We start from the raw sequence: 121,896 nt of genomic DNA, 5'->3' as shown, positions 1-121,896 counted from the left end.
CATCGTGTTGATTATTTCTTTCACACCAACATCACCAATCTGAGGCCAATGGATGTGTAATTTCCCCCAATTCGATTTGGTCAAACGTCAGTTTGTGTAATGTAGTAGGCCTAATACTGTCCATATCATGGAAAAGCTCCCCATAGTGACTGTGCAACAGCCCATTCCATCGACTTCCCTACTATATTCGTTTTTGTATTTGTACAGATTCCCAAATGAATGTAACAACTCATTTTACTATTGGGGTACATTTACACTCTTTTTCAACTAATCATCTTTTCATGATGAACGGGTCCTCACATTTGGACGAGCTCCCTCTGCGGTTGATGTGTCTACGAGGGTGCGCGTGCCGCTTTGGGAATCGTATTTGCTTTGTTTTCAAAGATGTGTCACTCCAGTCAGCCTACACACACTGAACAGATGGCGACCACGAGGTTAGAAGAGATTATCGAAGAGGAGGATATTTTCCTGAACAACAAAAGCCACATTTGTCTTTTATATAGGCCTGCATAGAGTTTTGTGGGAAAGGCGTCCGGGAAAGTACGGAAGGGAGCTGTCAAAATGACAACAACGGACAACCAGCTGGACGAGTTCATGCACCTCGCGCTAAGAAAACAGCTATCCTACAGGTAAATGGATATCTATAATAACAATTTAAATAGCCTACTAACGTTACCCGTGTCTTTCAGTCAACTTTGGATGAGAGTGCTGTCCCAGGCTATTGCTTTTCCTCGGAGTCAGACTGCCGTAATCATGAATTCAAGTCTGAATGAATTACCATACAGTGGGAAATACTGTATTTAGGAATGTGAATGTTATATCCGTTCTAACTCTTAAATACGTTTTGAATGAGATTATAGACTGGTTTAATAGACTAGTTTTAGGCTAGGCTACAATATAACAGTGCTTGTTGATAATTCCATGAACCATGCTTGTCAATAATGCCTGCTCCTTTGTCCAACCAACATGACCCATAAACAGAAGTAGCCCAACTTGGGTATCTAGTAGACCAGTTGATTATAACAGAATGAAATAGTTTTTTTTTTCTTCCATCTATGTCAAATACATTTTTTTGAGGACAAAGCATGAAAGAGTCATGGTCCTTCACTCTTTCCAATTCACTTCCTGAAGAGGAGGGGTTATGCATATTTTCAGTTTCTATTCATTTTTCTCAACAGCTGGATTTTGCACTGACTAAGGCTAAATGTAATTAGAGAGAGAGAGAGAGAGAGTTCTGGTATCATCATCACTTTGATCATCCATAAACAGGCACAAAGCGACCCGTATCATCTCCCCAGTGATATCCTGTTCTTGTTCACACATTAACCCAATTAGGAGGCATCTGTCTGTTTTTTTTCTTCAAAGCTGTCATCTGAGATACAAGCCTATATCCATCATATCCCACTTAGACAACCATACCCTTTGAAAGACCTACACAGGGCTCATTAAAAGATCCTAATGATATTAAAGCCACAATGCCCCTTTTAATAGGACTGTGACTCATCTACTTGTTTGTTTTTTTGTGTTTCCAACAGTGTCTTGTGTCTTTTGAAAAAGAGGGACTCCATTTTCAGTGCTGCTGTGTCTTCTTAAATCTGATTATCAGACCTTAAAAGATGTGTGTGTGTGTGTGTGTGTGTGTGTGTGTGTGTGTGTGTGTGTGTCTCATTTCATGTGCTCCACACTGCATTCATGATGCCATCTGTGTACAACTTCCTATGTTGGCAGGCCTGTGTGTTTGTGGAAGCAGGATGTCTGGCATACATGGTTCCGATCACACCTAAGCCCTATACTATGAATCAGGTTTGAGGTAACTTTGGTTATCCCGAGTTCAACTCGAGATAACCGGTACCACGAAAGTGGCTTACCTTTTGACCAGGTACATTTCTATGGCAACGAATCCGTTAGAAATAACCTGCTCCGGGGCAGGCTAACTTAGGGCTAACTCCATTTATTTTGAATGAAGTGTCTGAGCCGCGAGTTGAGGACAAATGAAATCAGAGTCTCTCCGTCTCGCAAAGATTGCGTCATCATCCCCTTCATTTGAGTAAGACGACTGATAAACATTTGATTTAATCAAATGTTGTTTTTGTGTGTCAAATTTTTTTGTAATGTTATAATACCTACCACATTGAACATTTAGATATGACAGAATGTATTTGAAACTTCACTCACAGTAAAACTTTTTTATGACAATACAATTATTTTAGTGATACTATTTCACACCATAGCCTACTGAATTTGCAAGAATCCTTTTCTTTCAATTTGATTTTGGCACAAATGAAAATGTGTCACTGACTCGCCCATTGATGGCTGTTTCAGCATTGTCTCGATGTAGAGTTCGAACTAGCCACGTGCATCATGCACGAGCAGTTACACGCCTGCTAGAGTTAGCGGCAGGCTGACAAGCAATATCCACCGTTGTAATATGGATAAAGCCTGAGCTAGCTAGCTTTAGAAAACCCTGAGCAGATCTAGCTTGCTTCGTAGTATACCACTCTGGTGCCAACTATACATTATGATACTACATGGGTTGAATGGTCTGTGGTCACGCATTTAAAAAAAAAAAGTAAATTATAGATAGACTAACTGGCCAGAAACAGGTTTCCATTTTACATGACCACTGAAATGCAGCTCAAAAGAGATGTTTATGAAGGACATGAACCTGCATGTTGAGAAGTGTATGGGGAGTCTCAGGTTGTCATGCCAGATCTCCGAGAGGCTCTCTCACTCTCACTCTGTGTGAGTGTGCGAACAGTGACCAGGAGACAACCGGGTTCACAGATATATGTCTCCTGAGGACCCCTCACATGTAATCTTGTTTTCTGATAATCTAACTGAGTGTCAGGGTTATTTCACTGGTAAGAAACCTGATGTCAACGTGATGTTTGCCCCGAGAAGCACCTGATGAACCATAACAAACAATGAAACTTTGTTTTGCTCTTGTGCCTTCAAGGCCTTTGAAATGACACAGAATTAATTTGAGAGTCATTTCAGGTCGTTTGGATAAAAGGTGGAATTATGTTGATCTACATGTATATCCCATGAATTGTAACGTAACTAGTACACTGTGAGTCAGAAGAGACTTTCTGTAGACGCACACTAACCATATTAGTTATTCACTGTTCTTCTATGGAGGCCTATCCCATATAGCTATTCAAAACTCAAAAGACAGACACACTGAGTACAGTTACATGCACACAATAATACGATTATTTTGAATAGTCAGATTAAGATAATAGTTAGATTTCAAAGTTTGCATGCTTTGTAGGAAGAACGATTTCCCTAATAATCTTGTTTACATGGACACATCTGAAATCAGGCTACCTGATGGGGCAGAAAATCACTCATCAAAATTCAAGTTCTACCACAGCGAGCGACCATTATATTATTGGGAAGTTCAGACATATAAAGTTTGTATGTGAAAACTATTTCACTTCACTCCCGCAAAAGAAGGAAGCTTGTGCTGCTCCTGCTAGCAAATACACAGCTGTGACTCTGATTTAAGGGGTTTACATGTCCTAATGATTCGAAAAGACTTTGCAGAAAACCAGTAGTGGTGAGTGGGTAAAGTCACTGGTTAAGCCAAGCCATAAAAAAAAGCCATATTGCAACTTATGTGTTGTGATAATTGCTTTGTTTGCTCTATAACCTGTTAGTTCATATGCCATGTGACTGTGATATGTTTTTTAATTAACCTTTATTTAACTAGGCAAGAATATATTCAACCGCACCTTTGTTTCATCACAAAACTGGAGAGCAACCTCTTTATGGTGAAGTCCACAAAGCATATTGCATGTAACGAACAGTTACATGACCTACAGCATTTTTCGGACTACCAAACAGCTATTGATTTAGAACTACAGAGAGTTACTGCAAGTCTCAAAGAAAACAGGAGCTGCCTCCACTATTCCAGCACCATTTCAACTTCAACATTTCAAGTCATCAAATCACCAATGCTTAGTCTAATACAGTGACAACTAAAAGATACCAAAAACAATTTAGTCCAATCAACGTAAGCTAAATGTGATGGGGCTGTCCATGGTTCTGATTTGTGTGTGTTTGCGCAAGTAGAAAAACATGTTGTCTCACCCTACTTGTAGAGAAACGCCAATGCCATTCTGACTCTGTCATACAGTGATTCTTCATACAGTACACTCTTTTATTTTTTTGTTGTACTAGGCTACCTGGCTAAAATGCTTGCCTGCTAGCCTAACTTCCTTTCATGGGCAACGTTAGCTAATTAACATTAGCCTTCTACATCTAGCTACATATTGAACTTCTTCCTCTCAGACCAGGGGCACAATGTATTTTATGGTTGAATCAGAATTGCCATTATAATCATTGGCCAGTACGGAGAATTAAGTCAAATCCCTATCTCCATCCATGGCTAATTTAAGAAAGTGACAATTTTTGTCTATCTAGCTAGCTAGCCACTGGAGGACAACAACAAAACGAGATGCAACAATTCAAGTTGTTTCTATCGATTTAAGTATTTCTCTGTGATAGGAGTGAAGCCAAATCCAAACTGGCTTCCGTTAACAACTCTTTTGTTGTTGGGTGTGTTGGGACCATTCACAGTTGAGCTCACTCAGTTTAGCTCAACGCTGATTGGCTATTCTTTTATACTTTTTTATCAAGGGAGGCCAAATGCTCGCTGGCTTCCCTTGCATTCAATGCAACGGACGGCAACAATGTCATACTCTTTATGACAAGACCGCATCAGATAGATGGCCTGCATATACAGAGACAGAGGGGAGCTGATTCGCCTGCTCAGAGGCTACATTCAGCCTCTTACGACCTGAAGGAAAATTACGAAAACACAGAGAGACAAAAGATACATAATTGTATGTTTTGTTTCTTATTTTCTTGGTAAAAAAATTGGGGGAAGCCTGGCTTCTCTTGGCATCCAAGAATACACGCCACTGCTGAAAACCAGGTGTGGTAATGGTGTGGGTCCTTTGTAGCTCAGTTGGTAGAGCATGGCGCTTGTAACACTAAGGTAGTGGGTTTGATTCCTGGGACCACCAATTTGTAAAATGTATGCGCGCATGACTAAGTCGCTTTGGATCAAAGCGTCTGCTAAATGGCATATATTTGTAAACTCAGCAAAAAAAGAAACGTCCCTTTTTCAGGACCCTGTCTTTCAAAGATCATTCGTAAAAATCCAAATAACTTTACAGATCTTCATTGTAAAGGGTTTAAACACTGTTTCCCATGCTTGTTCAATGAACCATAAACAATTAATGAACATGCACCAGTGGAGCGGTCTTTAAGACACTAACAGCTTACAGACGGTAGGCAATTAAGATCACAGTTATGAAAACTTAAGACACTAAAGAGGCCTTTCTACTGACTCTGAAAAACACAAAAAGAAAGATGCCCAGGGTGCCTGCTCATCTGCGTGAACGTGCCTTGGGCATGCTGCAAGGTAGCATGAGGACTGCAGATGTGGCCAGGACAATAAATTGCAATGTCCGTACTGTGAGACGCCTAAGACAGCGCTACAGGGAGACAGGGCGGACAGCTGAACGTCCTCGCAGTGGCAGATCATGTGTAACAACACCTGCACAGGATTGGTACATCCAAACATCACGCCTGTGGGACAGGTACAGGATGGCAACAACAACTGCCGGAGTTACACCAGGAATGCACAATCCCTCCATCAGTGCTCAGACTGTCCGCAATAGGCTGAGAGAGGCTGGACTGAGTAGGCCTGTAGGCCTGTTGTAAGGCAGGTGCTCACCAGACATCACCGGCAACAACGTTGCTTATGGGCACAAACCCACCATCGCTGGACCAGACAGGACTGGCAAAAAGTGCTCTTCACTGACGAGTCGCGGTTTTGTCTCACCAGGGGTGATGGTCAGATTCACATTTATACCGTACTTAATACAGCTGGTGGCCACACCAGATGCTGACTGTTACTTTTGATTTTGACCCCCCCCTTTGTTCAGGGACACATTATTCCATTTCTGTTAGTCAAATGTCTGTGGAACTTGTTCAGTTTGTCTCAGATGTTGAATCTTGTTATTTTCATATAAATATTTACACATGTTAAGTTTGCTGAAAATAAACGCAGTTGACAGTGAGAGGACGTTTCTTTTTTTGCTGAGTTTATATACAGTACCAGTCAAAAGTTTGGACGCACCTACTCATTCCAGGGGTTTTCTTTATTTTTACTATTTTCAACATTGTAGAATAATAGGGAAGATATCAACACTATGAAATAACACATACGGAATCATGTGGTAACCAAAAAAGTGTTAAACAAATCAAAATATATTTTATATTTGAGATTCTTCAGTTGCCACCCTTTGCCTTGATGACAGCTTTGCACACTCTTAGCATTCTCTCAACCAGCTTCATGAGATAGTAACCTGGAATGCCTTTCAATTAATAGGTGTGCCTTGTTACTTTAAATATTAATTTGTGGAATTGCTTTCCTTCTTAATGCGTTTGAGCCAATCAATTGTGTGACAAGGTAGGGGTGGTGTACAGAAGATAAACGTATTTCGTAAAAGACCAAGTCCATATTATGATTAGAACAGCTCATATAAGCAAAGAGAAACGACCGCCCATCATTACTTGAAGACATGAAGGTCAGTCAATCCGGAAAATGTCAAGAACTTTGAAAGTTTCTTCAAGTGCAGTCGCAATAACCATCAAGCGCTCTGATGAAACTGGAGGAGGTGTGATGGTGTGGGGGTGCTTTGCTGATGACACTGTCTGTGATTTATTTAGAATTCAAGGCACACAGCGTTCTGCAGTGATACACCATCCCATCTGGTTTGCGCTTAGTGGGACTATCATTTGATTTTCAACAGGACAATGACCCAAAACAGACCTCCAGGCTTTGTAAGGGCTATTTGACCAAGGAGAGTGATGGAGGGCTACATCAGATGACCTGGCCTCCACAATCAACCGACCTCAATCTAATTGAGATGGTTTGGGATGAGTTGGACTGCAGCGTGAAGGAAATGCGGCCAACTAGTGCTCAGCATATGTGGGAACTCCTTCAAGACTGTTGGAAAAGCATTCCTCATAAAGCTGGTTGAGAAAATTTCAAGAGTGTTCAAAGCTGTCATCAAGGCAAAGGGTGGCTACTTTGAAGAATATAAAATACATGTAGATTTGTTTAACACTTTTTTGGTTACTACATGATTCCATAACATATTTCAGAGTTTTGATGTCTTCACTATTATTCTACATTGTTGAAAATCGTCAAAATAAAGAAAAATCCTTGAATGAGTAGGTGTGTCCAAACTTTGACTGGTACTGTATTTTAGGGCTTGGTGGTATACCATATTTTACTATATACTGGTATTGATGCTTTGACCGGTTTGGGTTTTTACTTTACATTTGATAACAGTTTTTAAATGTCTGGTTTGTTAAATGTGATATGCAGTGTGTGACGTCCATTTTTATAGTAAACACCGCTACTTGAGTCATCCCTCTCCGCTCTCTCTCTCTCTCTCTCTCCATGCCACATTCCACACAGACCTAGCCCTGTCCCCTGTCACTAAACAAGCGCTTTTGTTGTTGCTTGACCCCGAGAGACTTGCGTTCAGTCTGTATGGTCAATGCAGCACATGCAATAATGTTGATGACAACAATGTTGTTTCCACTTCTTAATATAAATCCACAAGCGTTCTATAATTACACAATTAGTTTGTGTTTCTTACACCTGTAAACAGCTAGTTTGTCTTTTCTTTGCAAGTTAAACTAAATCGTGTTACCTGGCTGGCTAGGTAGCTAGCTAATAAATGTACTGAGTCAGATCAAAAATAGCTAGCTAATACAGCCTGATACCAGTTCTGGTGTAGGACTAAATCAGCATGTTGTTTGTGCAACAGTATTTTCTAAATCAAAGAGGAATAGGCGAAGCATGAATATGTTGGCTATATGAAGAAACATTTAATGTAATAAAGATGATACGGTTCCCTAGGAAAACACTGAAGATCATCCTAGCCTGTTACAATAACTCCTCCCTGTTTCTTTTCCATTTGTTCATGTCAAACAACACTGTATTCAAAGTGCCCACTATTATATTATAACTATAGAATTAGAATAAACATTATATTTCCATGATTCCAACAGTTCACCCAAGTGTTTTAATCTAAATTGCAAGTCAAATCGCAATTTCAAAATTTGGTTAAAAATAAGGCAATTGTCTACATGGCAGTGTGGATTGATCTCAAATGAGTGCAGAAAATGCAGAAATTGATGGAAATGCAGGAAATTATTTTAGGTTGAAGTTGAATTGAACAGTATTAAACAATCAGAATGGAGAAAGACCCATTGAAATCACTTAGAATGGATGTGTTACCACTGTATGGTCACGCACTACTCATAAAGCAAATTTAGAATTTGTATTATTCAAATACATAAAATACCATCGTACCATCAAACATTTGAAAATTAGCTTGATAAGATATTTTGGCCATGTCGCTCAGGACTAATATATACAGTTTATATATATTACAGTTGGCGTATGCTTACTTCGATTATGACCGTAGGCCAATTTAAGATAAGCAGAGTAAGGTGTTTACATGACTAATGTCATACTCAACTTACTTCCATGATCAGTTTAATATATAATTATTAATGTGCATGTAAACATACTCTCACTGACTGACAGAATGGAGAACATCAGTACAGTGGTTGCTTGACTGAACCTTGAACACCAAGCCCCAAAAGTAATTCCTACTGCAGGCAGCTAGCTGAGTAACATCTTATCTGCCTCCCAAATAGCACCCTATTCCCTATTGAGTGCCCTACTTTGACCAGGGGCATCTTAATTGAATCAGGCAGCCCTGTTGCACGTCACCTGAGCAGTTGTTCGAGTGAATCAGTCAGAGGTGGTGTGTTCGTTTGTGGAGAGAGGGTGGGCACTGGGCAGGACACCTGGGCTGGCACATCAAACCATTGCCTTTAAATTACTTTAATTCATCAGAGGGACAGACAGAGAGTAGCCCGGTGTCCAGCAGAGATAATCCTCAAAGGGGAGGGGGGGGGTTCTGATTCAGACATTAAAGGGAATGATGCATAAAAGGAAATGAGCTCATCCATGATGCTCCCTGGGTGGCAGATGCCATGCCGAGTTGTTGCATTCAAGTATCACATTTTGATTACTTACTTACCGTAACCTGATAAATAACATGGTCATTACAATGACATATTGGCTGTTTATGATTTTACCTGATGGTTGCATTGAGTTTAGATGAGCCTATATCATATTCTGGTAGATACTAGCTTTGTCACTAAAATACCTGCGTTCCAATACATGCATATTTGAATTTTAAATACTTATTTTCTGTGTATATGAGTTTTCAAATATTGTGGCAGAATCAACTTCTTCTATATGTACCTGAAATTATTTTCTAATAATTTCTATAAATATTTAAAACGACTTGTTTCCAAATACCCCTAGAATAGTGATGGGAAGTTCGGCTCTTTTTACTGACTCAGATCTTTTTAACTCGTTCAGTCAAAATAACAAATCCTTCGTCATTTCGTTCATTTGATTCAGTAGGCTAATCCTGCGAGTACGGAGGACCCCCTACCGGCGAACGAGGAACAAAAAAATCGGAAGAATTATGATTCTACGAGCCTCGTTCACCATAGGGGCCTTATTGCAGCTGTTTTGTGATTGAGACTTTTAAACGTGTGCTTCAGATAATTGCTAGGCATACAACTACGATTATTTCTTGATACTGCCTTTTGAAATTAGGTTTAGTTGCTGCCGCAACTGGACTAGATTGTGTACGACTCAATTGCATGCGTTGACTGCCGCGAAGGAGATAAGCACAATATCGTTCATGAACTGCAACAGCCCCCCAAACGATTCGTTCTCGAGTTCGAGCTTGTTGAAGCAGGCTGTATGTTTTGGTAGTCAATAACATTCAATAGTCAATTAATTGCACCATGCGATCAATTAACAGTTTAAAACATGTATATATATTTTTTTCGATACTTTCTGCAGCACGATCTATTTTCCTGCGGAAGAGTGCTTATTAATCCTGTTTTATTAATTGCAGGCGAAATGAATGACTAAAATGAACGAGTCACTCTGAAAAATGAATCATGACTCTCGAGTCAGTAAAAATAGTAATTAAAAAAAGAACGAGTCGTTCGCTAACTGCACATCACTACCCTAGAACCAAACAGACCTGGGATCGGTTTCCCAAAATCATCTTAAAACGAAGTGCATCGTTATAACCTTCGTGGTTGCATCGTTAAATCTCCAAACTGTTTCTCAAAACCATCGTTATTAACGTTCCACTTGAAAACGCTCGTAATCTAACGCCTGCCTCAGCTGTGGTGTGCTTCGTTAGATGCCTTTTGCCCTCCCGCATCACTTTATACACAGAAGATCTCCACTAACCATAGAGGCACAATATATTGAGAATGTGCTTATCCTCCCGCGAACTTTAGACGATGCATATGCACATTTTCTAGTGGTTGAAGTATTGCATTGCAAAAAGGCAAAAGTTGCTTCGTAGCCTTGTGCAAATGGGGACTATACTGTATGATGATTTATTCAGAACAAAAAAGCAGGTAGCTAAATATAATGACAAGATGCAATCATTTGCTGGTAGTAAGAAGAAAATCTATTTATTTGTATCTTTGCATTCTAAAATAATTAGAAATGTATTTCATTTCCATGACCATTGCAGAATAAATTCCTCAACTTTTCTGACTGTGACGGTTTCATTCTCGCGAAATAGCACATAGGCCTACAACAAGTTAGGATAGGCTACCATTTGCCCCATCTCTCATTTAATTGGACCCTCTTCGCGGTAGTAAACAAATAAGCTGCTGGTATTTAAAGTATTTTTCCCTATGCCGAGTTCTGTTTTCTATATATATTTTTTCTTCCTGGTTTTGGATTTCTTTCAGTGTTTTAACTCTCAATATTACAATTATTCTTAGAGAAACAACAAAAATGGATGTTCTGTGTCCATGTCTATGCTTAAATACTAACAAATGTAATTGCGCATCTAGCAAGAGAGTAATGTGTCAGTCTGGCGATGTTTCTGTTAAGTCTACTGCTGCACCACATGTCATGGCAGAGTTTGTAAAACAAGGGCCACCGAATTGATACAAATACTCATGATATAGTTATTTCAGGTAAGCCTACTTTGCAGTTAACATTTAATTGAGAAGGTTTTTAGGGAAAGTCTTTGTTTACCCACACGACTGTTTTCATTAGCATCGCTAACTGGCTACATACGGCGTGATAAACAAACGCGCGCACCAAACAGACAGACGGGGGCAATATTCATGGTATTTAATTGGCAGATATTGTGTTGCGTTTGGCTTTTTAAGCCAATAGTGGCTAACCAGGGGTGGGATAATGTCAATGTGGCTTTGATTGAATAGTAGCCAGGAGCTTTTTGTTTGTGACAGTTTGCTTTGGAACAAATGAGAAAATGTACTTTCAGAATTGCTTAGCGAGCTAATCGTAGGTGGGTAGCTCGCAATCTACCTGTTGGAGACCCCTACTCTATGTGATCCGATTCGAAGCGCATCTTAATGGTAGAATAGATGGTTCACCATTTTCATTGACGTCTGTAGGCTACATCTAAATACTGCAATGTCAAATTTCTCGAGCAGCATAGACAATATTTAATTTATAAGCACAATACATACCATAACCATTGCACCTTTCTGGCCATGATGAGTTCATATTCCCGAAGTAGCAATACAACAAAATACCATGGACATCTCATTTAGTTGGGCCTATTAGATAGATAGGCTATTGTAATTTCAAGTTTTTGCTCTATGCATCTGAAAGGGAGCTCTGTTTTATAACATACAGTAGAATTTAACAGGTGAACAGACAGTTGATCTTTTACATTGAAGTGTGTCGCTAACACTGTAAATTGTCCTGCTGGCCTGCTGCACTGCCTTTACGGGCAGTGCAGCATATTTAGGTTTGGGAGAAAGTAAATGAAAAACATTATTGAATTCAAATAATCTGTTTACAGGTCCACAACAATTTGCAATTGTCTTTGTGTTTCAGAAACGGTCAGATACAGCAAATGTCACTGCAAAAAAAAAGCATTCTGCTAACGCATCCAAAGACATTTGATCAAGTTCGCCGTTGATATGTCCTTTAGATATACAATGTTGGCCTAATTCTAATACTTCCAAAGTATACAGCAAATAAGGGTGTTATTGTCACCAGAAAAGGCTAATTATGGGTGTTAATCAAGCAGAGTTGTAAAGCTTGTTCGCTCGCACACAGTTTTATGACAGGTAAGATTAATAACGGGAAACATAGTAAGTATGGCGTGCGCCAAGTTTATAAATCTCTATTTTTGTGTGTGCACTATCTTTTCATAAATTGGGCACTCAGATATTTAGTGTTAAATTTATCCAACGGTTATAAATGAGGCTCCCGGTCTTGCAGTTACACTAGTTAACTAACTGTTACTCAAAAAATATGGACAAAGTCTTTCAGTTACACTAGCTGACTAGCTGTGTCTAAAGTTTTGGACAAAGTCTTTAATTTTTAACTGTCCTGAACTTGACTCTAGAACTTGACATTCCTTGCTGGTCCCGCAGGAGTCCTGTTCCCGTGTCAACTTCTAATGCACACTGCCTGCATGCTACAACCCACACACACACCAGTTGGTGGACACCGCTGTACCGCAGAATGTTCCATCTGCCCGTTCCTGTTTGGTACAGTGCTGAGTGAGGGAAGAGGAGGGCCTTTTTCTCTACTTCATTTGGGATAGCTGATGAAGTGTGCATATATGGAGTGATGGTTCTGCTTGCTTATGTGTGTGTGTGTGTGTGTGTGTGTGTGTGTGTGTGTGTGTGTGTGTGTGTGTGTGTGTGTGTGTGTGTGTGTGTGTGTGTGTTCAGCTGTGTTAGTGTGTGTTTTATGAAAATCTGGTTCGAATTGAAAATGATGTGCTTGGTGTCTTTTGTATATTCATCATGCCTGCACTGGAAACACATGACACTTCACAACACACCAAGCCATAGACTAGTGTAGCTTCTCTAGTTTGCCAGAATATGTCCAATTCTAATTTTGCAATTTAACGTGTTCACAGTGTACTTCCCCTTGTAGTTTGATTGTAACTGAATACACCAGTTGCAATAGAACAGCATCGTTAACAGCATTCAGATGTGAACAGCATCTGACCAACATTGTATAATACTGCTCCTTGTCAATTCCATGCAGTGTTGAGATGGTGTCCTACTCGTAATATCCGATTCTGTCTGTGTGTTTTGTTGTGTGATAACTAACTCTGCTCGGCCCCATGAGCTGACCTCTGTCAGTGATGTGTCATGACAGTCAGCCAGGCAGAGGAGGTTTGCTGGTAGGGTTCAAATTGATAAGTGACCTTAAATGTCAAACCATAAAAACAATCCCCATCCCGCCCACGCACAGAACGGGGGAAACCGCAACCCTTTTGGGTAAGACCTGTTTTTCTTTCGACTCCCTCATCATCAAACGAAACCGTCATCAATGTGAGAACACACATCTATCCGCTGCCATGCAATACTGTGGTGTTCTCGATTGTGGGAGCCACGAGTCTCTCTCTATCTCTATAGCCCCGGGGCTGGAGCTGGTAGGACTGAAATAGTGCTGCTGTTCTTGTGAAAATAGCAGACTGACTGCACAGGCTGGCAAAATGACCTGTCAGGCAACCACAGCAGCACATACAGTACATGCCCATGTGATTGCTTGTTATGAACCCATGCCTGCATGGCTAATGAGGGCCTGCTGTAACATGGCATATTCATTAATCGCAGGTCCCTTGTAAAAAGTGCACCCCATGACCAAAGCGAATATAGCTATTAACCCAGTCACACATATACTATATATAGAAAACCACTGAGACTATACTATAGTATAAATTGTCATTTTTCTCTGCTTACTATATGATGTGGTTTGACCATGTGATGTGAAATAAAGAGGCCTTTGGTCACGGTCACTAAACATCAATCCTTTCTCTCACTTTTTGAAGATGTTTCCTGTTTAGTGATTGCAGTTAGTGGCACTGCAATCACTTACACAAGACGTGACCTATTTTGTAATGACTTAGTACTGGTTTCCAGTTTCTTAACAAGAAGAAGATGATTAGTAATATTGTCCGTAACAATGGGGAAGTTGAATCAGGATACGGAGAACAATAAAAAGGCTTTAAGGGGGGCTCGCTCCTGGTGACTTTGTAGTCTCTTGTAACAGACTGTGGACTCTGAGTTTAGGTTTTTGTGGTCTGCGTCGAGAGATACGGGACTGACAGATTATAAACACAAATGAAGAAACATCAGTGCAGAAGGATCTTGCCTTGTCACAGGTAATGTGGGAGGCACCAACCTACCCTGATTAATTGCACAATTTATTTTACTAAACACACCAAAGTAAAATTGTACCCTTTGAAAAATGTAGTTCTGTGCTGTATCCTATCGTTAGAATATTGGCTGCTGCCTTGTTGTTTTCTGTTGGCGCTGGTGCAGCAGAGAAAGCATATGTCCTCTGTCTGCGTGGGCTCATGTGTGGGTGTTGGTGGAAAAAAAAAAAAAAGCAGATGATATGGATTTTTGTTGCCGGGAAAGTAAATCACTTCTCTACTGTATGGTTGCTCACTTATGGCCTTTGTTTTCCTGTATTGCAAATGTATGTGTTTGTATCACGTCCTATGCTAGACATTAATCCTCTGAACATTTAATTTCTATCTCTGACTGGCTTTATCGCTTTTAGCTGTGTTGACATGTCAATTCAGTCCTTAGTCTGCTTTCAAGTTTAAATATTGAGGCATGATGCGTGAGTAATTGTCATCGCACACTCAGCATCTTCCTCAAGGATTGAATTACACTGTATCTTCACTAGATGGAGCCCAAACCACTCCAAAATGGTTTGCCCCAAATATCTGCTATCATCACCCACTTGTACATTTTTTGGCCTCTGCATCCCTCTGAAAGTATGTTGTAACATGCATACAACCTCTTTACACATACCTCTGCATTACTTTTCACCTTGTGAAATACAGTAAGTTTAAACAGATTTTTTTTTTCTATCATCTATTGATTAGGCTTGATATGAACTATAACCTGGGTCATGTTTATTAAGGCATTAAACGGAAGAAAACGGACTGAAACCACCCAACGGTTTCCATGAAATACGCTTTAGTTTTATTTTCCTGTTGCAAAATGTTTTTAAACATTTTGTTACGGTGTGCCCTAATGAAAACCACCATGGCCTAAAAACTGACTATACTGTACACCCATGCAAAGTGTTCTTCGTTTCCCCATGGCTTATGTTTGGGTGTTTCACTTATCCAAATGAGCAGGGATGAGGGGATTACTGATTTTGGGAAATGTGTCCTTCTAAATGTAGATTTAATGATTTGTCCATGGGGGTGCTCATTTGTATAGACTGAATTTTGTACTGTAGGGGATGTAGCTATTCCCAAAACTGGTGGCTGTTCCATTGTGATTTTCAACAGAAAATGCCATAGGCATGTTTGACTGCTGTTACTTAGTAGTAGGCCTATTTGTTATTGTTTCGTTGAGGTTTTGATATTTGACTTCTGGATAATAGGAACTTCGATAACACATCAAAGAGTATCAAATCAGAATCATCTACCATGTTCTCTGCATTCTGAAAACACAATACACAGAATGCGTAGATGATTTTGATTTGATACTCTGTGATGTGTTATCTAAGGTTACAGGTCACTGAGAGAAGACTGGCATCAATGCTCTTGTATTTTCATAGAGCTTTAATATCTAGGAGAAGGACTGAGTCCCTCCATAACCTGAGCAGTGCAATCACCGCAATGTGTTATCTAACAGTCCCACTACTGTGGCGTGGTGTGCGGGGTGTGCTCATGTAACATACATTTTAGTGAGCAGTGAGGTATAATTAGCAATTAAACCGAGATACAGTATACACACAATTAACTTTGTTTGGATTAATTTTGACCTTTCCCGAAGTCATTGATAAAGGTATCTGCCTCGGTTACTTCAGGTAAAACCCAGGTGTGCCCGAAATGGCACCCTATTCCCTACATAAGGCTCTGGTCAAAGTAGTCCATTATGTAGGGAATCAGGTGCCATTTCAGACCCACAGTGTCGTTTTTTCTCTCTCCTTTTTCCCCTCTACTGTGTTCTCCTGTGCCCCCGGAGCTCTGCAACTCTTATCTCCATTTGAAAACATCCGCGTGGGGCATCCCTCCAGTCTGGGCCTGTGTAACTGTCATGGCACAACCTGTAATCCTTGATACGCAACACAAACTGAAACTGGGGCACCAAATCACCATCATTCCTGGAGGTATCATCATAACCCAATTCTGTTACGCAATCATGACCCGAGTTGTAAATTTTGTGGAGTGAGATGGTCGACCCATCCTGGAAACAGCCTCGGATTATTACAGCATCGCGCTGATCCGCCAGACGCCCACTGCACCTCTTTTTTTAATTGGCTGTCAAAAAATAACTTTGGCTATCCTTCAGAGCGGTGCACCGAGCTGAACTCCAGCTCATAACGGCAGCCCAGGGGAGGTGGCAGCCACGCGCATGTGGTGAAGATCTCTGCGTGGGACTCACTGCTGCGGCCGTGTGAACTCTCAGCTTCTGCTGCGGCACTCTCTATCGCTAAAAGTGGGGTGGTGTGTGTGAAAAAAAAAGCGCTGGATAGATGGATGGATGGCGTGGGCATTTTTTTCACCCATCTTTATGTAAAGCGTATGTGGGAGGGAAGCCGGAGCGGTGTACATTGCAAAGAGAGAGTGGGGAACTGGAAATGTGATCGAAGTGAGAGGCAGGACTTTGGTCAGGCGGTTATACATACCGCCTGGTTTTAAATAGAGGGATGGATTGATGTGTTCAAATAAAAAATGAGGTGCTTTTGTTTAATTTCATGCCCTTGTATAGTGAAGCAATGGGACCCGCAACTTCCTTATTATCATAATAAGCAGACGTGTGGTTCTGTGGTTAAACAGGATGTGTTATAAATTAGGTTGAGCTCTTGTATGCTGTCAGCTTTCGACATGCTTTAGGCTATATTTGGATATTTGGACACATTTAGCTCATTTTCGTTCCCTTCCACACACTCAATTTAGGCATTTTTCATTAACGACCAATAGGTGGCAACGCACTCACATAATACTCTCGGCCAATGGGAGAGAAAGTAAGAGGGAGGGGAGGGACAGAGAGAGAAAGCAAGGGAGAGCTACAGAGATGAGTGGAAGATAAAAGTATGTGCACGAGAGTGAAAGGAAGGGAGATGACATTGAAGCAAGAAAGGAAACATATGCGAACAAGAAGCCACAGGTAGGCCTTGCTCTTGCTTGTTGCTTCATCTGGGTATGACACTTCCTGGATTGTTTGAAATAGTCCCATAGAAGGTGAGCCAGCCAGTGTGTGTTGTGTGGTGGTGAGAGTAGTAGTAGTGCCAGGAGAGAGAGAGCGCAGCCTGACCAGGAAACACAAACAGCAGAGCGGGGAGAGAGGCTTCCTCTGACGGTGGCATTGGAGGAAGAGAGTGAGGAAGCCAGTTGGGAGAGAACACCAGACCAGCCTGTGGAGGAACTGGAGAGACATTTCAGTTCGAATGATACTGCTGCCTGCAGCTCAACAGAGCTGTGTGTGGTGAGCAACTACCACACGAGGAGTGCACACACCAAGTTTGTCTCTGTAGAGTTTCCCTCCTCTGCGCTCTTGTGTCAAACTTGACATGTGAGAAAGGAAACAGGGATACAGAAGACTAATTGTCGATTTCCTGTTTAGTTTTTTCTCTAATTTCCTCCCCTTTCTTTGAATGGGGGAAGGAACGGCCTGAGTGTAGTTGCTGCTTATTGCTGCTGGGGACTTTTTTGTTGTTCTTATGGCCTCTTGCTGCCTGGCCTGGGGCTGTTTGGACTCTGTGACTCCTCTGAAAGGAGAGGAGAAGCTCTGTGTGTGAGAGAGAACTGAGAAACAACCGTTTAAGAACATCGGCCATGGAGCAACCCGAAGAGGAGCAGGAAGGAGCGGGGGCTTCCCCCGACCCTGACGAGACTCTGCAGGATGGAGACGAACCCTACACCTCTGCCTCGCCGGCCTCTTCGTCCTCCTCCTCTTCCTCCAGCCCAGTCCTGCCCTCCGCCGCCGCCGCCATCCGCTGCCCCCACACCACCAAGAACTTCACACTGCGCATGTTTGGCAGGAAGTGAGTATGCATACTGTAGCCACTGGCATACCACACACCCCCGCAGCCCCCACAAGTTGGGGGATGGCCCGCGGGCTCTAGGGCCTCCCCCCAAAATACAAAAATAAATGTGTAGAATAGCAGGAACTTTGCTTTAAAAATTTAAAAATTCTCTCAACCTCATTGCAAAATGTGTAGAATAGCACAAGATTAGCAAAAAAACCTGCAACATTTTCTCTCTGCCCCATGGAAATATGTGTAGAATAGCATGAGATTAGCTATAAAACGCTACGCTAGCTGCAGCAGAGTGGTTGTGGAAATGTTGAAGGAGTGTTCCCACAACCACTTAGCGGAGACAGATGAGTGAAAACATAACGTTGCCAAACTGTGGCAGATGGAGACGTTATGGAAATATTGCAAAAACGTTCTGCGCTGAAAGGCTACAGTCAGTGGCTTACCCCCCCCCCCCCCCCCCCCCCCATCCAGGGGGCCCCAGAGCCCATGGGCCACCCTGCCTTGCGTGGGCTGTGGGGATGTGTGGTACGCCAGTGTGCCTTTATTTATTCTCAGGCATATGACACAATGACAGCCTGGTCCCAGATCTGTTTGTGCTGTCTTTTCAACTCCTATGGCCATTTCCAAGACTCCACAAACAGATCTAGGAGCAGGCTAACACAACGATGCTACGGTATTGGTGTGACTGAGAGTTGAACCACAGAATGAGAATCATGATGGAAATTTGGGAGCTACGGTTCTCTCTGAACTTGATCAGCGCCGCCGAAGCGCATCACTGGGCCAGATAATCACTGAGAGGGTCTTCAGTTGAACAAAAACAAACAGTTTTAGCATCAGACGATCAGTGCTGTTCTGCAGTCACAGGTTCTTTCAGTTTACTGTCTTGGAGAGCTTTCTGTTTTTGTTTTACTGGTGACTGTTTCATCCCCTTGAACTATCCAGTCAGGTGCGTCACTAGAGTCTAAACAGGTGCAACGTCGTGTTTTATAACACTCGGCCTCCCGAGTGGTGCGGCGGTCTAAGGCATTGTATTGCAGTGCTAGAGGCGTCACTACAGACCCTGGTTCGTTCCCAGGCTGTGTCACAACCGGCCGTGATCGGAAGTCCCGTATGGCAGCGCACAATTGGCCCAGAGTCGTCCGGGTTAGCGGAGGATTTGGCCGGGGGGTAGGCCGTCAATGTAAATAAGAATTTGTTCTTAACTGATTTGCCTAGTTAAATTAAAAAAATATTGGCATTATAGTACTGTTTCGACGTAGGCTACTTCAACTGCAGCGGTGTATTTGATCTGTGCATGTGCCAGCACCAGCAGTGCAAACCTCCCAACTGAGTGTGGAAAAACTGAAAGTATGCATTTTAGAAATAGTTTCACGTACAAACTTTATATGCCCGAATCAACGTTGTCTTGGCATTATAGTACCATTTTGTGAGTTCTGTCTATCATTGGTCATTAATTGTATGCGACGAAACCATCTCATGAGCCTTGCTGTAGTCGGGGCAAATTGTCTAAAGTTAAGTATATTAATGGTCAAAATCAAGTTAACAAGAGGTATTCTTTGTCTTTATTGTTAACAAGAGGGATACCAAGAGGGATACCACACTTGTGGTTTAGTGTTCAGTACAACAGTTAATTTTCCTCTGTCGTGGGAAAGGCTAGTGACCCTGAGTGCCATCTGCTTGGTTCAACAACTATTAATGTATTTCCTCCTCATGATACATGCAGCAGTAATTGCAACATGACTTGACCTTGTGTACATTAAGCATTCATTATGCTTTCAACGACAGATCCGAGATATGTTTAAGCTGTCGTGAATTAAAAGGTAACAAGTGCACTTTCAAATTTAATCACGCCGTTACATTAATCTCACGGCGCGATCTCCCATGGTCCTCTAAATATAGCGGGTTTTAATGGATTGGCAGAGCAATTAATGAAAAACTGTAATTTTTAGGCCCTGCTGGGAGCCTCATCGCTACCAAGGGGAACTAAAGCCCCGAACAGACTGTAGGATTTTTGCCGTCTTATACCCTGATTTTGCTGGCCCAGACAAAATGTCCACATCGTGGGCAAATTCTTAGGTCATAAACGATTGTCGGACGTCTTGGCTTGTTCAGTGTGACAGGGTCTAGGTCTACCGATTTAAGTACCACTGCGTGCGGTCGTAGGCTCCGACAAAGTTCTGTCAATGTCAGACATTTTTTGCTGTTCCTGGTGACTGACAAATAGAAACACGGCCTGAACTGATATAATATTATAGTTTTATTTCAATATGTACATGCTTTGCAAGAAGAATGCTTTCCCTAATAATCTTGTTTACATGACACATCTGAAATCAGGCTACCTGATGGGTTTTTGATAAATGCACAAAATCGTCAATATAAATGTTCTACCACAGGGACCATGTTCTTGTTGGGAAGCCTATTTGATTCTGAGTTTGGACATACACAGTTTGTATGTAAAACTATTTCTAAAAACTCAGTCGGGAGGCTTGCGCTGCTGGTGCTGGCACTTGTGCAGATGAAATACACCGCTGCAGTTGACGTAGCCTACGTCGGCTGACGTAGCGTCGCAAGCCAATCGCAGAATGTGACGACAGAACTGAAACAAATCGTACAATTTCACCAGGTTGACATCAATATTTGTATTTGGTATCATCGCACAGTGTGACATGTAACAATGGTAACATCTCACAGTGTGACATGTAACAATCGTAAAAGACTGAATCCGACATACAGTGTGGGAATGCCTTAAGGGGAATTCAACGTGCCAATTTCTCGTGTGCTGAGGATTTGGTTAGTCCCAATCAGGAGTAGGGCCACACAGCAGCTCTTTTACCCACTTTAAACCAGTTCAGAAATAAACCCTAAAGGGGCCAAAAAAACATCAAAAGCCCCAGGGCCTTTGCTTTTGTAAGCTGAGCACTCAAACTGGCACTACATCCCCTTCTTTGATCTGTAAGTGTAGTATTAAAAGGGGAAGACCAACAATTATTTTATAATGTACATAATCTAGTGACTAAAGGGGATAGAATGAGTGTGTGAAGGAGGAGGATCATTTTCAACGTGATGTTTTAACTTACTGTATGTTTATGTTTCAATGCTTGTGTTTCTCTTTCTCTGTCCAACTAGATTAGATTACTGGGATGCTTTTTTAGAGCAGGAGTGCTGATTTAGGATGAGTTTAGCCTTTTAGATCATAATGAATAAAGGCTGGGCCTGATCCTTGGGGGCGGCAGGTAGCCTAGTAGTTAGAGCGTTGGACTAGTAACCGAAAGGTTGCAAGATCGAATCCCCGAGCTGTGAAGTACATTCATCTCAAAGAAGTGATAGTTTACTCAAAAATCTATATATTTGTATGTGTGTACACGTGTATTCTCATAGCATTTTCGGGGACAGATAGATGACCTCTGAACTGACCCACTTACTCAGACAAATTTGAATCAAATGAGTGGAAATGGTGCATCAGTATGATAGTGTATTATTCTACTTCACTGGCACGGTGCCCAAAATTACTGCTGCGGCCGCTGTTGTAATGCGGGGCGACAGGTAGCCTAGTGGTTAGAGCGTTGGACTAGTAACCGAAAGGTTGAAAGATCGCAATCCCGGGCTGACAAGGTAAAAATCTGTCATTCTGCCCCTGAACAAGGCAGTTAACCCACTGTTCCTAGGCCGTCATTAAAAATAAGAATTTGTTCTTAACTGACTTGCCTAGTTAAATAAAGGTTAAAAAAAATCTAAAACATAGATCATCACTCCTACTCTGAGATGGATTGTGAATATAGGACTTGTTGTTGTTAAAAATAAAATGAAATGTTATTGGTCGCGTACACACATTTTGTAGGAAAAGGCTTATGTTCCTAGCTCCAACAGTGCAGTAATACCTAACAATACAAAACAAATCCCCCAAAATTATTATAATTTGTTCGTCAGCATCCGTGTTGTGGCCATACCACTTTTTTAGTATTCATGGGTTATTTTACTCAAACACTTGAGTGTCGCATTTGAAGAGGAATTGTGCTATCGTACACTGAGGAAATCCAATGGGTCAGGAACCATTTCTACTACGGTAGCTACCACACCACTAACTCCTCAACTGAAATGCACCTAGGCTACAAGCAAAGAAGGATCACAACATGCTCAGTCATGTTCAGGGCAATGCAAACAAGACAGACAAGTCAAGTGTATAAACAGTCATTTATATTTTAGTGAAAGCTTTGCTACTGCATAGAGGATTTGATCTTTTGAGAAGTCAGTAACATCATTCTACTGTGTTGTTGTGGTCAATGTTACCACTCATATTTCTGCGCTCTGCGGAAGGGTTTTTCCGAGTGGACGTGTTATTAGTGACCAGAGATTTGTATTTCCATTGTCCATAACCAAAACCCACTTATGATGTGGAGGAAAGGGCTCTTGCATTCATTCAGACTTGAACATAGTTTGCCTCACTGTTTGGGGTGTAGCTTGTGACAATGAATGTCAGAATTGTGTAAGGTATATGATGAATGCATATCTGACACTTTTTGAAAATAAAGGATAAATATCGGTATGTACAGTTGCGGCCAAATATATTGGCACCCTTGTACTTTTCTTAAATAATTGCCAATATCATCTAAAATAAGTTGAAGTTTCAGACCTTGTTATTGGATTTTCGACATTGCAGAAGTTTACAATTTTCATTTAGAAAATAAAGACAAATCGCATGGACAAAATGATTGCCACCCCGGAGCTAGCACTTGGTTGCACAGCCTTTGACCAAGATACACTATATAAACAAAAGTACGTGGATACCCCTTTAAATTTGTAGATTCAGCTATTTCAGCCACACCAGTTGCTGACAGGTGTATAAAATTGAGCACACAGCCATGCAATCTCCATAGAGAAACATTGGCAGTAGAATGACCTTACTGAAGAGCTCGGTGACTTTCAACACAGCACTGTCATAGGCATCACTACAGCCCCGGATTCGATCCCAGGCTGTGTCATAGCCGGCCGTGACCGGGAGACCCATGTGGCGGCAAACAATTGGCCCAGCGTCATCTGGGTTACGGGAGGGTTTGGCCTGGATTTCCTTGTCCCACCTTGTCCCATCATGCTTTAGCGACCCCTTGTGGCGGGCCGGGCGCCTGCAAGCTGACCCCGGTCGCCAGATGGATGGTGTTTCCTCTGACAGATTGGTGCGGCTGGCTTCCGGGTTAAGCGACCAGTGTGTCAAGAAGCAGTGCGGCTTGGCAGGGTCGTGTTTTGGAGGACGCATGGCGCTCGACCTTCGCCACTCCCAAGTCCGTAGGGGAGTTGCAACGATGGAACAAGACTGTAACTTCCAATTGGCTATCACAAAAAAATATAGAAATTAAAGAAATGGTTTGTCGTAATCGGTGTGGACTGGCCTACGCAGAGCCCTGACCTCAACCCCATAAAACACCTTTGGGATGAATTGGAACGCCGACTGCGAGCCAGGCCTAATTGCTTAACATCAGTGCTGGACCTCACTAATGCTCTTGTGGCTGAATGGAAGCAAGTCCCCACAGCAATGTTCCAACATCTAGTGGAAAGTCTTCCCAGAAGAGTGGAGGCTGTTATAGCAGCAGAGGGGGACCAACTCTATATTAATACCCATGATTTTGGAACGAGATGTTCGACAAGCAGGTATTCACATACTTTTGATAATGTAGTGTAACTGCCATCAATGAGCTTGCTGAACCTTTTGACTGGAAATTTGTCCCACTCTTCAGCAGCAAACATCTCTAATCCTTCCATGTCATTCCATGCCATCTATATTTTCTAAATAAAAACTGTTAACTTTTGTTCTGCAATGTTGAAAATCCAATAACAATGTTTGGTGACTTAATTTAGAAGAAATACGGAATTATTTAAGAGAAGTGGAAGGGTGCCAATATATTTGGCAACAACCTCGAGGTGTTAAAAGCAATACTATAAATTCAGGAAACCGTACAGGAACCCTTGTGATTTCAATGTTGTGCTTCCTTTACCTATGCTTTATGTGAATGGCATAGTTTGTTTATCACACTCGTCAATGAGATCAAGCCATGAAGATAGGACATGAATTATCATCTCATATGTTTTGAGGAAATTAAATGATAGCTGAAAACTTCCTGGTAAATATAGTTCATCCATAGTGTTATGCCTTGTGAATGGCATTGTGAATGAATACTGAATACTTTCCGAAGGCACTGTATATAAAGAAACCCTTTCCAGGTGAACCCTTTGTGTTTTGAAGGTGAAAGACCTGACCAAGGTCAATCTACACACAATACCCCATAATGACGAAGCAAAAACAGGTTTTTGGAAATGTTTGCTAATTTATAAAAACAAAAAACTGAAATAGTACATTTACTTACTACATACAGTACCAGTCAAAAGTTTGGTCACACCTACTCATTCAAGGGTGTTGCTTTATTTTTTACTATTCGCTACATTGTAGAATAATAGTGAAGACATCAAAACTATGAAATAATGCATTCAAAATCAAATCAAATTTGATTTGCGACATACACGTGTTCAGCAGATGTTATTGCGGGTGTAGCGAAATGCTTGTTTCTAGCTCCAACAGTGCCTAACAAGTAATATCTAACAATTTCACAACAATATACACAAATCTAAAGTAAAGGAATCATGTAGTAACCAAAAAAGTTTTCAATGTATGTTTTATATTTGAGATTCTTCAAAATAGCCACCCTTTGCCTTGATGACAGTTTTGCACACTCTTGGCAATCTCTCAACCAGCTTCACCTTTGAATGCTTTTCCAACAGTGTTGAAGGAGTTCCCACATATGCTGAGCACTTGTTGGCTGCTTTTCCGTCACCCTTTACTCAAGGACATTCAGAGACTTGTCCCAAAGCCACTCTTGTATTGTCTTGGCTGTGTGCTTAGGGTCGTTGTCCTTGATGAGGTAACTCCAGGTGTTCCTTTCCTGTGGTGGTCCTCATGAGAGCCAGTTTCATCATAGCGCTTGATGGGTTTTTGCAACTGCACTTGAAGAAACGTTAAAAGTTGTTAATTTTCCAGATTGACTGACCTTCATGTTTTAAAGTAATGATTGACTGTCATTTCTCTTTGCTTGTTTGAGCTGTTCTTGCCTTAATATGGACTTGGTCTAGAAAATAGTCAAAATAAAGAAAAACCTTGTAATTAGTAGGTGTGTCCAAACTTTTGACTGGTACTGTAAGTATTCAAACCCTTTACTCAGTACTTTGTTGAAGCACCTTTGGCAGCAATTACAACCTCAAGTCTTCTTGGGTATGATGCTTCAAGCTTGGCACACCTGTATTTGGTGAGTTTCTCCCATTCTTCTCTGCAGATCCTCTCAACCTCTGTCAGGTTGGATCAGGAGCGTTGCTGCAGAGCTATTTTGAGGTCTCTCCAGAGATGTTCGATCAAGTTTAAGTCCATGCTCTGGCTGGGCCACTCAAGGACATTCAGATACTTGTCTCGAAGCCACTCCTGCTTTGTCTTGGCTGTGTGCTTAGGGTCATTGTCCTGTTGGAAGGTGAACCTTCACCCCAGTCTGAGGTCCTGAGTGCTCTGGAGCAGGTTTTCATCAAGGATCTCTCTGTACTTTGTTCCGTTCATCTTTGCCTCGATCCTGACTAGTCTCCCAGTCCCTGCCGCTGCGAAACATTCCACAGGATGATTGTTCCACCAACATGCTTCCCTGTAGGGATGGTGTCAGGTTAACTCCAGATGTGACGCTTGGCATTCAGGCCAAAGAGTTCAATCTTGGTTTCATCAGACCAGAGAATCTTGTTTCTCATGGTCTGAGGGTGTTTAGGTGCCTTTTGGAAAACTCAAAGTGGGCTGTCATGCCTTTTACTGAGGAGTGGCTTCTGTCTGGCCACTCTACCATAAAGGCCTGATTGGTGGAGTGCTGCAGAGATGGTTGTCCTTCTGGAATGTTCTCCCATCTCCACACAGGAACTCGGGAGCTCTGTCAGATTGACCACCGTGTTCTTGGTCACCTCCCTGACCAAGGACCTTCTCCCCCGATTGCTCAGTTTGGCTGGGCGGCCAGCTCTAGGACGAGTCTTGGTGGTTCCAAACTTTTTCCATTTAAGAATGATGGAGGCCACTGTGTGTTCTTGGGGACCTTCAATGCTGCAGACATTTTTTGGTACCCTTCCCCAGATCTATGTCTCGACACAATCCTGCCTCGGTGCTCTAAGGACAATTCCTTCGACCTCATGGCTTGGTTTTTGTTCTGACATGCACTGTCAACTGTGGGACCTTATATAGACACGTGTGTGACTGTCAACTGTGGGACCTTATATAGACACGTGTGTGCCTTTCAATTGATTGGACATAATTTGGAATTTACCACAGGTGGACTCCAATCAAGTTGTAGAAACATCTCAAGGATGATCAATGGAAACAGGATGCACCTGAGCTCAATTTCGACTCTCATAGCAAAGGGTCTGAATACTTATGTAAATAAGGTATTTCTGTTTTTTTATCTTTAAATTTGCAAACATTTCGAAAAACCTGTTTTCGCTTTTTCATTATAGGGTATTGTGTTTAGATTGCTGAAGATTTTTTTTGATTTGATCCATTTTAGAAGAAAGCTGTAACGTAACAAAATGTACAAAAAGTAATGGGGTTTCAATACTTTCCGAAGGCACTGCACTTGTGCAAGCTACTCTTGAATATCTGATTTCTCAGTGGAATGACATCATAAAGCTGAATACAGACCCGTAAATGGTGCGTGTGTGACACAGTGTGTGTGTAACACTTTGTGGGTGTGTTTACTCGTGTGTTTGCGCGCAGGCATGCATGCGTGTGTGGGATCATGTATATGCATGTGTGTAGTTATTATTTATTTTAAATGTAAGTACCCTTTTGTGAACTCACACTTCACTTTTTTTCTCCCCTACTAGCACTGACTTTGCTGATAGCCTCTTTATATTGGATAAATGTACTTACCATGACTAAGATACTGTATGTTATTGTCCTACCTACCCATCTTAAGACTAATGCACTAACTGTAAGTTGCTCTGGATAAGATTGTCTGCTAAATTACTAAAATGTCAAGTAAAATGCACCCACGCATGTGTGTATGCGTTTCACTGGTGTGTTGATGTCTTGTTCAGGAATTACAATCTGTGCACAGATCATTTGCTTTTATTCTAGTGTGATACAAATGCGGTGATAGAAACACAGATGGATGGCAGAGTGTGGCTGCCTCTGTAGCAGTTCTCTGCTCATCAACAACTGTCATGTCCAGTCAGTCACACCAAACAACCACACACATTTAACCAGTCCCCCCTGACTGATTAATCATCATTGTGTGTGTGTGTGTGTGTGTGTTATGAGCCAGTCAGTTGTGTCTGTTTGTTCAATGTTGTTATGATAAAGTTTTATTTTCCCTCTATTTGAATTTGTATGACATTGGAATAAAATTGAATTGTCCTCGGGTGCTGGTGACCCACAGACGACACTTGTCAGGCCATGTATAGTTGGACACTCTTGGCCCTTCCGTCACAACTAATGTAGGGGTGAATTAGCTCTTAGTTCTTGAAAACAGGGCCCCCCCCTGTTAAGTCCAGGTTGTCCCTTCCTGTTTCAGTCCATTTTCTTCTGTTTGGTGCCTAATGAACACCACCAAGATCACCTGACATCCATTGTACCACAGCTCCGCCCCATTGAAACCAAAATACACAAATAACCTTCTCTACCGGTGGGTCGCTGGTTCCCTGTTGAAGGTGAGGTGGCACTTGTAGGGTGGGTTTAATGTCTGCGCGCAGTTAGCCACTGAGCTGGGCGTAATCTGATAATGCCATCCAGACCAGCGCTCTCTCTTTTTCTCTCCATTTCTGCCACCTGGGCTCCTGTGTAACAGCATGGCCACTAGGTGTGTGTTTGTGTGTGTGAGAGAAAGTGACAGAGCACGGCCACTAGGTGTGTGTATGTGTGTGATGTGTGTGTGTACGGCCAGCTGGTCATTTTCTCTCCCATGCTGCTTCAGCACATGCGCTGCCAGCACCTCTGATGATGAGGCACAGGATAGAGTAACTGTGGTGACACGGAGAGATGTGAACTCTTACTGGTTTTCGATAATGAGCTGAGGCTGAAGCAAATTGGTTAAATTGGTTTTTGCAATTAAAATACATTTACATTTTGACTCCCAATACATTTTGATGCATCTGTCTAATGGGGCTTGACTAAAAGACCGTCCCTATCCCAGCTTAACTGGGATCCCTTGGGCCAGAATAGGGATTAATATTTTCTTGAAAATTGACCAAGTTTCAAGACCGAGGAATACTTCATATTTATCTTGAGGGTCGCGGGAAATACCGCAAAAATCGGAGTGCCCATTTAAAGTGTTTAAAACCAAGATATGGTCAAGATGCCAGGGTTCTCCCCAAATAAGAGCAGTGCCACCTTGTCGGCTTGGCTGCACCGCCCACAGGTTTCAGAGTAAATTAAACTGATATGTACTAATGATAGTTACTCAATCTTTGATGACCAGCGCATCTCGGCAAAGAGATGAGGACTCACAGAGCGCACTCCGAGTAGAGTTGTCGAAACATTCTTACTTTGTAACGGCAGTCAAACAAAAGGGAAATGACCAAAGTTGCTAAACTTGCTAGATAACCTCCTTCAACGAATGACATATCTCCTATATTTGGCAAAATCGAGTTGATGATTATACGGATAGCAGGTCAGCTCATGAACAACGGGGAGATGAAGAGTAGAAATAGTTAAAATATCAAGGTATTTTAACGGGGACCAACTCAACTTTAGAAAATATCCATATCTACTCTCATACCATTTGTTGAACACACATTCTCTACCGAAGCTCTCGTATTGGCAGTAAGTACGAGAGGGTACGAGGGGGACATGTTAGAACGGTCTTTTGACATGCAGGCGAAAGAGACGTTCTTTGGTAATGCAATTTATGGATTACAGAATAAAAGTTAGGGATTTTCATGTGAGACAGGAGTCAGGATTTTGGATTTCAGTGGGATTGGGACTGGATGGGAAAATAGAATAGGCTCTAGGACAGTAGAATATTTAATTTCCCCTCATGCCTCTCTGAATTGTTAAAATACATCATGTCTGTGACAGAGATGCCTATTTAGTGAATTGTGCATAGACCTATCACATTTGTGACTGTCTGAAGTTTCACAATTACAGCTTAAAGAGGGAGACAGTCTTTTATAGGCTAGATACCTAATGTAGGGGTTTCTTGTAGGGTTTATTAATTGCATTCAAGTCACGTGTGTGAAGTAAATACGCTAGGCTAAAGGCTTACATGTGACAACCTGTTTGGATAAGGTGCTATTTCATTTTTTGCTAATCTAATGCTGCACATGTTGCGTGGGGCATTAGTGCCGACATTGGGGTAAAATGTTGTCATTTTATCTTTTGGGGAAATGTGAAGAATGATCCCAATTACTCCTAAGGCCAGACAAACTGTTATGGATGAGGTCAAATGAAACCTGATTGGAGTGTGATGAGACTCGCTGCTAGCGTGCACACACACAGAGACACACAGACACGTGCATACACTGCGCGCATCACAGTGACGCAGTCAGGACCCAGGGATTACACAGACCCATTTCCTGGGCTATCTTTGTCGCCACTTTGTCCTGTTTCTATTTATACTATGGGGTCATTGTCACAGAGGAAGGCCCAGGAGTATACTCGTGTGTTTGGGGACCAGGCCAGCACCAGCGCAGGAGGGCAGCTCTCCTGTGTCCTGGAGAGGAGATGGGAGAGGAGAGGAGCTACAGTAGGGTTAGGACACACACAAGTTAGAGGGGAAAGGGTCAGCATGGAGAAGAGATGGAAAGGGAGAGAGCGAGGAGCGGAGCTAGAGAGAGCGGGAGAAGAAGACTTAGGAGGGCAGCTTTGCTGTGACCTGAATGAGGAGGAGATGGGACATTAGGGGCACCTGGGTTAGGACACACACAGTTGGAGGGGAAAGGGGCAGCAAAGAGCAAATATGGAGAGAGAGAGAGAGAGAGAGCAAAGGAGCAGTCGAGAGCATAGCCAAAGAGTGGAATGAGAACAAGACTGAAAGGAGGAGGGACAGGGAGGGAGGTGTATGAATCCATTTGAGAGGGAGGTGTAGGAATCCATTTGAGTCTAAAAATTGAAAAGAGGAAGTAGAGTATAGCTCACAGCTTTTAAGACATCTTCCCAGAAACATGTTCAGGTGTTTGAAACATTAATGTATCATTCTTAAGGTCCCCTAAAGGGAAATGTTTAAAATAAAGAAACATACTGAAGTCTACTTTTGTAAGTGTATTTGAACAGGGAGGTACGGGATCTACTGGTACTTCTATGACCCACTAGGTGGTAGCATTACTACATCCGAACAATTTAGCTACTGTCTTTGATAGACGTAGTATGATTTTCAGTTGTACTATGAAAACTTGACTGTGGTACAAAGAAAGGTATCTACCAGATATCATACATATAATCTATGCATTTGGCCAATATTTGATATTTGGGCACATTTGTTGTCAAGGGGAAACTACACTTGCTGATTTGGCCTCGTTTTTTGGCTTTGCCTGACAAGAAATGCTGGCGGGCATAACAGAAGCAACATGTGAGTTGGCTTGGGGTTGTGGTTTGAAGTGGGTGTTTCTTGGGTGCGTCCAAAACACACCTATCTGTCAGAAGCTTTCCCACAGCTCTTTCCTGCTACTCAATCACAACAAACAAATCTCCTGCATGTTGAGTTCAATAACTACAGGCAGATGTATAGTGAGATGCAGGAGGAAGCATTGAATAGGTCAATAGCCTATGTGAAGAATGCAATTGCTGAATTTATGTACAAAATATCTACATTGTAGAATGATAGTGAAGACATCAAAACTATGAAATAACACATATGGAATCATGTAGTAAACAAAAAGTGTTAAACAAATCAAAATATATTTTATATCCTTAAAAGTAGCCACCCTTTGCCTTGATGACAGCTTTGCACACTCTTGAAATTCTCTCAACCAGCTTTATGAGGAATGCTTTTCCAACAGTCTTGAAGGAGTTCCCACATATGCTGAGCACTAGTTGGCTGCGTTTCCTTCACTCCGCAGTCCAACTCATCCCAAACCATCTCAATTGGGTCGAGGTCGGTTGATTGTGGAAGCCAGGCCATCTGATGTAGCACTCCACCACTCTCCTTGGTCAAATAGCCCTTACACAGCCTGGAGGTGTGTTGGGTCATTGTCTTGTTGAAAAACAAATGATAGTCCCACTAAGCGCACACCAGATGGGATGGCGTATCACTGTGGAATGCTGTGGTAGCCATGCTGGTTAAGTGTGCTTTGAATTCTAAATAAATCACTGACAGTGTCACCAGCAAAGCACCATCACACCTCCTCCTCCATGCTTCACAGTGGGAACCACACATGCAGAGATCATCCGATCGTCCTTTGCGTCTCACAAAGACACGGCGGTTGGAACCAAAAATCTCACATTTGGACTCATCAGACCAAAGGACAGATTTCCACCGGTCTAATGTCCATTGCTCGTGTTTCTTGGCCCAAGCAAGTCTCTTCTTCTTATTGGTGTCCTTTAGTAATGGTTTCTTTGCAGTAATTCGACCATGAAGGCCTGATTCACGCAGTCTCCTCTGAACAGTTGATGTTGATATGTATCTGTTACTTGAACTCTGTGAAGCGTTTATTTGGGCTGAAATCTGAGGTGCAGTTAACTCTAATGAACTTATCCTCTGTAGCAGAGGTAACTCTGGGTCTTCCATTCCTGTGGCAGTCCTCGTGAGAGACAGTTTCATCATAGCGCTTGATGGTTTTTGCGACTGCACTTGAAGAAACTTTGAAAAAGTTATTGAAATTTTCCGGATTGACAGACCTTCATGACTTAAAGCAGGGGTGGTCAATTCCAGTCCTCGAGGGCCTGATTGGTGACACAGTTTTGCCCCAGCTAACACACCTGACTCCAATAATCACCTAATCATGATCATCAGTTTAGAACGAAATTTGATTAATCAGTTGTGTTTGCTAGGGATGGAGGGAAAGTGTGACACCAATCAGGCCCTCGAGGACTGGAGTTGCCCACCCCTGTCTTAAAATAATGATGGACTGTCGTTTCTCTTTGCTTATTTGAGCTGTTCTTGCCATAATTGGGACTTGGTCTTTTACCAAATAGGGCTATCTTCTGTATACCACCCCTGCCTTGTCACAACACAACTCCTGTCTGTTGTCACAACACAGACTCATTAAGGAAAGAAATTCCACTAATTAACTTTCAACAAGGCACACCTGTTAATTGAAACACTTTCCAGGGGACTACCTTTATGAAGCTGGCTGAGAGAATGCCAAGAGTGTGCAAAGCTGTCATCAAGGTAAAGGGTGGCAACTTTTGAAGAATCTTAAATATAAACTATATATTTGATTTGTTTAACACTTTTTTTGGTTACTACATGACTCCGTATGTGTTATTTCATAGTTTTGATGTCTTCACTATTATTCTACAATATAGAAAATAGTAAAAAATTAAGAAAAACCCTTGAATGAGTAAGTGTGTCCAAATGTTTGACTGGTACTGTATATTCTAAGCTAAGTGTTTTAAAATGTAGTAACCAGTCCATGTAGACTACCCTTTACATAGTTCCATAGAAGCAATGTTCTGCTAATATAACAATGTGCACCTTTTCTCTTTCATTGTCATTCCTAGCTGATACAGATACTGTGCTTTGAATTTTGTCTGGTGGTAATGGGGCTATCTTGGGAAACGTCTGTGGTCATACCTTCCTGTGTGGTTTCCCGTATACAACAGGAATTCCCTGATCCTGTTGCAGAATACACAGGGTTTCTCCCTCCCCCATATCGGCTATTACCAGTCAATTCAATAATTAAATGAGACAATACAAGTTAAAGTTGTAACAGTTATGCCATGTGCTAGGTCACTCTCTCTTCAGAGACATCAGTATCACTCCTGTCTGTTTGTCAGGACTCCATCGCATCATCTTGCATGTCTCCAAGGGGCCGATTACGACCTGAGTTAAGCGTGCGTAGATGGAACTTAATTCCCTTTTCATACACTTCTCTATGTGTATTCTGACCTTGAACTTAAGCATGAGAATAGCATGCTGTTCACCCGCTATTTGTTCGGGGTGGAGAAATAAGAACTTATAGTGTGTGGTGTGACTTAATTCCCTCATCATTTCACACAAGGAAACCATGAAAAAGGTCCAGCGAACCTGTCGGTACCAAGTCGAAAAAGCGTTATTTCCAATAGAAATCAAAGCATTTTCCATGCACTGTAATTTATTAATTGATAGGAGCTAGGTTAATGAGTAACCCGTTTAGAGAAGGGTATTGTAATTACACAGCAATTGTTTTAGATTCTAGATTTTAGATTTTAGATTTTTTCTTTATGATCCCCAGAGACAATTGTGAAACCAGTCATATGGAAGCAAACTGAAAATCATATCAACATGACATGTATTGCGGCCCCTTTTCCACAGTGAAGTAGGCTATAAATAGCTGTGCCGTTTTTCCGGATCTCATAATTTGCATGGAGGAAATTTGGAGACCCAAGCTATAGGCTTCTATAGGGCTGAACCAACCGAGTTGATGTATGAGTTTTAGAGTGTTTGAAATATATGCCCAGGTTTTTCTCCATTTTCTTTTACAATTTGGATCATGTTAAATATTAGCAACTATTGCGAGCCACCGTCAGTAATACCCACACACATTTATAACTGTCACTTTAGTGTTAGTATTCCTCCATTTGCATCATTCCATTCTGTTTACCTTTCTTGCCTCTGTCACGTCCGTGAAGTTGTTTCTGGCTAATGTTACTGGATCATATTAGGCTAACGTTGTGCAATTGAATGAAAACTCCACGACAAATGATGTTGGCCAGCAAGTGGGAGGGTTTTCAGGAGTTGAATTATAAGTATTCTGTGCGCACAAGGGAACCACGCCTGCAAAGCCCTTTACACACCTGCATAAGGTAAGTCTGAATACCAACTACTGAAAAGTGCGTAGCAAACCCGTGCGTAGGATGGACATGGCAGCATATATCAGGTCCTGGCCCTTCATCAAAGATACTGGTTGGTCACACACAAACACACACACCGAGCACTGCTTATATTATCAACGGTGGTTATGATTAGCATGGTGGAACCAACCGGATCACCGTGTTCACCTTTCTATTTCACTTCAGGTATCATGATATGTGAAGTGAAATAGAATGGTTAACACAGTGATCAGACTGTTGCCACCAGGCTAGGTTATGAAGGGAAATTGGGACAGATCTTGAAACTGTTTTTGACCTTTGACCAGGTCAGATGTCACCAACCTGATTCAATTGTCTTCCCTGTTCCATTTATATCAATGCTCACAGCGAGGCCATCTCTGCGTGATGCTGAGGGTCCCCTTGCTTGTCTTCTCTGTTGCATGTTGTTAGTAAAACGTTTACTGTTGACAGGAGAACAAGAGGAGACAATAGGACGAGGTGGATAATTTTATAATAAGGCAGTTTAATTACATGTAAAGATATCTTAGTAAAATCTTGCAGCAAGGCTCTTTCAGTCTGACTCCTAGTGAATCGTCCGGAAAAGAGGGAGTTTCCAGAATTGTTCAGTACTATATAGACAACAAGCAAAGTAGGTAGATCTGCGAGTCCGGCCTTCCGATTGGTCGATCTGGGTCTTGGGTAGTCCTGATCAGGCCTGGTGTCCACGTTCCATTGGTTCCTGAGAGTTCTTTGTCCTGAGGTCCAACCATGGGTTGGGTGTGTCTGTGTGATTGTCATGGGGGAGGGGAATTGTGGGTGCCGTGTATATGTCCTATGTGTCCAGCATATGTCCAAGAGAAAGAGGGGGTGTGTATGTTGTGTCAACTTATAGGTAATGTTGAGAAGTTGTTAGAACAAGTTACCAATATCTAATACAATTTCTTACAATGTTCAGCTGCAAACTGGAGATCTCTCGAACAACTGTAGCAGGCAATCCTCATAAACCAATATACTTCCTCATCTTATTAGGTAGTGTTGACTCGGAGGGCCTGTGACAGGGTGATATAATAGACAGCCAAGTGGTAAAATGCATTTTGTTATAAAGAAAGGACAAAGCTTTTTGATAATGCACTTCACAACCAAAATGGCAATACACAGTAAACTGGTATCAGTTACGACCTAACTAAGTTGTAATGAGGTAGCTAGCTAGTTATCTAGCTAGCGAACTACGCTAATGTTAGCAAAAACATAAGCTAGCCTGCCTCACTAGCTAACGTTAGCTACCCTGCCTCGCTTTATCAAAGATAACTACCTCCCACTGGGCACACACTGGTTGAATTAATGTTGTTTCCACTTGATTTCAATGAAATTACATTGAACCAACATGGAATAGATGTTGAATTGACATCTGTGCTCAGTGGGCTACATAACCAGCAACAATGTTATCTAACGTTGTTAACAAAGTTATACCAGAGAAGCTATTATTTTCAAGTATCTCTGGTTATACTCACTCACCACCACTGGTCCTTTCACACCAGACTAGTGTTACTGGTGCAGACTTGGGGACCGATGCAACCGCCTATTTATGGTAGGATCCTTCAGCATGGCATGCAAACAATAGCTGGCTGTACATCCTGCTGGAAGCATGCATTGTTCAACTGGTCCTTCCAAAAAAGTCCTACAGGAAATCTACAGAATATATGTCCTGTAGGAATAGGAAGTCCTATGAATCCTGCAGGTAGTCGTTCAGGAAAACAACCCTGCAGGAATCCTGCAGATAGTCCTGAAATAAATCCTGCATGATTTTTTTCCTGAAGGACTATCTGTAGGAATTGTCCTACAGCATAATGGCCCTAAAATCCCATGGGATGTCCTGTAGGGAAGATTTCAGGGCCATTTTCCTGTAGGATAACATGCAGGATCCCTTTCTTATCCTTCAGAGAGAATTAACTGTAGAACAATCCACATTCTTTCAAATGAATGGTCAGAAAGCACAACATTGTATCACCAGCACTGCATAAAAGATGATTCCTAGGAGGAAGAAAATATGAGATTTTGAATAAATATGGTAAAAGCATATTTTGTAACAAGAGTGAGAGTAATGGTGACATCACATGAACAGCTTACAGTATGTGTATTGGCGTGAAGGAGGGAAACTGCAATGGTAAACTTGGGGATAGTTGGTTTTAAAATGGCTGTAACACCAACAACATCTGTGATTTGCATGTGTGTTAGGCTCCGTTTTAAAGGGAGAAATGAGAGGCTGAAACTGTGTGGTGTTACCTGCACCTTCTGTGGTAGTCGGTCTCACTGTTGTTTATAGGCTCGTCTTAACTGGAGAGGAGAGAGATGAGGGACAGAGTTCAGAATATAACTGCATAACATCTCTGTGTGTGTGTTACATGAAAAACAGCGATCAAGTAGTGCAAATTATATGCTGTAGTAGTAAAGTAAACGAAAACGATGTGGACGTTTCAATGGGGCAGAAGTCTATGTGTTGTTGTGATTTTGGATGGCCAAATAGTAGCAACGATGACAAGAAGCTGCCATGAGGGGAATCGTAGGTGGCTTGGTTCAGCTAGTTTTATCTTGTTCATGATCCCTTGTCTTGTTTTGACTAATGTCACATGTATGCTAATATGGCAAACATTTGCTAGCTAGCTAACCAACAACTGTAACGATGTATTTGAGAGACAAGTGTTCATTGTGCAAATGTATTTGTTTTCAAAAAAATTGGAGACGGAATATAGTTTACATGTTGTTATGTTTAGTCTCTAGCCATAGGATGGATTCCAGTCTCTCCTTAATCATAAGAAACCAACATTCAAATATGTAATTAATTTGGGTGAACTATCCCTTTAAAATCAGACCGTATAAAATCCAGCCTAGAGGCAGTCCTCCAAGACGTTTGGCCGCCCACCCCTGATCTATGTTTCCCAAATACTGGGGGTTTGAATATGTTCATCTGACGAATTACCCAACATTCAAGATACATCTAATGAATAACAATCTTCAGGTGGTTGAGGCTGATTTGCAAAACCTTGTCATCGTCTTACTCTACATAGGCAAGGTATTTTGCATGTATGCCTACTGTTTCTGCCTAGCCGCTTGTGCACAATACTAAAATGACAAAACAGGATATAGGCACGGTCATTTCTATCCTTTCTCTCCCCAATTTCGATTTTGTCTCATCGCTGCAACTTTCCAACGGGCTTAGGAGGCGAAGGTCGATTCATGCGTCCTCCGAAACATGACCCGCCAAACTGGGTTATAAACATTGGGTTGTTATTTTACCTGAAATGCACAAGGTCCTCTACTCCGACAATGAATCCACAGATAAAAGGGTAAACAGAGTTTGTTTCTAGGTCTCTCCTCCTCCAGGCTTCTTCTTCTTTGGACTTTATATGGCGGTTGGCAACCAACTTTAAGGTGCACTACCACTACCAACTGGACTGGAGTGTGGACCTCAGTTCATCTTTCAATCACCCACGTGGGTATATGCTCCTAAAAACCAATGAGGAGATGGGAGAGGCGGGACTTGCAGCGTGTCAAGTGTCACAAATAGAACCAAGTTCTATTTTACTACCTGGCTACACAGACGCTCATTGACGTGCGCGAGCAGTGTGGTTGCAATGATTGAATAACATGTATGTGTACATTTATTTTGCACCGCTTGCACACGCAACACGAGCGCTGTGGTCAACATGTAATCGTGAGGTGCGTTTGTAAAGAAACGCCCATCAAATCACCTGGGTCCCGTTCTCTTACTAAACCAATCACAAGCTTCAATCTGCCGTGGTTCACAGTGCGATGTCAGAAATATTATGGATCTCCCGGGGGAAAGCTGCCGCTGTTACATTGCTTGTGATGTAGAATTGCAGGTGCATATGCTTCGACTATAAAATGATTTGGAGGCACTGTTGAAAAGTTAATGCACTGAATATACACTGAATATATTTATAGGAATGCTCACAGCGAGGGAACTGAGCTGCAAACTGGATATCTCTCGAACAACTGCAGCAGGCAATCCTCATAAACCAATGTACTTCCTCATCTTATTAGGTGGTGTTGACTCGGAAGGCCTGTGACAGGGTGATACAATAGACAGCCAAGTGATACATTGCATTTTGTTATAAAGAAAGGACAAAGCTTTTTGATAATGCACTTCAAAATGAAAATACACAATACATTTGTATGAGCTACGACCTAAGTTGTAATGAGGTAGCTAGCTAGCTAGCTAGTTATCTGGATTAATTATTTATAATATAATACATTTATAAATAAGCACTAGATTAATTAGAAATAAAAGCAGTACTTTTTTCAATGTGTGAGAAATAAGAGTTATTAGCATGTTAACAGGGACAAATGCATGTCTCATGCCCAATGCATGAGAGTTGGCAGTACTGAATAGTGTTTTTTGTTGTTGTCAAAACTAGCTAGTTTGCAGCCAGTGCTAGAGAACATGCCAGCTAATTTACTCATGAAAGATATTCTGCAAACACAAAACAAATTACTAGCTATATACAAAATTATGTACACTCACCTCCACACGCACTGTATCTCCTCCTCCAGTAGCCCTAGAAATTGTGCTGGAATTGTCATGTTTGTGCAGGATTTTTTAAATTTCTGGAGGGCAATTCATACTCTGTCAGTTCTATAGGATTCCTGCAGGACCCCCTGCACAATTCCTTCACAAAGGGTCAAATTCCTGCAGGAGGCATGGTCAATCCATACAGGCGTGTCTGTCTTTGTAACAGTCCTGACCTATTTATGTTAGTTTTTATGTGTTTTTGGTCAGGGCATGTGTTTTGGGTGGGCAGTCTATGTTATCTGTTTCTATGTTGGTTTCGGTTTGCCTGGTATGGCTCTTGATTAGAGGCAGGTGGTTTGCATTTTCCTCTAATCAAGAGTCATATTTAGGTAGGGCATTCTCACTGTTTGTTTGTGGGTGATTGTCTCCTGTGATGTCTTTCGTCGTTGTGTTCGATGTTATTCACTATCGGGACTGTTTGGCTGTTCGTACGTTTCGATGTAACGTTCCTGTTCGTGAGTTTACGTTTGTCATGTGAGTTTATGTTCAGGTTCCGTTCTACGTCGTTTTTGTTATTTTGTAAGTTTTGAAAGTGTTTTGTTTTCGTGTCATCAGTTTTCGTATATATAATAAAGATGGCATATTTCCCTGACTCCGCATTTTGGTCAGAAGATCCTTCTCTCCTCACCTCTTCCGAGGATGAGGAGAGCGACAGCTATAACAGAATCACCCACCAACAAAATGTGACCAAGCGGTATGGGAAAAATAAACGGAGTAAGGGACAGAAGAAGGAGCAATGGACATGGGACGATGTTCTGGATGGAAAGGGTGTCTACACATGGGAGGAGATCCTAGCTGGTAGAGATCGCCTCCCATGGGAACAGCTGGAGGCACTGAGGAGAGCGGAGGCTACCGGAGAGAGGAACCGGAGCTATGAGGGAACGCGTCTGGCACGGAAGCCGAAAAAGCCCGTGAGTAACTCCCAAAAATTTCTTGGGGGGGGGCTAAAGGGTAGTGGGCCAAGGGCAGGTAGGAGACCTGCGCCCACTTCCCAGGCTTACCGTGGAGAGCGGGAGTACGGGCAGGCGCCGTGTTACGCAGTAGAGCGCACGGTGTCTCCTGTACGAGTGCATAGCCCAGTGCGGGTTATTCCACCTCCCCGCACTGGGAGGGCTAGATTGGGTATTGAGCCAGGTGTCATGAGGCCGGCTCAACGCGTCTGGTCTCCAGTGCGTCTCCTCGGGCCGGCATACATGGCACCTGCCTTACGCATGGTTTCCCCGGTTCGCCTACATAGGCCGGTGCGGGTTATTCCACCTCCCCGCACTGGTCGGGCAACCGGGAGTATTCAACCAGGTAAGGTTGGGCAAGCTCAATGCTCAAGAGTGCCAGTACGCCTCCACGGTCCGGTATTTCCGGCACCACCTCCCCGCCCCAGCCTAGTACCTACAGTGTCTACACTATGCACTAGGCTACCAGTGCGTATCCTGAGCCCTGTTCCTCCTCCACGCACTCTCCCTGTAGTGCGTGTATCTAGCCCGGTGCCTCCAGTTCCGGGTCCACGCACTAAGCTACCTGTGCGTCTCCAGAGCCCTGAACCCACTGTATCTTCTCCCCCTACTAATCCTGATGTGCTTGTCCTCAGCCCGGTGTCACCAGTGCCGGTACCACGCATCAGGGATAGAGTAGGCTTTGAGAATACAGTGTGCCCTGTCCCTGCTCCACGCACTAGTAGGAAGGTGCTTATCATTAGCCCGGTGCCTCCAGTTCCGGCACCACGCACCAGGTCTACAGTGTGCCGTATCCGGCCAGAGCCACCCGTCTCCCCAGCGCCATCTGAGCCATCCGTCTCCCCAGCGCCATCTGAGCCATCCGTCTCCCCAGCGCCATCTGAGCCATCCGTCTCCCCAGCGCCATCTGAGCCATCCGTCTCCCCAGCGCCATCTGAGCCATCCGTCTCCCCAGCGCCATCTGAGCCATCCGTCTGCCAGGAGCCTGCAAAGCCGCCCGTCTGCCATGAGCCTGCAAAGCCGCCCGTCTGCCATGAGCCTACAGAGCCATCCGCCAGACAGGAGCCGCTAGAGCCGTCAGCCAGACAGGAGCCGCTAGAGCCGCCCGCCAGACAGGATCTGCCAGAGCCGCCAACCAGACAGGATCTGCCAGAGCCGCCAACCAGACAGGATCTGCCAGAGCCGCCAACCAGACAGGATCTGCCAGAGCCGCCAACCAGACAGGATCTGCCAGAGCCGCCAACCAGACAGGATCTGCCAGAGCCGCCAACCAGACAGGAGCTGCCAGAGCCGCCAATCAGACAGGATCTGCCAGAGCCGCCAGCGAGCCATGAGCAGCCAGAGCCGTCAGAGAGCCATGAGCAGCCAGAGCCGTCAGAGAGCCATGAGCAGCCAGAGCCGTCAGAGAGCCATGAGCAGCCAGAGCCGTCAGAGAGCCATGAGCAGCCAGAGCCGTCAGAGCGCCATGAGCGTCGAGAGCCGTCAGCCTGCCATGAGCGTCGAGAGCCGTCAGCCTGCCATGAGCGTCGAGAGCCGTCAGCCTGCCATGAGCGTCGAGAGCCGTCAGCCTGCCATGAGCGTCGAGAGCCGTCAGCCTGCCATGAGCGTCGAGAGCCGTCAGCCTGCCATGAGCGTCGAGAGCCGTCAGCCTGCCATGAGCGTCGAGAGCCTTCAGCCTGCCATGAGCGTCGAGAGCCGTCAGTCTGCCATGAGCGTCGAGAGCCGTCAGCCTGCATGGACCTGCCAGAGCCGTCCAAACAGGACCTGCCAGAGTCCTTCAGCCGGGATCTGCCCCTTGTCCCGGTGCTGCCCCTTGTCCCGGTGCTGCCCCTTGTCCCGGTGCTGCCCCTTGTCCCGGTGCTGCCCCTTGTCCCGGTGCTGCCCCTTGTCCCGGTGCTGCCCCTTGTCCCGGTGCTGCCCCTTGTCCCGGTGCTGCCCCTTGTCCCGGTGCTGCCCCTTGTCCCGGTGCTGCCCCTTGTCCCGGTGCTGCCCCTTGTCCCGGTGCTGCCCCTTGTCCCGGTGCTGCCCCTTGTCCCGGTGCTGCCCCTTGTCCCGGTGCTGCCCCTTGTCCCGGTGCTGCCCCTTATTCCGGTGATGGTCCTTATCCAGGTGCTGCCCCTTGTCCCGGAGCTACCCCTTGTCCCGGAGCTACCCCTTGTCCCGGTGCTGCCCCTTGTCCCGGTGCTAGCTGTTTATTTAGGGGAAGGTAGTGTTAGGGTGGTCATTAGAAGGGGTAGACAGAAGAGGGGAGTGACTATGGTGGTATGGGGACAGCGTCCTGAGCCGGAACCACCACCGTGGTCAACTGCCCACCCGGACCCTCCCCTGGACTTTGTGCTTGTGCGCCCGGCGTTCGCACCTTGGGGGGGGGGGTACTGTAACAGTCCTGACCTATTTATGTTAGTTTTTATGTGTTTTTGGTCAGGGCATGTGTTTTGGGTGGGCAGTCTATGTTATCTGTTTCTATGTTGGTTTCGGTTTGCCTGGTATGGCTCTTGATTAGAGGCAGGTGGTTTGCATTTTCCTCTAATCAAGAGTCATATTTAGGTAGGGCATTCTCACTGTTTGTTTGTGGGTGATTGTCTCCTGTGATGTCTTTCGTCGTTGTGTTCGATGTTATTCACTATCGGGACTGTTTGGCTGTTCGTACGTTTCGATGTAACGTTCCTGTTCGTGAGTTTACGTTTGTCATGTGAGTTTATGTTCAGGTTCCGTTCTACGTCGTTTTTGTTATTTTGTAAGTTTTGAAAGTGTTTTGTTTTCGTGTCATCAGTTTTCGTATATATAATAAAGATGGCATATTTCCCTGACTCCGCATTTTGGTCAGAAGATCCTTCTCTCCTCACCTCATCTGAGGATGAGGAAAGCGACAGCTATAACAGTCTTTCTTTCTTGTGCCACGGCAGTGTCTGTTTTCAAGAGTGAAATGAAATCCAAGAGATTGCCAGATCAATGTTGTCACATTATCAAAATGCAACTGGATGCAAGTATTATTTACAGGAGAACCGAATACGTCGGTATTAAAGTAGTTCTTAGGGCCAGGGGACAGACAGAAATGAGTCATGGGTCTGACTAGCTGGTTTACTATCAAAACAGTGTTGCCTTACTTGTTTTGGTAGGTTGAACTCTATATAACTGCTGATTTGGGAAAATTATGAACAATTATGATAATCATCTAAAGAGGTTATACAGGATTTTGGAGAGTGCTCTTTAGCCAAAAGGGGTCCCCTAAATGGACAGAAATATTGCCCAGAAATGACCTCATTGGACAAAAAGGTGAATTCCACCTCACACCCACTATCAAAAAGCATATAGCCTATTGTTAGCCTACAACTATGGATTGTGTGGTATAAGAAATTCATTTGAGTTGTTTCATATGTGTGTGTATGAACCATGCAGGAAACACTGCAGGTAAACAGTACAAGTGACTTAAGGAAGAGCGTCATAAATGTAAAAGTCACTCTTTATTTAAAGCACCTTGCTTTGAGTTGGTGGGTCTGCTGGTTACCATGTCTACGTTCCATATTGCACAATGGTCAAAAGTAGTGCACTATAGGGAATAGGATACCATTTTGGACGCATAACCTAGGACTCCATGGTAACAACCAAGACAACCCATAGCACTCCATTATTCTTCAAACCTAGTAATTAGATACATTTGTAAATTATACCTTTGTACTTGCTAATTGGATACAGTGTAACAATGGCGGCAGAGGATGAACTTAATTAAGTACTGTATTTGGAATTGAAATCTGAAAATTGTTTGATTTCTGTCAGAATACACACTGTCATTATATATTTGCCGAATTAAAATTCAAACTCCTTCCTAGTTTTAAGCTAACTGATCCATAATGCAACAGCATGAGGGCCTTGAAGTGGTAATGATATGCATTATGGGAGCGAGTTGGAGTGTTTACTACCGGGGCTTGTTATCTAGAAAGGGGCGGAGTGAAGTGAGCCAACACAAACAAGAGTGTAGAATAAACACCCAGCTGCTCAGTGCTGTTCTCAGTGCTGTCACAAAACAGACACAGTTTATGTAGCGTTATTATAGCATTATACCCTCAGTTACAGGCAGAAGGGTATTGGTGGTAAATCCATGTTGATAGCCATGAATGGGTATAAACAGTGTAAGCATACTTGATCTAAAGTAAATATTATTTTATGATGTGGAACTGGAAAGAGGTAAAGTGACTAGATGGCTAGGTGGCTAGAGAACCATTTGCATTAACAGTACTTTACCCATTACCAGTGAAGTAAAGTGATAGTTCACTCTAAAATCAAAGTATGCAAGGTGTGTGTGTGTGTGTGTGTGCGCACACGTTTGCATGTACATGTGTGTGTGTGTGTGTGTGTGTGTGTGCATGTATCTTCATTCTCGTAGCCTGGTGTGCGTGTGTGAGTGAGAGTTTGTGTAGCTCATAAGCTTACAGAGTTAGTTCATCCTGTTATCTCTGAGTTATTTTAAAACGGCAGCTTACTGTGTCTTTCTGTCTGATTCCCCCTCTCCCTTGCTTCTCCCACACTAACAAGGCTCTAGCAAGGGCCAATAGATCACACCCTTCACTCTTAGATCAGCCCTCCTCCTTGGGTTTTCCTCCTCTCTCTATCCCTCCCTTTCCCCTCTTTTTCCCTCCTATCCCGCATTCTCCTTCTTTCTTCCTGATTTAATGGGTTTTTATTGCTGACAACAGAGAAGCTTGATTGATTGAGCCCCTCCATCTCAGGTTGTATACTACTACTTTTTCCTAACCCTTGGAAGAGAAGTCAGTGTAGATTTTGTAGTTGTATTTCAAATGTAGGACTGTGATTTTTGGTTTCTTATCAGTTGGTTTGATTAAAGCTTAGCTCATACAGTATATTGAACTTGCATTTGACTTGAGTTTTAGTTGTCTGTGTAAATACTGTACAATATTTTATTTAAAAAAAGATGAATCACAGTCAGTATTGTGAGTGATGCACAGACCGTGTTCTCTCGTTATCACATCATTATTTTCTTTGCTTCTTCAAAGCTCTCAAGATTACGACCTATTACAAAAAAAACACGTTATCGTAATAGATATAGTGGGAGCAAATCTAGTTGTTATTTAGGGAAGGCCAAAGTGGCTTTCTTTGTAAGTGAAGACTTTTCAGTGGACATTTTCAAACATCTAGTAGGAATAATAAATAGGAAGCTAATGGAAATAATATTTTATGAGTATCATTTATAAACAGGGTGTTAATCATAAATCATTAAATGATTAAATGGCTGAGAATCTGGTTCTCTCCCCCTCAGTTGACCTCACTGGTAGTTGACCACAGCATCAGCCATAGCTGCTTAAAATGGGACTACTGGTGGTGCTGCCCTATAGACCTAATGCACACCCCGATTATAGACTAGCTAGTTATAAATGTAACAAAGTGGTGGTTTAACTGTACCTGAAACTGACTGGCTGCCTGACTCATTTTAAACAGGTATCTATTTCAATGTAGTTTTTCCCCGAAGATAGAAGCAGTGGAACACTCAACTGCACTCCCCACCCAATTGAAGCCTTGAGTGTGAAAATACGTTTTTGGGTTGTGTGGGATACACCTTGCTAAGTCGCTGAAGACAAAATGTGTCTGGCTGAAATGAAAAAGGGTGATTGAGATGACAGCCACCCTTTATTCAAGAGCATGTTGTGTCTCAACCGATGGCGTGCACAACACAAACATATCAGATGATTTAAAATAGGGTCTAATACAACATATGCGAATATGGAAAAAAACGCGCGTTTACACGCTGTCGAGTGAAAGCAGCTGCAGGTGTTGCCACTAGGCACCAAATGAGAGCGAAGAGATAGTGCTAAAATAGTGAATACTGTCAGGCAGAAGCAGTACAGGTCAGAGAAGCCTCATGATAATCTGCTGTGAACATCGTCACGACGCCTCTGTGGTGATAATCAGGACTAGCAGCAGGTTTACCCGGCTTAATTTCCTAGAGTGCTGCTCACCTCACGGCTCACCGCAAAGGCTAGCTGTTGTCAAGGTGTTATCATTGATTGAATGTAAATGTTACAGCCAGCCAGGGTAGAAGTGGTCTATCCATGTCAAAAGCCACAAATGCATGAAGTTGAAAACTGGATACATTTTTGATATTATATCAGGTGGTAAAGTAATGAGAGATGGTGTCTTAAATACCATTTGCTGTGAAGAACAGTAATCTCAAAGAAGTGATAGTTTACTCAAAAATCTATATATTTGTATGTGTGTGCACGTGTGTTCTCATAGCATTTTCGGGGACAGATAGATGACCTCTGAACTGACCCACTTACTCAGACAAATTTGAATCAAATGAGTGGAAATGGTGCATCAGTATGATAGTGTATTATTCTACTTCACTGGCACGGTGCCCAAAATTACTGCTGGGGCCGCTGTTGTAATGTGGGGCGGCAGGTAGCCTAGTGGTTAGAGCGTTGGACTAGTAACCGAAAGGTTGAAAGATCGCAATCCCGAGCTGACAAGGTACAAATCTGTCGTTCTGCCCCTGAACAAGGCAGTTAACCCACTGTTCCTAGGCCGTCATGGAAAATAAGAATTTCTTCTTAACTGACTTGCCTAGTTAAATAAAGGTTAATAAAAAATAAAAAATGCCTGTTAGGGGTATCATCTCATGCAAGACCAAGGGAGTAATCTATCTCATCACCTGTTCATGTGGGAAAGCCTACGTAGGACAAACGAAAATACAATTAAAACAACGCATAGCTGAACACCGCAGCTCACTTTGACTATCCAGTAGCAGCTCACTTTGTCGAAGCTAACCATCCAATCTCCTCCCTCAATTACACAGGCATTGAGCATGTTGCTCTACCAAGGAGAGAAGGTAACATCGAGATCCTACTACTACAAAGGGAGGCTTACTAGATATCCTATCTAAAAACATTGTCCCCTAGTGGTCTGGATATTGACTTGGATCTCAGGCCCTTCTTATGAACAATCATCTCTTTTATGAATAAGTCTTATACATTGAAATATTCTTTCTACAGCTTATTAGCGTACACCTAATATGTTCCCCCTGTTGATGATGCTTATTATGCATTACGGTTGAACCAAAAGATTACATGTAACAAATATGAAATAGGAAACAATTAAATATGTGAAATTTGAATTAAACAAAAATACATGTTGATGCTAATATTATTTACAATATTCAAATGTTTCCATATGATAACAATAGCCTAATATATTAGCGCGTAACGATGGTAACAGGTGTGCGTAATGATGGGCCACCTGGCACCCTCGAGCGCCAGAGAGGAGGAGCGGGAGCAGGCATGACACGAGTAAAAATGTGCTTAACAAGTCACATAATAAGTTGCATGGATTTACTCGGTGTGCAATTATAGTGTGTAACTTTTTGAATGACTACCTCATCTCTGTACCCCACACATACAATTAGCTGTAAGGTCCCTCAGTCAAGTAGTGAATTTCAACCACAAAGACCAGGAAGGTTTTCCAATGCCTCGAAAAGAAGGGCATCAAATTATACTTTGGATGGTGTATTAACGCAACCAGTCACTACAAAGATACAGGCGTCCTTCCTAACTCAGTTGCCACAGAGTAAGGAAACCGCTCAGGGATTTCACCACGAGGCCAATGGTGACTTTAAAACAGTTAAGAGTTTAATGACTGTGATAGGAGTAAACTGAGGATGGATCAACCACATTGTAGTTACTCCACAATACTATCCTAAATGACAGAGTGAAAAGAAGGAAGCTTGTATGGAATAAAAATATTCCACAAGATGCATCCTGTTTTCAAAAAAGGCACTAAAGTAATATCGCAAAAAATGTGGTAAAGCAATTTACTTTTTGTCCTGAATACAAAGTGTTATGTTTGGGGCAAACCCAATACAACACATTACTGAGTACCACTCTCCATATTTTCAACCATAGTGGTGGCTGCATCATATTATGGGTATGCTTGTACTCTTAAGGACTGGGGAGTTTTTCAGGATAAAAAATAAACAGAATGGAGCTAAGCACAGGCAAAATCCTAGAGAAATGCCTGGTTTTGTCTGCTTTCCACCAGACACTGGGAGATTAATTCCCCTTTCAGCAGGAAAATAACCTTAAACACAAGGCCAAATCTACCCTGGAGTTGCTTACCAAGAAGACTGTGCATGTTTCAGAGTGGCCGAGTTACAGTTTTGACTTAAATCTACTTGAAAATATATTGCAAGACTTTAAAGTGGTTTTCAAGCAGTGATCAACAACCAATTTGACAGAGCTTGAAAACTTTTATTAAGAATAATGGGAAAATATTTTACAATCAAGGTGTGCAAAGCTCTTAGAGACTTACCCGGAAAGACTCACAGGTGTAATCGCTGCCAAAGGTGAATCAAGCATGTATTTACTCAGAGGTGTGAATACTTACAGTACCAGTCAAAAGTTTGGACACACCTACTCATTCCAGGGGTTTTCTTTATTTTTACTATTTTATACATTGTAGAATAAAAGTGAAGACATCAAAACTATTAAATAACACACATGGAATCATGTAGTAACCAAAAAAGTGTTCAACAAATCAAAATATTTTATATTTCAGATTCTTCAAAGTAGTCACCCTTTGCCTTGATGACAGCTTTGCACACTCTTGGTATTTTCTCAACCAGCTTCATGAAGTAGTCACCTGGAATGCATTTAAATTAACAGGTGTGCCATGTTAAAACTTAGATAGTGGAATGCAAATAGTCTGGTTAGCCATTTGATTAGCTGTTTATGAGTCTTATGGCTTGGAGGTAGAAGCTGTTAAGAAGTCTTTTGGACCCAGACTTGGTGCTCTGGTACCGCTTGCCGTGCGGTAGCAGCGAGAACAGTCTATGACTAGGGTGGCTGGAGTCTTTGACAATTTTTAGGGCCTTCCTCTGACACCACCTGGTATAGAGGTCCTGGATGGCAAGAAGCTTGGCCCCAGTGATGTACTGGGCCATACGCACTACCCTCTGTAGTGCCTTGCGGTCAGATGCCAAGCAGTTACTGTACCGGGCAGTGATGCAACCAGTCAGGATGCTCTCGATGGTGCAGCTGTAGCACTTTTTCAGGATCTGAGGACCCATGCCAAATCTTTTCAGTCTCCTGATGAGGGATAGGTTGTTGTCCTGGCACCACACGGCCAGGTCTCTGACCTCCTCCCTATAGGCTGTCTCATCGTTGTCGGTGATCAGGCCTACCTACCACTCTTGTGTCGTTGGCAAACTTAATGATGGTGTTGGAGTTGTACCTGGCCATGCGGTCATGAGTGAGCAGGGAGTACAGGAGGGAACTGAGCACGCACCCCCGAGGGGCCCCCTTGTTGAGGATCAGCATGGCAGATGTATTGTTACCTACCCTTGCCACTTGGGGGCGGACCATACTGAAGTCCAGGATCCAGTTACAGAGGGAGGTGTTTAGTCCCAGGGTCCTTAGCTGAGTGATGAGCTTTGAGGGCACTGTGGTGTTGAGCTGTAGTCAAAGAATAGCATTCTCACATAGGTGTTCCTTTTGTCCAGGTGGGAAAGGGTAGTGTGGAGTGTAATAGAGATTGCATCATCTGTGCATCTGTTGGGGCGGTATGCAAATTGAAGTGGGTCTAGCCATGACCAGCCTTTCAAAGCACTTCATGGCTACAGACGTGAGTGCTACGGGTCGGTAGTCATTTAGGCAGGTTACCTTGGTGTCCTTGGGTTCAGGGACTATGGTGGTCTGCTTGAAACATGTTGGTATTACAGACTCAGTCAGGGACATGTTGAAAATGTCAGTGTGGTCAGCGCATGCTCGGAGTACACGTCTTGGTAATCCATCTGGCCCTGCGGCCTTGTGAATGTTGACTTGTTTAAAGGTCTTACATCGGCTACGGAGTGCGTGATCACACAGTCGTCCGGAACAGCTGGTGCTCTCATGCATGCTTCAGTGTTGCTTGCCTCAAAGCGAGTATAGAAGTCAATTAGCTCATCTGTTCGCTCGTGTCACTGGGCAGCTCGCGGCTGTGCTACCCTTTGTAATCTGTAATAGTTTGCAAGCTCTGCCACATCCGACGAGCATCTGAGTCGGTTCTATCTTCGTCGATTCAATCTTCATCCTGTGTTGTCGCTCTGCCTGTTTGATGGTTTGTTGGAGGGCATAGCAGGATTTCTAATAAGCGTCCATGTTAGAGTCCCGCTCCTTGAAAGCGGCAGCTCTGCACTTTAGCTCAGTGCGGATGTTACCTATAATCCATGGCTTCTGGTTGGGGTATGTACTCACTGTCACTGTGGGGACGACGTCATCGAAACAGTTATTGATGAAGCCAGTTACTGATGTGGTGTACTCCTCAATGACATCCGAAGAATCCCGGAACATATTCCAGTCTGTGCTAGCATAACAGTCCTGTAGCTTAGCATCTGCTTCATCTGACCACTTCTTTATTGACCGAGTCACTGGTGCTTCCTGCTTTAGTTTTTACAGGAGGATAGAATTATGGTCAGATTTGCCAAATGGAGGGCGAGCGAGAGCTTTGTACTCGTCTCTGTGTGTGGAGTAAAGGTGATGTAGAGTTTGTTTTCCTCTGATTTGCACATTTAACATGGTAGAAATGGTAGAAATTAGGCAAAACGGATTTAATTTTCCCAGCGTTAAAGTCCCTGGCCACTAGGAGCGCCACCTCCCTCGTTTTCCTGTTTGCTTATTGCCTTATACAGGTCATTGAGTGCGGTTTTAGTGCCAGCATCGGTTTGTGGTGGTAAATTAACAGCTACGAAAAATATTGATGAAAACTCTTGGTAAATAGTGTGGTCTACAGCTTGTCATAAGATACTCTTCCTCTGGCGAGCAAAACCTTGAGACTTTCTTAGATTTCATGCACTAGCTGTTTACAAATATACACAGACCACCACCCCTTGTCTTACCGGAGGCGGCTGTTCTATCTTGCCTATGCAGCGTAAACCCCGCCAGCTGTATGTTATTCATGTCGTCATTCAGCCACGACTCGGTGAAACATAAGATATTACAGTTTTTAATGTCATGTTGGTAGGATATTTGTGATCGTAGCTCGTCTATTTTATTATCCAATGATTGTACGTTGGCTAATAGGACTGAGGCAGATTACCCAAGGCACCCCGACCTACGTCCCCAGTATCTCCGTCTCTTTCTCATGCGAATCACGTGGATTTTGGCTTTGTCGGGTGTTTTAAGTAAATCCTTCGCGTCCGACTCGTTAAAGAATAAATCTTCATCCAGTACGAGGTGAGTAATCGCTGTCCTGATATCTAGAAGCTCTTTTTCGGTCATAATAGACAATGGCAGAAACAAGTATGGCACAAATAAGTTACAAATAACACGAAAAAACACACTTAATAGCACAATTGGTTAGGAGACCGTAAAATGGCAGCCATCCACTCCGGCTCCATTATAATTAGTGTGTCAAAATTGACTACAAAGTATAAACAGGACAATTTTGGTCATAGTCAGTCTCGTCCAAAACTGAGTTTTGTAAGCGAGTTGTACTTGAGGGCCGGGTTTTGATTTCGACAATGCTCACTTTCCCACTAACACGGGATACAGAGATTCAGTGATTGCACTCTATCCAATTATATCGCAGAACACACAGTCAGTGAGACAGAACTGCCCTGCAATGCAGTGGATTGGACTTTGTTTACGTAAGGCAACACATCGCACATTTTTTTACCTGAGAAATACTGCACCAAATACCTTAGCTAGATGTAAAATTGCTTGACTAAAACCTCCTCGACAAAGACATCAAAATTAATTACAGATTTATTGCGTTATCTATTTTGAGTAAGTGTCTCATGGGGACAAACATCAGTAACTGCCACATCGAACCACACCCCAAATACAATTTTTTTGTATTTTACCCCCCTTTTTCTCCCCAATTTCAATCTTGTCTCATCGCTGCAACTCCCCAAATGGCTTGGGAAGCGAAGGATGAGTCATTCGTCCTCTGAAACATGACCCGCCAAACTGCGCTTCTTAACACCCGCCCGCTTAACCCGGAAACAGCCGCACCAATGTGTTGGAGGAAACACTGTTCACCTGACAACTGAGGTCAGCCTGCAGGCGCCCGGCCCACCGCATGGAGGCACTAGAGCGCGATGAGCCAAGTAAAGCCCCTCCGGCCACACCCTCCCCTAACCCTCATGGGCACTAATGCCAAAAACTGACACTAGCTCCAGTATCAACGCGCTAAAGCCAGATTCTTCCATCTGGGAGGTAATAGAGCTATGCATAGCTTAGTGAAAGTAGGGCAAAAATCGCAATTCCACTTCTACTGCACTTGAGTAACACCTCCGTGAAGTTATACAGGAGTCAGTTAGGCAACGCAAACCCAGTAGCCGACCTTTTCGGTAATACAGTAGACCAAAACACACGATGCATCAGGGTCTCTATTCTGATGTGGTTACTTAATTCGACTTCCTCTCCATTTGCAGCTGATTGATTTTTTTCATATGGTTTTTCTCCCTCTCTCCATCCTCCCACCCCATACCATAGCCTCTTCTCTCCTCTCCTCTATCCTCATTGCCAGTCCATTCAACCTCGCCGGGCACAGTGGAAATGGCTTTGACCCGTCCTCTCCCCCTTTTTTCACATTATTCACGGCTCTTGTTTATGCCTCTTCCTCATTCTACCCCATTCTTCCCTCGTCCTTTGTGTAGGGGAAACATATTTCATTTAATGTGGAGCGACGATGAGGTGGATCAAAGTGAGGGTTTAGCATTTGATTTGGACTGAAATGGACATGAGGATGAATGTAGGCTAGGGCCATGGATGACCCAGATTGTTTTTCTACAGTGCCTTCAGAAGGTATTCATACCCCTTGACTTATTCCACATTTTGTTGTGTTACAGCCCTTTTCCATCTGTTTGACAAAAATATATAGTACCAGTCAAAAGTTTGGACACACCTACTCATTCAAGGGTTTTTCTTTAATTTGACTATTTTCTACACATTATTCTACAATGTAGAAAACAGTCAAAATACAGAAAAAACCCTTGAATGAGTAGGTGTGTCCATCCAAACTTGACTGATTCTGTGTGTGTGTGTATATATATACACTGCTCAAAAAAATAAAGGGAACACTTAAACAACACAATGTAACTCCAAGTCAATCACACTTCTGTGAAATCAAACTGTCCACTTAGGAAGCAACACTGATTGACAATAAATTTCACATGCTGTTGTGCAAATGGAATAGACAAAAGATGGAAATTATAGGCAATTAGCAAGACATCCCCCAAAACAGGAGTGATTCTGCAGGTGGTCACAGACCACTTCTCAGTTCCTATGCTTCCTGGCTGATGTTTTGGTTACTTTTGAATGCTGGCGGTGCTCTCACTCTAGTGGTAGCATGAGACGGAGTCTACAACCCACACAAGTGGCTCAGGTAGTGCAGTTCATCCAGGATGCCACATCAATGCGAACTGTGGCAAAAAGTTTTGCTGTGTCTGTCAGCGTAGTGTCCAGAGCATGCAGGCGCTACCAGGAGACAGGCCAGTACATCAGGAGACGCGGAGGAGGCCGTAGGAGGGCAACAACCCAGCAGCAGGACCGCTACCTCCGCCTTTGTGCAAGGAGGAGCAGGAGGAGCACTGCCAGAGCCCTGCAAAATGACCTCCAGCAGGCCACAAATGTGCATGTGTCTGCTCAAATGGTCAGAAACAGACTCCATGAGGGTGGTATGAGGGCCCGACGTCCACAGGTGGGGGTTGTGCTTACAGCCCAACACCGTGCAGAACGTTTGGCATTTGCCAGAGAACACCAAGATTGGCAAATTCGCCACTGGCGCCCTGTGCTCTTCACAGATGAAAGCAGGTTCACACTGAGCACATGTGACAGACGTGACAGAGTCTGGAGACACCGTGGAGAACGTTCTGCTGCCTGCAACATCCTCCAGCATGACCGGTTTGGCGGTGGGTCAGTCATGGTGTGGGGTGGCATTTCTTTGGGGGGCCGCACAGCCCTCCATGTGCTCGCCAGAGGTAGCCTGACTGCCATTAGGTACCGAGATGAGATCCTCAGACCCCTTGTGAGACCATATGCTGGTGTGGTTGGCCCTGGGTTCCTCCTAATGCAAGACAATGCTAGACCTCATGTGGCTGGAGTGTGTCAGCAGTTCCTGCAAGAGGAAGGCATTGATGCTATGGACTGGCCTGCCCGTTCCCTAGACCTGAATCCAATTGAGCACATCTAGGACATCATGTCTCGCTCCATCCACCAACGCCACGTTGCACCACAGACTGTCCAGGAGTTGGCGGATGCTTTAGGCCAGGTCTGGGAGGAGATCCCTCAGGAGACCATCCGCCACCTTATCAGGAGTATGCCCAGGCGTTGTAGGGAGGTCATACAGGCACGTGGAGGCCACACTCACTACTGAGCCTCATTTTGACTTGTTTTAAGGACATTATATCAAAGTTGGATCAGCCTGTAGTGTGGTTTTCCACTTTAATTTTGAGTGTGACTCCAAATCCAGACCTCCATCGGTTGATAAATTTGATTTCCATTGATAATTTTTGTGTGATTTTGTTGTCAGCACATTCAACTATGTAAAGAAAAAAGTATTTAATAAGAATATTTCATTCATTCAGATCTAGGATGTGTTATTTTAGTGTTCCCTTTATTTTTTTGAGCAGTGTATATATGTATATATCTTTCATTTGACATTTGAACTTCAAATGTTGGTGCTCATGGGTCCTTTTACTTGGAAATGACATACCCCACACTACCATGAGACATTCATGAGCCTCTTGAGCTGACAAAAATCCTATTCCCGAAACAAAAGTTAGTTTTTGTTTTAATGGATAAAAACAATGTCTGGCATTTAAGTCTGACATATGGCTAGTTTCAGCTTGATGCTGTTATTCCAATGGTGTGTATCCAGTGGATGTAAGCACTGTACTGCAACATTTTAATTGGCTTGGAGAAAGGCTCATGTGACGTCAATAGCTTCAGTTCCATGTGATGTAGATTGAACTGCAAGATACCTAAAAACATATATTTCATCTCTGTAAGACTTGACGTCAGACCTCTATAAAAAGTAAAATACAATAAAATTTTCAATAAATATGTATGTTTGTGTCTGATATGGATACAATTCTACCAAATGAGTAAGAATTTCAGATTAGTCCCGTGTACCAGGTAGTGCTGCAGCTGACCCCCTTAAATAGCTGCCGCCGCACTACTTCCACCTCGTGCCCTTTTCGAGGCGCCGTAGATCAACGACAAAGAGGATTGGAGTGATCCAATATGTCACATAACTGTGATTACATACTGTACGTAACCTTTGTTATGTAGCACTATATTGGAACACTCCAATATGGTATCACAATACCAGCTTAATCTGTGAACTAGGTAAGGGCCAGAGAGAGAGCAAAGTCCCATAGGACTGAGCTCAGGGCAGTCATAGTTGCTATGTCCCTCTGTCCCCACTCAGGGAAGCAGAGGCAACGTCCAGCACAGCTGTTCCGACCTCATTGGTGGTGGCAACAATGACTCGATAGTACCTGAAGAAAAAGTGCTAGACAATGCCCAACTGGCCAAGGCGCAAATGTCATCAAGGGGAACTCCTCGGAGCAGTGCCCACGATGTAGCTGCTACTCTAGTAAAATATGCCACTACAGCATACGCCAGAGGCCGGCTGTCCAGTCGATATGCTGTAGTATTAGTGTCCACAAAAACCGCAAAACCGTTTGCACATTGGGCATTCAAACCATGTACAGAATATGCCCCAAAACATTTGATATGATGCATTGGTGGAAGAAACCATAGCGCTCTGCAACGTGTTCACCACATTGTCCTGAAGGCAGAGACTGGTCCACTAACGCCTGAGGACAAGCCCGAAGCTGGAAGCGGTGTGGGTCCGGATGCCACAGTGTCCTCCCAGCCTGAAGAGAAGATCATTCCTCAGAGGCAGCTGCCATGGGGTCCCCGAGAGGAGAAACCACAGAAGGCTGAACCATGGGGATCTCGGCCAGCATGGAGCTATCAAGAGCAGCTGGTGACCAATCAAGATGACCCTATCTAGCGTAGCTGTGATCAGGGGAAATGGTGGGAAAGCGGCGTTGCCGGCCAATCGTGAGCGAGGACGTCCAGACCAATAGGGTCCGACATTGAAAACCAGTTGGGACAATGAGTGTTCTCTGGAATGCAAGCAGGTCCACCTGTGCTTTCCCGAATCTGTCCCAAAGCTGTAGCACCAACTGAGGGTGTAGACTCTAGTCCCTCCCCTGGCGTCTCTTGAGAGTATTTCCTCTGTATTTTTCAGGATCCTGGGGATATGTGTAGGGCTGGTATTAGGGCTGGAACTGTTGAAGGCAGTTAGCCTAGCGGTTAAGTGTTGGGTCAGTAACCTAAAGGTCGCTGGTTTGAATCCCAGAGCCGACAATAAAAAAGACTAAAATGTAAATGTTGATGAACTAGGCGAACCACCCTGAGCTCCAGCACATTGATGTGTTGACTCCTCCATGGGGGGCTTCAGCGGCTGCTGGCAGCCATGCCTCTTAACATGGCACCTCAACCCGTCAGAGAGGTTCCAGCTCTCTGCGGTAGACTCTAATCAGGCTCACCCCCTTTAACAAGAAGGAGCGCAGCGCGATAGCCACTTCGATATGGTCCTCAAACATGCACTCATCACCAACAGTTGACAATGTCTGTGTTGTTTTGGGTACTGGCCGTGGGAGTTGAACCATCGCTGGAGTGGCCTGAAGGAGAATGTCCAGTGGAACCAACAGTGATGCCAGCGTCAGTAGGCTGATTAACTGTTGCCACTCTAACACTGACATGGCTCGTCTGAGCCGGATAAACGGCTGAGATAGGATAGGATTTTGTTACTCTCACCTGAGGGAGACGTGCCCTCATGAGAGTCGAGTCTATGGACATCTCGAGGTAGATCACCTCCCGTGGGGGGGGGGTCAGGTGACTCTTCTCCTCGTTTAGGGTGAGGCTCAGAACTTGAATGTGGCTCGAGGGTCTTCATGTCCGTTGTGGCCTGTTCCCTGGATGGGGCAGACTATTCAATCGTCCAGGTAAGGCAATTACTCCTCCAGCAGTATTTGCCACTACAGTAAAACGCAAAGGCCTTTCGGGCCAGTCGAAATGCTGCAGTAACCGTGACCACCATGCAATGTGAGAGTCCAGTCGGATAGGCCCTGGCCCATAACTCTCTCACCATAGTTAAGGAGAATTGATAAAGCTTTCATATTGCCTGCATCTGTGAAAGTGTCCATTGCCCTAATCGGACACAACACATCACCTGCAACAGTGAGATGTGGATAACTGTAATGGCTGGTTAAACGTGTCTGTCAGATAGAACCCTTGGCCAGAATAAGGGGTTAGGATGTAGGTTGACACCCCTTCATCTGAACTCATTCGGGAAACATTCAGTCAACCACCAGAAGACCCTGAGACATTTGAGGCGCCAGAACTATAGTAGTGGCCACCATCGGGATTGGAGTTCGTAGCCTTCCATCACTGTATTCAATACCCATGGGGACTCCACTTGCCTCTCTCAGTTTGGCCTTAGGGCCTGTGAGAAGCTGCCAATGCCAGTGGCAAGCACCTCAGGATAACTGCAGTGTGCCACCCTTCTTAGACGCAGTCCCCTGCCTGAGGGCAGGGACACCTCGCATTTCTCAAGGTGAAAAAACATACTGGAAATGGTAGTTTCTCTCTGTGGGAAGAAGAGATGAGTAGTGAATACCCTGCACTGTAACAAAATAATAATGCAACCCCAGCTACACACTGCGTAAAACCAGCAGTGTAATCTAGATGTTTTGTGAAGGGAAGCTAGGATAGTTACTGTCTGTACTGTAAAGTAATGTAACAGAACTATAGTAAACCCGGCTATATACTGAAACCCTCAGTGTAATATAGTTGAGTTGTGTGTTTCCAAGGGAAACTAGCTAGGATAGGTACTGTACGTAATGTAAAGTAGTGTAACAGAAACTATTGAGAACCAACCCAGCTACGCACTGTGTGGACAACAGCAGTGTAATAGAGCTGTAATGTGAGTTTCCAGGGGAAACTAGGATAGATACGATCTTAACTGTAAGTAAAAATACAATCTAGTAACCACAGCTACACACTGTACAAGACCGCAGTGTATTAGCTGAACAGTGAGTTTCCAAGGTAAATTAGGATTGTCACTGGAAACTAGCATAGTTACTGTATGTAGCCTACTGTAAGTAGTGCAACAGAAAAACTATAGTAAACCCAGCTACACATTGTGTGATAAAAAACAGTAGTGTAATAAAGCTGTCAGTTTCCAATTAAGGGATAGTTAATGTCTGTACTGTAAAGTGGTTCAACAGAACTATAGTAAAGACAGCTACACACTGAAATCCTCAGTGTAATAGAGCTGAGATGATAGTTACTGTCTGTACTGTAAAATAGTGTAACAAAACACACCAGTGGTATCTCTAACATAAACTCAGCCCAATAGTGGAAAATTAAGCCAACAGTGTAATATTACTGTATCTATAGTATACACTGCACGATAGTATAGAATGGGACCTACAGGATCAGCCTTAGTCTCATACACTATCTAAAGGAGAGGAGTCGTGAATGGCTGTACCTTTTCCTTGTGGAAATAATTAAGCCAATAGTGTAAAATGCTGCTCAATACTGTATAATAGTAAAGATTGATGGTCACCTCTCGTTAAGCTAGCTACTTTGCATAGCTCGTTCACCATGGAACACACGAGTCTAGGCAAGATGGCTGCGCCCTGTGAGAGATCAAATGCGGTGCACCTTGCGACACCTAGTTCACTCTCAGGAGAGTACTGCAATCTCCCGATCTTGCGGGGTAGGCGCGGTCCCCGAATCTGAAGGCTAAAACCGGGAGGGTTCCTGTGGACAGACAAGTCACACAGACAACTAAAACAAATCCTCAGTGCCGCAATACTGGTGGACCAAACCAAGTATCGCCCAGGTTGGTACACTGTCACAAGTAATAAAAACATGGACGAAACCCAAACGAGATGGCACAAGCCTAACCAAGTGGGAGGACAGCGGAACACACTGATGGGGAGGCTAGCTAGCTGCTCCAAGCTATTGAATAGTTGTGGGTATACTTCTGCGCTTATACACTCTAACATAGACCTCTTACCAAGCAAATCCTCTCTGGAATGAGCAGAGAAAAGGAAGAGGTGGAAGTAGTGCTGCGGCAGCTATTTAAGGGGGTCAACTGCAGCACTAATCTGAAATTCTTACTTGGAATGTATCCTGCCGCACGGAAGGATTCCATATTGGAGTGATCCAACATAGTGCTACATAACAAGCTGTTATGTCACTCCCGTCTAACAGTCCACCTGCCTCCCATTATACATCTAGAGAAAGCCACAGGAGACAAACATAACACTCACTCCATATTCAACACTCTGAGCAAAGTACCACCAAATCAATAGGCATACAACCCACCTTCTACGTAGGTACCTCACACATCCATATTTCAGTGCGTGTGTGCGTACAATACGATACGAAAATCGACATTTATAGAGCTCTTCATTTAAATGGCATGCCGCTGGCATTTGAGTATATCAGAAATGGCAGTCGGAAGTCAATGTGATGATATACACTGATGATCGTTAGCCAGATCCTTACATCTTGACCAAAACGTCTCTGCCCATGCATTCGCATGCGCCATCATGCGCATGTTGATTTTGTCTGTCCCCACCAGACGCATTCATGACACGCATGTTAAAATGCCAAAACCAACTGTGAACCTACTGTATTAATTTGGGGATAGGTCAAAACACACATGGAACATTCATGGACAGGTAGTTAGCTTGCTGTTGCTAGCTAATTTGTCCTGGGAGATAAACATTGGGTTGTTATTTTACCTGAAATGCATATGGTCCTTTTTTTTTATGGATCTTTGTAGAATTTGGACCCATTTTCAGTCATACAAAGTATTGTGTTCTCTGCACTGAAAATTAATCCACAGATAAAAGGGCAAACTTAGTTAGTTTTCTTTGATAAAGCTCTCCTTGTTCATCTTTCAATCACCCACGTGCGTTAGTATACTCATGAAAACCAATGAGTAGATGGGAGAGGTGTGACTTGCAGCCCGTAAAGCGTCTAAATTAGAACCAAGTTAATATTTTAGGGCCTGGCAACGCAGACACCCGTTCGGATGAAATTATTGAATAACGTGAGTACCCAATGTGGCCGGTCTAGTCAGCATGTTAGTGTACAGCTAACAAGCGAGCAGCGGGTAGCTACAGTGGGAGAGTCTTTGGCCAGAACTGGCCTGGACATGGAGAGAGAGAGAGGTTGTTGGGTCACATCTTCCAGAAAAAGTCTGAAAAGGTATCAGAAATACATCAAAACACAATAATGTTGAAGTAAAGACCCCTGCCAACTAATATCAACACTTACATGTAGTTTGGGATATTTTTTTGGCTTCTGTAAGTTTAAGAAACATTTGCTTAGTGCTTTGAAATTCTGTTACCAAAAACCCACATATCTTTAAGATATTTTCTAATTTCTCTCCTTCATTTAGAGGGAGGATAATGAAAGTTCACAGAAGTAACAAGTTAAGTTAGACCTATCAATTAGTTATAGTGTTTTTACTGATATCAATATTGTTTATGAATTATTAAGAGACTAAAACTCAAAATTCTGTTAACAAATTGGTAACAGAATTTCTGATGGGAAATCCTAGTAGTCACAAACTACAGTTGGGTCACCGCCCACTGTCCTCCCTTCCACTCGCATACTGTTATTTTCAGCTGATAACGGTTTTCTTTCTCTTTCTGTCATCTGGTGGTTAAAGCAAGAGTGTGGACAAACCGTCTCTCTCGCTTTTGCTCTCGCTCTCTCTCCAATTAATGTCACTAAAATTTCACTTAACTGAAATTTGGACCAGCCTTGATTTCAACTTCCACAGACTTCTGGACCGGCCTTCATTTGGCCCGAACATAGACATCCATGATTGGTATAGATTTGGTCTGTTCCAGAACGGACTAAATATGAACCAATCATAGACGTCTATGTTCACAAGTTTGGACAGCACAGTACAGTACATTACAGTAGAGTACAGTAAAGAAAAGTAGAGGATATTTCTGTACAGTACGGTCCTGTACTATACTGTAGAGTAGAACGGAGTGGAGTAGTTTTCAGTACAGTACACAGTATAGCACACGAGTTGCGTACACTATAAAGTACTGTATTGAACTATACTCTACTGTACTGAACTATACTCTACTGTGCTGTACTTTACTGTACTCTACTAATCTCTACTGTACTGGACTTTGATGTTCAAACTTGTGAAACATAGATGTCTATGATTAGTTCAGATTCGGTCCGGTCCGGAACAACCAAATTTTGTATTTTTTGGTGGTGGAGCTCATTAAAATAATAACCAGTGTGTAGAATAATACCCAAATATACAAAGGAGAATGTTGCATATTAATACATTTGTGTACCTATTTAGGATACATCACATCTCAAGGCCATCACACTGTTAAACAGCCATCACTGACATTGAGTGGCTGCTGCCAACATACTGACTCATCTCTAGCCACTTTAATAATGACAAATTGATGTAATAAATGTATCACTAGCCACTTTAAACAATGGCACTTTATATAATGTTTACATACCCTACATTACTCATCTCATATGTATATACTGTACTCTATACCATCTACTGCATCTTGCCTATGCCGTTCGGCCATCGCTCATTCATATATTTTTATGTAAATATTCTTATTCATTCCTTTACACTTCTGTGTATAAGGTAGTTGTTGTGAAATTGTTAGGTTAGATATTACCGCATGGTCGGAACTAGAAGCACAAGCATTTCGCAACACTCGCATTAACATCTGCTAACCATGTGTATGTGACAAATAAAATTTGATTTGATTTAGAAAAAAATGACATTCATATCCATAATTATGCATTCCTGTGTGGTACAGATCAGGGACCCATGATGAAATCGTTACTGCAATTATGTTACCGGGTGTAAATCCACTTCAATTACTGGAGTTCAATAACCATAAGATATTTTTTCAAACCCTTATCGTGGAATTGCCCTATGCAAAATGTGTCAACTTTAAGCACCTCTATCTCTTGTATGTTTTATCATTACAAAAAGTCACCTTGTGACCACTTCCACCATGGACTAACATGTATGAAAGGTTTCATTCAAATCAAAAGGGGTGCAGTCATGGAACGGACCCAGTTAGCCCTAGATATATCCAGTTCAGTTGAGGCGACCTGCCCATATGTATTTCTTTCTACGATTACTTATAATCCCAACACGTATCAAATAATATAGTATTACTGCGTAATGGACACTGAAAGGTCTTCATATATCTCTGATCTATTTCAGAAACAGGCAAGTATGACTTAACTTCCTCCAGTTCATATAACTATGCCCTTATGGCTTTTTTTCTCACTGGTATTATATACCCTTGCACACAGGATTGCTTTCTTAAGATCTCACTGGTATTATATACCCATGCACACAGTATTGCTTTCTTAAGATAGCAGTAGGTGGTGGTGTCTAATTCTGTAACCCAAGCTTATGGACTCATTTCTGCACCAACAGCCACAAAGGAGTATTTAAAAAAGGGCAGTATCTCCCTCAGGCTACAATGGATACCTTTTTCCGCCGCCACTTTAAGAGGAAGGAGACGGGCTCGCGAGACGAGGAAGAAGCGGAGCTGGACTATTGCTGCAGTAACCGCCGCCCCAGTGTTGCCGTGCCGACCAGTAAGGCTCGCCGGCGCTCTAGAGTGGGCCTCCCCTCAGCCGTTCTGGCCCAACGGCGCCGCTCCAGCGTGCAGCTACAGGGGCTCCCGCTGGCGGGGGGCTGCTGCACGGGGGGCGGCCGGCTGGCCAAGGTGGCCGGCTACGCCAAATCATCCTACGCCAAGTCATCCTCCAGCAGCCATGTCCGGAGACGCTCAAGTACCACCACGCTCAGCATGAACCCGCGCTTCGCTGTGCGCCACCGTAAGCTGCGCACCATCGACACCCACCTGCTGGGGCCCTCGATGCTGCTGGCAAGCCTTATCCAGATGACTGAGGAGGAGGAGGGCGGGGGAGGGGGGAACCTGTTCCTGCCAGCTGGGGAGCAGCAGGTGGAGATGAGGGGCAGTGGAGGTGGCAGCAGGGCCCTGTCCCGCTCCAGCACCCTACACTCAGACGGCGACAGCAACGACGACGACCACAGCCTTTCCGAGGACAGCCAGCTCTTCGACCCCGACGAGGAGCTCCAGCACCAGTCTGAAGTAGTGGAGGAGGTTGACGTTTCCGACAGGGAAATAGAGGACACTTCCTGGTGGCTTACCCAACATTCCCCGTCGCAGCTGGGGCTGGTGGCCAAGAGAGTCTCCTCATCTCGGCCCCTCATACGCGCCCCCCGCTGCCTGCGGAGAAACTCGTCACGTCTCTCGCCGGGTGAGGCCACGCCATATGGCCGCTACTGCGGGCGCTCCAGACAGATAAGGCAGCGGCGAATCGCCACCATCTCCAAAGCAGGCAGCCCCTGGCCAGGGAGGGGGCTTCCACTGCCCAACCGCCGGAGCTCAACCGTCTACCTCAGCCACCCCGTCTTCTGCAGGAGCCACTCAGCAGGTTCACTCAGCCCTGCCCTGGGGGCCTACTACGACCCCCGGCTAGAGACATGGAGTGGGTTCCTTCTGTATGTAGTCCATTACCTCCATCAGACAGGGTCCCATCTTTGTTAGAGTTCTTCCATCGTAACTCCTGAGTGAATCTGTGGTAGCAAGCTGCTTTGTGTTGTTTTGTGATAGTACTATCTCACTGTCCTTTTAATTTGAGGAGGAACATTGTGTTTTTTTGTGATCGGTTGTTGAGAAATGTGTGTTGATCGTTGTGAGTGACAATGCTCATAACTCCTGTGGTGATATTTTCCAAGGCAAACATTTGTGACATAGGTTAGGCCTATCCAAAAGCTCCCAGAGACCACCTATTAAATGCTAACAAAGCTACCGCAATAGCGACACCGCTAACAAAGTAGCGCTAGCTGGTTGGAGCTGAGTAACACACTGCTACAGCATTGATCTCCTAGTTACATTTACATTACATTTAAGTCATTTAGCAGACGCTCTTATCCAGAGCGACTTACAAATTGGGTAGCATTGCTAGTCTCTCTACCAGTCTTAAAGGCGGAAGGGCCAGAGACAAAGGTCTCTATAGTGATGAACGGACTGACTATCATCAGTGTTGGTCGAAAATGTTTGTATGATAGCTGAGGAGGAAGATCTAGTGTGTTTTCTGCTCTTGAAAACCCACATGCACACACACACTCATAGGTTGGGGTCAGAGTATAATGCCTATAAATGTGTTTCAGTGGTTTGATAAAATGTATATGGTGATGTTGATCAATACTTCGTCGGATTTCTGAAGGGTCAATTGATGAAGTCCATTCAATGTACAGGATGGTGAAATAGTTTCACCTCAAGCTAACTAAATGCATTTCTCTGCTGCCTGCAATTTTTTTTAAAGTTTGGTTTAAAAGCACAGCCTTGGGTGTTGTACTGTACTGCAGATCCTTTTAAAAGGCCAGATTATTTATTGTTTTGTTTCAGGAAAGCTATCGCTAAATCAGGCCTCCAACACTTGGCAGCCCAGCCCAGCGCCTCAGCCCTAGGCAAGACTGACCCACTTCGAGAGAACTGCAACACTGTCGACTGGAGTGTGAGTATAGCCTCCGGTGTATAATGGTTTAGAAAGGTCCCATTCAAGGCCGCTACAGCAGAGATTCCAGAAATAGCACAATTGGGCCTTTTCTTGTTACGTTGTCCTCATGGAACCTCAAAAACAAGATTTTGAACAACAGAAATGCTATGGTGAAGATTTGCTTAGTTGCGTGTGTTCACACAGGTTTTAGACATATCTAAATGGGGAGACAAAAAGAGGTGAAATGAGACAAAAGAGGTGAAATGGGGGTCGCTGCCCAACCAAATATACAGTAGCATTTTCATCTGAGATAAAAACTGAAAACTGGTGACATTTGTCCAACCTAAATTACTTCCATATTATATTCTCTGTCCTCCCAGGATAATGCCCAGTTTGGGGACCATATCTGGTTTGAGACCAGTGTCTCAGGAGACGTCTGTTACGTTGGAGAGCAGTACTGCGTCACAAAGACAATGGTGAGCCTTCACTGCAACTGAACTGCACTAGGACGAAATAATGTGTTTGAGCACCCTCTGTTATTCACAGAAAGACTAATCTGCATGGTATCATTTACAAAAGTGTATTTTAGATTATTGAGACAGTTACGGTAGTACGTTATTGCAGCATTCTTTTGGGTACATTTTCAATAGAATATGTTGTCTAATGATTTATTAGTGTAGTGTACAAAAGCAGCCACACTTTTAAATATTGTAGCATTTATTTCTGACTTATAGTTATTTTTTGCAACACTACTCCTCATACTCCTCAACTAGAAACACGGTTCAAAATGTAACATGTGCAGACTGGTCTGGAATAGTGTGCTTGTATACAGCTATTTGATACTATTTATAGTTTTTACATTTTAATTAAACTTCATCCACTTTCATGGGATTTCTTCAACGTTCTGAAGCTTCCATTGTGAGATCACAACTTCCAACATTCCATTCACTGTGAATGCAACAATGCAACTTTTGACACAAAAAAGCTCCTTTGACCACTTTCCCAACTCAAGTTAGACAAAAGGTTAGATAATATGAAATCTTTCTCTACTTCTGCTATTCAAATCTTAAATCAGTTAAAAAATGTATTCTACCAATATAACAGCTGTTTTAGTAACCGCATCAACATTTTCTCAAACCTTTTATCAAAAACGTATATTTTTACCACTTTCCCAACAAGTTTGACAAAAAGTTAGAGAGTATGACATCTTGGTCTACTTCTGTTATTCAAATCTGAAATCATAACAGAATTCTCTTCTACCAATCAATAGTTTAGAGCAGTGGTTCTCAATCCTGGTCCTGGGGACCCAAAGGGGTGCACAATGTTGTTTTTGCCCTAGCACTACACACCTGATTCAAATCATCAAAGCCTTTTGATGAGTTGATAATTTGAATCAGCTGTGTAGTGCTAGGGTAAAAACAACATTGTGCACCCCTTTGGGTCCCCAGGACCAGGATTGAGAACCAGTGGTTTAGAGTGACAATAGCTAGCTAATGTTAGCTTACAGCTCTATTGTCTCTTTATTGAGCAGCACAAATGGAGCTATTGCTATGGATATCAATGCATTTCAATGGCAAATAAGGGCCATAGACTGGTAAAATATGTCTGATATTACATCTACTTTTTGAACTATAGCCATACAAAAATGTGCATAAATTAACATGGGTTTGAATGAGAACCATAGCAACACAAAGGTAGCTATTCAAAATGGTCCTGCTCCTTGTCCAATTAAACTACACTGAACAAAAATATTAACACAACATGTAAATGTTTAATGAGCTGAAAAACATACTTTTTAAGAGCTGAAGAAAGTCACACATTTTTTCTTCATGAAAATTACCATCTGGTTTATTATTGTTATTGGCCAAATAAAGCTAAATATTATCTCTGTGATTCTACCACAGCAAAAGTCAGTGGCGAGGAAGAAATGTGCTGGCTGCAAAATAGCAGTCCACACCATGTGTATCGAGCAGCTAGAAAAGGTGACTATAAACATGATCAATTATTAAATTATACTTATACAACATAACCAGGAATATTTATGTTTTTGACCAATGTTATTGTATTTTCTCTCCACAGATCAATTTTAGATGTAAGCCATCGTTTAGGGAACCCGGATCTCGAAATATTCGAGAGGTCAGTATCTTTCTGGTCCCTGCACCACTTATTCTTCGTTTCTCTCCAAGTTATTTGTTCTTTGACTGTATTTCTGTCTCACTAACTGATTCAGTCTACTTTAGTCCATTTCAATTTCAGTGCATTATGATTTGTTATGTGATTCAACAATGTTTCCTAAATTCCAGCCCAACGTTGTCCGTCACCATTGGGTCCACAGGAGGCGCCAGACTGGGAAGTGTCGACAGTGTGGGAAGGTCAGTGAGAACCATTCACCAACCATATATTCACAAACACTGCCTTCAGAACATATGTACACCCCTTGACTTTTCCCACATTTTGTTATGATACAGTTTGAATTTAAAATGGTTTAAAATTAGATTTTGTGTCACTGGCCTACACACAGTACCCCATAATTTGTTTTTACAAAGGAATTAAAAATGAAAAGCTAAAAAGTCTTAATAAGTATTAATCTCCTTTGTTATGGCAAACCTAAATAAGTTCAGAAATAAAAATGTGCTTAACAAGTCACATAATAAGTTGCATGGGCTCTCTCTGGGTGCAATAATAGTGTTTAACATGATTTTTTTATGACTACTTCATCTCTGTACCCTACACATAGAATTATCTGTAAGGTCCCTCAGTCGTGCAGTTAATTTCAAGCACAGATTCAACTACAAAGACCAGGGAGGGTTTCCAATGCCTCTCAATGAAGGGCACTTATTGGTAGATGGGTGAAAAAAAAAGCAGACATTGAATATCCCTTTGAGCAGGGTGAAGTTATTGATTACACTTTGGATGGTGTATCAATACAACCAGTCACTACAGAGATACAGGCGTCCTTCCTAACTCAGTTGCCGGAGAGGAAGGAAACCGCTCAGGGATTTCACCAATGGTGACGTTAAAACAGTTACAGAGTGTAATAGATGTTATAGGCAAAAACTGAGGATGAATCAACAACAGTGTAGTTACTCTACGATACTAACCTAAATGACAGGGTGAAAAGAAGGAAGCCTGTACAGAATACAAATATTCCAAAACATGCTTTCTGTTTGCAATAAGCCACTAAAGTAAAACTGCAAAAAAAAAATGCTAAGAAATTAACTTTAATCCTGAATACAAAGTGTTATGTTTGGTGCAAATCCAACACAACACATCAATGAGTACCACTCTTCATATTTTCAAGCATGGTGGTGGCTGCATCATGCTATTGGTATGCTTGTCAACGGCAAGCACTGGGGAGTTTTTTTAGGATAAAAATAAATGGAATATTGTGAAACAGAGTGAAAACCTGGATATGTCTGCTTTCCAACAGACACTGGGAGAAAAATTTACCTATAAGCAGGACTATAACATAAAACGCAAGGACAAATATACACTGAAGTTGCTTACCATGACAACATAGAAAGTTCCAGAATGGCCTAGTTACAGTTTTGACTTAAATCTGCTTGAAAATCTATGGCAATACTGGAAAATGGCTGTCTTGCAATGATCAACAACCAACTTGACAGAGCTTGAAGAATTTTTTAAAGAAACGTGCAAATATTATACAATCCAGATGTGCAAAGCTCTTAGATACTTACCCAGAAAGACTCGCATCTGTAATCGCTGCCAAAGGTGATTCTAACATATATTGACTCAGGGGTGTGAATACTTATCTAAATTAGATATTTATATATTTCATTTATAATAAATATGCAAAATTTTTCAAAAAACATGTTTTTACTTTCTTATTGTGAGTAGATAAAAATATTCATCCGTTTTGAATTCAGGCTGTAAAACAAAATGTGGAGAAGTCAAGTGGTGAGCTCAAAAATAATTGGGACAGTGACACATTTTTTGTTGTTTTGGCTCTGTACTCCAGCACTTTAGATTGAAATGATACTATGAGGTTAAAGTGCAGACGGTCAGCTTTAATTTGAGGGTATTTTCATCCATATTGGGTGAACTGAAATTACAGCACTTTTTGTACATAGTCCCTTAATTTTAGGGGACCAAAAGTATTTGGAAAAAGGTACTTATGTGTATTTACTGTTTGTTTTGGTTGTGTTTCAGATTTCTTTGTTCTCAATAGAAATGAATGGTAAATAATGTATTGTGTCATTTTGGAGTCACTTTTATTGTAAATAAGAATATAATATGTTTCTAAACTTACGTGTAGTCATAAATGAATTGTGAATAATGATGTGAGAAAGTTACAGATGCACAAATATCATACCCCCAAGACATGCTAACCTCCCACCATTACAATAATAGGGGAGGTTAGCGTTTTTTAGGGGGGTATGATATTTGTGCATCTGTAACTTTAACACTCATCATTATTCACGATTCATTCAGGACAGTGGTTCCCAAACTTTTTATAGTCCCTTACCCCTTCAAACATTCAACTTCCAGCTGTGTATCCCCTCTAGCACCAGGGTCAATGCACTCTCAAATGTTGTTTTATTAAACAAAATAATGAGTGTGAGTTTTTGTCACAACCTGGCTCGTGCGAAGTGACAAAGAGCTCTTATAGAACCGGGGCACAAGTAATAATAATCAATCATTTTGCTCTTTATTTAGCCATTGTACATATAAAATGTTATTTGTTCATCAAAATTGTTAATAACTCACCACAGGTTAATGAGAAGGGTGTGCATGAAAGGATGCACATAACTAAATGTTGTCCCGCACATTGAATATAGTTGTGGAGAGTCCCTGTAATCCTAGATTCAGATCATTCAGGCGAGAAAAAACATCACCCAGATAGTCCAGTTGTGTGAGTAACTCGTCATCATGCAAGCGGTCAGACAAGTGAAAATTATGGTCAGCAAAGAAAACTTTAAGCTCGTCTCTCAATTCCCAAAAATTTGTCAATACTTTGCCCATTGATAACCAGCGCACTTCTGTATGTTGTAAAAGTGTTACATGGTCACTGCCTATATCATTGCATAATGCAGAAAGTACACGAGAGTTCAGGGGCCTTGCTTTAACAAAGTAAACCATTTTCACTGTAGTGTCCAAAACGTCTTTCAAGCTGTCAGGCATTCCCTTGGCAGCAAGAGCCTCTCGGTGGATGCTGCAGTGTACACAAGTGGTGTCGGGAGTAACTGCTTGCTCACACGATACCACTCCACTATGTCTCACTGTCATGGCTTTTGCGCCATCAGTACAGATACCAACACATCTTGACCACCAAAGTCCATTTGATGTCACAAAGCTGTCCAGTACTTAAAAAAGATCCTCTCATGTTGTCCTGGTTTCCAGTGGTATACAGAAGAGGATGTCTTCCTTAATTGACCCCCCATAAACGTAACAGACATATACCAGGAGCTGTGCCAGGCCCACCACGTCTGTTGACTCGTTCAGCTGTAACGCATATAATTCACTGGCTTGTATGCAAAGCAGTAATTGTTTCAAAACATCTCCTTCCATGTCACTGATGTGTCATGAAACATCAGTGACATGGAAGGTGAAGTGTTGTTTGATGAAGTCATTCTGTTTACTTTTTTGGGCCTTTTCCCCCAGCATTGTCCCAGCCATATTCGCAGCAGCAGGGAGACTTAAGTCCTCCACAATAGTATGGGGCTTGCCTGTCCTAACCACTCGGTAGCTCACCATATAAGACGCTTCTAGCTCCTTCTTATTACTGGTATCTGTTGCTTTTATACGTGTCTTACTACTTGAAAGTCGTCTTTATTCTCGCTCACAAAATTCCTGTGGCTTATTTTTCTAATTGTCATGTGTCGTTTCTAAATGTCTGCGCAAGAGTAAACGTTTCCTGCGAGAGAGTAACGGTTTATGTGATTGGATGTTAATTATTTGACTAGGCTACCTATATTTGACATTATGTTGTTATTTCGCTGAATACTAGATGGTTCCATTTTATTTTTGGCAGTGAAACGAGGCTACTCAGGTGAGAAAAAAACCTCAACCAAATGTATAGCCCCGTTGGAAAATAGAAATGTACTGTTTGAAAATGTGAAGGATTTTTTATTTTTTTTAATAAATAATTTATTATTATTATTATAATTGTTTCATGTGAATTACATTTTTATTTGACGTACCCCCGACGGCATTGCGCGTACCCATGATTCAGGACTATCCGTAATCATGTAGAGTCACAAGCTTGATGTAATCATTGCGTGCTAGGAATATGGTACCAAATACTAAACCTTTGAGTACTTTAATACACATATAAGTGAATTTGTTCCTGGACTATGTACAAAAAGTACTGTAATTTCTAAATGGTTCACCTGATATGGATGAAAATACCCTAAAATGAAAGATGATATTCTGCACTTTAACCTCATAGTCATAATAATTTCAAATCCACATTTCTGGAGCCAAAACAACAAAACATTTGTCACTGTCCCAATACTTTTGGAGCTCACTCTACAGCACAGGTGTCAAATTCATTCCACGGAGGAACCGAGTGGCTGCGGGTTTTCGCTCCACCCTTGTACTTGATTAAAGGAATTAAGGTCACTCATTAGTAAGGAACTCCCCACACCCGGTTGTCTCGGGTTTAATTGAATGGAAAAAACTAAAACCTGCAGACACTAGGCCCTCCGTGGAAGGAGTTTGACACCCCTGCTCTACATATACTCAAGTAATGCAAACCATTAAGAGCTGTCTTAAAGCAAATTTGTAAAATGTTACTTATTCCTCTACAGGGTTTTCAACAGAAGTTCTCATTCCATAGTAAAGAGATTGTTGCAATCAGCTGTTCTTGGTGCAAACAGGCAGTAAGTACCTGTAGTCCATAGGCTGTATCAACTGTTAAAAGTATGGTCCCTATTCACACCCAACCCTTTTCCCTTGGCCCTAATTCTTTGATGTTTGCATATCTGAAGGGTCTTGATAGGTATACACAGTTTAGTGATCGAGCTTCCACTGTATTTATTCCACCTTACAGTTCTGCAAACATAGAAAGGTTAAGGCCAAGGGGAAAGGATGGGGAGAAAATTGGGACATACTGACTTTGGGTCAGTTTGAGATGGATATTTCAGTTTGGAGCAGAGAGTGGAGTTGTGTATCCTGACTTTGGTAACTTTGGAATGGTTTTGATTGTTGTACTCTCCTCTGTCCAGTATCACAACAAGGTGACGTGCTTCATGCTACAGCAGATAGAGGAGCCTTGCTCGCTGGGAGCTCACGCCTCCGTCATAGTGCCGCCCACCTGGATCATACGGGTCCGCAAACCACAGGTACTGCAATGATCACCACACATACACACACACAAACACAGTTATGTTGATTCAATGGATGTATTTGTTTTTGTCTCCTCAGACGTCATTAAAATCAAGTAAAAAGAAGAAACGCACATCTCTGAAAGGAAAGCCGAGTAAGAAGGTAGTAGAGGTAAGGAAAATCATATTAACATATAAATATTGTGATTATGATAATGTCCTCTTAAGTTATCTCATTTGAGGATGAGAATATTGAGATAACAGAGGCGGCGATCTTCGTGTCTCGACTGTTTTCTCTGCTCCAGGATGGTCGATGGAAGCCCTTCATAGTAAAGCCTGTTCCCTCGCAACTCATGAAACCTCTGCTGGTGTTTGTCAACCCCAAAAGTGGAGGCAACCAGGTGAGTTTGCTCAATGTCCACAGCTCCCTTGAAACCACTGTGTATTGGGATTTGTCCACACTACTTAAACATACAGTGCATTCGGAAAGTATTCAGACCCCTTGACTTTTTAGTTACAGCCTTATTCTAAAATTGATTCAATTAAACATTCCTCATCAATCCACACACAATCACCATAATGAACATGTGAAAACAGGTTTTTATACATTTTTGCAAATGTATAAAAATTGAAATATAATTCACATAAGTATTCAGACGCTTTTGCTATGAGACTCGAAATTGAGCTCAGCTGCATCCTGTCTACATTGATCATCCTTGAGATGTTTCTACAACTTGATTGGAGTCCACCTGTGATAAATGCAATTGATTGGACATGATTTGGAAAGGCACACACCTGTCTATATAAGGTCCCACAGTTGACAGTGCATGAGGTCGAAGGAATTGTCCGTAGAGCTCCGAGACAGGATTGTGTCGGCACAGATCTGGGGAAGGGTACTAAAAGAACACAGTGGCCTCCATCATTCTTAAATGGAAGAAGTTTGGAACCACCAAGACTCTTCCTAGAGCTGGCCGCCTGGGAAAACTGAGCAATTGGGGGAGAAGGGCCTTGGTCAGGGAGGTGACCAAGAACCCGATGGGCAATCTAGCAGAGCTCCAGAGTTCCTCTGAGGAGATGGGAGAACCTTCCAGAAGGACAACCGTCTCTGCAGCACTCCACCAATCAGGCCTTTATGGTAGAGTGGCCAGATGGAAGCCACACTCCTCAGTAAAAGGCACATGACAGCCCACTTGGAGTTTGCCAAAAGGCAACTGAAGGACTCAGACCATGAGTCATTTTTAATGACAATTACCGTCTGACAAAATTCAATGACCGCCACAGCCGTAATTCCAAATCATGTCTATTGTTTTGCAGGGAGCCAAGATCATCCAGTCGTTCATGTGGTACCTCAACCCCCGACAGGTGTTTGACCTCACCCAGGGAGGGCCCAAGGAGGGGTAAGAAACACGCAACAACTGCATTCACGCACATTAACGGTTTGGTCATGTTTAGAATGATATAACAACGTAAGCAGTTGTTGTGTTTTTTTCATTAGTGTACCGGTTGTGTTTTTATCCCTCAAGGTTAGAAATGTATTCCAAAGTGCCCAACCTGCGGATTTTGGCGTGTGGAGGCGATGGAACAGTGAGTACTAGACATCAGCGCTTCACATTAGTAATATTATAATTCATATAATAATACTTTTTAAATTCCTGAAACGTAATGCATATAAGGACTGTAAGTAGATGAATAGTTCACAGTCTGCCTCTGACTGTGACGTGTGCCATTCAGAAAGTGAATTCTTGTTCTAATTACCTGGTTCGCCAGGTGGGTTGGATCCTGTCTGTCCTGGACCAGCTCCAGTTGAACCCTGCGCCTGCCGTGGCTGTCCTGCCCTTGGGGACGGGGAACGACCTGGCCAGGACTCTCAACTGGGGAGGGGTGAGTGGCTGGCTGGCTGTGTGGAACCACACCATGAACTAGGGATTTATCCTAAATTATAAACTGTGTAGTTTGGTATATGGCCAATATACCACGGCTAAGGGCTGTATTCAGGCACTCTGCGTTGCGTCGTGGTTAAGAACAGCCATTAGCCGTGGTATATTGGTCATATACCACACCCCTTTGGGCCTTATTGCTTAAAAATACCATGGGCTATTTATTCGCTGTTAGGCTATAGGCTGTCTTGGGTAGGTTATCTTGTGTCATCAGAGAGGCAAAAGGAGGAATGAGACACAGTAGCAAGAAAATACACAATCAGCAATTAGGTTAACACAATAAAAGTTGTATTGTTTCAATATTGTTTCAATGATTTCAGTTAGATATTGAGGATGTATGTTTTTGTCTTTTGTTTTTATGAAATTCCTCTCTCGTCTTCTCCCGCAGGGTTACACTGATGAGCCAGTGTCTAAAATCCTGTCTCATGTGGAGGATGGGAACGTGGTGCAGTTGGATCGCTGGAACCTCCTAGTGGAGCCCAACCCAGAGGCCGTTCACGAGGAGAAGGACGAGCACCAGACAGACAAGGTTAACTCAGTTTAGAGTGTCTCACACCAGTCGTCAAAAGCTCATGGACTAATTTTACTATTAGTGTTTGCATTGTTTTATGTCTCTGCATAGAGATAAGGACATCACGAGCATAACATTTTAAAATAAAATGCGATTGAATGATGTCGTTTGTAATTGCTTAATATGTTTTTGAAGGTATATGCTATGCTATGATCAATCTCTTAAATTGGTTGTAATTAGGCCAATCTCAAACCTCCCCTTTTTTCAAAGATATTAGAAAAGGCCGTAGCCCAGCGGCTGACGCCATTTTAAAATTCACACAGTATCTTTGAAACCTACCAATACGGTTTTAGACCATTTCACAGCACTGAGACTGCACTTGTCAAGGTAGTAAATGACCTAATGTTTTCCTCTTACCATGGTCACGTCTCTATTCTTGTTCTTTTAGATTTAAGTGCTGCCTTCGATACGATTGATCATGCTATTCTCACTAAGAGGCTAGAATACTTGGTTGGTCTTCGAGGACAGGTTCTCAACTGTTTCAAATCATACCTCTCTGAGTGGTATCAATTAGTTAAGCTGGGTGATAATTCATCTGAATGTTCCAAGGTTGAATGTGGCGTTCCCCAAGGTTCTGTGCTTGGACCCCTTTTATTTTACTTGTACATGCTACCCCTTGGTAATGTCATCTGCAAGCACAACATCCACTTTCGTTGCAACTCTGATGATACCCAATTGTATTTATATTTTAAACCAGACGATGCATGAGACTTGCATCACAGATGTTAAACACTGGATGACAACTTGTTGCTTTTAAACTCTGATAAGACAGAAATTATGCTACTTGGCCACAATACATTTACTAACGAAGTGTCAGACCTCACTCTCAACATTGATAGTTGCCTCATTACACCAAACACGGTTCTTAAAAACCTTGGTGTTACCTTTGACCCCGGCCTTTCTTTTTACAACATAAAAAGCGCATCCAAAACAGCATACTTCAATCTCAGGAACATTTCCATAATAAGACACTTCATCCATGCATTTGTTTCATCTAGGCTAGACTACTGTAATGCCCTCCTCTCCAGCTGCTCAGACTGTAATATTAGAAGCCTACAACTTGTACAGAACACTGCAGCTCAGATTTTAACTAACACTAGAAGGCAGGAGCACATTACTCCAGTTTTATCTGCACGACACTGGCTGCCTGTAAACTATCGGTCTGATTTTAAGATCTTACTCTTAACTTTTAAGGCACTGCATGGCCTTGCCCCCTTTTATCTGACGGACATGGTTGTTCAATACAACCCAGTGAGGGCGCTCCGCTCCCAAGGTGCCGGTCTGCTTATGGTTCCTAGATGCAGAACCAAGGCGGGGTACGGAGTGTTCTCTAGTAAAGCACCTCAGTTGTGGAACAGCTTGCCCTGTCGGGTGAGAGGGGCAGACACCATAGAGGTTTTTAAATCACTTTTAAAAACCCACCTTTTAGCCAAGCTTTTAATATCTGTACGTTTTTACACATCCTCCTTTTATTATTGTTTTCATTTGAAGTGTGTTGTAATTTAAAATGCACTTTAAATAAAGTTTGATTTGATTATGGGATTTGTGTAACGTGTGTGAACCATTTTCTTGGATAAACAGTGCAACCAGTATGCTGATCTACTGTATGTACATCAGCTCTGTAATTATTTTGACAGTGACAATTTTGTCGTTGTTTTGGCTCTGTACTTTGGATTTGAAATGATACAATGATTATGAGGTTAAAGTGCAGACTGTCTGCTTTAATTTGATGATATTTTCATCCATATCGGGTGAACCGTTTAGAAATTCAGGCACTTTTTGTACATTGTCCCCCCATTTTAGGGGACCAGAAGTTTTGGAGTACAGAGCCAAAGAAACTAAACATTTGTCACTGTCCCAATAATTACGGAGGGCACTGTATTTCTGTTGACATCATGTGTCTCTGCTTTGTTTGTTAGCTCCCAATTGATGTCTTCAACAACTACTTCAGCCTCGGCTTCGACGCTCACGTCACACTGGGGTTCCACGAGTCCAGAGGTTTGTCCAAAATGTGCATTTTTCGCTAGCTGAAATTACTTTTGCTAGCTGAAATTAGTCACAATAATAAATGTTACTGCAGCAACAGTCTAAAGCAGTCTCTCTCTCCTTAGAGGCCAACCCAGAGAAATTCAACAGCCGTTTGCGGAATAAGATGTTCTATGCAGGGGTGAGTGCTTTGACAAAATATATAACTCTGCTCCTCTCCCACTATGGAGTTGTTTGCTCTGTGTCTGATCTGCTTTACTATATATCTAGGGCATGTTCATTAGGGCAAAATGTTTCAAAACGGTTTTAAACGGAAAGCCAGCGTTCTTATTGGACAAGTTCAGATAGTGCATCCCCATTTTACTTTGTTTCAAACTGTTTTCCTACTGAACTCAAACCTGCTTCTTTATTGCAGACGGCCTTCTCTGACTTTCTGAGTGGCAGCTCCAAAGACCTTGCGAAACACATTAAAGTTGTGGTGAGTGGACTTCTAGACCTGAATGGGACTAAGACCCAGAGCACAACGAGAAAGAATGTGGATGTGTCCCAAGACTGAGTGTCTATATACCATATTTGATCAGTTTCTAGAGTGAACATTTTCCTGGCAAAGATGGTAGATTTGTAGGCAAGTTTCTAGGATACCAATGTCCATTGTAGAGATATATGTGTAACTCTATGGTCTGTACTCTGTTTCTCTGAAACCCCTCTTTGTCAGTGTGACGGCACAGACCTCACCTCCAAAGTCCAGGACCTGAAGTTGCAATGTCTTGTGTTCCTCAACATTCCCAGGTAAGCGTTTAGAATATTTTGAAACTGGATGCACCTGCATTCGGAAAGTCTTCAGACCCCTTGACTTTTTCCACATTTTTGACATTACAGCCTTATTTTAAAATTGATTAAATAAAATAAAAAAATCATCATCAGTCTACACACAATACCCCATAATGACGAAGCGAAGAAAGGTTTTTATACATTTTTGCAAATGTATAAAAAATATATATAAAAAAAATACCTTATTTACATAAGTATTCAGACCCTTTGCTATGAGACTCGAAATTGAGATCAGGTGCATCCTGTTTCCATTGATCATCTTTGAGACGTTTCTACAACTTGATTGGAGTCCACCTGTGGTAAAGTCAGTTGATTGGATATGATTTGGAAAGGTACACACCTGTCTATATAAGGTCCCACAGTTGACAGTGCATGTCAGAGCAAAAACCAAGCCATGAGGCCGAAGGAATTGTCCTTAGAACTCCGAGACAGGATTGTGTCGCGGCACAGGGTAACAAATCATTTCTGTGGCGTTGAAGGTCCCCAAGAACACAATGGCCTCCATCATTCTTAAATGGGAGAAGTTTGGAACCACCAAGACCCTTCCTAGAACTGTCCACCCGGTCAAACTGAGCACTTGGGGGAGAAGGGCCTTGGTCAGGGAGGTGACCAAGAACCCGGTGGTCACTCTGACAGAGCTCCAGAGTTCCTCTGTGGAGATGGGAGAACCTTCGAGAAGGACAACCATCTCTGTAGCACTCCAACAATCAGGCCTTTACGGTAGAGTGGCCAGACGGAAGCCACTCCTCAGTAAAAGGCACATGACAGCCCGCTTGGAGTTTGCCAAAAGGCACCTCAAGGACTCTCAAGCAATGAGAAACAAGATCCTCTGGTCTGATGAAACCGAGATGGAACTCTTTGGCCTGAATGCCAAGCGTCACGTCTGGAGGAAACCTGGTACCATCCCTACGGTGAAGGATGGTGGTGGCAGCATCATGCTGTGGGGATGTTTTTCAGCATCAGGGACTGGGAGACTGGTCAGGATCGAGGGAAAGATGAACGGAGCAAAGTACAGAGAGATCCTTGATGAAAACCTGCTCCAGAATGTCCTTGAGTGGCCCAGCCAGAGCCCGGACTTGAACGTGATTGAACATCTCTGGAGAGACCCTGAAAATAGCTGTGCAGTGACTCTCCGCATCCAACCTGACAGAGCTTGAGAGGATCTGCAGAGAAGAAGGGGAGAAACTCCCCAAGTACAGGTGTGTCAAGCTTGTAGCGTCATACCCAAGAAGACTCGAGGCTGTTATCGCTGCCAAAGGTGCTTCAAAGTACTGAGTAAAGGGTCTAAACACTTATGTAAATGTGCGATTTCAGTTTTTTTTTTATACATTTGCAAAAATGTCTACAAACCTGTCTTTACTTTGTGTATATGGGGTATTGTGTGTAGATTGATGAGGGGGGAAAAAATATTGAATCCATTTTAGAATAAGGCTGTAACGTAACAAAATGTGAAAAAAGTTAAGGGGTCTGAATACTTTCCGAATGCACTGTATACACTCCCATTAATAGACATTGAGTCAATTCAATGGACACACAGAACGATACAAATGGACCAGATGGCATTATGATGCAGCAGTGTAAGACAACATGAGCATGTGCTGTATGACACCCTTATAATGTGATATATTCATCTCATTATGAGCGTGACTCGCAGTCTGTTTTGTATGGGACTTGCTATGGGTTAAAGAAGGATCCCCATAATTCCATCCAGGTCAGCGGGAGGGGTCAACCAATGAATTACGCTCCTGAGCAAACATTCTATAACCGCTGCAGGTGGCAGTAACCAATTTTAGCTTTTACCATTTCAGACTATACACACTCCAGTACAGTAGGTGGTGGTATGCACCTTTTCAGTTTATTTACCCATCTATGCCTATACACTCATAGAGGTAGAATAATAAGTAATAAATTGACTACTTTATATTGAAGATGGCTATCAATAGCTCTGCCCATGCTGTCACAGAAGAGGTAATTGCAAAGCTAGGAGATGACCTCTCGAGTGCATTTCTATGGCCTGACAAAATACCAGCCATTTTGAGTCGGTAGAACGTTTCTTTAATATAGAGACATACCATATTAGAAGTCTTATTAAAATACATAATAAAGGCTCAGACATGTTTGCAACAAGTTATAAAGAATTATGCATTATACCTGTTATCAAGTGTTGTATTTTGATTGTCTGCTGTAGTTACTGTGCCGGAACCAAGCCGTGGGGTCATCCCAGTGAGCACCTTGATTTTGAGCCGCAAAGACACGACGACGGCTGTATCGAGGTCATCGGATTCACCATGACCTCTCTGGTGAGCTCTCAACCATACCTGATGTCCTCTGACTTCTAATGGAATATATTAATTACCATTTGTACAGCCTAACATGCACATTGTAGGCTTTGTGTCTGTAGTGACGCATCAACCACTGAGATGCAGTGCCTTAGACCCCACTCGGGAGGGAAATCATTGTTTATCTTTCATCAGTATCTCTCAATTTCCATATGGGGGATCAATAAAAATGGATTCAAATCAGTTCCATTTTCTCGCTCTCTCTTCCTCTCCGTCCCTCCAGGCCACTCTGCAGGTGGGCGGTCACGGCGAGAGGTTGAACCAGTGTAAGGAAGTGACCCTGACCACCTACAAGTCCATCCCCATGCAGGTAGATGGCGAGCCCTGTAAGCTGGCCCCTTCCGTCATCTACATCAACCTGAGGAACCAGGCCAACATGGTGCAGAAGACCAAGAGGAGGATCTCCATGCCCCAGCTCAATGAGTTAGTAACCATAAACCTTGTGATACCGGACCTCAACACTGTGTTCCCGTTCTAGATCAGAAACCTAGAATGACTGTAGTCGAGGCAAGAGTTAATGCTATCCATATGATTCCATATGGATGTCTAGTAGCTCTCTCCCAGCCATCAATAATCTATACCAGTGTTTCTTATTCCTGGTCTTAGTGACCCGTAAGGGTGCACCTTTTAGTTTTTGCCCTAGCATTAACACCTGATTCCACTAATCAAAGGTTTGATGAGTTGATTAGTGGAATCAGGTGTTTATTGCTCGGACAAAAACTAAAATGTGCACTCCTTTGGGTCCCCAGGACCAGCATTAAGAAACACTGACCTATACAATATGTACAAGCATAATGTTTCTGTCTGTGTCCTCTCAGTCAGCAGCCGGTTCCTGAGAAGCTGCAGATTAGAGTGAGCAGGATCAGCATGCACGCCTATGAGGCCCTGCACTACGACAAGGACAAGCTCAAAGAGGCCTGTGAGTGTAAACATACATATTCTACACATTGCACCTCTGTCATTCCCTTACTAAGGAGACCACTGTGGCAGGGATATAGCAGATCTATACATGCAGGCTTTTGCTCTAGCCCATTAGCAAAGGGCATCAAAGCTGGGACCGAGAGACTGAAAAACAGCTTTTATCTCAAGGCCATCAGCCTATTAAATAGCCATCACTAGCACCTTAGAGGCTGCTTGCCTATCTACATCAACTTGTCATCACTGGCCACTTTAATAATGGAACACTAGTCACTTTAATAATGTTTACATATTTGCATTACTCATCATATGTACAGTTGAAGTCGGAAGTTTACATACATTTAGGTTGGAGTCATTAAAACTTGTTTTTCAACCACTCCACAAATTTCTTGTTAACAAACTATAGTTTTGGCAAGTCAATTAGGACATCTACTTTGTGCATGACACAAGTAATTTTCCCAACAATTGTTTACAGACAGACTATTTCACTTATAATTCACTGTATCACAATTCCAGTGGGTCAGATGTTTTCATACACTAAGTTGACTGTGCCTTTAAACAGCTTGGAAAATTCCAGAAAATAATTATGTCATGGCTTTAGAAGCTTCTGATAGGCTAATTGACATTATTTGAGTCAATTGGAGGTGTACCTGTGGATGTATTTCAAGACCTACCTTAAAACTCAGTTCTTATTTGCTTGACATCATGGGAAAAATCAAAAGAAATGAGCCAAGACCTCATAAAAAAAATTGTAGACCTCCAGAAGTCTGGTTCATCCTTGGGAGCAATTTTCAAATGCCTGAAGGTACCACGTTCATCTGTACAAACAATAGTACGCAAGTATAAACACCATGGGACCACGCAGCTGTCATACCGCTCAGGAAGGAGACGCGTTCTGTCTCCTGGAGATGAACCTACTTTGGTGCGAAAAGTGCAAATCAATCCCAGAACAACAGCAAAGGACCTTGTGAAGATGCTGAAGAAAATAGGTACAAAAGTATCTATATCCACAGTAAAATGAGTCCTATATTGACATAACCTGAAAGGCCGCTCAGCAAGGAAGAAGCCACTGCTCCAAAACCGCCATAAAAAAGCCAGACTACGGTTTGCAACTGCGTTTGGGGACAAAGATCATACTTTTTAGAGGAAGGAATGTCCTCTGGTCTGATGAAACAAAAATAGAACAGTTTGGCCATAATGACCATCGTTATGTTTGGAGGAAAAAGGGGGAGGCTTGCAAGCCGAAGAACACCATCCCAACCATGAAGCACGGGGGTGGCAGCATCATGTTGTGGGGGTGCTTTGCTGCAGGAGGGACTGGTGCACTTCACAAAATAGATAGCATCATGAGAAGGACATTTTTGTGACTATATTGAAGCAACATCTCAAGACATCAGTCAGGAAGTTAAAGCTTGGTTGCAAATGGGTCTTCCAAATGGACAATGACCACAAGCATATAAAGTTGTGGTAAAATGGCTTTTAAGGACAACAAAGTCAAGGTATTGGAGTGGCCGTCACAAAGCCCTGACCTCAATCCTATAGAAAATATGTGGACAGAACTGAAAAAGCGTGAGCGAGCAAGGAGGCCTACAAAACTGACTTAGTTACACCAGCTCTGTCAGGAGGAACGGGCCAAAATTCACCCAACTTATTGTGGGAAGCTTGTGGAAGGCTACCCCGAAACGTTTGACCCAAGTTAAACAATTTAAAGGAAATGCTACCAAATACTTATTGAGTGTATGTAAACTTCTGACCCACTGGGAATGTGATGAAATAAATAAAAGCTGAAATAAATAATTCTCTCTACTATTATTCTGACATTTCACATTCTTAAAATAAAGTGGTGATCCTAACTGACCTAAGACAGGACATTTTTACTCTGATTAAAAGTCAGGAATTGTGAAAAACTGAGTTTAAATGTATTTGGCTACGGTGTATGGAAACTTCAGACTTCAACTGTATATAATGTATTATTTTCTGTTCTACTGTGTTTTAGTCTATGGCGCACTCAACATTGCTCGTCCAAATATTTATATATTCTTAATTCCATTCCTTTACTTTAGATTTGTGTTGAGAAATTGTTCGATATTACTTGTTAGATATTACTGCACTGTTGGAGCTAGAAACACAAGCAATTCGCTACAACAGCAATAACATCTGCTAAACATGTGTATGTGATCAATAAAATTGGATTTGATTTGGAAACTACTGTAACACAATGTCTTTTCCCTGTCTCAGCTATTCCACTGGGCATCATCACGGTCCCAGGAGACAGCGATCTGGAGAACTGCCGTTCACACATTGAGAGTCTACAGGACAGTCTGGAAGAGGTATGTAGGAGACATGTACATTTGTGGGAACATCACACCTGCTGGACAGGTACAGGATGGCAACAACAACTTCCCGAGTTACACCAGGAATGCATAATCCTTCCATCAGTGCTCAGACTGTCCGCAATAGGCTGAGAGAGGCTGAGAGGCTGGACTGAGGGCTTGTAGGCTTGTTGTAAGGCAGGTCCTCACCAGACATCACTGGCAACAACGTCGCCTATTGGCACAAGCCCACCGTCGCTGGACCAGACAGGACTAGCAAAAAGTGCTCTTCACTGATGAGTCGCGGTTTTGTCTCACCAGGGGTGATGGTCGGATTCGTGTTTATCGTCGAAGGAATGAGCGTTACACCGAGGCCTGTACTCTGGAGCGGTATCGATTTGGAGGTGGAGAGTCCGTCATGGTCTGGGGTGATGTGTCACAGCGTCATCGGACTGAGCTTGTTGTCATTGCAGGCAATCTCAACGCTGTGCGTTACAGGGAAGACATCCTCCTCCCTCATGTGGTACCCTTCCTGCAGGCTCATCCTGACATGACCCTCCAGCATGACAATGCCACCAGCCATGCAGCTCGTTCAGTGCGTGATTTCCTGCAAGACAGGAATGTCAGTGTTCTGCCATGGCCAGCGAAGAGCCCGGAACTCAATCCCATTGAGCATGTCTGGGACCTGTTGGATCGGAGGGTGAGGGCTAGGGCCATTCCCCCCCAGAAATGTCTGGGACCTTGCAGGTGTCTTGGTGGAAGTGTGGGGTAACATCTCACAGCAAGAACTGGCAAATCTGGTGCAGTCCATAAGGAGGAGATGCACTGCAGTACTTAATGCAGCTGGTAGCCACACCAGATACTGACTGTTACTTTCGATTTGCCCCCCCCCCCCTTTGTTCAGGGACACATTATTACATTTCTGTTAGTCAAATGTCTGTGGAACTTGTTCAGTTTATATCTCAGTTGTTGAATCTTGTTATGTTCATACAAATATTTACACATTTTAAGTTTGAGTAACGGATGTGAAATGGCTAGCTAGTTAGCGGGTACGCGCTAGTAGCGTTTCAATCAGTTACGTTACTTGCTCTGAAACCTAGAAGTAGTGTTGCCCCTTGCTCTGCAAGGGCCGCGGCTTTTGTGGAGCGATGGGTAACGACGCTTCGTGGGCGACCGTTGTTGATGTGTGCAGAGGGTCCCTGGTTCGCGCCCGTGTCGGGGCGAGGGGACACACGTAAAGTTATGCTGTTACATTTGCTGAAAATAAACGCAGTTGAAAGTGAGAGGACTTTTCTTTTTTTGCTGAGTTTATGTATCCTAACAAGTTTTCTAGGGCCTTTGGAAGAAAAACAGGCCCACAATATCAAAGATACTTCAGAGTGGGGATGATGTACTCTTCTGCATGGATATCTTTCTGTCTATGACAAACCCCCCTATGGTGTTTGTTTCCAAAATGCTCTATTGTGGTCTCATCTGACCATAGAATCCGGTCCCATTTGAAAGTTCCAATCATTTGTGGCAAACTAGGCACTTGAGTTTGTTGTTTGATGACAGCAAAGGCTTTTTTTATGGAAAGCCTCCCAAACAACTTGTGGTTACGGAGGTGGCATCTGATCGTAGTTTTGGAGACTTTCTGACCCCAAGACCTAACTAACATCTGCAATTTATCCAGCTGTGATCCTTGGAAAAATTTTGGTGGCCACTTTAACCATCCTCCTCACTGTGCGTGAAGTCAATATAGACACACGTCCTCTTCCAGGCCTATTGTTAACATCTCCAGTTGCTTTAAACTTCTTCATTATTGCCCTGATAGTGGAAATGGGCATTTTCAACCTTTGAACTATTTTCTCATAGCTATTTCCTGATTTGTGCAGCTCAAAAACCTTTTGTCGCACATCATTACTGTGATGGATGACTGTGGGAACTTGGTCTGTATGTCACCTCAAATTTATACCCCAGTGAAACAGGAAGTCATGGCTTACCACTTAAGTATTCCTAATCACTCAGGTGAACTTAAAAACGTAAAATATGAATGGGAATATACTTCAGTTAGATTTTACACATAAGAATTTCTAGGGGTGGCAATAATTGTGGCACACATATTTTGTAGAAAAATATTTATTTAGTTTACTTTGAAAAAATTAAAGGTTAGATTTTTTTGTGAATATTTTTGATTGAAAGACCAAGAGGATAAACAGCAAAGACATTTTTTTTTACAGACCATTTTGCTCATTTTTACCAAGGGTGCCAATATTAGTGAAGGGTGGAAATGTGTGTGGGCGAAAAGAATGAATGAGTGTCAAAATAAGTAAAAGCGAGAGAAAAGGAACTGGGGTGAGAAAGAGAGGATAATGAGTGTGTCATTAAATATTTGACCATATGATAGACTTCATGTTGTCTGCTGTGCCCCCTAGTGGAGCTCAGATGTACTTCAGGCAAGAAAATGACAAGCCTCATATGCTCCTCTGGAAGAACTGAAGTACCTGGTTTATAAAGATGTTACTTGCTGTAGGAAATGAGATGACATAATTATGTTGTTATATTATTCTCTTAAAGGAAAGTGATGCTGTGAAATCAGCGAGGCTGTCGTCACAAAAGCTTTCCCCCAAATGGTGCTTCCTTGACTGTAAGTATTGCTGCCCAAACAAAGAGAGTATTTTATAAGAGAACTCTCTTCCTCATTTTGGAAACAATTGAAATGCAGCATTAGATTTCTGTTCAGGAATGCAATGCCAGTATATGGGCAGGAACATATAGATTATGAAAGGTGTGTTTTCTTTTCAGGCACAACTGCTGATCGATTCTATAGGATAGACCGTGCTCAGGTATGTACTTGCAGTGTTTCCCCTATATTAATTTAGTATCTGGGGCCCACCAATGCTAAATGCTAAAGCTCCAAAAAATATGATGTAATGTTTTGCGCATGATTTATGCAATTAGGCCCTTTCTTCTACTTATCCGATGAACTCATGCATACCCTTTTTTGTCTCGCATGCAGTTAGAAAGAAGTTGCTAACTAGCATTAGTGCGATCAATGACTAGAAGTCTATGGAGTCTAGCATGCTGTTCCCATATACTTCGGTAGCTTTGCCACCGCTGCTGAAAAAAAAAATCCAAGGGGCCCCTGGCCCAGGCAATTCGACAATCGAAAGAAATTACACCAATATATCTCAATTCTATGGATCACGTAATCTCATTATACACCGATAATATCTTACTTTATCTAGAAAATGTATTTCAATCCCTCCCAAATGCTTTGAAGATAAATTCAGCTCCATCTCAAGTTATAAAATAAATCTAACAATCTGCCCTACTGCCTTTTTTTCAACACCCTGAAAAGGACTCTATCGCTACTTATGGAATCCCAATTGTAGAAATGTTTCCTTCCGTTGGCAGAAACTTTGACAGAACGCTCAATTCAATCCGACCTCAGTAGATGTACCCAGTTGCTTTAACTGGCAGAATATCTATTGTTAAAATTAATATATTGCTATGGCTGAATTTCTGTAGTTCAGTGGTTCCCATGGCTCTATTGGGATAAAAGTCATAGTGCGGTTTCAAAATGTATATGGCAAGGTAAACGATCCTGGATAAAATTAACACAATTACAAAGAGGGAACCGTAGCACTAGCCGTAGCACTAGCCGTAGCACTAGCCGTAGCACTATTCGTAGCAAACTTTAAATTGTGTTTCCAGGCAGTAGCATTTCATCCCATCCTAAATTGGTTTCGACATGATTCTTCCACCCCCCCGGTATAGAGATAAATATAGTGTCTCCTATTGCCCTGGAATAGGTGGTCTTCACTGATATGTCCCTTAAACAATGTAAACTACGATTTGGTCCTATTATTGCTCATATAATTTCTATTTGGTGTAAAATTGAAAAATAATGTAACTGGTAATCAAAATAACATGCCCATACTCCAATATTTCACAATAACGCCTTGCAGCCTTTTTCATCACCCTAATAATCCAAATGTGGAATCCATACCCTTGTCGATATCATGGACAGTTGTTTGAGAACAATCCAAGATTTGAAGGACGCATACACAAAAAATCATTTTTTATATATATCTACAACTTAGGTCATCTACCGAACCATCCAATGATGGGATTTATAAATAAATTCTCTGGGCTCCCAATGGGACTGATCTCTATAATATATGAACAACTTTTGAAACGCTCATATTCTGAGCTAGCCATTCAAAAATTATGGTCTACAGATCTAATTGAATCTGAACTACTGAACTGGAAGAGAAATACAAAAAATATGACTTTGACATCCCTTAATCCGAACAATCAATTTATACATTTTAAGTTTGTTCACAGACTGTATTTACCAAGGAAAAGTTTTACAATGAAATTCCCAACTCTTCACTGTGCCCCCTAAATCAGTTAGGCACAATCTTCCATTGGATGTGAGAGTGCCTTGCAGTTAAATGCTTCTGAGGAAAAGTTACTAAATTCATTTAGTATTGCATGAATGTAAATATTCAATGCTTTGCATATATTATGTTACTTAACGATGATAGCTTCTTGGATTTCTCAATCAATCAGAGATTGTGGGGTGGAGGCCTACTTCTTTTGTTGTTGTTTAATTGTCCTGTGTTTATACTAATAATAAATAAATAAACAATCCAAGGGGAAACACTGACTTGTGAATATGCCATATAGTTTTTTTCTGACCACCTGACTTGACTAGGATAAACTCCTGAACATTATGGTAAAGCTTATAAGTATGCAAGGCCACCATCTATATCACCCAGGGTTTTAATGAGGCATGTTGTTATGACACACTGTCATGACTCTTTTATAAACAAGCTATAAACTGTTATAATAACCTGTTATAACCTCAAGGAGCACCTCAACTACGTGACGGAGATCTCCCAGGAGGACCTCTACATCCTGGACCCGGAGCTGGTCATCAAGGAGACGGTGGGCACTTCGCCGGGCATGCCCGACCTGGTAGACTCGTACGGGGAGTGCCAAACGCCCGAATCTCGCCAGTTTACCTTCCCATCCTCCTCCTCCTCTCCCACCTCCTCCCCAGGACCCAGGTGAGAATAAAAACACTATTAAGATTAAGCCTAATCTCCATTAAAAGTGCTTTTTAGTCTAGAACTAAGTTTAATCTGTGTCTGGGAAACCGTCCCTTTATGGTTTAGAGACTGAACAAGGTCATATTTTTAATTGGATGCACTCTAGCTTGGTTTCTTTGCACCATATTTATTTGAAAGAAAAAAAGTCCTGTATATAATGTTGGCTCCCTCAGGGAAGATGACACAACAACCAATTTTACACACACACACACACCCATTCACAAACTTTTGAGCGCAACAGTGACAATTCTATTCGTAGATATTGGCAGGAATGTAAAACATAAAAAATGTATTACTGTACTGAGTGGTCCTTCTCCCAGTCACTAACCTGTACCTCTTCTCCCTCCCCTCCTGCAGTATCAGAGAGTCCCAGAGGAAGAGGGTGTCCAGTGACAGCTCGGTGACAGAGGCCCTGGCTCACAGCAGCGACTCCCAGGCCTCCTCCAAGACCGGCCAGTGCAGGTCAGACCCTGACTTTAGCCTGAATCCTATACATCTTTGTGGACATTTTCAATTGTAGTATGGTTTTACCAACTCATCAGTCCATTTATTGTTGGCCTATGGTTGCACCAATGTTATCTATCAGACCAATTATCAGACCTTTGTTGAACTGTGGTGTCTTTTGGATGACTGTTCAATCAGTGTCTACATTCCAATGGTGTGGCATCATAGCATTCTGGTCATGAGCAATGGCCAGGAGCGATAACCAAACTACCTTGAAACAATGTTGGTAGAACACCAGATCTCAAAATGTTGACAATTGGGTAGTTAATATAAACATAACTACTTAACAGCATACATGAGGGTTTATTTTAATTCTAATGGATTTGTGTTTTATTCTTCATGGTCAGTCATCAGCATAGCAGTATGGCGTGCTATGTAACAACATTGTCTTACGTCAGATAGCACGACAATTCCGCCTGCAATGTCGGTTGGCGTAAGAAAATGATGTGACAAAGCCTAGTGTTACAAAGCCATGTCATCTCTCTCAGGTTCAGTATGGATTGAGTCATAAGAGAAATGATTTGGACACATGTTCCATTCAAGTATTCAAAAGCTTCCAAGGAACTTGAATCAGCATTGTTCCCTGAGACAAATTTTAGCTCACTCCAAACCTGTGATCATATACAGTACACGTGTATTTGATTATTTGTCATTTAAATACTTAATTCTGTGTATTTAGGAATTTTCAAATGTGTGGCCCAAATCAACTACTTCTTTTGGATGTATTTTCATATTCTTTTCTATAAATAGCTTACTTTCCAAATACCTTATTTCAAATACCAAACAGACCAGGTTCAAATGCTTGGGAGTATTTCAATATTTGTATAAATACCCTGCATTTCAGTATTTTCAAATACACGACAATACCTTCCAAATTTACAGTATTTCCAATATTCAACTACTTGTGTTTTCAAATAAAACAAATCTAAATACCTACTACCAAATGTCTTTAAAGTAATTGACATACATAGGCCTACTCTAAATAGTATTTGAACCCAAGTCTGGCTCACTTTCCCAATTATCGTTGTGATTTAATATATTTTTTTTAAATAATAATAATTCAAACACACTTTGTCAAACAGCGCTTAATATGCATGATATGTCATCCATGCTTTATCCTGTCTTTGTCTTTGAAGGAGAGGGCCTAAAATTGTGACTGTTCATCGGCCCCATACAACTATTGCTGATTTCAGACCCATGCTTAGGTATGCTGTCTGTTTCTGTATGTGTCACGCTTACTGTCATGCTTACTTGTTATGATCATCATCTCAGTGCAATGTCATTTAGCTTTGTTGTAAAATCTGTCTCTTGCCCTTCTCACAGTTCTGGAAGTGCTCTGTCGTGTGATGCTGAAAAAGGTAAAACATCCCCTGTTGATTTGTTCTCAATAATCTGAACGGATAGGTACAACCATACTTGCATACCAGTATGAATTTTTACAATACAGTCTATAAAGGTAATTTGATACAGTGCTAAATAAACTTAAAAGCTAATTGGACTGCTTCACTATCAGTTTTGTCCTAGTTTGTTTTACAAACAATCAGAATGGAGAAAGCCATTAAAACCACTTAGAATTCATTTGTGGCCATCCTAGGGTCATGTACTACTCGATACTAACTACTCGTACTACTAAGATATTTAGAACTTTCATGATTCAGAATTGTACAAGATATTGTGCTATATGATATTTTGGCCATGTCACCCAGCCCTCATTTGAACCATATTGTATTTACACACAGAAAAGTTTCAGGCTCGCTTAAGGTTCAAAAATATAATGAAAAGCCTCATAAGTAAACTGTGAAGAGTATAGATGCCGTACTCTGTTTTTACAGTAACTGAGTTAATTGAGTGTGTGAAGACAGAAGATCTGGAAAGGGTAAGTTCCACAACGTGGTTAGTTACACAGCATCCATTCCTTCCATGCATCCTCCTCTAACAGTGTTTCTACATTTACGTTTGACCCCTCACTTTAAAAAAATGTAAGATACTAGACAAATGTGGGTGTACAATTTGAAGCGCTCTAAAGGTAAAGCACAGTAAAGCAAGTTGAAGTACTTTCAAATTGAAACACAGCAAAGTGTAATGACTATAACGTTGAAGCACTGTCAAGTGTAAGCACTGTAAATTAATGTTTTTGTTCACAGCTCACAGAGCTCCACAAACAGGGGGCAGATATTTTCACGCAGGATACTTTGGGCTGCACCTTACTCCATTACGCAGTGGAGGTGGGCTGCAAGGAGATTGTTAAGTACATCATAGACAACGGTAAGAGACTGACCTGTCAAACACTGCAGTTGACTCCCATCACTTTAGGTATTAAGTACTGCTATGACACTGTTTCATTCTTAAGTTCTCGATAATGGAAGCACTCTGCAGTATCACATATAAACACAATGAACATATGAACATTTTCCATCACTTTTGTGGACCAAACATAAATAAACATTTGAACATATCCAACATGGATGATAGATGTACTGTATGTGAAGTATATAGGGAACGTGTGTTCATTTAGATACTGGATGCAATATCTGAATCCTGTCTGTTGTAACACACAGCACCTACCACTCTCCTGGATGTCACCGAAAAAGAGACGTGAGTCATGTTGTCAACTTCCTTTTACATTAAATATCTTGACACAGAGGTCAACTCTCTACTGATTACTATTAAAGCTAAGCTCTGCCCTCAAATAATTAAATAGAAAATCACCTCATCTATATGAATTAGTCAGTTCCTGGAAAAAAGTCTGTCAACTGGGTCAAACCTAGAGCTCCCAGCTACAACACAACCTGATTGACAAATGTCATGTGTGTGCGTGTGTGTCTATGTGTGACACAGAGGGGAGACGGCTCTCCATAAAGCTGCGTTCACGCGTCAGAGGACCATCTGCCACTACCTGGTGGAGGCCGGGGCTTCCCTCATGAAGACTGACCTTCAGGTAAATTACCTTAATGAATCAGGATGATGGTTATCATATTTGCTAGCTCTAGTTCAGTAAAGGCTTATTATAGGGGCCTTTTTTTACTTGACCAGGTAAAGGGCTCAATGAATCAGGCTGATGGTTATCATAACAAGGCTGATGGTTATAAAAATGACAAGTTCTAGTCCAGTAAAGGCCTATTTTAGGGGGAAATTGCTGTGTATTCTTTGTAATGGCGATTTCATGTTCTTCTCTGTCAGTGAGAATTGTACCCCTGCAGGATTCCTGGCTGGTCTTATACATCCACAATGGTCTTAGTACACTACACGGTCACCATGGTGAACTGACTCGTGACAAGAAAAAGCCTGTCATCATTATGAGAATATTTTTTACTGTTTACTTGCCAATTCAAAAAGAAGATTGAATGTTTCAGTGTGTTTTTTTGTCATTGTCATCAGAATCAACCAACATGCACAGTTTCACACACACATCTCTATACCCCCCACCCCTCTCTCTCTCTCTCTCTCTCTCTTTCATCCCCCTTCTTTCTCTCAACCCCCCTCACCACCCCTTTTCTCTCTCTTCACCCTTCCCTCTTCCTCTCTCTCATCCTTCCCCGCTCTCATCCTTCCTCTCTCTCCACCCCTTCACCCCCCTCTCTCTTTCCACCCCCTTATACCCATCTCCCTTTTACAGGGTGAGACGCCGAAGCGGCGTGCGGAGAAGGCCAATGACCAGGAGCTGGCGGAGTACTTGGAAAACCGCCAGCACTACCAGATGATCCAGCGAGATGACCAGGAGACTGCCGTTTGATGATCCCACTATTTACCGAAACCGCACCACGCTCTCTCTTTCTCCCTCTCCGTTTGCCATACCTAACAGTAGGAAGTTCTGTGATGGGTTCAAGGGGGGGGGGGTGTGTCTTCCCTCTCTAACAGACCAGGCTAATTACACCATCGAAATAGAATTACTATTTCTATGGGCTACACTCCCAGTATGGGTCGAAGTCTAGAGGCGAGCCAGTGAAGGCAGGTCTTCCTTTCATCCGCTTGCTAGTGATGCTTCAGTTTGACTAGAGTGCTATGTGTAAAGAGTGCATGAATGAAAACCGCTTTTCTTCTATTGCGAATGGGTCCAAGTCCGCTACTACACAGCAAGCGATTGTAAATGAAAGGGCAAATGAAAAAACAACAGCTTTTTGGGGTATTTTCAGGGCTGGAGTAACTGTATCTGAATGTGGCTTTATGAACCTTGTATCTTTCCATATGCAATGGCAAGGTATCTATAGGAATGTGTAACGTTTAAGTGTGTCATTGAAATGGATGGAGGTTGCTTTTAACCAGGGATACTGTTAATGTAAGTGTGGGCTTGAGATATGATAGATGCTTTGCCATATTGTATGAAGGCTCATACTTTCCTTTTGAATTCTCGTGACCTCTGGATGTGCTTGTTTACTCGAATGGCAGTATGTTTGCTCTGCTATTGGATATGTAACTTATAACTTATGTCTATCACTGATAAACCGATATATTTAAGAAATGCTGTACTATTTATAGAGAACTGTTTGCGTTTTTGCTTATGATCAAATATTATAAAAGCAGGCATCCTAATAACTCATTATTAAAAGCTGGTTTTGCACTGCCACTCTTATTACAAAAACAATGCTTTGTATTTCTCTATGTGGCTTGAAATTCCTCTTGGTGCATTACATTTAACAGTTCTTAGATATTTATATACCACAGCTTTTAGATATTTTTATGCACTGTGTCCATGTTTGTTACATACAATGTAAATTTGATGTATTTTTCCAAATGTGTACTTTGCAATGTATAGTTTTTCTGTGTATAGGTGAGACGTTCTTATTTACAAGTTGATTACTACATGCTACACAAGTGCAGTAAGAATTCAACAAAAAAACAGTTAACAGATTCCCCAAAATGATCACAAATCACAAATAAACTTCTGTATCCATTCTTTAATGCCACATCATTACTACTTTAGTCAACTCTTTGTATATTTCATATATTAGCCAGTTTATGAACACTTATGGAATGTGAGGAGGAAGTTCAGTTCACTTTATTAGCCTTAATCAGTAATTTGTCTCGCATTCCGTTTGTCTCAGTGAAACTTAATTAAACACTATTGTATGTGCAACCTGACTGCTCAGTCAAGTATCTTACAACAACAGTTTATTTTTCTCTTTACAACTTACAAGTATTATCAGAAACATGGCTTGATTATTGTGAAATATAGATTGCTTTTATCAATACTTAGAAATCTTTGCAAGAACTGCCTATTATTTGTTTGCTTTTAAGGGGTTATGAAACGTATATGTGTGTGTTATCAATGCTTTGTTTTGAGTTGCTGTGCAATTCAGGGTTAGAGAATTAGCATCAAGCCATTAAGAATGTCAGAATGACTACTGCTGAACTGTCCATTGTAACTACAGAGATTTCAAAAGATCGTTTTTGTACTTATGAACAGCGATCAGAGTAATGGACAGACCTGTATGAAATGTATTCAAATAAATATTAGTTGTACTCTATATTTGCTCATCAAGCCTGTTTGTTACTGTTTGTTTGGAGAAAAATAAAACTTGAAACATTGATTATCGCAGTTTATGGCCCTGTCATTACTTCACTTTAAAACATACAGTACATTTAGGGTTACTTGATATGTTTAAGTTATGTAAAGCAATGGGATCTGTGTTCAATTGTCTTTTATTTTCTGTGGTTAAAAGAATGAAGAGCATCCTGGCGTTTCAGAATAGGAGTTTTCCCTTTTCGATCATAAAGAATAGGATTACATGGACAGGGGGGGACCTCATCTTAGATTAGCATCCCTTTTATCTAATACTATTTGTGGATAAAAGCCCTGTGCTTGATTGGGGAAATCCATGGGATCGGCACAAGTTCGCAGATTATTTTATTGGCTGTTTCGTTGCTTGATGGCTTGTCTTTTCTTAGGTTGGAAAATAGAGGATAACTTTGTAGGACTCCGCAGGGGAAGACTTCCATCCACAAGTTAGCCTTCATGTGACTTTTCCCAGCTTCGCAGCTGCAGGCTCCAATAGCAACTGTCCAAAAATGCTCCCCACGTATGCCTGATCCATTTCAGCATGAGGAGAGAACCAACAACCTAGGGTGGTGGTGGCATCAAGTCTTCCCTGAGAAGCAACAGCCAACAAAGCTACGAGATAATAAAAATATATAATTCTGCTTTTCACAGCTTTAATACACAGTACCAGTCACTTGGACACACCTACTCATTGAAGGATTTTTGTTTATTTTTACTATTTTCTACATTGGAGAATTATAGTGAAGACATAAACTATGAAATAACACATATGTAATCATGTAGTAACAAAAAAGAGTTAAACAAAACAAAATATATTTTATATTTGAGATTCTTCAAAGTAGCCACCCTTTGCCTTGATGACAGCTTTGCACACTCTTGGCATTCTCTCAACCAGCTTCATGAGATAGTCACCTGGAATGTATTTCAATTAACAGGTGTGCCTTTTTAAAAGTTAATTTGTGGAATTCATTTCCTTAATGCGTTTGAGCCAGTCAGTTGTGTTATGACAAGGTAGGGGTGGTATATAGAACTTTGAACGTTTCTTTAAGTGTAGGCGCAAAAACCATCAATGATGAAACTGGCTCTCATGAGGACCGCCACAGGAAAGGAAGCTGGAAAGGAAGCTCTGCCACAGGAAAGGAAGCTCTGCTGCAGAGGATAAGTTAACTGCACCTCAGATTGCAGTCCAAATAAATGCTTCACAGAGTTCAAGTAACAGACACATCTCGATATACAACTGTTCAGAGGAGACTGTGTGAATCAGGCCTTGGTGGTCGAATATCTGCAAAGAAACCACTACTAAAGGACACCAATAATAAGAAGAGACTTGCTTCAGCCAAGAAACACGAGCAATGGACATTAGACCGGTGGAAATCTGTCCTTTGGTCTAAGTCCAAATTGGAGATTTTTGGTACCAACCGCTGTGTCTTTGAGACGCAGAGTAGATTAACGGATGATCTCCGCATGTGTGGTTCCCACCGTGAAGCATGGAGGAAGAGGTGTGATGGTGTTTTGCTGGTGACACTCTGTGATTTATTTAGAATTCAAGGCACACTTAACCAGCACGGCTACTACAGCATTCTGCAGCGATACACCATCCCATCTGGTTTGCTCTTAGTGGGACTATCATTTGTTTTCCCACAGGACAATAACCCAACACACCTGCAGGCTGTATAAGGGCTATTTGACCAAGAAGGAGAGTGATGGAGTGCTGCATCAGATGACCTGGCCTCCACAATCGCCCAACCTCACAACCCAATTGAGATGGTTTAGGATGAGTTGGACCACAGAGTGAAGGAAAAGCAGCCAACAAGTGCTCAGCATATGTGGGAACTCCTTCAAGACTGTTGGAAAATACTTCTTCATGAAGCTTGTTGAGAGAATGCCAATAGTGTGCAAAGCTGTCATCAGGGCAAAGGGTGGCTACTTTGAAGAATCTAAAAGTTGATTTTGATTTGTTTAACACTTTTGGTTACTACATGATTCCATATGTGTTATTTCACATTTTTGATTTCTTTACTATTATTCTACAATGTTGAAAAAAGTAAAAATAAAGAAAAACCCTCGAATGAGTAGGTGTGTCCAAACTTTTGACTGGTACTGTATATATGTATTCTATTATTTTACTTTTAGATGTGTGTTTATTATTGTCAATCGTTAGATACTAATGCACTGTTGGAGCTAGAAACACAAGCAATTTGCTACACCCGCAATAACATCTGCTAAATATGTGTATGTAATGAATAAACTTAATTTGATTTATGGAGTCCTTTCAAATTATTATCTGACTTGTTAAGCACATTCATTTGTAATCGTGAATTTATTTTGGCTTGCCATAGCAAAGTGGTTGAATACTTATTAACTCAAGACATTTCAACTTTTCATTTTTAATTCATTTGTAAAAAAAATAATAATCTTAAAACATAATTCCACTTTGACATTTTGTGGTATTGTGTGTAGGCCAGTGACATAACATCTCAATTTAATCACATTTTAAATTCAGGCTGTAACACAACAAAATGTTGAAAAAGTCAAGGGGTATGAATACTTTCCGAAGGCACCTTATATCCCAGTGACCAAACCTTACACCTTACATGAAACCTACAGTATCTGGTACTATTTACGCAACTGACTTGTTTCCTGATCAAATATTCAATTGATCCAATATTCAATTGATCAAATTGCTAGCACCGGCCTGTAACTGTCTGAATCGCCGTGTCCCCAGCCAGCCCAACCACTCACTGGATCCATACGATCACTTGGCTACGCATGTCTCTCCCTAATATCAATATGCCTTATCCATTACTGTCCTGCTTAGTGATTACTGTCTTATTTCACTGTAGAGCCTATAGCCCTGCTCAATATGCCTTAACCATCCATGTTGTTCCGCTTCCCACATATGCGATGATATAACCTGAATTAAACGTCTCTAGAGACTATATCTCTCTCTGCATTACTCAATGCCTAGGTTTACCTCCAACGTACTCTCTTCCTACCATACCTTTGTCTATACACTATGCCTTGAATCTATGCTATTCTGCCCAGAAACCTGCTCCCTTTACTCTCTGTTTCCGAACGTGCTAGGCGGCCAGTTCTTATAGCCTTTAGCCGTACCCTTATCCTACTTCTCCTCTGTTCTTCTGGTGATGTAGAGGTTAATCCAGGACCTGCAGTGCCTAGCTCCACTCCTACTCCCCAGGTGCTCTCATTTGTTGACTTCTGTAACCGTTAAAGCCTTGGTTTCATGCATTTTAACATTAGAAGCCTGCTCCCCAAGTTTGCTTTATTCACTGCTTTAGCACATTCTGCCAACCCGGATGTCTTAGCCGTGTCTGAATCCTGGCTTAGGAAAACCACCAAAACCCCAGAAATGTCCATCCCTAATAGGACTGCCAAAGGGGATGGTGTTGCAATCTACTTCAGAGATAGCCTGCAGAGTTCTATCTTACTATCCAGGTCTGTACCAAAACAATTTGAGCTTCTACTTCTAAAAATTCCCCTTTCCAGAAACAAGTCTCACCGTTGCCGCTTGCTATAGGCCACCCTCTGCCCCCAGCTGTGCCCTGGACACCATATGTGAATTGATTTCTCCCCATCTATCTTCTGAGCTCGTGCTGCTAGGTGACCTAAACTGGGATATGCTTAACACCCCGGCCATCCTACAATCTATGCTTGATGCCCTCAATCTCACACAAATTATCAATGAACCTACCAGGTACAACCCCAAATCCGTAAACTCGGGCACCCTCATAGATATCATCCTAACTAACTTGCCCTCCAAATACACCTCTGCTGTTTTCAACCAAGATCTCAGTGATCACTGCTTCATTGCCTGCATCCATAATGGGTCTGCGGTCAAACGACCACCCCTCATCACTGTCAAACGCTCCCTAAAACACTTCTGCGAACAGGCCTTTCTAATTGACCTTGCCTGGGTATCCTGGAATGACATTGACCTCATCCCGTCAGTAGAGGATGCCTGGTTATTCTTTAAAAGTGCCTTCCTCACCATCTTAAATAAACATGCTCCATTCAAAAAATGTAGAACTAGGAATAGATATAGCCCTTGGTTCACTCCATACCTGTCTGCCCTTGACCAGCACAAAAACATCCTGTGGCGTTCTGCATTAGCATCGAATAGCCCCTGTGATATGTAACTTTTTAGCGAAGTTAGGAACCAATATACACAGGCAGTTAGGAAAGCTAAGGCTAGCTTTTTCAAACAGAAATTTGCATCTAGTAGTACAAACTCAAAAAAGTTCTGGGACACTGTAAAGTCCATGGAGAATAAGAGCACCTCCTCCCAGCTGTCCACTACACTGAGGCTAGGAAACACTGTCACTACCGTTAAATCCACAATAATTGAGAATTTCAATAAGCATTTTTCTACCGCTGGCCATGCTTTCCACCTGGCTATCCATACCCCGGTCAACAGCCCTGTGCTCCCCACAGCAACATGCCCAAACCTCCCCCACTTCTCCTTCACCCAAATCCAGATAGCTGCAAATTCTGGACCCCTACAAATCAGCCGGGCTAGACAATCTGGACCCTCTCTATCTAAAATTATCTGCCGAAATTATTGCAACCCCTATTACTAGCCTGTTCAACCTCTCTTTTGTATCATCTGAGATTCCCATAGATTGGAAAACTGCCGCGGTAATCCCACTCTTCAAAGGAGGAGACACTCTAGACCCAAACTGCTACAGACCTATATCTATCCTACCCTGCCTTTCTAAAGTCTTTGAAAGCCAAGTTAACAAACAGATTACCGACCATTTCGAATCTCACCGTACCTTCTCCGCTATGCAATCTGGTTTCAGAGCTGGTCATGGGTGCACCTCAGCCACGCTCAAGGTCCTAAACGATATCATAACCGCCATCGATAAGAGACATTACTGTGCAGCCGTATTCATCGACCTGGCTAAGGCTTTCGACTCTGTCAATCACAACATTCTTATTGGCAGACTCAACAGCCTTGGTTTCTCAAATGATTGCCTCGCTTGGTTCACCAACTACTTCTCTGATAGAGTTCAGTATGTCAAATCGGAGGGCCTGTTGTCCGAACCTCTGGCAGTCTCTATGGGGGTGCCACAGGGTTCAACTCTCGGGCTGACTCTCTTCTCTGTATACATCAATGATGTCGTTCTCGCTGCTGGTGATTCTTTGATCCACCTCTACGCAGACAACACCATTCTGTATACTTCTAGCCCTTCGTTGGACACTGTGTTAACTAACCTCCAGATGAGCTTCAATGCCATACAACTCTCCTTCCGTGGCCTAGAAATGCTCTTAAATACAAGTAAAACTAAATGCATGCTCTTCAACTGATCGCTGCACGCACCTGCCCACCCATCCAGCATCACTACTCTGGACGGTTCTGACTTAGAATATGTGGACAACTACAAATACCTAGGTGTCTGGTTAGACTCACATTAAATATATCCAATCCAAAATCAAATCTAGAATCGGCTTCCTATTTTGCAACAAAGCGTCCTTCACTCAGGCTGCCAAACATACCCTCGTAAACCTGACCATCCTACCGATCCTCGACTTCGGCGATGTCATTTACAAAATAGCCTCCAACACTCCACTCAACAAACTGGATGCAGTCTATCACAGTGCAATCCGTTTTGTCACCAAAGCCCCATATACTACCCACCACTGCGACCTGTATGATCTCGTTGGCTGGCCCTCGTTTCATACTCGTCGCCAAACCCACTGGCTCCAGGTCATCTACAAGTCTCTGCTAGGTAAAGCCCCGCCTTATCTCAGCTCACTGGTCACCATTGCAGCACCCACCCGTAGCACGCGCTTCAGCAGGTATATCTCACTGGTCACCCCCAAAGCCAATTTTTCCTTTGGCCGCCTCTCCTTCCAGTTCTCTGCTGCCAATGACTGGAACGAACTGCAAAAATCTCTGAAACTGGAGACTCTTACCTCCCTCACTAGCTTTAAGCACCAGCTGTCAGAACAGCTCACAGATCACTGCACCTGTACATAGCTCATCTGTAAATAGCCCATCCAATCTACCTCTTCACCATACTGTATTCATTTATTTATCTTGCTCCTTTGCACACCAGTATCTCAACTTGCACATTAATCTTCTGCACATCCTACCATTCCAGTGTTTAATTGCTATATTGTAATTACTTCGCCACCATGGTCTATTTATTGCCTTACCTCTCTTATCCTACCTCATTTGCACATGCTGTATATAGATTCTTCTACTGTTGTCACACCCTGGCCTTAGTTATCTTTGTTTCCTTTATTATGTTTGTTAGGTCAGGGTGTGACATGGGGAAGGTTTGTGTTTGGGTGATTATATGGTTAAGGGGTTGTTGGGTTTTGTGTGTGTGGTTTTGTGTTGAGTAAGTATGTCTAGGTATGTCTATGGTTTAGTGAGGGTTTCTAGGTATGTCTATGGTTGCCTGAGTGGTTTCTCAATCAGAGACAGATGTCTTTAATTTGTCTCTGATTGGGAGCCATATTTTAGGCGGCCATAGGCATCATGTGTTTGTTGGGTCATTGATTTAGTCATTGACTTAGTCGGTGTCTTAGTCTGTGTCTAGGTCTGTGTCAAGTTTGCAGGTTTTGCATTTAGTTGGTTTTTGGTTTCACGGTCTTCGATTTGTTGTTTTGCTTCGTTTGGTCATCTCCTTAATAAAGAGAAGATGCATTTTTTACACGCTGCGCCTTGGTCTTTTCTCTCTCCCATGGACGATCGTGACAGAATGACCCGACCCTTCAGGACCAAGCAGTGTGAAAGGAGGGAACCAGAGCCCGTTGTGCAGATACTGGAGGTGAGCAATGGGAAGGATACAGAGACTGTTAAGGAGTTATTGAGGAGTTTGGAGGAGAGTGAAAAGAGGGACCTGCTGTGTTGGTGCGTGAGGCACGACATCCACCCGACAGAGCGTGTGCGGGAGGTGATGTTACCTGAGTCAGTTCTCCATGCTCGTCCTGAGTTGCGTGCTAACCGTCTGGGAATGACAGTCCCACGAACCAGGCCTCCTGTGTGCATTCCTAGTCCTACACCTCCTGTAACACCTTCCCGCCCCAGCCCAGTACCACCAGTTCCGGCACCACGCCCCAGGATTCCAGGGTGTCTCCAGAGCCCTGTTCGCATTGTTGCTTCTCCCCGCACTCGCCCTGAGGTGCGTGTCCTCATCCCGGTACCACCTGTGCCGGTACCACGCACTAGGCCTATAGTGCGCTTTGAGAGCCCAGTGTGTCCTGTTGCTGCTCTCCGCACTAGCCCTGAGATGTGTGGCCCCAGCCCGGTACCACCAGTTCCGGCACCACGCACTAGGCCTAATGTGCGTATCCAGGGTCCAGTATGCCCTGTTCCTTCTCCCCGCACTAGCCTTCAGGTGCGTGTCCCTAGCCCGGTACCACCAGTTCCGGCACCACGCACCAGGCCTATAGTGCGTCTCAGCCGGCCAGAGCTGCCAGTCTGCCCCGAGCCGTCAGAGCTGCCAGTCTGCCCCGAGCCGTCAGAGCTGCCAGTCTGCCCCGAGCCGTCAGAGCTGCCAGTCTGCCCCGAGCCGTCAGAGCTGCCAGTCTGCCCCGAGCCGTCAGAGCTGCCAGTCTGCCCCGAGCCGTCAGAGCTGCCAGTCTGCCCCGAGCCGTCAGAGCTGCCAGTCTGCCCCGAGCCGTCCGTTAGCCCAGCGCCATCTGAGCCATCCGTCTGCCACGAGCCATTAGAGTCGCCCGCCAGCCATGATCAGCCAGAGTCGCCCGCCAGCCATGATCAGCCAGAGTCGCCCGCCAGCCATGATCAGCCAGAGTCGCCCGCCAGCCATGATCGGCTGAATCCGCCATTCAGCCAGGATCTACCAGAGACACCGAAGCGGAGATCGACTATGGTGGAGTGGGGGCCACGTCCTGCACCCGAGCCGCCGCCATATTAAGGCCTACCCCGGATCCTCCCCTAGACTTTGTGTTGGTGCGCCCGGTGTTCGCGCCTTAAGGGGGGGGTTATGTCACACCCTGGCCTTAGTTATTTTTGTTTCCTTTATTATGTTTGTTAGGTCAGGGTGTGACATGGGGAAGGTTTGTGTTTGGGTGATTATATGGTTAAGGGGTTGTTGGGTTTTGTGTGTGTGGTTTTGTGTTGAGTAAGTATGTCTAGGTATGTCTATGGTTTAGTGAGGGTTTCTAGGTATGTCTATGGTTGCCTGAGTGGTTTCTCAATCAGAGACAGATGTCTTTAATTTGTCTCTGATTGGGAGCCATATTTTAGGCGGCCATAGGCATCATGTGTTTGTTGGGTCATTGATTTAGTCATTGACTTAGTCGGTGTCTAGGTCTGTGTCAAGTTTGCAGGTTTTGCATTTAGTTGGTTTTTGGTTTCACGGTCTTCGATTTGTTGTTTTGCTTCGTTTGGTCATCTCCTTAATAAAGAGAAGATGCATTTTTTACACGCTGCGCCTTGGTCTTTTCTCTCTCCCATGGACGATCGTGACAACTTAATTTTTTTTATTTCACCTTTATTTAACCAGGTAGGCTAGTTGAGAACAAGTTCTCATTTGCAACTGCGACCTGGCCAAGATAAAGCATAGCAGTGTGAACAGACAACAACACAGAGTTACACATGGAGTAAACAATAAACAAGTCAATAACATGGTAGAAAAAAAGAGAATCTATATACAATGTGTGCAAAAGGCATGAGGTAGGCAATAAATCGAATAATTACAATTTAGCAGATTAACACTGGAGTGATAAATCATCAGATGATCATATGCAAGAAGAGATACTGGTGTGCAAAAGAGCAGAAAAGTAAATAAATAAAAGCAGTATGGGGGTGAGGTAGGTAAATTGGGTGGGTAGTTTACAGATGGACTATGTACAGCTGCAGCGATCGGTTAGCTGCTCGGATAGCAGATTTTTAAAGTTGTTGAGGGAGATAAAAGTCTCCGATTGACTATGACTTTATTCCAAAATTATTGATTGTATGTTTATTTATTCCATGTGTAACTCTGTGTTGTTGTATGTGTCGAACTGCTTCCCTATCTTGGCCAGGTCGCAGTTGCAAATGAGAACTTGTTCTCAACTAGCCTACCTGGTTAAATAAAGGTGAAATAAAAAAAATAAAAAAAAATAGGTGTTCCTTACCCCATAACAGAAGTCCTGTGGACTTCATTGGGAAAGAAGGTGAATAAAGTCATAGTCAATCGATCAATAATGTAATAATTATTTTAGCAAAGAAATGTATCTTAATTTACAATCTGTAGAAACAATGAGAATATAAAGGTTCAGAACTTTTGTGAAACATCACAGCAGAGTTGAAAAATATATGGCAAATAGAAATGCAATATGGATGATGTTAAGAGATAGATGGGAGGGGTTGAATGAAGCTGAAGGGTGGGACTAATAACAACAAGATAACAAATGTAAAATAATCTGTGTCTGTAAGTGTAACGATCGTCGTAATCCTCCTCCTCGGACGAGGAGGAGAGGCGAGAAGGATCAGACCAATATGCAGAGTGGTTAGTGTTCATATTTAATGACAATAGAATGAACACTTAACATACAAAACAACAAACGTGACAAACCGCAAACAGTCCCGTGTGGTACAAACACAGACACGCGATACAACCACCCACATCAACCACGTGAATCACAGGCTGCCTAAGTATGATTCTCAATCAGGGACAACGATTGACAGCTGTCTCTGATTGAGAATCATACCCGGCCGAACACAAACAACCCAACAAGAAAATAACACCTCGACAACCCACCCCAACTCACGCCCTGACCAACTAAATAAACACAAGAAAAAGGAAAAACAGGTCAGGAACGTGACATAACCCCCCGCTTAAGGTGCGAACTCCGGGCGCACCAGCATAAAGTCTAGGGGAGGGTCTGGATGGGCGTCTGTCCACGGTGGCGGCTCTGGCGCTGGTCGTGGTCCCCACCCCACCATAGTCAAACCCCGCTTCCTTGGCTTCCTCCCAATGACCACCCTCCATGTCAATCCCACTCTACCAAAGGGCAGCACCGGACTGAGGGGCAGCACCGGACTGAAGGGCAGCACCGGACTGAGGGGCGGATCCTGGCTGGCTGGCTCTGGCGGATCCTGGCTGGCTGGCTCTGGCGGATCCTGGCTGGCTGACTCTGGCGGATCCTGGCTGGCTGGCTCTGGCGGATCCTGGCTGGCTGGCTCTGGCGGATCCTGGCTGGCTGGCTCTGGCGGATCCTGGCTGGCTGGCTCTAGCGGATCCTGGCTGGCTGGCTCTGGCGGATCCTGGCTGGCTGGCTCTGGCGGATCCTGGCTGGCTGGCTCTGGCGGCTCCTGACTGGCTGGCTCCGGCAGCTCCTGACTGGCTGGCTCCGGCAGCTCCTGACTGGCTGGCTCTGGCAGCTCCTGTCTGGCTGGCTCTGGCTGGACGGCTCTGGCTGGTCCTGGCTGGACGGCTCTGGCTGGTCCTGGCTGGACGGCTCTGGCTGGTCCTGGCTGGACGGCTCTGGCTGGTCCTGGCTGGACGGCTCATAACAGACGGACAGGTCTGACGGCTCGGGACAGACGAACAGCTCTGACGGTGCTGTGCAGGCAGACAGTTCATACAGCGCTGGGCAGGCAGACAGCTCAGACACTGGCTGCGCTGGAGAGGAGGAAGGCTCTGACCGCGCTGGACAGGTGGGAGCAGCTGGAGAGAGAACCCGGAGAGACAGCCTGGTGCGGGGGGCTGCCACCGATGGACTGGTACGTGGAGGTGGCACCGGGTATACCGGACCGTGAAGGAGGACACGCGCTCTTGAGCACCGAGCCTGCCCAACCTTACCAGGTTGAATGGTCCCCGTAGCCCTGCCAGTGCAGCGAGGTGGAATAGCCCGCACTGGGCTATGCTGGCGAACCGGGGACACCATTCGTAAGGCTGGTGCCATGTATGCCGGCCCGAGGAGACGCACTGGAGGCCAGATGCGTTGGGCCGGCTTCATGACATCCGGCTCGATGCCCAACCTAGCCCTACCAGTGCGGCAAGATGGAATAGCCCGCACTGGACTAAGCACGCGTGCCTCCCCCCAAAAATTTCTTGGGGGGAGGCACACGAGGAGTGTGGCAAAGCCGGGTAGGATACCTGAGCCAACTCCCCGTGCTTACCGTGGAGTGAGAGGGCGTCGTACTGGTCAGACACCGCGTTATGCGGTAAAGCGCACGGTGTCTGACCAGTACGACGCCCTCTCACTCCACGGTAAGCACGGGGAGTTGGCTCAGGTATCCTACCCGGCTTTGCCACACTCCTCGTGTGCCTCCCCCCAAGAAATTTTTGGGTCTGACTCTCGGGCGCCGCGCTGCCTCCTCATACCAGCGCCTCTCTGCCTTCGTTGCCTCCAGCTCCGCCTTGGGACGGCGATATTCCCCTGGCTGAGCCCAGGGTCCTTTGCCGTCCAGGATCTCCTCCCAAGTCCAGGAGTCCTGGGTTTTTTCCCACTGCTGTCACCTCCCTTCTCCACTCCGCTTGGTCCTAGATTGGTGGGTGGTTCTGTAACGATCGTCGTAATCCTCCTCCTCGGACGAGGAGGAGTGGCGAGAAGTATCAGACCAATGTGCAGAGTGGTTAGTGTTCATATTTAATGACAATAGAATGAACACTTAACATACAAAACAACAAACGTGACAAACCGCAAACAGTCCCGTGTGGTACAAACACAGACACGCGATACAACCACCCACAGCAACCACGTGAATCACAGGCTGCCTAAGTATGATTCTCAATCAGGGACAACGATTGACAGCTGTCTCTGATTGAGAATCATACCCGGCCGAAAACAAACAACCCAACAAGAAAATAACACCTCGACAACCCACCCCAACTCACGCCCTGACCAACTAAATAAACACAAGAAAAAGGAAAAACAGGTCAGGAACGTGACAGTAAGATGTATATACTGTAGGTTCAGAACTTTTGTGAAACAGCACAGTTAGAAACGTATGGCAAATATAAATAAAATTGAATGGACATCAGAAATAGATGAGAGAGGTTGAGGGTAGAGGAAGGACAGGACTAAAAACAAACAAAATAAGTATTGTAAAATAGAATGTGTTCGTAACATGTATATAGTATGTATAAGCTGGAAGTGGAAGCCTAATTGTTGTTCATTAGTTTACTCCAATTAGGGGAGGGGTGGTAGGGTTAGCGGAAAATAATAAAGGAAAATATATTTTTAAAAGATGTGTGTGTGTGCATATATATATATATATATATATATATATATATATATATATATATATATATGTGTGTGTGTGTGTGTATTTATATGCATGTATGTATGTATGTATGTATGTATGTATGTATGTATGTATGTATGTACGTACAGTGGGGCAAAAAAGTATTTAGTCAGCCACCAATTGTGCAAGTTCTCCCACTTAAAAAGACGAGAGAGGCCTGTAATTTTCATCATAGGTACACTTCAACTATGACAGACAAAATGAGAAGAAAAAAAATCCAGAAAATCACATTGTAGGATTTTTAATGAATTTATTTGCAAATTATGGTGGAAAATAAGTATTTGGTCAATAACAAAAGGTTATCTCAATACTTTGTTATATACCCTTTGTTGGCAATGACAGAGGTCAAACGTTTTCTGTAAGTCTTCACAAGGTTTTCACACACTGTTGCTGGTATTCTGGCCCATTCCTCCATGCAGATCTCCTCTAGAGCAGTGATGTTTTGGGGCTGTTGCTATTCAACACGGACTTTCAACTCCCTCCAAAGATTTTCTATGGGGTTGAGATCTGGAGACTGGCTAGGCCACTCCAGGACCTTGAAATGCTTCTTACGAAGCCACTCCTTCGTTGCCCGGGCGGTGTGTTTGGGATCATTGTCATGCTGAAAGACCCAGCCACGTTTCATCTTCAATGCCCTTGCTGATGGAAGGAGGTTTTCACTCAAAATCTCACGATACATGGCCCCATTCATTCTTTCCTTTACACGGATCAGTCGTCCTGGAGAAAAACAGAAAAACAGCCCCAAAGCATGATGTTTCCACCCCCATGCTTCACAGTAGGTATGGTGTTCTTTGGATGCAACTCAGCATTCTTTGTCCTCCAAACATGACGAGTTGAGTTTTTACCAAAAAGTTCTATTTTGGTTTCATCTGATCATATGACATTCTCCCAATCTTCTTCTGGATTATCCAAATGCTCTCTAGCAAACTTCAGACGGGCCTGGACATGTACTGGCTTAAGCAGGGGGACACGTCTGGCACTGCAGGATTTGAGTCCCTGGCGGCGTAGTGTGTTACTGATGGTAGGCTTTGTTACTTTGGTCCCAGCTCTCTGCAGGTCATTCACTAGGCCCCCTGTGGTTCTGGGATTTTTGCTCACCGTTCTTGTGATCATTTTGACCCCACGGGGTGAGATCTTGCGTGGAGCCCCAGATCGAGGGAGATTATCAGTGGTCTTGTATGTCTTCCATTTCCTAATAATTGCTCCCACAGTTGATTTCTTCAAACCAAGCTGCTTACCTATTGCAGATTCAGTCTTCCCAGCCTGGTGCAGGTCTACAATTTTGTTTCTGGTGTCCTTTGACAGCTCTTTGGTCTTGGCCATAGTGGAGTTTGGAGTGTGACTGTTTGAGGTTGTGGACAGGTGTCTTTTATACTGATAACAAGTTCAAACAGGTGCCATTAATACAGGTAACGAGTGGAGGACAGAGGAGCCTCTTAAAGAAGAAGTTACAAGTCTGTGAGAGCCAGAAATCTTGCTTGTTTGTAGGTGACCAAATACTTATTTTCCACCATAATTTGCAAATAAATTCATAAAAAATCCTACAATGTGATTTTCTGGATTTTTTTCTTCTCATTTTGTCTGTCATAGTTGAAGTGTACCTATGATGAAAATTACAGGCCTCTCTCAACTTTTTAAGTGGGAGAACTTGCACAATTGGTGGCTGACTAAATACTTTTTTGCCCCACTGTATTTGCATTCGCTCGGGAAGCGGCGACTCTCGGGGAATGTCAGGAAGCCTCAGGTTCTCTCGGCAACGGAATCGTCGGGGACTCCTGGGATGACTCAGAGACAAGGTGGAATCTCTGGACGTGCGAGTGAAGTTGAATTTCCTCTCCCTCCTTCATTCCCGTAGTCGCCCATCGATTCGGATGGTCAAGGCGATGAGTGAATTGAGATCCATAGGTAACTCTCGAGCAGCAAGCTCGTCCTTGACCTCCTCCGTGACGTCGTGCAGGAACATGTCCAACAGTCCTTCCTGGTTCCAAGCACTCTCCGCTGCCAACGTGCGGAAATCCACCGCATAGTCAGCCACACTGCAGGAGTCCTGCCAAAGCTGGATTAGCTTCCGGGCAGCTTCTCTTCCTGAGAACGGGGTGTAAAAAACCTTCTTCACCTCACCCACAAACCCCTCCAGACTAACGCATATGGCCGACTGCTGTTCCCATACAGCAGTAGCCCAGGTGAGAGCCCTCCTGGACATCAGTGTGATGAGATAGGCTATCTTGGAGCGATCCGAGGGGAAGGGGGGGGGGGGGGGGGGGGCGTGGAGTGGCCGATGAGATGGTGCTGCTAGCAGCTGGTTTACTGAGGGGCTGTGGGGTTACCACCGTGGTAAGCTGCCTCCCAGACAACCCGCGGAATTGCTCCAGCAAACTGCCCAATGCCCGGTCATGGCGTTCAACCAACGTTTGGACCCCTCCATAAGGCTCCGGAGCAGTTCCTCGTGCCTCCCGATGGTGGCTCCTAGGTCTGCTGGGTCTGTTATGGCCAGTTTGTACTATCAGGCTTGAAGGTAAGATCCAGATGCAGACTGTGTCTGAGTAACAATGTTTATTACAGCAACAGGGCAGGCAAACGACAAGTCAAGGCAGGCAGGGGTCAATAACCAGAGTAGTGGGGGAAAGGTACAGGACAGCAGGCATGCTCAGATCAGGCAGAGGTCGGTAATCCAGAGGTGGGGCAAAGGTACAGGACGGTAGGCAGGCTCAGGGGCAGGAGCAGGCAGAGTGGTCTGGCAGGCAGGGTCAGAGTCAGGACAGGCAAGGGTCAAAACCAGGAGGGCAAGAAAAAGAGAGACTGGGGAGAAGCAGGAGCTGAGACGAAAAATGCTAGTTGACTTGACAAACAAGAAGAACTGGCAACAGACAAACAGAGAACACAGGTATAAATACACATGGGATAATGGGGAAGATGGGCAACAACTGGAGGGGGTGGAGACAATCACAAAGACAGGTGAAACAGATCAGGGTGTGATAGTCAGGTCATCTGATGCAGCACTTGTAGGAGTAGGTGACATATGTGGGTAGATATCACACTGTTGAACAGTAGATGTAGTGGTGTGGTGGTAACATAAGATACATGGATAACATATGGAGAAGGAGGATGGTTGAGCATTGGAGTGACGAACCACATGTTGACATGGGTCATGGGACCGTGGTGATGGAGGTCTACTGGGGGACGTTCTGGCCCTCTGACCCTTTGACCCTTGTATATTCTCCATTGTGCTGACAGATTGACCAGACAAAGCGCTTACTAGGCGCTTTGACACACTAGATTTATAGTCTACCCATTACACTAAACAAAACATACATGTCAGACAGATAGGCGCTTAAAGAAATTGGACACTAGACACATAGTCTGCTGATTCTTTAAAGAGATACACATGTCAGAGAAATATGTGTTTAGGGCACTTAGACCCACTAGAAATATAGTCTGACCAGTCCATTATGTACATAGATGTCAGACACACAGGCACATGAAGAAAGTTGAGACACTGGGATAGAGGGTCCGGCCACCATTATAAACTGATTGAAGGCAGATGGTGGTGAATGACTTCATAGGGGACGGACAATACTATGTGGGTATAAATATAAAGGACTGGACTTCTGAGAGGGGTGGGTTCCGTGGGACTTCCGAGATGGTTATACTATTGTAAATAAAAGCATGTTTTGATTTCACAAGTTCTGATAAAGCGTTATATTTCTGAGATGATTTTCCACGACACACTCCATCACTCTCCTTGGTCAAATAGCCCTAACAGAGCCTGGAGGTGTGTTGGGTCATTGTCCTGTTGCAAAACAAATGACAGGCCCACTAAACCAAACCAGATGGATGGTGTATCGCTGCGGTAGCCATGCTGGTTATGTGTGCCTTAAATTCTAAATAAATCACTGACATAGTCACCAGCAAAGCACCCCCACAACCTCACACCTCTTCCTCCATGCTTGACGGTGGGAACTACATATACAGAGATAATCCATTCACCTAAACTGTGTCTCACAAAGACACGGCAGTTGGAACCAAAAATCTCCAGATTTCCACCGGTCTAATGTCCATTGCTCGTGTTTCTTGGCCCAAACAAGTCTCTTCTTATTATTGGTGTCCTTTAGTAGTGGTTTCTTTGCAGCAATTTGACCATGAAGGCCTGATTCTCCTCTGAACAGTTGATGTTAAGATGTGTCTGTTACTTGAACTCTGTGAAGTAATTATTTGGGCTGCAATCTGATGTGCAGTTAACTCTAATGAACTTATCCTCTGCAGCAGAGGTAACCTTGTGTCTTCCTTTCCTGTGAGAGCAAATTTCATCATGGCGCTTGATGGTTTTTGCAACTGCACTCTGAGAAACTTTAAAAGTTCTTGAAATGTTCCGGATCAACTGACCTTCATGTCTTAAAGTAATGATGGACTGTCATTTCTCTTTGCTTGTTTGAGCTGTTCTTGCCATGGACTTGGTATTTTACCAAATAGGGCTATCTTCTGTATACCACCCTTACCTTGTCACAACACAACTGATTGGCTGAACGCATTAAGAAGGAAATAATTTCCACAATTAACTTTGAACAAGGCACACCTGTTAATTGAAATGCATTCCAGGTGACTACCTCATGAAGCTGGTTGAGAGAATGCCAAGAATGTGCAATGCTGTCATCAAGGTAACGGGTGGCTACTTTGAAGAATCTCAAATATTTAATATATTTTGATTTATTTAACACTTTTTTGGTTCTTTCATGATTCCATGTGTCATTTCATAGTTCTTATGTCTTCACTATTATTCTACAATGTAGGAAATAGTACAAATAAATAACAACCATTGAATGAGTAGGTGTGTCCAAACTTTTGACTGGTACTGTATATATATATATAAATATATATTTACTAAATATATATATGAGGATTGGAAAGGATGCAGACAATGACATTGATGGAAGCTACAATCTATCTGCAATATATATATATACACTGCTCAAAAAAATAAAGGGAACACTTAAACAACACAATGTAACTCCAAGTCAATCACACTTCTGTGAAATCAAACTGTCCACTTAGGAAGCAACACTGATTGACAATAAATTTCACATGCTGTTGTGCAAATGGAATAGACAAAAGGTGGAAATTATAGGCAATTAGCAAGACACCCCCCAAAACAGCAGTGATTTTGTAGGTGGTGACCACAGACCACTTCTCAGTTCCTATGCTTCCTGGCTGATGTTTTGGTCACTTTTGAATGCTGGCGGTGGTCTCACTCTAGTGGTAGCATGAGACGGAGTCTACAACCCACACAAGTGGCTCAGGTAGTGCAGTTCATCCAGGATGGCACATCAATGCGAACTGTGGCAAAAAGGTTTGCTGTGTCTGTCAGCGTAGTGTCCAGAGCATGCAGGCGCTACCAGGAGACAGGCCAGTACATCAGGAGACGTGGAGGAGGCCGTAGGAGGGCAACAACCCAGCAGCAGGACCGCTACCTCCGCCTTTGTGCAAGGAGGTGCACTGCCAGCGCCCTGCAAAATGACCTCCAGCAGGCCACAAATGTGCATGTGTCTGCTCAAACGGTCAGAAACAGACTCCATGAGGGTGGTATGAGGGCTCGACGTCCACAGGTGGGGGTTGTGCTTACAGCCCAACACCGTGCAGGACGTTTGGCATTTGCCAGAGAACACCAAGATTGGCAAATTCGCCACTGGCACCCTGTGCTCTTCACAGATGAAAGCAGGTTCACACTGAGCACATGAGCACATGTGACAGACATGACAGAGTCTGGAGACGCCGTGGAGAACGTTCTGCTGCCTGCAACATCCTCCAGCATGACCGGTTTGGCGATGGGTCAGTCATGGTGTGGGGTGCCATTTCTTTGTGGGGCCGCACAGCCCTCCATGTGCTCGCCAGAGGTAGACTGACTGCCATTAGGTACCGAGATGAGATCCTCAGACCCCTTGTGAGACCATATGCTGACACATGCACATTTGTGGCCTGCTGGAGGTCATTTTGCAGGGCTCTGGCAGTGCACCTCCTTGCACTAAGGCGGAGGTACCGGTCCTGCTGCTGGGTTGTTGCCCTCCTACGGCCTCCTCCACGTCTCCTGATGTACTGGCCTGTCTCCTGGTAGCGCCTGCATGCTCTGGACACTATGCTGACAGACACAGCAAACCTTTTTGCCACAGTTCGCATTGATGTGCCATCCTGGATGAACTGCACTACCTGAGCCACTTGTGTGGGTTGTAGACTCCGTCTCATGCTACCACTAGAGTGAGAGCACCGCCAGCATTCAAAAGTGACCAAAACATCAGCCAGGAAGCATAGGAACTGAGAAGTGGTCTGTGGTCACCACCTGCAGAATCACTCCTGTTTTAGGGGGTGTCTTGCTAATTGCCTATAATTTCCATCTTTTGTCTATTCCATTTGCACAACAGCATGTGAAATTTATTGTCAATCAGTGTTGCTTCCTTAGTGGACAGTTTGATTTCACAGAAGTGTGATTGACTTGGAGTTACATTGTGTTGTTTAAGTGTTCCCTTTATTTTTTTGAGCAGTGTATATATATATATATTTTTTAAAATTTGTATCCCATTTTCTCCCCAATTTTCGTGGTATCCAATCGCTAGTAATTACTACCTTGTCTCATCGCTACAACTCCCGTACGGGCTCGGGAGAGACGAAGGTCGAAAGCCATGCGTCCTCCGAAGCACAACCCAACCAGCCGTACTGCTTCTTAACACAGCGCGCCTCCAACCCGGAAGCCAGCCGCACCAATGTGTCGGAGGAAACACCGTGTACCTGGCCCCCTGGTTGGCTCGCACTGCACCCTGCCCGCCACAGGAGTCGCTGGAGCGCGATGAGACAAGGATATCCCTACCGGCCAAACCCTCCCTACCCCGGACGACGCTATGCCAATTGTGCGTTGCCCCACGGACCTCCCGGTCGCGGCCGGCTGTGACAGAGCCTGGGCGCGAACCCAGAGACTCTGGTGGCGCAGTTAGCACTGCGATGCAGTGCCCTAGACCACTGCGCCACCCGGGAGGCCCTATCTGCAATATTAAGGGGATAAAGAAATGTTTACGACCATCAATAAACATGAGTGGATTGTGTCTGTTGTGCAATAAAGAAGCAGTTAATCATTAATGGATGAAAGCACACCCATTCAACAAATTGCTGGAATGGAACACCTGAGAATCAAGACAGTAATTACTCTTCCTAGTAGGGAAAACACAAACTGGATATTCTACATACATTTTTGTCGTGCAATTCACCTGCCATTTTGCAGGACTTCCCATACATCTCTACATTCTCATAACAGACATTTGGTTAAAAAAATGGATTGTAAAATATAATATTTATATTTAAATATGCTTAAATAAAATATGAATCTATTTGGTGCTCTACAATGTTTATTGATGACAATAAGTGTATTTGACAAGGACAAGGTCTGTCACTAAAAAGTTGTTGGTGTTAAACATTACTGTAAAACACGTTTGAATAAACAAGAATTCATGCAGAAGGTAGTTCTCAAATGTCTATTATGCAAATGAAATAGGTTTGTTTTGCCTCGCATTATATGGATTAAAGTGATGCCACCCACGTGCGTAAGTGATGTCACCGGGTGGCTGATTTAAGCATTGTTATGCGACCAGCTAAAACACGTTTTTTTTTTTTTTTTGCATGTAGGACTACACAGTAAACGCAAACTGCAGTCTATGTGTGGGACAGCTAACGACTACTGAACCAGGATAGTGACTTGCCTGACTGTGAAGTTGCTTGTGCCAATAAAGTAAGTTGATGTATCATGTTTTCTTATCCCGCATTTTTTTTTTTTAAATACCGTAAGTCTTTGCTAATCATTGATTTGTCAGTTTAATGGAACATTATAACAAATCTAATAGCATATCCATATGTTATTTACATGTTTTCTCATTGTAGTCTTTGTGTTCACTAATGTACTGTCGATGTTCATTACAAGTGCATGCATGCCTTGGTAGTAGTCTATCATTGGAGACTGGGTTGCTATTCTATATTCTCAAACTATAGGGGCACTATTGAATCTGTAAAGCTGAAGTGGGACAGATTCCGAGATAGAAACGTAAAGGTCATTTGCAAATTAGTTTTAGCCGACATATGAGCTTTTACCATGAACGCAGTCTCCGCTAAAGCGGGAACATTGCTTTAAATTTCAACCACGTTGTAAAGCTAACTTCAGCGATGCGGATTGAATACAGCCCTAATGTTATTTTTTAATATACCACTTTAAGACTTCTTACAATGGGAAGGAACATGACTTTGTGACTTTGTTTTCACATTCCTACAGGCAGTGGTGTAAAGTACTTAAGTAAAAAATGATTTAAAGTACTACTTAAGTCGTATTTTTGGGTAATTGTACATTATTTTACAATTTATATTTTTGACTACTTTTACTTCACTACATTACTAAAGAAAATAATGTACGTTTTACTCCATACATTTTACCTGACACCCAAAAGTACTCGTTTCATTTTGAATGCTAGCAGGACAGGAAAATAGACCAATTCACTTATCAAGACAACACATGGTCCTCCCTTCTGCCTCTGCTCTGGCGGACTCACTAAACACACATGCATCTTTTGTAAATTATGTCTGAGTGTGGTAGTGCGCCCATGACTATCTATACATTTTAAAAACAAGAAAATGGTGCCATCTGCTTTGCTTAAAAGAAGGACTTTGAAATGATTTATACTTCTACTTTTACTTTTGAAGCATATTTGAGCAATTCCATTTACTTTTGTTACTTAAGTAACATTTAGAACCAAATACTTTTAGACATTTACTCAAGTAGTATTTTACTGGGTGACTTTTACTTGAGTAACTTTCTATTAAGGTATCTACACTTTTACTCAAGTATGACAATTGGGTACTTTTCCCAGCATCCTTGTGTTGCCATATAGCCATCTTTCATTCAGGTGTTAGGGAGGGTACCTGATTTTACTTGTTTACATACAAACACTTATTATCACTTAAAATATATAATCAAATGGGTCATATTAAATAAAAAAATAAATTCAGCTTTTGATAGTGCAAGTGATCAAATCAAATGTTATTAGTCACATGCGCCGAATACAACAGGTGTAGACCTTACCGTGAAATGCTTACTCACAAGCCCCTAACCAACAATGCAGTTTAAAAAATATGAATAAAAAGTAATTAAATAGCAGCAGTAAAATCACAATAGCGAGACTATATACAGGGGGTACCGGTACAGAGTCAATGTGCGGGGGCACCGGTTAGACGAGGTAATTGAGGTAATATGTACATGTAGGTAGAGTTATTAAAGTGACTATGCATAGATAATAAGAGAGTAGCAGCGGTGTAAAAGGGGGGGGGGGGGGGGGCAATGCATAGTCAATGCAATAGTCTTGGTAGCCATTTGATTAGATGTTCAGGAGTCTTATGGCATGGGGGTAGAAGTTGTTTGACAATTTTTAGGGCCTACCTCTGACACTGCTTGGTACAGAGGTCCTGAATGTCAGGAAGCTTGGCCCCAGTGATGTACTGGGCCTCTGTAGTGCCTTGCGGTCGGAGGCCGAGCAGTTGCCATACCAGGCAGTGATGCAACCAGGCAGGATGCTCTCGATGGTGCAGCTGTAGAACCTCTTGAGGACCTATGCCAAATCTTTTTACTCTCCTGAGGGGGAATAGGTTTTGTCGTGCCCTCATCACGACTATCTTGGTGTGCTTGGACCATGTTAGTTTATTGGTGATGTGGACACCAAAAAACTTGAAGCTCTCAACCTGCTCCACTACAGCCCCGTCGATGAGAATGGGGGAGTGCTCGGTCCTCCTTTTCCTGTAGTCAACAATAATCTCCTTTGTCTTGATCACGTTGAGGGAGAGGTTGTTATCCTCTCGCCGTACGGCCAGATCTCTGACCTCCGCCTCTGGATGAGCATTTTCCTGTTTGCCTATGGCGGAATACAACTCATTGAGTGTGGTCTTATTGCCAGCATCGGTCTGTGGTGGTATGTAGAAAGCTACGAAAAATACAGATGAAAACTCTCGAGGTAGATTGTGTGGTCTACAGCTTATCATGAGATACTCTACCTCAGGCGAGCAAAACCTTGAGACTTCCTTAGATATCGTGCACCAGCTGTTGTTTACAAATATACATAGTCTGCTCCCCCTTGTCTTACCATACGCCGCTGTTCTATCCTGCCGATACAGCGTATAACCTGCCAGCTGTATGTTGATAATGCCGTCGTTCACCCACGACTCCACGAAGCAGAATATATTAGTTTTTAATGTCCCGTTGGTAGTTTAATCTTCCTCATAGGTCATACATTTTATTTTCCAATGATTGCATGTTAGCTAGTAGAACGGAAGGCATGGGGGGGTTTATTCGATCGCCTACGAATTCTCAGAAGGCAGCCCGACCTCCGTTCTCTTTTTCTCTTCACACAAATGACAGGGATTTGGTTCTGTTCCCGGGAAAGCAGTATGTCCTTCACGTCGGTCTCGTCGGACTCGTTAAAGGGGAAAAAAAGCTTCTGCCAGTTCGTGGTGAGTAATCATTGTTCTGATGTCCAGAAGTTATTTTCTGTTATAAGAGATGGTAGCAGCAACATTATGCACAGAATAAGTTAAATTAATTGAGTAAAAAAGTGGCTTCTAATCAATCATAATGGACAATCATCAGACAGTGTGGTTTCTAAATGTTTTTGTTCTCCCATCAAAACCATCAGAATGTTGGGATTTCCCTTACCCTGTAGGAAGTCACCATGGCTAGCTCATTGTTTGCACAATGTTGTGAAAGAGGGAGTGTCCGTAACTCATGTTGTCTATTTGTTCAGTATGCCTACACATGTTGGTTCCATGGTTATAAAGTCATGTCTTTGTAAAAACTTGATTCACATTGTTTACACAGTGTTTGGTTGACATGATCATTTCGTCCTAGAGATCCACTACAGATCTGCGTTCAAGATCATCTTTAAACGGTTTTCATGAAGTTTGCCTCTTGGGAAAGTGAGCTCTCTGGTTCATGAGGAAGTTCTCAAAATGTACTGCCTTCGCATCTACCAAAGGGAGTATCATGCTTCTTTTCTTCATCTTAAGACTTGATTGACTTCTTATGCAAATAGGTTTACATTCAGCTGGACCACAAAGAGGCCGTGCTCCTAAGACATGGTATGGGATCTGTGTTAGGGCTTTTGAGAGAAATGGAAAGAGGCAAGAAGACCCTTTGTTTTGGCGCAATAAATCAGTATTTCTTTGAGGGGACTCTAAAAGCCTTTCAGCGAGCGCTTGGACTCCTTTAATGTATTCAATGGGGGATGCCCGTGGCCCACATCGTAAGGGGATATACTGCTGTGCTTGTTGATTGAGCACTCATCCAGTAATGGCAGAAGGCTTGAAGGCGCTCAGTTGATTCAGTGAGACAAAGGTTAATCAGGCAAAATACTATGATCGGATAAGAGCAACGTAAGACTCCATTAGCCAACTTTCATCATCCCTAAACCGTCAACAGGAAAATGTTAGTATGTGGTGTATATGTGTAGTTGCGTGGTTTTCCATGTAAAAGTGTAAACATTTAAAAAAAGAGATGAGATATTAGTAAGTTAATATGTTCATAGGCTAAACTAAACCACCGACTAAGGTTAAGAACAGTTCGTTAATTGCAGAGTAACTGCGAAGTAGAGTTGGCTGTATACCGACTGAGAACACAGTTTGTGATAATAAATACAGTGCTCTACATTGAGGTGCAGTAACTCACAGCGATACAAGGAATGCGACCCTACTTTCATGACTTGCTGCTGTTTTGGAACAGTAGAAAAGGACTGCAGCCAACTTTCAGAAAAGGTTTGTAATGTGTCACTGGGCATTGTTCTTGATTTCATGATCTGATTAAGCGATGCTGCGAAGGAACCCAGAAACAGATTAATTGTTCTTGGAAGGGAAGACAGTAGTAGGACAGGAATACCACAGGAGGTTGGGGGCACCTTAATTGGGGATCACAGGCTGGAGCAGAATAGTGTCAAATACATTCGCTCCGTTCCAGACATTATTATGAGTCATCCTCCCCTCAGCAGCCTCCACTGATGAATACCTGGTTTTTATTTTATTTTACCTTTATTCAACTAGGCAAGTCAGTTAAGAACACATTCTTATTTTCAATGACTGTCTAGGAACAGTGGGTTAACTGCCTTGTTCAGGGGCAGAACGACAATTTTTTACCTTGTCAGCTCGGGGATTCGATATTGCAACCTTTCGGTTACTAGTCCAACGCTGGTTAGACCTGCTAAGATATGATCATTCACAAGCAACCACCCAAACCATCCAATCACAAGCTACAGCCTAGGGATCTCTGTATATTTTTGTGAAAAGTTCATACTCTGGCTTGAAAAGAGTACATATGATTAATATTGCTATAAAATGATGGAAACATAATAGGATCAATGGCTACATTGCAGATGTTTGACAGATTTAAGATGTAACTTAAGCATATTAAATATTTTACAATATAAGCCAGTACATTATGATGGCTCAGAGAAACGCTGTTAAAACAGGGCTGCAGATCGGAGTACTTTTCCCGACAGCTTAAAAACTTCTTAAGGCTAGGGGGCAGTATTCGGAAGTTCAGATAACTGACGTGCCCAAAGTAAACTCCCTGTTACTCAGGCCCAGAAGCTAGGATATGCATATTGGTAGTATTGGATAGGACACACTCTGAAGTTTCTGAAACTGTTAAAATAATGTCGGTGAGTATAACAGAACTGGTATGGCAGGCAAAAACCCGAGGAGAATCCATCCGGAATTTTTGGGGGGGAGGTCACCACCCATTGAAAATGCTTGTCTATGGGAAATTCAAACGAAATCCTCCTAGATTGCAGTTCCTATGGCTTCCACTAGATGTCAACAGTCTTGAGAAAGGTTTTCAGGCTTGTTTTTTGAAAAATTTGCTAGAATTTGTAGTTTTTCAAGGTGGCTCTCATTTTGACTGTTGTCTTGTGGCGCGTGTGGATGAGGGCGAGCACCTCGTTATTTATCTCTGGTATTGAACACACTATTCTCTGTCTTAAACTTGATTGTTTATTTACATATTAGGGTACCTGAGGATGGATTAGAAACGTTGTTGGACTTGTTTGGATGAAGTTTATTGGTAACTTTTGGGATTCATTTGTATGCATTTTGAACTAGTGGAACAGGTGAATTACTGAATCAAACACGCCAACTAAACTGACTTTTTTGGGATATTAAGAAGGACTTTATTGAACACAACGACCATTTGTTGTGTAGCTGATTTATTTTATCGCTATTTCTGACTTTTGTGATGCCTCTGCTGGTTTGGAAAATGTTTTATTTTATTTATTATTATTTATTTTTTAAAATCTCCCCAATTTCGTGGTATCCAATTGGTAGTAGTTAGTCTTGTCTCATCGCTGCAACTCCCGTACGGACTCGGGAGAGGCGAAGGTCGAGAGCCATGCGTCCTCCAAAACACAACCCAACCTAGCCGCACTGCTTCTTGACACAACGCACATCCAACCCGGAAGCCCCATTGGAAATTATAAATGGACTGTTTGAAAATGTGAATAAAAAAAAATCACATTTTTATTTGGCGTACCCCCGACGGCATTGCGCGTACCCCAGTTTGGGAATACCTGATCTGGGATATGGTGACTGCCGTACCCAATTGACGTCCCTGAATAGATGGAACCATAATGGTTTTTGACCATCTCTTTTAGCCCAGTGGCTCGTATACTTTCTAGTCAAATGTTGATAATGATATTACATTTTCTCTCCACAGAATGCAAGGAAAGTTCTCAATGACACTTGTGCTGCTTGTGGTCTTGATGGTCACAGTAGAGGTGGGACACAAACATGGTGACAAAAAAAGGTGAGAAATGGGATAAAACTACATTGTGTACAGTATTTCAGATTTAACTAAATACAGTTGAAGTCGGAAGTTTACATACACCTTAGCCAAATATATTTAAACTCAGTTGTTCACAATTCCTGACTTTTAATCATAGTAAAAATTCCCTGTCTTAGGTCAGTTAGGATCACCACTTTATTTTAAGAATGTGAAATGTCAGAATAATAGTAGAGAGAATTACTTATTTCAGCTTTTATTTATTTCATCACATTCAAAGTGGGTAAGAAGTTTACATACACCCAATTAGTATTTGGTAGCATTGCCTTTAAATTGTTTAACTTGGATCAAATGTTTCAGGTAGCCTTCCACAGGCTTCCCACAATAAGTTGGGTGAATTTTGGCCCATTCCTCCTGACAGAGCTGGTGTAACTGAGTCAGATTTGTAGGCCTCCTTGCTCGCACACACTTTTTCAATTCTGCCCACAGGTCAGGGCTTTGTAATGGCCATTCCAATACCTTGACTTTGTTGTCCTTAAGCCATTTTGCCACAACTTTGGAAGTATGCTTGGGGTCATTGTCCATTTGGGAGACCCATTTGCGACCAAGCTTTAACTTCCTGACTGTTGTCTTGAGATGTTGTTTCAATATATCTACATCATTTTCCATCCTCATGATGCCATCTATTTTGTGAAGTGCACCAGTCCCTCCTGCAGCAAAGCACCCCCACAACATGATGCTGCCACCCCTGTGTTCCACGGTTGGGATGGTGTTCTTCGGCTTGCAAGCCTCCCCCTTTTTCCTCCAAACATAATGATGGTCATTATGGCCAAACGGTTCTATTTTGTTTCATCTCCAAAAAGTACGATCTTTGTCCCCATGTGCAGTTGGAAACCGTAGTCTGGCTTTTTTATGGCAGTTTTGGAGCAGTGGCTTCTTCCTTGCTGAGCGGCCTTTCAGGTTATGTCGATATAGGACTCGTTTTACTGTGGAAATAGATACTTTCCTCCAGCATCTTCACAAGGTCCTTTGCTGTTGTTCTGGGATTGATTGGCACTTTTCGCACCAAAGTACGTTCATCTCTAGGAGACAGAACATGTCTCCTTCCTGAGAGGTATGACGGCTGCGCGGTCTCATGGTGTTTATACTTGCTTGTACAGATGAATGTGGTACCTTCAGGCATTTGGAAATTGCTCCCAAGGATGAACCAGACTTGTGGAGGTCTACATTTTTTTTTTCTGAGGTCTTGGCTGATTTCTTTAGATTTTCCCATGATGTCAAGCAAATAGGCACAGAGTTTGAAGGTAGGCCTTGAAATACATCCACAGATACACCTCCAATTGACTCAAATGATGTCAATTAGCCTATCGGTAGCTTCTAAAGCCATGACATAATTTTCTGGAATTTTCCAAGCTGTTTAAAGGCAAAGTCAACTTAGTGTATGTACACTTCTGACCCACTGGAATTGTGATACAGTGAAATAATCTGTCTGTAAACATTTGTTGGAAAATTACTTGTGTCATGCACAAAGTAGTTTGCCAAAACTATAGTTTGTTAGCAAGAAATTTGTGGAGTGGTTGAAAAACGAGTTTTAATGACTCCAAGTGTATGTAAACTTCCGACTTCAACTGTACATCCCTTTGAAGGAGCCCATGTTTACCTATGTTATGTTTTGTCACGACAAATGTCTGTCATCTTTGGGTGACCACAGGTCAGAAAGCCAAAGAGGGGGGCAAAGCAGAGTGCGTTGAGAAGTGCTTTGTCTAATGTGTTCCCAACGCTGGTGACTGTGGAGATGGGTTCTGTGAGGCCACCTGCGGTGAGCACACCACCAAACAATGCAATATCCCTTGCAACTGGAAGAAGGCCTTTGGCGGTAAGAGTACAAATGTTGGAAATGAACTGTGGTCCTAGCATGTGCATTTGGAAAGTATTCAGACCCCTTGACTTTTCCCACATTTTGTGACATTACAGCCTTATTCTAAAATGGATTGGGGAAAAAACAGGTTTGTAGATATTTTTGCAAATGTATAAAAAAAAAAAAAAAACGGAAATATCACATTTACATATGTTTTCAGACCCTTTACTCAGTACTTTGTTGAAGCACCTTTGGCAGCGATTACAGCCTGGGGTCTTGTTGGGTATGACGCTGCAAGCTTGGCACACCTGTATTTGGGGAGGTTTTTTCATTCTTCTCTGCACTGCAGATCATCTCAAGCTTTCGTCAGGTTGGATGGGAAGCGTCACTGCACAGCTATT

The 121,896-nt window shown here is 43.0% G+C and overlaps 2 protein-coding genes across 5 annotated transcripts; both read left to right on the top strand.

Annotated features, from left to right (window-relative positions):
* The first annotated feature begins 306 nt into the window (after nucleotides 1–306).
* dgkzb (diacylglycerol kinase, zeta b) lies at nucleotides 307–93,605 on the top strand. 4 transcript variants are annotated; one of them, XM_055934838.1, is made up of 33 exons: nucleotides 307–629; nucleotides 64,204–64,312; nucleotides 64,675–64,770; nucleotides 66,199–66,276; nucleotides 66,374–66,430; nucleotides 66,598–66,666; nucleotides 71,065–71,136; nucleotides 71,482–71,598; nucleotides 71,681–71,752; nucleotides 71,886–71,981; nucleotides 72,895–72,977; nucleotides 73,104–73,164; nucleotides 73,348–73,461; nucleotides 73,906–74,046; nucleotides 76,008–76,086; nucleotides 76,200–76,255; nucleotides 76,490–76,552; nucleotides 76,790–76,863; nucleotides 79,094–79,205; nucleotides 79,468–79,667; nucleotides 80,063–80,163; nucleotides 82,401–82,492; nucleotides 85,031–85,100; nucleotides 85,259–85,299; nucleotides 87,332–87,531; nucleotides 87,931–88,035; nucleotides 89,214–89,282; nucleotides 89,401–89,435; nucleotides 89,910–89,953; nucleotides 90,222–90,342; nucleotides 90,636–90,672; nucleotides 90,916–91,015; nucleotides 91,694–93,605. In XM_055934838.1, exons 1-33 carry the CDS (start codon nucleotides 562–564, stop codon nucleotides 91,808–91,810), a joined length of 2,949 nt encoding a protein of 982 aa, XP_055790813.1. In that variant the 5' UTR covers nucleotides 307–561; the 3' UTR covers nucleotides 91,811–93,605. The 4 variants fall into 4 exon arrangements, with proteins under 4 accessions (XP_055790813.1, XP_055790812.1, XP_055790810.1 ...); XM_055934837.1 differs by lacking the exon at nucleotides 307–629 and adding an exon at nucleotides 16,711–18,175; XM_055934835.1 differs by lacking the exon at nucleotides 307–629 and adding an exon at nucleotides 62,227–63,293.
* A 25,863-nt stretch (nucleotides 93,606–119,468) lies between these two features.
* On the top strand, nucleotides 119,469–121,551 carry mdkb (midkine b). The gene is made up of 2 exons (XM_055932983.1): nucleotides 119,469–119,661; nucleotides 121,407–121,551. The coding sequence occupies exons 1-2, from the start codon at nucleotides 119,573–119,575 to the stop codon at nucleotides 121,549–121,551; spliced, it is 234 nt and encodes a 77-aa protein (XP_055788958.1). The 5' UTR covers nucleotides 119,469–119,572.
* Nucleotides 121,552–121,896: the final 345 nt, after the last annotated feature.

The sequence above is a fragment of the Salvelinus fontinalis genome, chromosome 9 (assembly GCF_029448725.1).
Source record: "Salvelinus fontinalis isolate EN_2023a chromosome 9, ASM2944872v1, whole genome shotgun sequence".
Taxonomy (NCBI): domain Eukaryota; kingdom Metazoa; phylum Chordata; class Actinopteri; order Salmoniformes; family Salmonidae; genus Salvelinus; species Salvelinus fontinalis.
The sequence above is the reverse complement of the archived record's forward strand: the minus strand, read 5'-3'. Positions and strand labels throughout refer to the sequence as shown.

What these genes read in the sequence shown, in the direction of transcription:
- dgkzb (XM_055934835.1), top strand. Translation starts at nt 62,242, where the DNA reads ATGGATACCTTTTTCCGCCGCCACTTTAAGAGGAAGGAGACGGGCTCG. An exon ending in CGTGTGGAGGCGATGGAACA is followed by an intron (nt 73,165 to 73,347) that starts GTGAGTACTAGA and finishes CTGGTTCGCCAG; the next exon opens with GTGGGTTGGATCCTGTCTGT. An exon ending in TAAGTACATCATAGACAACG is followed by an intron (nt 90,343 to 90,635) that starts GTAAGAGACTGA and finishes TGTAACACACAG; the next exon opens with CACCTACCACTCTCCTGGAT.
- mdkb (XM_055932983.1), top strand. Translation starts at nt 119,573, where the DNA reads ATGCAAGGAAAGTTCTCAATGACACTTGTGCTGCTTGTGGTCTTGATG. An exon ending in AAACATGGTGACAAAAAAAG is followed by an intron (nt 119,662 to 121,406) that starts GTGAGAAATGGG and finishes CTTTGTCTAATG; the next exon opens with TGTTCCCAACGCTGGTGACT.